The 144,179-nt window shown below is 36.0% G+C and overlaps 1 protein-coding gene across 1 annotated transcript; it reads right to left on the reverse strand.

Annotated features, from left to right (window-relative positions):
• Positions 1–43,903: 43,903 nt before the first annotated feature.
• On the reverse strand, positions 43,904–47,078 carry LOC140162749 (bombesin receptor subtype-3-like). The gene is made up of 2 exons (XM_072186041.1): positions 46,979–47,078; positions 43,904–45,879 (listed from the first exon to the last, which is right to left on the reverse strand). Exon 2 carries the CDS (start codon positions 45,800–45,802, stop codon positions 44,645–44,647), a length of 1,158 nt encoding a protein of 385 aa, XP_072042142.1. The 5' UTR covers positions 45,803–45,879; positions 46,979–47,078; the 3' UTR covers positions 43,904–44,644.
• Between the last annotated feature and the right edge of the window lie 97,101 nt (positions 47,079–144,179).

Here is a 144,179-nt window from a genome sequence, read left to right on the forward strand (position 1 = left end):
TTTCTTATGCATCTTAACATTTTGAAAACATGCGAAATAGGTTCCAAAACAGTCCTGTTTAATAGCGTCCTCTTGAAGGTGTACTGAAGCTGTATCATGAAGTTTTGATTGATTATCCTAAATTACCATTTTTTGGGTAAATGCAATTGGTTAGAGAAACGGGAATCATTGAAACACAATGGAGGAATAACCGCATGGTGGTTTCCAACCTTCTGTAATATTTTCTATTTTGCCGCTTACCAATACATACCTTCAAATATGTGTTACCCACGAACATTTTGGTTACCCACGAATCCCTACTTAAATTATAGTTAACAATGTATTGATAGTGTTTTAGTTCATAGGAACTGTCAAACACGAGTTAATAGAATATTGCTGCATAAAAATATGGAATGATTTTACTAAAATAATAATATAAAACTGTTTGCTCTGTCTATTTGAATTTGGCAACTTCATTATTCTCAAAAATTTTATACCCAAAATGCCATAATGATCCATTCTAAATATTCCATGTAGTCTGAATTTTGATTAAAATTCATTTAGTGCCATTGCAGCCTGAATTATTGACATACGGAAAAGTATTTTTTATTTTTATTTAAAAAAAATAATAGGAATTGCTATTTTCCAGACGCTGTTACCCACGAATCCATCCGAGATCCTCACCCTGCGACGAGATACAAAATCTAACTTTATATTTATATGAAGCATTTATTCTAATCTTTCGAAATAATACAGTAATGTTAAATGACAGCCACTTTGGAAAGAGTTCGAAGAATTGACACAATCTTAACTGTACACCTGGTTCTTTCTTAAAATTTGTAATAACCAAAATATTTCTTTGAAGATATATGTAATAAAATTCTATTTTACGTTCAAAGTCTTCACCGATTTCTAGTGTATATGAGTCACACATAAAATATTGAAAGATATTAAACAAAGTGAAATTTTATGGCGTACAACAGGTGAAAAATGCTTGAATTCGTGGGTAACATGCATATGCGCATTTAACAATTTATTTGGTCTAGCAAGAAAAGTTATTTTTCAATCCGATGGCACTTCCACCTGATGATTCACTAGACATGATCGTCTCATTTGATAAGTCTAGAATTGAAAAGGAAAACATTTTCAAAATGGCCCCCAGAGAGAATTTTGGCCCGCTTTGGCTGGAATTGACCATGTACATATTCTAAAATGCTATGGTTCATTATCAGTAGTCACGACAGATTAGCGATTTACACCATTGCCTTTGATCCAACTGGTCATAGTTAAAAACCTAGCAATCAAATGTTTTTTCATTATTTTTATTCACTTTGCAGAATAGGACAAATCACAGTTCCCGATTTTGAATACTAGATAGCGGAGTTTATAGAATACGAATCCAAAGGGTTTTACATGCATTTATAATTTTAAATTCAAGTTTGTCGATTCCCATGAGTAGATGTATGGGAGATAACGACCTTTTTATACCGCATTCATTAGGTTACACACCTGAAGAGAACTGGTCAAAACCTGACTTCCCTCCTGAGGTTGGTATTTGTCAAAGCGTCAAAATGACACGGGAAAACGGCCAACATGTGTCAATCATTAATGTTGTTTTATTGGTATAGATCGCTCAGACGTGTGGTAATGTTGGAATGAATGTTATGTTTACACCTGTATCATGGTTTAGGTCACTGCAAATTTAAACAGGGTACTTTTTCTTTCGGCTCGCTTTTCCTTTTTTCCACTCACTCTCGCTTGTGTTTCTCAGTTACGTAAATAGTAACCGGATCTAACTGCCTTTCCATCCAGGCAAGTGAGCATTACGTGTGATATGATTTATGACGTGTCACCTCCAAAGTGTGAGTCCTCTTCCCTGGTCTTGACCCCAGAACTGATAGTAAAGTTGATCAGTTGATTGTTCTCTTTCCCACTGTCTTTGCATAATAGGCAAGCATGCTTACATATAGCCTTTTAAGCATGGCTTGAGCATTTACTTTAAGCCTGGCCCACACAGAGCAGCCACACTAACAACAACATGTATCGGTTAATACCGTATTCCCTGGGCCTCAAGGAAGAACATATGATTAATTGTGTTTCAACTGATTGAGTGTCCCAGGTTAAGGAAGAAATAAAACAAACAAAACAAACGAAAATATTTCATTCTTGCTCCTTGTATAACGTCTCTCTCTCTCTTCTCTATAATGCATCTCTTTCGTCTCATCCCCATATCTCTCTTCCTTTAATGATCTAAGAGGGCTTGATACCGTAGATCCTTAGATGTGTGTATATAGAAAATAAAACGTACCCATGGTCTTAGTTAATGAGAAAATAAAGCTCCTGAATAACTGGGACAAACAGCAGAGTAATGTTACATTGGACGTTTTGAGTTTCTAACAGTATAACAAGTAATGCTGTTGAATTCATTTATATTTAATCTGATGAAATAGCGAATAAAGATAAAGATCCAACAACAACCAGAAACAACAACAACAACAACCTATGCTTATATAGGGCTTTACACGAGAGCTCCATAGTCATTAAGTCAGCTCAATTGTGATGTTTTGTGATTAGTTTTATTCATTCACCATTGACTTACTTACTGCACTTTAGGAGCTGAGTTGAGAAAATGCTTTACGGCTTTTGATATCTCATGTATTAATCGAATTTTTAAAACTAGGTCGCAAGATATACATTTTATACAACTAGTATAATTGCGCATCAAAAATACAGCAGCTTATTTCCAATGTGTCTCACGTACGATTATATTAATTGCGTTTTTTGTTTGTTTCTGTTTGTTGTGTTAGGATTTTGAAAGGGTTCAATTGAATTAGTCCTACTCTGTACTCTGTATGTATTTATATTGTTCATTATATTATATCAAAGCGCTAAAGCTAAGCAGCATATTCACATCTCCTCTCAAGCGAAGATCTGTTAAGTTGAAATAAATAACATTCAAAAATTCTCGCATAAAAGTCCAAACACGGTTGTATTCATTCCATAAATATCAAGTATTGTCGACATGTTTTATTATTTGAATCAAAATGATCTTTACTCGCCTGTCACCACTCCCAACGTGACTATTTTCTTTATACATAAAAACAATAACAGGATCTGGCTGCCTTTCCAATGAGGAGCAATTACTAAGAGAAGAAGGGCGAACATGCACATTTTCTTCCCTTTCTGTCATGTATTCATAACTTTCTCTCTGTCTCTCACTTCTCTATTTATCTCTGTCATTTTTCGTTATCTTGTTCCGCACTCATTCTCTATATTAGTAGACTTGCTAAGGGGTTGAACGCTGCATTTTTTAGAACAAAGGTCCCACTTGGCATGGATGCTCCTTGGGGCAAGAGAAAAAGATTCATCCAAAGAGACACTCTGTCTCTATGCATAAACCCCTAATTTGCATAAATTATGCTAATTAGTATCCAAAATATGGTATTTTCTAACTTTTGACCATTTCACATAAAAAACATATAAATAGTTTAATTTGGCTTAATTTAGGATAAGAAATTCATTTTTGGGATTGTTTTGGGAATCCGTGGCCATTTTGACCCTCAAATCCAAGATGGCCGCTGGCCGCCATCTTTAAAATTGGTGTTTTTACAACTTTTGAACCGTTTGAGCTACAAATTTAAGTGACATATCAATTTGTACTAGTTTTGGCTGGGAAACTCATTTCTGGCGCTGTTTATGTGATATGAGGTAATTTGCAAAGGGTACCGGGGTTTTAAATGTGAATTCGGAGGTACCTTCATTGGCTATATGGTAACAGGATAAACATCAAACTTACTTATGAATAATGTATCCCTTAATTTTAAGCACTATCGGGGACACACTTTATAATGCATGTTTTTACATAGTTTTACTATAATTTTCAGGTAATTCTATTGATAGCAACAAGCGTTATTTGATTTGAAATGACCAGTATGGATGGATAAATAATTATGATTGAATGTGTTTTATTTGTCAGTTGGTCAGAGATGAACCAGTTACAGATCCCGCATCGGTAAAATTATGTGGCTAACCTAAAAAAAAATAAAAGCTTGTTATACAAACCGGCTGAAAAATATCTCAGATCTTATTGGGTATGCCAATTTGCCAAGCTTTGTGGTAGTAGATGGTATCTCTGGTTGTGGCGGTGGCGGTGGTGCTGGTGCGAGCAGTGCAGTAGTAGAGCTATTTCAGAAGCGTTGTCACCCAACAGAAGGTGGAACAGGCAAGGCTGATAAAGGCTGAGAGGAGTACACACCGAAACAGCCCATTGAAAACATGGTGAATGAGCTGTGGCATGATTTAAGAACCCCACATTCCATGCCTTTAGCAGTCTTTGTAGCAAGACAGATATAGCTCGTGAAAGCCACACTGCCAAAATTAGAAAAGCCCAAGGTTTCAAGCAAGACCATTGAGCATGCTATGATAACCGTCTTGTATCTCTTGGTTTTCCTCTTCAACAGGATATGGTCAATTTTATCCCTGACATCAAGGAAATACAAAAGTCATCTGGTTGTTTGGATCTGGTGTTTAATTAAGATCTCAGCCAAGTGGTCAGGAAGTATATCATCTTACCTGATATGAGAATTTTGGCAGAAGCAGTTAAGATTCTGTGAAGGGATATGCTGGATAAAAAGCAGACTTTTTCAGGCTCTTTCCCAAATACCTCAGAAGCAGCCTTTCAGAGTCTGCAGAGAACTTGCAGATGGCCATTGCATCGATGTCAATATACATCCTGCTTCTTCAGATAACCTTGTGTTATTAGTTGATATTATTACTGGCTCAAACCACCATGTTTCACTTTGTTTACAAAATATCATCAAATCCCCAGAGTGTGCCACATTATCTGCGTGAAATAGAGGCCTCATTATCTCTTATGATGGCAATAAAGGTACATTATGATGACAGGTATAACTGAGAGTCTTGTTGGCATGCCGGTAGAATGAGGCTGAGCATTGATATTGCAACTCATTAAACATTGGGAGGTGTTGTAGTTCTTGAAGCCAGCAAAGGAGTACACGATGGCGGAAGTGACAGCATTGATTATAATCCCTCATCAACAACTGCGTCACCTCTGTCTGTTTTGGCATCAGCATGTGCCAAAAGCACCATGGAGTACCTCAAAAGACTGTGTGACCACTCCCAGTGGATGTATAAGGTTGAAATTGTTCATGTTCCATCACTGCATGACATCCAATACCTGCATCCAGATCACTGCAGCAGGTCCTCCAAGATGGCTATCAGTGGTTGAATTATGTAGATGATCACTTGGAGCTACTTGGAACCGCAGCTGACTAGTGACAACTGGATTTCTTGGGCTGTCTACCACGTAGAGCGTTCATCCAGGTCCTCCCTCATTCATTTTAAAGCCCTATATGCTCCCACTGCTGACAGAGTCAGCAAACAGTCTCACTACAATATGCTTGAATGTATGATGATTGAGGACCATCAAACGCCCCATGGAGTACCTCAATCCAAGACAGACACCCGTTGTGGTAGCAGATCAGCTACTGTACACACTTGCCTTGCTTGGTACCTTGTACCTTGTCTTGCTTGGGGCCATTCACACTTAAAAGATGTTGTGGTCACTTTTAGGTGACAGGTTGGAGCGCAGTGGGTGGACCACATCTATGAATAAACAGTGGGAGAACACAGTCCTTCATTATTGCATCTCACATTTGCAGGACTAGATATGTGCACCAAGTATCAGGCACAGCTTTCCATTCTGATGAAGAAAACCTATACCCAATATTTTGAGTTGAGGCAAACTACTGATTCTGGCCTTGCTCCTGACTTGCCAGTTGCTGCCGCTCTTCAACCCTTGAAAGAGTGGGGTCAAGCCTTTTCCATCCCGAAGCAGACTTCTGCCAGCATGTCAACAAGATTCTCCTTAACCGTTTTCAAATGGACCTTCATAGCCACTATATATAAGAGATATATGGAGCCTGTCGTTGACGCAGATGACGTGACACACTCTGGGATTCGCTGAATTGTTTTGCATACAGCGGTGTACATATTGGTTTGTGCCAGCGATAACACAATCTTCTGCGAAGAAGCAGGACGTATAGCGACATCGATGCAAGTTCCATCTAACAACATAATATACAAATTATTTCAATGTTAGAACAACAACGTCTACTTCTGAGGAATTTGAGAAAGAGTCTGAAAACATCTGTTTTTTTAGCCAGAATATCCCTTCACAAAATCTTGACTGCTTGTGCCAAAAAAAGAAGTTTTTCTAAAGTGACGCTGTTCTTCTTTGTCTCCAGACTACTATGACTACAAACAAAAGAAGCACTTTGTTTCAGAAGAGTCTTTATTTGCAGTTGTTGTCCCTTGGGATTCACAAACCATGCCAGAGCTCATTCGCCTGATATCACTGTGTATGCCATTTGGTTGGTAGATATACAAGAAGAGTAGATTTAAATTGACATTCAACACAAATATATCGAGATATTTACCACGATATTTCTCGATGTGTACAACACATATCTTCATCAGGAGGGATCCGATGATGAATGTCCTGCTCTCGACCTTTGATGTCCTTTCTGTTACTCGGATTAGGGTACTATATAATGAAGGGAGCTCATTCACCTTGGTTTCACTGGGCTATTTTGGTATGTAGTCCTCTCAGCCTTTCTCTTCGATTCATCTTCTGTTGGTTGACAGCGCTATACTTTTATGTCATACGACATGCTTAGTTATCCTTGGCGCTATCCACTACTGCACTTCTTGCACCACTGCCACAACCTAGAATATCATCTACTAGTATAAAGCTGGGCAAATCATCATACTCACAGATGTCCGAGATATTTTTCAACAGTTCTGTGTAAGAAGCTTCTATTTTTATAGGTCGCCCACATTGTTTTACAGATGATGCTAGACTCGTAATTGATTCATCTCTGGCCGACTGAAAATTAAAACAAATTCCAATCATGTGTATCCATACTGGTCATTTTAAATCAAATAATGCTTGCTGCTACCAATAGAGTGAACTGAAAATAGTAATTAAAAAAACCAAACATGCATTATATGGTGCTAAAAACCTAGATAGGCCTATTTAAAACATAAGTTTGATGTTCATCCTTCTACAATATAGCCAATGACAGGTACCAAGGAATTCGCATTTAAAACCCTTAAACCCTTTTCAAATTACCTCCTATCACATAAACAGTGCCAGAAATGAGTTTCCCAGCCAAAATTAGTACAAATTGATATGTCACTTACGTTTGCAGGGCAAACGGTTCATAAGTTGTAAAAACACCAATTTTAAAGATGGCGGCCAGCGGCCATCTTGGATTTGAGGGTCAAAATGGCCACGGATTCCTAAAACAATGCCAAAAATGAATTTCTTACCCTAAATTAAGCCAATTTCAAATGTTTACACATGTTTGTAGGAGAAATGGTTCAAAAGATAGAGAATACCATATTTTGGATACTAATTAGCATAATTTATGCTAATTAGGGGGTTTTATGCATAGAGACAGAGTGTCTCTTTGGATAAATATGTTCCTCTTGCCCCAAGGAACATCCATACCAAGTGGGACCTTTGTTCTAAAAAATGCAGCGTTCACCCTATTTTCACCCCTTAGCAAGTCTACTATATCTCACAGAGAGATGGAATTTTAAGTTGTATAGATGTGTGTTCATGTATGAATCAAAGTGATGTTTACTCATGGTTTAGGTTATTGCAAGAACACGGCACTATTTCTGTGAAATGTGTGCACAAGCTATCGTCACTCGCACTCGCTTGTTACGTAAATACAATGTACTAACAGAATCTCGCTGCCATCCCAGTGAAGGGCATTGCGTTGAATTTATGATATTTATTTTTAATGAGAAGGGTCAAAATGAAACTGAAACATCTCATATCATATCCTTAGATAGAGGCAGTATTCCATTCCTTTGGGCCCCAGACTTACAGTAAAATTGTTTTCGCTTGCTTGTTGCGAGTGACCCTTGATTTCATTGTTCTTTATGTTCACATGTGTTAACATGCTATTAACACGTTTTGAGCTTATTTAGAACGTTTTATAACATTTAAATAGTTATATAAAGTTATATAAAAGGTCATGAAATCGTTTTATGAAAACACCACAACAGCATTTTACAAATGTTGTCAAAATATTATTAACGTTTATCAAAAATGTATTCCTTTATATAACCCGAAAATAAAACGTTTTCTGTCAAACATTTGTGAGAGACCGCTTAAAAACAAATTACACATACAAACATGTATTCATACATTGTATATCTAATTTTAGTGTTGATGTATTGGTGCTCGGGCACAGTCAGAGTGTCTGGTAGTTATATTGGACATTTCCAACACAGACAAACTTGCAAAATCGTAAAATTGACTGACCAGCTACACAAAAAGACTTTATCTGGACCAATGCGCACGAACATTTGAAAATGTAATGCTGAAATGAAAATAAGGATAATTAAAGCCTGAAACAGGCCTCAACATGAACATCAACAATTTGGTCAATTTTCCGGGTATTTCGGCGATCGGTACGCGGACCGTACGCAAATTCTAGGTTTAGTGGCAATATTTGTATGTGTCCTCTTCCCATCCGTAGCTCTCTCCTGAAATGAGACCGTGGATTTCTTAATTATGTGGAAACTCAGAAGTTTTCCAGGGTTCTGCGTAAGAAATCGAATAGCAAAGTGTGCACAGTATTGGGGGGGGGGGGGGGGTGAAGCATGAGAGCACATCAGACATATCGAATTGCATTCCGAATACAAGGAACCAAGCAAACACAAAACGTTTTCGACATCAGTCGCAAAAGGTTGTCAGAAAACGTTTAAATGTCGGGTTATATAAAGGGTATATTAAGAGTATAAAACGGTTTCATAACCTTAAAAAACATTTTATGATAATCTACTGCTCAGCAAGTAAAAATGTTTTACAGAAAACGTTTAAATGTCGGGTTATATAAAGGGTATAAAAACGTTTTAATAACATTCCAAAAACATTCTTGAAAACTCGATACAAAACATTCTAAACAGAATGTTATTTTGGGGTTGAAAAAATATTTTGCGAAAAATGTTTGCCCAAAATATTTGCAATAACGTTTTAAAAACGTTTTCATGACCTTTATATAACCCGACAAGCGAAACAATTTTGTTTGTCTGTAGCATCCCTTCAGTATCTCCCAAGAGGTGCTGTAGATACTGTAAGTACAGTGTCCGTGGCCGTCCCGGTTTCCTCTTCCCATGTGGTGGAATATAAAGGGCATATTCTTTCACAGGCTCGTCATCTTCAAGACGCAGTATATGGCCGAGACATTTGAGTTGATGAATATTGACTCTGGCAACCAGTGGAGTGGTGTTGGTCAGATTGTAGATGGTCTCATTTGGGATCCGATCCACACGCTTGATGTTTAACATGACTCTGTAGCAAGATGTTGCAAAGGCATTGATCTTGTTTTCCATGTCCTTGGTGATTACCCATGACTCGCACCCGTACAGAAGGATAGTGACACAAGTTGTCTCAAACAGCTTGATTTTTGTTCCGATTGGCAGGGATGGGCTTCTCCAGATGCGTTCCAGTTTCCAGAAAGCGGCCCAGGCTAGTGCTTTTCTTCTTTTTAGGTCTCCAACACTAGAGCCCATCTTGGAACCCAAGTACTTGAAGTCTGTGACATGATTGATGGTACTACCATAGACTTCAAGTGCTGGCTGGGCATTGCAGTTTGCAGTCATATATTCTGTCTTAGGTGCGCTGATGACAAGACCTAGATGCTGCTGTTGCAGTCCTAGTAAGCTGTGACTGGGTCCGGGCTATAGAAGATTCCAGCTGGGCAATATCATCAGCAAAATCCAGGTCATTCAGCATCCTAGCAGGATACCTGCTTGACCGACGTGGGTAGGTAACAATTCCAGCATCAATTCCAGAAGTTGATTTCTTCAGGAGGTAGTCTACCAGAATAATGAACAGGAATGGTGCCAACACATCACCCTGAAGCACTCCAGTTGTTACTTGGAAAGGCTCTGAGATACTTCCATCTACCATAACGGCACTATTTGAGTCCTTGTAGAGCACCTGGATGGCATTGACCACAACCTTGGGTATTCCATAATGCCGCAGCACTGAGAACATGACGGACCTGTTGATGGAGTCAAAGGCTTTTTTGAAGTCCACAAAAGTAAGTGTCAAGGGAAGTTGGTACTCCTTGAAGCCTTCCATGATCCTCCTCAAAATGTGTATTTGCTGAGCGCAGCTTCGACCTGATCTAAAGCCAGCCTGGTTGCTTCTCAGTAAAGGATCAATGTGAGGTCGAATCCTGTTCAGAAGGATCTTGTTGTACACTTTTGCGGCAATGGACATAAGCGAAATACCACGGTAGTTTGTCATGAGAGAGCGGTCGCCTTTCTTTGGTAGAGGAATGATGACATTTTTAACCCATTGACGTGGCGGTGTCAGCGTTGAGAATACTTACATACAGAATTTGAGAATCATATCAATCATGCTATCCCCTCCTCCATGAAGTGCTTCAGCAGTTATAGCGCAGTCCAATGCTGCTGCCTTGTTGGTCTTCATGGCTGCTATTGCCTCGACTACTTCTTCACGAGTTGGGGGCTCGGTGATAATAGGAAGATATTCAACAGCTGGTGCAGGAAGTTCTGAAGCTGATGTGCCACTGTCGTTGTTAAGGAGTGAGCTGAAATATTCCTTCCATTCCTCAAGCAGTTCATGGTCACTGGTTGGGGTTGATCCATCTCTCTTTTTGACATTTACCTCTTTCCTTGTTTTCTTCCCAGAAAGCGAGTGTATGATTTTCCAGGTGGTGGTGCAATTCCCCATTTCATCGGCCAGCTTCAGGTCTTTCATCTGCTTATTGAGTGTAGCAAACTCATCAGATTTATAGGAGTTGTTAAGGCTGGTGTTCAAGTTCCTCCATCTTTCTCTAGATTGACGAGACTTTGAAATGGAGTACCGCTTCTTGGCCTCATCCCTTTCAAGTTTAAGTCTGATGGTTGCATCTGATACCCAACGTGGCAGTCCGCATGGCTTTTGCTTTCCAATAACTTCCTCAGCAACTTCACGAACTGCTGTCTCAAAAGTCTCATACCTATCAGATATGGGTGTGGCATCATCCATGCTCAAGACCTGAAATCTGTTTGTTAGTTCCAGCTGAAATTTCTCTTTTGTATCAGGATCTTCCAATTTCTTCCAATTGAATTTTGGTCTCTTGCAAGGTTTTCCTTTGCTTGTTCGCAAACTGGCAGCTAGACGGACGCTCACAATACGATGATCGGAGTCCACTTCTACTGAATTGTATGCTCGACAGTTGCGGAGAGAATTTACCCACTCGCTGTTTATTAGAATGTGGTCTAACTGTGCATGGGTTGATCCAGCTGGATGGGTCCAAGTCCAGAGACGATTCCTGGGTTGGGGAATCTCATTTCGGCAGGTCGTAGGTTGTACTCCTGGCAAATGTTGACCAGACGCTCACCATTGTCATTGGTTGAATCATGGTAGCAGTATGGACCAATCACCCAAGGATGGGAAAGATGGCTATCTGTTCAAGTTCTGGCATTAAAATCACCGAGGACGAGCTGGATGTCGTGCCTTTTCATACCATCCAAGTGGTCAGATAGAGATGAATAGAAATCCTCCTTGTCAGAAGATGTTGAGCACTCAGTGGGTGCATATACAACAGTATAAGCTGAGGGTTACCATGGAATGTCACAAATAGTATCCTCTCGGAAACAGCTTCAACACTCTTAAGACATCTGTGGATATGCTTGGACAAGACCAGACCCACTCCTCCATGCCTTTGCTTGGTAGCAGAACTGTATACTATAACCGAGTTCCTATCGTCTGACCAAAGTTCATCAGTTGGGCTTGGTGTAATGAGACGGTGTTCTTGAATTCCTGCAATGTCAATACCTGCATCAGCACAGCCCATGAATAGCTGATGGATTTCTCTTGTTGACTAATTGTACGGACATTATAAGTAGATATTACAAGAGGTTTGACGATAGACAGGCGACAATAATCAGGGCCAACAGTTCGTGATGGTGTGCCGAGTTCCCGCTGGTCCGTCATGGAGTCAACAGTAGACTGCCGCTCATCTACCCTCGGAATTTTTGGAGATTTGCTTGTAGTTTTCGTAATCATTGAGTTGCAGGAAATTAATTTAGTCCAGTCCCAGCAGCTTTACGGGTGATCAGCCCTGTTTCAGCTTATTTCTGGACACACAGCAGCCGAGATCTACCAATATGCAGTAGTTCGCCTCTGATCTGGAACATGTTGGCCAGTGTTCGAAGGTTGACCAATGATGACATGTTCAACATCAGCCTATTGACCGTTGGGAAGTAAATCTTCCTCTCCCGCTCTTTGGCCCATGAAGACTATGCCATAGTCGAATTTTATTAAAAATATGTTATTATTAGTCATGATGAACCCTTTTCGTTGAACTCAAAATTATACTGATGTTTATTAAAATTAAAGTATTCAATAGTAAAATGGTCATAAAGAGTTAAAAATATCAGACGATTAGTGACAATAAAAGTAATTGAATGCAACATTATCTTGCATAATTATAACGGCTCACTTTAATACTGAACAATATTATTCTGATTTTGGAATCTACCAGTTTATTGATAGCGAACCCCGAAATTTCGACTATGAACTTTGAATTGTAAGCAGAACTTTACCCCCTGGACTCTGGTCTCTAAAAACACACTGTCAAGCATACTTGTTTATCAATCTATTAACCACAAGTACGCGCTAGATGTTTGATGAGAGATTAACTTTCGCGTCAACACCAAAGCGCCGCAAATACCACTGACAGTTGTTTACGGTGTAGTTAATGGTAATGGCGCGGGCCCAGACGATTTAAACCATAGCAAGGTATGGGCGACCAATCACAAGGCAGATCCATTTAAAGATGCATTACATCATGGCCAATTTTAACCGCAAGGCAATGTCAGTAGTCCACTTGGGAAGCTAACAAACAGAGGGAGTATGGTGACTGATCAGATGTGAAAATCTATCAATTGTGCACAGATTAATTAAATCAGAGTTTTAAGCTTTTAATACAATATCCAGAGTATGCGCAATGGGCAAGTGGACTACGGGGTAGTCTATGGCCCATGATGAAAAATTTGGAGCAATTGAGATAGGCTACTCCAATATGAAGAGAATCACTATGCCCTTGTCCCCTTAGAATACTCAAGAAAACAAAGATGAAGCTTGATGTTCATGGCAAGAGACCTTGGAACTAAACTAGCCCTACCAGAAAAACAGCACCCGATCTTACCGCACTTTTCTCCAGCAGTTTAAGGACAAAGTCCGGCCGGAACATAACTCACAAGTGCTCTTGAAAGACCTGGTATTAAACATAACCTAACAAATGCCATGAACACCAAGATATGAGTAACTAATAGGGGAAAGAACGGAGCAATATCTCAACATGATTGTGTCGCTGGCTGTACTGTCTACACCGTTGCAGTAGCAAAAACAAATGGCCAAGACATTTGAACATACTGGCCGTTGAACCTGGTGGTTTCCTCCGCCCTAAAGCTGGCATTTTCAACAACTGAGCTAGGGAGGTAGAGGGAGCTCATTCCCTCACTCTGGTAAAATACCAGCTCGCACCTGAGAGCACCCAAAGGGAAATCCAACACCAGAAACAGCATGTTAAACACTGATTCTTGCAACCGGGGTTGCAGGTGTTGGCAAAGGGTAATTTTCAGCTCCCCGACACTGCAACAGTTACACTTACAATCATCAATTTATGCAACAGCGTCGACACATCGTTTCTATCATTGCCTGTAATACAAGACCTAAATTTAAATTACTTTTTAGATTGGATTTCATAATAATTATGGACTTTTGTTGAAGCATTGATTTCAAAATTATCAGCTCAGTGATCTTTAATTTGACGCTGAATGACTATAATGAATGATTGATTTCATTACATCTTGCTTTATGGGAGTTAAATGATTTTGTTGTAGTACAAAATGACAAAAATCAATGCACGTGACATTTCATTCGATGAGATATACTTTCATATAAATATACTTACATAATTAAATATTTATTAGCATTCTTGTATAACGATATACTGTCGACAAAATCAATAGTAGATAAGTAGGTGACAAATTAAGAATTTTGGCAATTTTCTGTCAGCAAATATGGTGGTCTTAAAGCAGACAATATAATTTTGTAGATGGGAGGTATATGCAATGGAAAAAAAACGCTCTTATCAGTATGTTAACACTTCTGAAGGTTACTTTAGCATGTATTGTCCTATTATATTACAGTACAAACCCACTTGGGGGAGGATAGAAGCCACTACAGTTTTCAATGATGCTATATGCCGCATTAATTTACCATGTGTCGATACAGATGTAGCTGAAACTGCAGATTTATAATAATAGTGAAATTACAAAATAAGACTTCAACACTACTGGTTTATTTTGCTTACCGAGAACGCTTTCTTGGAACTTCCTCGTCGTCAGCCGATATTGCTAAACGGAGCTAACAAAGTCGAATGCGCTCCCGGTAAACGAAATAAGGCAAAAAAAGTTGTTTGCTTGTCCTCGTCCGACTGACCGTCTCGGCAGTCACGATCGTACCCCCCTCAAAAAAAATGTCCCCCAATTTCCATCAAAAAGTCATGGGCATTTTCACTAAAAACGGAAGTTATAAAAGCAATGTTGTAAAATACCATTACTGCATGATGAAATATCTTTTATGGGATGTTCAGGGGTCCCATGCGCGCAACAAATTCGACCGAAATAAATAAGTTAGTATTTCCTTGTTTTTGACTAGAAAAACAAATTACGCTCATTTCATATCAGACAAAATGTCTAATATATTAAAGGAGGATTTCGTGATCATAGCATCCTCTTTTTATGACATTTTTCAGTAGATATCCACGAAAAAAGCTTATTTCCAAAATTTCAGTTGATTCCGATTTTGCGTTTGCGAGTTCCTCATTTCACAGCTAGCCGATTCAGCTCATTAGCGACCTTGCTCACGACTGACTGAATGCGAAATATTGTGATTACGCTCGCGATTCTGAGTCGCGTGATGCGGCGCATGTCCAACGCAGTCAAGACGCATTCGGTATGTTGTTAACGCCAGCAAATGTGGTGTAAACAAAACTAAAATTTGCAGTCAAAATGCCACTTAGATTTTTTAAATTATTTTGAATCTTGTTTTCTACATAATAATGTGCATACTATGGAGTTTCATTTCATCATTACATAGCGATTCTTGATACCCAAGCTTTTAGAGTAAAATTCATAATAAAAATTCATAATAAAAAGTCATAATTGTAGGGTATAATTCATAATGTTAGGTACAATTCGTGTAAAAATGTATTGATTTCAAGGGCTTCTGCGCTTCGCCCAGGAGGGGGACACCCTCCTTAAAAAAAATCCGGAATCTCTGTTCCTTGTTCTTGTTCCTTGTTCTTAGTTCCTACGCACACATTCGGCAAACACCTTGATTTGCGTATAAATTTTGCACGCTTCGCACGAAATTAACTCACTGTGCATCAGTCCAAATAACTTTCTCGCGCTGCGCGCACATACATCCCCGGCAAAAGTGGGCCGGGACAATGCTCACTGAGCTTTATTTTCTTTGCCCCCCACCTCCGAGACTGAACGTCTAGTCACGCCAATGCAAGCAAACTGCTTCAAATGACATTGAACCATTGAAAAAAAGTTTTCCAAATAACATTTTACACAACAATAGTGTAAAAAGTGTCCACCAAATCCTTTATTTGGCGCATAATTGATAACGTTTTCCAACGACACCCCTCCCCCAATGCGCAAGCGCGAAGAAAGGCATATTTCACGGACATATTGACCACACTTTGGGTCCCCCACGATCAACTTCGGATTGACGCCCTTGGTTGTTAACTGTGATGTTTTTCTTGCAAACGGCCATAGAGACCAACCTAATCAGAGGATGATTTAAGGAAGCCCCATCATGCACTGTAAACGTGTTATCACGAGAGTTTCAACTGCCACTTTACTTTTCAAATCCCATTGAATTCTGTGCAAAAGATGTTGTTTTAGAATTATTACTTGGTCGATTTCAGAACAAAAGTGATGTATGAACAAAGGATAATTCACACCTTCTGTAGATAACATAATGTGAAATCGACCAACATTTTGAATGTGTTTTTATTGTAAATATATCAGTCCAAATTCAAATTTAACCATGCACGTCTATGCAGTGGGCAAGCAGTGGTATCATGTTCACTTACACAGCTGTGCTAACCGCAAGTTGACCCCAGTGGAGTGCTGGGTAGTGCATCCTCTGACATTACTCTAGATGACGTCACCGAAATCGGAATATTCCTGCCTTGGTCCTGCTGGGTTTAATCAGGTTGTCCCACACAGGATCTAGTTCCAATTCCTTGTCTCGGTTCAACTAAAATTTACAAGCTTCCTGCTTCCTGCACAGGAATGTGGGGAGAACTTAGCACAAAAACAATTATGGATCTCCTCGAATTGAAGGCAAAAATGCCAGAAAAAGACGTCCTAACCCCCCTATAGTTCTCCTGGTTTCGCACGCAGTGCATACGAAGAGCGGCCGTTTAAACAAACTAACAACAACATGTATCAGTTAATATCGTATTCATTGGGCCTCAAGGAGGAACATATGGTTAATTGTGTTTCAACTGATTGAGTGTCCCAGGTTAAAGAAGAAATAAAACACAAACATAATAAACAAAAATAGTTCATTTTCGCTCTTTGTATAACGTTCTCTCTCTCTCTTCTCTATAATGCATCTCTTTCGTCTCATCCCCATCTCTCTTCCTTTAATGATCTAAGAGGGCTTGATACCGTAGATCCTTAGATGTGTGTATATAGAAAATAAAACGTATCCATAGTCCTGGTTAATGAGATAATAAAGCTCCTGAATAACTGGGACAAACAGCAGAGTAATGTTACATTGGACGCTTTGAGTTTCTATCTCAACATGATTGTGTCGCTGGCTGTACTGTCTACACCGTTGCAGTAGCAAAACAAATGGCCAAGACATTTGAACATACTGGCCGTTGAACCTGATGGTTTCCTCCGCCCTAAAGCTGGCATGTTCAACAACAGAGCTAGGGAGGTAGAGGGAGCTCATTCCATCACTCTGGTAAAATACCAGCTCGCACCTGAGAGCACCCAAAGGGAAATCCAACACCAGAAACAGCATGTTAAACACTGATTCTTGCAACCGGGGTTGCAGGTGTTGGCAAAGGGTAATTTTCAGCTCCCCGACACTGCAACAGTGTCTCCCTTTCCTCCCCTTACGTTGCAGTTTACAATCATCAATTTATGCAACAGCGTCGACACATCGTTTCTATCATTGCCTGTAATACAATACCTAAATTTAAATTACTTTTTAGATTGGATTTCATAATAATTATGGACTTTTGTTGAAGGATGATTTCAAAATTATCAGCTCAGTGATCTTTAATTTGACGCTGAATGACTATAATGAATGATTGATTTCATTACATCTTGCTTTATGGGAGGTTAATGATTTTGTTGGAGTACAAATGACAAAAATCAATGCACGTGAAATGTCTTTCGATGAGATATATTTTCATACACTTACATGATTAAATATTTATTAGCATTCTTGTATAACGATATACTGTCGACAAAATCAATAGTAGATAAGTAGGTGACAAATTAAGAATTTTGGCAATTTTCTGTCAGCAAATATGGTGGTCTTAAAGCAGACAATATAATTTTGTAGATGGGAGGTATATGCAATGGAAAAAACGCTCTTATCAGTATGTTAACACTTCTGAAGGTTACTTTAGCACGTATTGTCCTATTATATTACAGTACAAACCCACTTGGCGAGGGTAGAAGCCACTACTGCAAATTTATACGTAGTGAGAATATAAAATAGTGATAATACAAAATAAGACTTCAACACTATTACTTTTTTTTTGTTTACCGAGAGTGCTTTCTTGGAACTTCCCCGTCTTCAGCCGATATTACTAAACGGAGCTAAAAAAGTCGAATAGCTCCCGGTAAACGAAATAAGGGCAAAACAAAGTTGTTTGCTTGTCCTCGTCCGACTAACCGTCTCGGCAGTCCCGACCGTAAAACTCCTTTTCCCTCCCCCCAAAAAAAGTTTTCCCAAATTTCCCTCAAGAAGACACGGGCTTTTTGACTAGAAACTGAAGTTATAAAAGAAATGTTGTAAAATACCATTCCTGCATGATGAAATATCTTTTATGTGATGTTCAGTGGTCCCATACGCCCAACAAATTCGACTGAAATAAATAACTTCAGACAAAATGTCAAATATAAACACAACAAGAACTGTATCGCATCATACATACATACATACATGAGAGCTTTTGTTACACGCCATTTCAAAAGATCACAGCGTGAAAAACCAAAACATATGCAAAATATATACAAGAAACAATTGAAAAACAAAACAAAATCAATCACAATGAATACCAATCTGTTGAAACAGCGTACATTATTAAAGCCTCTGCGAACGAAAAAGTTTTTTTAATTTAAATCAAACATGAACCTTCCAAAATAAATACATATTCGCACTTGGCAACCCAGTCACTACCTGCCGCTGTGATTTGGGGTAACTCGTCACTTCCTCTCTCCGGTTACCTCTATTTTAAGCTTGCCCATATCCAAGGCCCTAAACAGGTGTTTTTGGCCTTGAGTCATTTGCGACTCGTAACAATACTTTATAAAGGCAAATATGATGCGTGGGTTATTAGGGCCCACGCTCGACATTATTTGTAACTTACCCATTGTCCTTAAGGGACCTGGAATGAGCGATATGCATAAGACCGTTTCGAAAGTATTTTTGTGTGGGACATGAGAGCACATCAGACATATTGAATTGCATTCTGAATACGAAGAATGTCTTTCTGATAAATTCACGATATAATACAAATGTTATTATTAAAATTTGATATTTTTCACATTTTTGATATATAACAGTCCTCGAAGGAAATTGTATAAATCTAATGATATATTCTTAAAGTGTATGTAGCTGGGAGGAAAAGCTATAGATCAATTTAAAATTTTGACCTTTCATATTGGAGATATGGATTTTTTTCCCCAAAAGACCAAATTTATTTTTGTGTTTTGGGAAAAAAATGCATATCTTCAATACGAAAGGTCAAAATTTTCAATTGATCGTCGGCTTTTCATCCCACCTACATACACTTTAAGTATAAATCATCAGATTTATAAAGTTTACTTCGAGTACTGTTAAATATCAGAAATATCAATTTTTAATCAGTTGCCATAAATAGTGTATTACATTGCGAATGTTAAAAAGTCAAAATTATTTGATATCAGAAGGACATTCTTCGTATTCAGAATGCAATTCTATATGTCTGATCTGCTCCAATGTCCCAATACTGTCCAAACGTTCATACCCCATCCCTTAATTTCTAAAAAAATAATGCGGCACGTAGAATCATTGAAAACCGCAGTGGCGTCCACTACCCCAAAGGGGGATTCTACTGTAATATAGTAAGACAATATGTGCTACAGTAACCTTTAAGTGTTAACACATAGATAGGAGCATTGACGCCATTCCATATCCCTTCAATCTACAAAAGATTATTTTAGATACATTGATATGGATATTTCAAGCATTTGTCAAGCCTTTTCCGATTAAATGACACACGTCTTATTAATGGAGTATTTCGTGATCCTAGCATCCTCTTTTTATGACATTTTTCAGTACATATCCACGAAAAAGCCTATTCCCAAAATTTCAGTTGATTCCGATTTTGCGTTTGCGAGTTACGCATGATTATGTGTATTACACTGCTCCATAGACAATGCGTTGTAATTTCGTTCTGATGCACCAGAACGAAATTCAAATTTCACGATATCTTTGCAAAACGAATTAATCTGCAAGAAATATTTTGTACATAAACATTATGTAGCCAGAGGTTTCCAGTGATATAAAAATCTCAACTTTTTTGAGAAAAGTGGGGGATGAGGCTGTGGATCACGAAATGCCCCTTTAATACATGTATTATACATTATGCGTATAGATGATTGTTTGTCCTTTCAGAATGGTTTATATGTTGACATTAATATATGCTTTACATGCAAACAGCAAACAAAGGAGTAAAGAAAGAAAGTAAGAAAGAAAGAAAGAAAGAAGGTAGGTAGAGTGCAAAGCAGCACAGTAAACTCACTTCAGAAGAACCAATAATTAATCAGCCCTTTTCAGGCTACATTTGATCCCAAAAGGAGAAAATGACATGTTGTAAATATAAAGAAAGCAAGAAATAACACAGTAAGAAAGTAAGAAACATAATAAAACAAAAAGGCATAAATAACGCAGAAAAAGTTTAATTGCAAGTATAAGCAAGAGAAGTCCCATCCCACATCCATTTTGCTTACACGGTAATGACACTTAAGGTTAAATACAATTGACTTTCAAGGCTTGATTCCAGAGGGGCGTAAGTTAATAATGGAAACAGCCATGCAGAAAAGAATGAACTCACGCGTACAATAGTGTATCAATCTGAAGTAGGGCCACGGACAAACCGCGGCTCGTGAGTCATCCTATATGTTGCAGGGATATGGAGGGGGCGACCATGATAGGACCATATGGGCTGATGGGGGGGTGATTGTGGGCAGCCGTTTTCGGCAGTTTTCCTAAGTGTGTATTTCCTAAATTTTCAATTTTTAAAATTATCCTGGATGATATCTGTCAACGCGTACAATTTTGAGTAACGCTGACTCGATATCATTATGTTGGTCGCACTCATTTGCACTTACTTTATTGAGTTGTTACAACTCAGAAAATAAAACTAGGTTAGCATAATTTTCTAGAGGTGTGCTATAGTATACCAAATTTTGCACTGATTACAAAAATAAATATTTGAATATTGCTATTGAATTGTGCAGAAAATGATCCAATTACGTGAATTAAGTAACGAAGTACTAAATTGGAATAACTCAAAACAATAAGTACCAGTAACTTAATATGAACGAGTTACATCAACTTACATGTTGAGTTACAATAACTCAACTAATTGGTTCTTTGAACCTTGTTTATTTTCTAAGTTCCCTGAAGATTCTAAGATTCAGAAGTTGGCATTACTTAAAAAGTTTACGCAACGACTTACATCAACTTTTTAAGTAATGCCAACAAAGTTGATTAATTGACGGAACTTTTTGAGCTTTTTCAGCATTCTTTAAGTTCGGATAACTAAAATGAATTTTGTTTTGGCAACTTTTACACTATTTTTGAGTTGTCCAAACTTACTCCTTTTGAATTGCGCCAACAAGGCGAACAAGTCATTTCTATGAGTGTACAAACCATTTGCTTCCTTCGTAATACATTTTACGATCTAGAAACTACTACGCACAAAGTAATTTCATAAGTTTCGACGTTTATGATGTAAAGGCCAAGCACAAAGCATTTCGAAGAGTTTGAAAATGGCAAATATCTTGAAGAATAAATAAAGAAACGCCATGTAACTGATTTATTATATCGGACAAGAGACAATGGACTGAATAAGTGGCATTTTATCCAAAGACTAAACGTCAGATGCTACCATTTTTTGCTCGGTTCTATGAAACCTGCTAGAATTAAATGTAGTGAAAGCATGTAGCATCCAATATGTGTTAAGGATTTATGATCATTAATTGTTCATCTTATTTAACGATTCCTGCTACTCGAAGCTTCATAGCTTATTTGATTTAAAAGACAGGATAATCGCCATCTTTGTTTTCTTAATTTATAGTGAAAATGATGAAAAAAGACGGTAAAGCAATAATTATTTAACAGTTCAATTGCCTCTCACTAAATACAATTTTGTTTTTATGATAATCTGCTCTTTTCATTTTTAATTTTTGAAATAAACTTCAGGGCCGACTAGGATTTTGGTGTAAAGTGCAAAGTCCAATTTCTCTTCACAAACAATAATTGCTTCGGTATGTTGCAAAATGGAAATTCTTCTTTGTTTTTTCCATACACATTCCATACCGTAACGATTCGTTTAGACTCAATATACATTAAGCTGCCAGTGTTTACTGACGAACTTCCATTACTTTACGCGGTGTCATGATTCATTGATTTCTGCTACATTACGTTTCATTACCTGAAGAGAATTGATCAACACTTGAATTCACTCCTTAGGTTAGTATCAGTCAATGAATCGACCAGATCAACAGGTTGTCATTATAGCGAGGGGCACTATATGACACGCAGGGGCCAATGACCAATTGCCAAAATGACCTTGTGTGGTATTAAGTTCCCAGATAGTGAGTTTGTTTTTAAATGTTGATCCCTCACTATAAGATAATTATTACCGTCAATTTGGTTGAAAAAGGAGGTGAGACATAATCAATTCTGCTCAGGCAGTGAAACCTGATGAGATTCCTATGGCAATTCGCCGTAGAAGTGATGATGTAACAGGATTAACTAGCATAGCTATAAGTTAAACATCTTTTTAATATATCGACCTGCATCTCCTGTGTATTTCTGCAATCATAAATTGAATACAATACCGCTCTTGAGCTCTCTTGTAAAGATACTAATCTTACAGGTGCGAGTGATCAACATAATTATGCATATTCTATAGTATAACGATCTAAGTCTTTATCCATGTTCTCTGACATATATAGTTCAGTGCTGAGGTACCGCGTGAACGTACTAATGCAGTGCGATATATTCAAACATTGTTTTAACATATTGCTATGGCAGTTAGTCCTTTACATCACCACTTCTACGGCGAATGAGCTCTAGCCTCGAATGCGTAGCTATCGTATGCAAATTCGAAGCGGGAGTTCTTGAGTAAAACAATTGTCCAGGGCCTGTAGATTTTCAGATCTCAAGTCCAAAATGACTTATTATTTCATAAAACTGGCAATGTGGCAATGTCCTCAGTTGCAATGTATGAACATTATTAATGTTTTTAATTGGACATTGCATGCTCATCTGAAAAAAAATGGCTGGACTTTGCCATTATTATGGAGGGACATCAACGCTAATTTTGACCTGGACAACAATGTCATTTATTCCTTATATAATCAGTTTTGAGCAGTTTGCGTGCAAACGTTTTAAGAAAAAAAAACCAAAAAAAACACTTTTTATGATATCTAGACTGGTTGTTCTAACTGTTATTCAAAGACAAAATAGTCGCACTTGGGATTGAATGATAAAATCAGTTTTTTAAAGAAGCGAAAAGAACACGGAGACACAAAATAATGATAAACTTTTTTTAGCTGATTTATTCTAAGAAAAAAGTGTCCAGGGCCTGTAGATTTTCAGATCTCAAGTCCCAAACTGACTAACTATTTCATAAAACTGGCAATGTGGCAATGTCCTCTGTTGCAATGTATGAACATTATTATTGTTTTTAATTGTTCATTGCATGCTCATCTTATAAAAATGACAGGACATTGCCATTATTATGGAGGGACACCAACGCTAATTTTCAGAATGACCTGGACAACAATGTCATTTATTTATTGAGTTGTCGTCAACAGTTTGAGTGCAAACGTTTTAAGCAAAGTTTTTTATGATTATCTAGACTGGTTATTCTAACTGAATTAAAAAGACAAGATAGTAACACTTGGGATTTGAATGATAAAATCAGTTTTTTAAAGAAACAAAAAATAACACGGAGACACAAAATAATGATAAACTTTATTTATCTTTGACGGCGCTGTTCCGTTTTTCAAACATGCCCCTCAAACAAACCCGAAGACACGTTGCAGTTTCATCATCATTATCAGTCGGCTGCAGAGCAGGCGACTACAAGCTTTCTCCAACTGTTGCGATCTTGGGCAAGCGAAACAATTTTGTGTGGCTGTAGCATCCCTTCAGTATCTCCCAAGAGGTGCTGTACATACTGTAAGTACAGTGTCCGTGGCCGTCCCGGTTTCCTCTTCCCATGTGGTGGAATATAAAGGGCATATTCTTTCACAGGCTCGTCATCTTCAAGACGCAGTATATGGCCGAGACATTTGAGTTGATGAATCTTGACTCTGGCAACCAGTGGAGTGGTGTTGGTCAGATTGTAGATGGTCTCATTTGGGATCCGATCCACACGCTTGATGTTTAACATGACTCTGTAGCAAGATGTTGCAAAGGCATTGATCTTGTTTTCCATGTCCTTGGTGATTACCCATGACTCGCACCCGTACAGAAGGATAGTGACACAAGTTGTCTCAAACAGCTTGATTTTTGTTCCGATTGGCAGGGATGGGCTTCTCCAGATGCGTTCCAGTTTCCAGAAAGCGGCCCAGGCTAGTGCTTTTTTTCTTTTTAGGTCTCCAACACTAGAGCCCATCTTGGAACCCAAGTACTTGAAGTCTGTGACATGGTTGATGGTACTACCATAGACTTCAAGTGCTGGCTGGGCATTACAGTTTGCAGTCATATATTCTGTCTTAGGTGCGCTGGTGACAAGACCTAGATGCTGCTGGTGCAGTCCTAGTAAGCTGTGACTGGGCCCGGGCTATAGAAGATTCCAGCAGGGCAATATCATCAGCAAAATCCAGGTCATTCAGCATCCTAGCAGGATACCTACTTGACCGACGTGGGTAGGTAACAATTCCAGCATCAATTCCAGAAGTTGATTTCTTCAGGAGGTAGTCTACCAGAATAATGAACAGGAATGGTGCCAACACATCACCCTGAAGCACTCCAGTTGTTACTTGGAAAGGCTCTGAGATACTTCCATCTACCATAACGGCACTATTGGAGTCCTTGTAGAGCACCTGGATGGCATTGACCACAACCTTGGGTATTCCATAATGCCGCAGCACTGAGAACATGACGGACCTGTTGATGGAGTCAAAGGCTTTTTTGAAGTCCACAAAAGTAAGTGTCAAGGGAAGTTGGTACTCCTTGAAGCCTTCCATGATCCTCCTCAAAATGTGTATTTGCTGAGCACAGCTGCGACCCGATCTAAAGCCAGACTGGTTGCTTCTCAGTAAAGGATCAATGTGAGGTCGAATCCTGTTCAGAAGGATCTTGTTGTACACTTTTGCGGCAATGGACATAAGCGAAATACCACGGTAGTTTGTCATGAGAGAGAGGTCGCCTTTCTTTGGTAGAGGAATGATGACATTTGTGACCCATTGACGTGGCGGTGTCAGCGTTGAGAATACTTCCATACAGAATTTGAGAATCATATCAATCATGCTATCCCCTCCTCCCCGAAGTGCCTCAGCAGTTATAGCGCAGTCCAATGCTGCTGCCTTGCTGGTCTTCATGGCTGCTATTGCTTCGACTACTTCTTCACGAGTTGGGGGCTCGGTGATAATAGGTAGATATTCAACAGCTGGTGCAGGAAGTTCTGAAGCTGATGTGCCACTGTCGTTGTTAAGGAGTGAGCTGAAATATTCCTTCCATTCCTCAAGCAGTTCATGGTCACTGGTTGGGGTTGATCCATCTCTCTTTTTGACTTTTACCCCTTTCCTTGTGTTCTTCCCAGAAAGCGAGTGTATGATTTTCCAGGTGGTGGTGCAATTCCCCATTTCATCGGCCAGCTTCAGGTCTTTCATCTGCTTATTGAGTGTAGCAAACTCATCAGATTTATAGGAGTTGTTAAGGCTGGTGTTCAAGTTCCTCCATCTTTCTCTAGATTGACGAGACTTTGAAATGGAGTACCGCTTCTTGGCCTCATCCCTTTCAAGTTTAAGTCTGATGGTTGCATCCGATACCCAACGTGGCAGTCCGCATGGCTTTTGCTTTCCAATAACTTCCTCAGCAACTTCACGAATTGCTGTCTCAAAAGTCTCATACCTATCAGATATGGGTGTGGCATCATCCATGCTCAAGACCTGAAATCTGTTTGTTAGTTCCAGCTGAAATTTCTCTTTTGTATCAAGATCTTCCAACTTCTTCCAATTGAATTTTGGTCTCTTGCAAGGTTTTCCTTTGCTTGTTCGCAAACTGGCAGCTAGATGGACGCTCACAATACGATGATCGGAGTCCACTTCTACTGAATTTACCCACTTGCTGTTTATTAGAATGTGGTCTAACTGTGCATGGGTTGATCCAGCTGGATGGGTCCAAGTCCAGATACGATTTCTGGGTTGGGGGAATCTCATTTCGGCAGGTCGTAGGTTGTACTCCTGGCAAATGTTGACCAGACGCTCACCATTGTCATTGGTTGAATCATGGTAGCAGTATGGACCAATCGCCCAAGGATGGGAAAGATGGCTATCTGTTCCAGTTCTGGCATTAAAATCACCGAGGACGAGATGGATGTCGTGCCTTTTCATACCATCCAATTGGTCAGATAGAGATGAATAGAAATCCTCCTTGTCAGAAGATGTTGAGCACTCAGTGGGTGCATATACAACAGTGATGCTAAGCTGAGGGTTACCATGGAATGTCACAAATAGTATCCTCTCGGAAACAGCTTCAACACTCTTAAGACATCTGTGGATATGCTTGGACAAGACCAGACCCACTCCTCCATGCCTTTGCTTGGTAGCAGAACTGTATACTATAACCGAGTTCCTATCGTCTGACCAAAGTTCATCAGTTGGGCTTGGTGTAATGAGACGGTGTTCTTGAATTCCTGCAATGTCAATACCTGCATCAGCACAGCCCATGAATAGCTGATGGATTTCTCTTGTTGACTAATTGTACGGACATTATAAGTAGATATTACAAGAGGTTTGAAGGTAGACAGGCGACAATAATCAGGGCCAACAGTTCGTGATGGTGTGCCGAGTTCACGCTGGTCCGTCATGGAGTCAATAGTAGACTGCCGCTCATCTACCCTCGGAATTTTTGGAGATTTGCTTGTAGTTTTCGTAATCATTGAGTTGCAGGAAATTAATTTAGTCCAGTCCCAGCAGCTTTACGGGTGATCAGCCCTGTTTCAGCTTATTTCTGGACACACAGCAGCCGAGATCTACCAATATGCAGTAGTTCGCCTCTGATCTGGAACATGTTGGCCAGTGTTCGAAGGTTGACCAATGATGTCATGTTCAACACCAGCCTATTGACCGTTGGGAAGTAAATCTTCCTCTCCCGCTCTTTGGCCCATGTAGACTATGCCATAGTCGAATTTTATTAAAACTATGTTATTATTAGTCATGATGAACCCTTTTCGTTGAACTCAAAATTATACTGATGTTTATTAAAATTAAAGTATTCAATAGTAAAATGGTCATAAAGAGTTAAAAATATCAGACGATTAGTGACAATAAAAGTAATTGAATGCAATTACAACGGCTCACTTTAATACTGAACAATTCTGATTTTGGAATCTACCAGTTTATTGATAGCGAACCCCGAAATTTCGACTATGAACTTTGAATTGTAAGCAGAACTTTACCCCCCTGGACTTTGCTCTCTAAAACACACTGTCAAGCATACTTGTTTATCAGTCCATTAACCACAAGTACGCGCTAGATGTTTGATGAGAGATTAAATTTCGCGTCAACACAAAAGCGCCGCAAATACCACAGACAGTTGTTTACGGTGTAGTTAATGGTAATGGCGCGGGCCCAGACGATTTAAACCATAGCAAGGTATGGGCGACCAATCACAAGGCAGATCCATTTAAAGATGCATTACATCATGGCCAATTTTAGTTAGGCCAGAAATTGGCCTAACTCTCCATAGAGTCCCGTGTTAAAAATCTTAACCGCAAGGCAATGTCAGTAGTCCACTTGGGAAGCTAACAAACAGAGGGAGTAGGGTGACTGATCAGATGTGAAAATCTATCAATTGTGCACACATTAATTAAATCAGAGTTTTAAACTTTTAAATACAATATCCAGAGTATGCGCAATGGGTAAGTGGGCTACGGGGTAGTCTATGGCCCATGATGAAAAATTTGGAGCAATTGAGATAGGCTACTCCAATATGAAGAGAATCACTACGCCCTTGTCCCCTTACAATACTCAAGAAAACAAAGATGAAGCTTGATGTTCATGGCAAGAGACATTGGAACTAAACTAGCCCTACCAGAAAAACAGCACCCGATCTTACCGCACTTTTCTCCAGCAGTTTAAGGACAAAGTCCGGCCGGAACATAACTCACAAGTGCTCTTGAAAGACCTGGTATTAAACATAACCTAACAAATGCCATGCACACCAAGATATGAGTAACTAATAGGGGAAAGAACGGAGCAAGATCTCAACATGATTGTGTCGCTGGCTGTACTGTCTACACCGTTGCAGTAGCAAAAACAAATGGCCAAGACATTTGAACATACTGGCCGTTGAACCTGATGGTTTCCTCCGCCCTAAAGCTGGCATGTTCAACAACTGAGCTAGGGAGGTAGAGGTAGCTCATTCCCTCACTCTGGTAAAATACCAGCTCGCACCTGAGAGCACCCAAAGGGAAATCCAACACCAGAAACAGCATGTTAAACACTGATTCTTGCAACCGATGTTGCAGGTGTTGGCAAAGGGTAATTTTCAGCTCCCCGACACTGCAACAGTGTCTCCCTTTCCTCCCCTTACGTTGCAGTTTACAATCATCAATTTATGCAACAGCGTCGACACATCGTTTCTATCATTGCCTGTAATACAAGACCTAAATTTAAACTACTTTTTAGATTGGATTTCATAATAATTATGGACTTTTGTTGAAGCATTGATTTCAAAATTATCAGCTCAAGGATCTTTAATTTGACGCTGAATGACTATAATGAATGATTGATTACATTACATCTTGCTTTATGGGAGGTAAATGATTTTGTTGTAGTACAAATGACAAAAATCAATGCACGTGACATTTCATTCGATGAGATATACTTTCATATAAATACAATTACATAATTAAATATTTATTAGCATTCTTGTATAACGATAAATTGTCAATAGTAGATAAGTAGGTGACAAATTAAGACTTTTGGCAATTTTCTGTCAGCAAATATGGTGGTCTCAAAGCAGACAAGATACTTTTCTAGATGGGAGGTATATGCAATGGAAAAAACGCTCCTATCAGTATAACACTTCTGAAGGTTACTTTAGCACGTATTGTCCTATTATATTACAGTACAAACCCACTTGGCGAGGGTAGAAGCCACTACTGCAGATTTATACGTAGTGGTAATATAAAATAGTGATAATACAAAATAAGACTTCAACACTACTTGTTTATTTTGTTTACCGAGAGTGCTTTCTTGGAACTTCCTCGTCTTCAGCCGATATTACTAAACGGAGCTAACAAAGTCGAATGCGCTCCCGGTAAACGAAATAAGGGCACAAAAATTTGCTTGTCCTCGTCCGACTGACCGTCTCGGCAGTCCCGACCGTGAAACTTTTTTCCCCAACAAATTTCCCCCAATTTCCCTCAAAAAGTCATGGACTTTTTGTCTAAAAACTGACGTTATAAAAGAAATGTTGTAAAATACCATTCCTGCATGATGAAATATCTTTTATGTGATGTTCAGGGGTCCCATGCGCGCAACAAATTCGACTGAAATAAATAAGTTATATAAACACTCCAGAAACTGTATCGCGTCAAACACTATGAATACCAATCTGTTGAAACAGCGTGCAATTAAAGGCTCTGCGAACCAAAATTTAAAGCAAACATGAAATAAATACATATTCGCATTTGGCAGTCCAGTCACTGCCTGCCGCTGTGATTTGGGATACCTCGTCGCTTCCCCTCTCCGGTTACCTCTATTTTAAGTTTGCCCATATCCCAGGCCTTAAACAGTATGTTTTGTTGGACATTCTGAAGTGAATTTGGGGAAAAGGTGTTTTTGGCCTTGAGTCATTTGCGACTCGTAACAATACTTTATAAAGGCAAATATGATGCGTGGGTTATTAGGGCCCACGCTCGACATTTTGTAACTTACCCATTGTCCTTTAATAATTTCTTTTTAAAAAATGCGGCACGTAGCATCGTTGAAAACCGTATTGGCGTCCACTATCCCAAAGGGGGGATTGTACTGTAATATAGTAAGACAATATGTGCTACAGTAACCTTTAAATGTTAACACATAGATAGGAGCATTGACGCCATTCCATATCCCTTCAATCTACAAAAGATTATTTTAGATACATTGATATGGATATTTCAAGCATTTGTCAAGCCTTTTCCGATTAAATGACACAAGTCTTATTAAAATACATGTATTATACATTATGCGTATATATGATTGTTTGTCCTTTCAGAATGGTTTATATGTTGACATTAATATATGCTTTACATGCAAACAGCAAACAATTAAATCCATCTAAATGCCAAGTCATGTGCATTAGCAGGCGCAAAAACAAACCTGTTCCTGTCTACCACGTCAATAATACTAGTCTTGCTACTACTGATAACCTTCGTCTCCTGGGTGTAACAGTCTCCAGTGATCTTTCGTGGAATTGTCATGTCAACAACATTGTCAAAAAGTGCAATAAATTACTTGGTTTTACCAGAATTGTCGCGGGAAGTAAGAACTCCTATGTTCTACTCAAACTTTACCAGTCGCTCATTTTGCCAATATTAGATTACTGCTCGCCTGTTTGGAATGTTTACAAGAAATGTAATATTGATAAATTGGAACAAATACAGCATCGTGCTACTAGGTCAATTCTTTGTCAACGTAGGGGGATCAATCATATGAGGACAGACTCAGAACTCTAAATCTCACAACTTTGAAAACTAGAAGGACTTATTTGTCTGTTTCATTCGCTTGTTCATGTCTTACTAATGCCAATCCCTTTCTTTTTTCCAGGTGGTGTGTTAATACGAGACATGAAGCTTTAATTTTTAAACAATCAATCACTCCTAAAACAGATGCCTACAAAAACTGTATTTTAGTTAATTTCCCAGTGTTATGGTCCTCAATTCCATCCGATGTCAGAGACTCTCACCTGTAACAAGTCTACTTTTAAATCTCAACTCAAATCTCACTATATGGAGCATGATGATTAATTTATATTGATGCCTTTTTGTATTTTTTTCCAATATGATTTGTATGTGTGTGGTCTGTTGAGTTGGGAGCGCTGCGCCTTGTGGTGACAGTGCTCTTTTGTGCTTTCAGTGTTCCCCGGCAGCTCAGTAGACCCAACTTGTTGTTTTGTCTCAATTTTGTTGTTAATTGCAAGATGAAAAAAAAAAAAATAAAATAAAGGAGTAAAGAAAGGAAGAAAGAAAGAAAGAAAGAAAGAAAGAAAGAAAGAAAGAAAGAAAGAAAGAAAGACGGAAAATAAAAGAAACAAAATACAGAAGCAAAGAAAGAGAGAATCAAAGAAAGAAAGAATCAAAGAAAGAAAGAAAGAAAGAAAAAAAAAAGAAAGAAAAGAAAAGAAAGAAAGAAAGAAAGAAAGAAATGCATTCTCTAAATTCAGTAAATTTCCTTCGTCGGCCGTGTAATTGAATGGGATTATTTTGAAATTTTAAAACGCTTAAAATAACACAAACAAGTAGGCATATGTTAATAGATAATATTAATACAAGCTAAAACCGTTGGGGTTCGATAGTGAAACCCCACAAAACTAACATTCAAATTAATTAAATACAGTAAAATTTGATTAGTACTGGGTAGGAGTCGCTGTGACGGTTTTAAATTCACCGTGTTGGTTAGGCTCCGATCACTCAGTGTGCAAATTAAACGGCGCGTACCAGTGATCACGGCAACTACGAAATTCAGTCCCGATTTAATTCCGTGTTCCGATTGGAATGTGCCATACGGCTGAGCAGTTTTTCCGGCTCTTTCTATCATGCCACTCTCCGCAAGTAGGCCTATGTTAATAAATAATACTAATACAAGCTAAAACCGTTGGGGTTCGATAATGAAACCTCAAAAACTAACCTTCATATTAATTAAATACAGTAAAATTTGATTAATACTGGGTGAGAGTCGCTGTGACGGTTTTAAATTCGCCGTGTGGGTTAGGCTCCGATCACTCAGTACGCAAATTGAACAGCGCGTACCAGTGATCACGGCAACTGCGAAATTCAGTCCCGATTTAATTCCGTGTTCCGATTGGAATGTGCCATACGGCTGAGCAGTTTTGCCGGCTCTCTCTATCATGCCACTCTCCGCCTGGCGTAGGTTAATGTTGAAACCAATTAAACCAGTTTGCGACCATTGTAAAGGAATCTGGACATGGCTCTGGGTTCAAAAACATATTTCCATGTTTTCGCAACTGTACTGAAATACGCTCATGGTATTACCACACGGTATGGACACTTTCCCTCAGATTGATTGACCTAATTTTATCTTACTTAATCTATCTATGCAAAAAGATTGCCAAAAAGTACCTAATGTGAAATCGACAGGAGATTAGATGGATGTTTAACTGATTATAGGTCGCCGAATTCTTCTTTTTTCAGTGATGTCGCAATAATTTGTATGCCAGTGTGTGTAGATTGCAACCAAGTCTGACGGAAATCAACAAAATATTATCATATTTATTGCAAAATTTCCCACTCCCTTACCCCACTACGTGTTTGATCATTTGATTCGAGTCACGATTACACAATATTCATATCACCGTAGTTAACACGGAATGCAATACAGACATTTAAAATGAGAGTTGTTAGAACGTTCGGTGTTAATTCTCACTTCGGATTCATAGCGCAAGGCAAGATCACTCTAAAAATGAAATTGAGCTTTGGTCTAATTTAAGGTTTTATTTTAGTACTTTTTACCCCTACCCCCATAAACTCCAAAGCAAAAACAAACAGTCGAGTTTAGATGTAGCATTTTTTGTAGAATATACTTCGTTCGAATAGCTCATACCTTTTAGCCTTTGAGCACTATTGGACTTTGTTTGGATTCGTCAGAATAATAAATAAATAAATAATTTTCCTTTTTTGAAATCGTCGGCTGTATTCCATAGTGGCGTATAGTGAGGCATCGCGAATAAACAACTTTTCGAGAAAATCGGGTTTGAAGAAATACCAATTTAAAATCGAGTTGTGTAAATCAGACATTCATCATATTTTGAAAATGATGTGAAATTTCGGTAGTTAACTAAATAGAGTTTATTTCTACAACAAGAATGAACTTAGATGAAACCATCACTACAGATAAAGTGCTCAACTAAAAAGGAGCAGGAGTTTATTTCTATATATTTTTCAAAGTAAATAAATACATAATATTGTTGGCAAACTGACAACAAAAAGTATACAACTATTATACGTCACTATGGAAAACACGCAAAACGCAATACCCTAACCTAATTTTAACCGTACGCCACCTCGATCGCCGTGTAATCCCTATGATGTTACTTTTCGTCGTCTTCATTCCATAGTGGCGTATAGGTCACGATACGTCACTATGACATGTAGCGAGGTATACGCCACTATGACATACAAAAAATGTCACTTTGTAACTATACGCCACATTTAATTAATTAATTACTAATTAGTAAGCTAATTATGACTGATGAGACAAAAAAAATGACAAAAAATCACTATACGCCACTATGGAATACAGCCGACGAAATTATTAAAATTTGATATATTTTACATTTTTGATATATAACAGTCCTCGAAGTAAATTTTATAAATCTAATGATATATATTCTTAAAGTGTATGTAGCTAGGATGAAAACCCGACGATCAATTAAAAATGTTGACCTTTCATATTAAAGATATGGATTTTTCCCCAAAGGAACCTATTGTTTTTGTGTTTTGGGAAAAATCCATATCTTCAATACGAAAGGTCAAACTTTTCAATTGATCGACCGCTTTTCATCCCGCCTTCATACACTTTAAGTATAAATCATCAGATTTATAAATTTACTTCGAGTACTGTTAAATATCAAAAATATCTAATATCCCACAATAAATAATGTCCAAACGTTCATACCCCATCCCTTAAGGGATTTTATAAATTTTTAAACATTCTTTAATCGACGTATTAGATTGTGGGGTGCGTATGGAGTGTGATGTGCTTGTGAATGGGGCGGGCTGATTCTAAGGAAGAGACGTGTCTAAACATATTTATAAGTGTGTATTATTTTGTGAGCGTTTAGAACTGCAACTCTGTCGAAGTACTCCAAAGAAAACACGGTGCACCGTTCTCTGACAAATTCTCCTCATAACCCAGAACTTTGAAATAGGAGATGACTACAAAGATACCGTTCTCCTGTCTGATCGTTTATGAAAGTCCGATAACACTGTCTCTTAAAACATTATTCTGAAGCAGACACTACATTATTGGTGAATTCTACAAACCATTTGCTTCCCTCGTAATACATTTTACGATCTAGAAACTACTTCGTACAAAGCAATTGCATAGGTTTCGACGTTTATGACGTAAAGACCAAGCACAAAGCATTTCGAAGTGTTTGAAAATGGCCAATATCTTGATGAATAAATAAAGAAACGTCATGTAACTGATTTATTCTATCGGACAAGAGATAATGGACTGAATAAGTGGCACTTTATCCAAAGACTAAACGTCAGTTGCTACCATTTTTGCGCGGTTCTGTTTGATTGTTTTTTGAAAATATGAAACCTGCTAGCATTAAATGTAGTGAAAGCCTGTAGCATCCGATATGTGTTAAGGAATTATGAACATTTAATTGTTCATCTTATTTAACGATTCCTGCTACTCGAAGCTTCACAACTTATTTGATTTAGAAGACAGAATAATCGCCATCTTTGTTTTCTTAATTTATAGTGAAAATGGTGAAAAAAAAGACGGTAAAGCAATAATTATTTAACAGTTCAATCGCCTCTCACTAAATACAATTTTGTTTTTGTTTTATGATAATCTGCTCTTTTAATTTTTTAAATAAACTTCAGGGCCGACTAGGATTTTGGTGTAAAGTGCAAAGTCCAATTTCTCTTTACAAACATTAATTGCTTCGGGATGTTCTTCTTTGTTCTTTTCATGTTCCATACCAATTCCATACCGTAACCATTAGGAAACGAATTTGAGAAAACCTTCTGTTAATAAAATACTATGCTGAGCCACCAGCCTGGGTGGCTCACGCTCCAGTGATTTCAGATGATTAAGCTCAGTAATACATCAAAGAATGTCTTCCGATTCATGAAAACAAATAGATAATCAGCTTATCGGACTAAAAGCTTAGAGGGAAGGTCTTGCTGCTCAGCGAGTGTTTCTAATTATCAGAAGGTTTTCTCCAAATTAATTCTCTAATGCGATTCGTTTAGACTCAATATACATTACGCAACCAGTGTTTATTGATGAACTTCCATTACTTTACGTGGTGTAAATTCATTGATTTCTGCTACATTACGTTTCATTACCTGAAGAGAATTGATCAACACTTAAATTCCCTCCTTAGGTTAGTATCAGTCAATGAATCGACCAGATCACCAGGTTGTCATTATAGCAAGAGGCACTATATGACACGCAGGGGCCAATGAGTTACATAAAATGACCTTGTGTGATATTAAGTTCCCAGAGAGGGGGTTTGTGTTTAAATGTTGATCCCTCACTATAAGATAATTATTGCCGTCAATTTGGTTGAAAAAGGAGGTGAGAAATAATCAATTCTGCTCAGGCAGTGAAACCTATGAGATTCCAATGCCAATTCGACGTAGAAGTGATGATTGTCAAGGGCCTGTAGATGTTCAGATCTTAAGTCCAAAATGACTTACTATTTCATAAAACTGGCAATGTGGCAACGTCCTCTGTTACAATGTATGAACATTATTAATGTTTTTAATTGGGCATTGCATGCTTATCTTCAAAAATGGCAAAACATTGCCATTATTATGGACGGACATCAACGCTAATTTTCAGAATGACCTGGACAACAATGATGTCATTTATTCCTTATAATTATGTGACGTGTCGTGTCAAAATCAGACACCTTTGGGCAGGTTATAAATTTTGAGGTTTTTACATATCTTAAATAATAGAGATATTTTGCTCCTTAACGCCATTTTCCCAATGAAATCGGATATTCCTAAGCGAAGATAATGAGTTCGTAAGTTATGGTATTATAAAATTGGAAATTGAGATATCGGCCTTTAAAATATTATTGACAATGTTGAGAGTAGGAATTACCTTGAAAAATGTCTCAAAAAATACAAGATGCTAGTTATATTCCGGTCTGAATCTATAAGTCAATATTTTTAACATTAAAGGTCCGTAAAACGATCGACAACCCTCATTTTTTCATTGTTGATGAGGTTTTGGTATCACATAATAGATACTATTTTTCTCATTACTATCCTGAAATTTGACGCTCCAAGCCGATGTATTTCCGGAGAAAATTCTAAAAATTACTTCGGATTTCTGGGCAGGGAATTAATTGCGAATCATCAGTATCCTCAACAGCTACTTTGGTTTCGCGTCATACACATTCTGTGAATAAAGCGAACCACACTAACTGCTGAGAATACGGTGCGCGGTATTTAGTTATAAAAATTCCACGATGGACGTAGTGGGCTGAATAGCTCAATTGGTTAGCGCATCATGCTTTACCCGCGAGGTACCCGCTTCAAAACCTGGTATCGGAAGGGTTTTTTTCCTCTCCATTTTTAACCCAAACATTTTATTATATTCATTTGAAATGTACATATTGCAAGGGGAAATATATTTTTTTCCTTGCTTTCTGAAACGGTACGAAAAAAATTGGCTATTTATTCACATTTACGCTGAAATGCTCTCGTTTTTTCACAAAGCAGCATAAAGGGGGCGATATTTGATACTATTATGTAATTTTAAAGACAATCCATATCCAAAACCAATAAGGTTAACCCCCTTTAATAACATCACCAATTCGCAACAAACCCAAATTGTGAAAAAATCACCCCGGACAGATTTTTGGCTATTTCTCCATTTACTATCCTGCCCAAAAGTGTCTGCTTTTGACATGGCACATCACATATAATCATTTTTGAGCAGTTTGCGAGCAAACGTTTTAAGCAAAAAAACACACCAAAAAACAACAACAAAAAAAAAAAAAAAAAAACGTTTTATGATATCTAGACTGGTTGTTCCAACTGAATTAAAAGACAATATAGTCACACTTGGGATTTGAATGATAAAATCAGTTTTTTAAAGAAGCAAAAAGAACACGGAGACACAAAATAATGATGAACTTTTTTTAGCTGATTTATTCTGAGAAAAAAGTGTTTATGCAATAAAAATCTAAATTAATACATATTTTACTAGTAAAAACAGAAAGCGTGAGTAAAATCTGAATGGTCATCTGTCGTTCATATCGGCTGTTTATCTTTCTCCTTTTATTTGCCATTTTTTTCACAATCTCGTGAAACAGATAAATGTTGCAACTTCTATAATAATAGCCGCGGTTAGCCGGAACTGATAAAAATATGATATTGTCAAACGATACCGTAAAACCTCGTCCACAAGCATATAGTGTGTTTTTGATGAAAGCTAAATTAAAACGAGACATCTGTAAATATTCCAATACAATAGATTGGTCTTACAATGGTAATTGTTTGTAAATATTTGTATCGATAATTAATTTACTCAAACTCCACAATATTATAACTTTGTCGATGGATGGCGTCTGGATTAATTAAGCTTTCATCAAAAGCACTCTATCTGCTTGTAGACGAGGTTTTACGGTATGCTATTTTAACAAAAATGATGCTAATACAGCTGCTAAGCTGAACTTTAAGCGCACTTTGTGATAAAAGGATGAGAGTGTCCACACATGAAGAACATGGTCCCAAGTTTATTTTAAAATGTGGAGGCATTTCAGATCTGTCCCCTTCGATCATTAGAGCTCACATTAGGTTACACAGGGGTTAAAATGTGAAAATGCTTCAATCTTGTCGACTGATATACCAAATTATTTGTTTGATTACAAGGATTTCAAAAATGTATAGTTTGTGCTATCTACGACCTATTGTTACCGAGAAATTCTACAAAAACCTCATTTTGGGTATAAATGGCACATTTTGGTTGTACAGGGGTAAAAACTTCAACTTGCTCCGATTTTGAAATTCTTGGTGATCAGATGAATAATTTGGTGTATCTGTCAACAAGATTGAAGCATTTTTACCCCTTGTGACCTTTTGTGACCTCTAACGGTCACTAGGGGTCAAATTCCAAATGTCTCTACATCTTAAAAAAACAAACCTTGGACCTCGTAGTTTATGTGTGGAAACTCCCATTCTTAATCACAATTGCACACTTGTACTAATTTTGGCAGATTAGCAGCTAAACTATGCACGCAGAGTCACTGTCAGTGTGGACATTGTAGATGACGATAAGTAAGTAAAAGTATACATTTTCAAAAAGGAAAAGGAAAAATTTTTGGGAAAAAAATCCCAAATTGATCTTCTTTCGTCCACCTAGTTTAGGTTTTAAGTTTCAAAATCGGTTAACAAATTGTGCATGTTCTAAAGACACAAAACTATGTACTGTATATTCAAATATTAGAATTCAGAATGAGGAACTTAGGCTATTTACTTCTGCTATACTTAATATATCCACAATTTAAGTCAACATTTAAGAAACAAAATGTAAGTTTTGATATTTTTACCCATATTTTAAAAATGTCTAAAATTTGAGAAAACTGTTTCCAGTATTTCGAAATTTTAATTTCATTTTAATCATATTAAAAACTTACATTTTATGATTTTGTTGCACTTTTTAATGTTAGAATCGAGTATTTTATAAAAAAAAGTCTAAAAAGTTCCTTTGCTATATTCTCAAATACACTGGTTCGTTATGGGCTCAGGTAGCAACGTTTGGACAGTATACATTTTGTGGGACATGAGTGCACATCCGACATATCGAGTTGCATTCTGAATACGAAGAATGTCCTTCTGATATTATATAATTTGATTTTTTTGAAATTCGCGATATAGTACACATTTTATGGCAAATTAAGACTGAATAGTTAACAGTCATCGAAATAAACTTCATGAATCTAATGATATGTACTTAAAGTGTATGTAGCTGGGATGAAAAGCCAACGATCAATTGACAATTTTGATCTTTCTTATTGAATATTTGGATTTTCCCCCAAAACACCAAAACAGTTTAGGTCTTTTTTGGGAAAAAATGTATATCTTCAATATGAAAGGTCACAATTTTCAATTAATCGTTTTTTCATCCTAGCTACCCACACTTTAAGTACATATTATTAGATTTATACAGTTTACTTCGAGGACAATTAAATATCAAAAAAATTAAAAATATCAAGTTTTAATAATTTGACATAAAATTATATATTATATCGCGAATTTAAAAAAAATCATAATTATTTGATATCAGAAGGACATTCCTCATATGCAATTCGATATGTCTGGTGTATTCTCAGCTCCCACATAAAATACTGTGCAAACGTTAATACCCAATCCCTTGATTGAAAGGTTTTCATGGTTTATAGAGGCAGTAACATCCATTGTGCGTGAGATGACAAGGCGACAATTCTCGTCTTGATGGTGTGGTCATAAAACTGATATCGCGCCACCATCGACTGATTTACTAGATCACGTCACAACTATTTTAGAGGAACTTCTCATCTTCTGACACGCGTTAATAAGAAGAGTGTGAGAATATAATTCCTGAAATTTTACGAAAACGATACTTAAGAGGGCATTTCGTGATCCACAGCTTCATCCCCTCACTTTTCTCAAAAAAAGTTGAGATTTTTATATCACTGGAAACCTCTGGCTACATAATGTTTATGTACAAAAATTGCTTGCAGATTAATTCGTTTAGCAAAGATATCGTGAAATTTGAATTTCGTTCTGGTATACCAGAACGAAATTACAACACATTGTCTATGGAGTAATGTAATACACATATTAAAAAATTAAATCATGCATAACTCGTAAACACAAAATCGGAAGCAACTGACATTTTGGAAATAAGCTTTTTTTTTGTGGATATCTACTGAAAAATGTCATAGAAAGAGGATGCTAGGATCGCGAAACACTCCTCATAAAACGGAATTAACACACAATGCAATCATCAATCGTGTGGATATTATGCTGCATTTAGTATTTAGCAACACTTGCAAAAAAGGCTATAATTTACATTACATAAACGTAGTGATGAGAATTATGTTATTTTTTTATATTTATTATTTAACCGATGCAGTAAATGAGGGAACGAATAATGTTTGATTACGTCAAATGTTATATTGTATGGTAAGGTTATAATATAATGCCTGCCTATTATTATAGAGTAACAGATTGAAGAGTTGTTGGAAATATAATGTAATTACGGCGTGTCGGAATTGTCCGTGCTCATTTAACTCCGAAAAGTCATTTATCATTGTCTAGATTAGGGAATTAATGAAAAGTTTGATCATTTGAATGCAAATCACGCACTGACAAAAATTGCTTATTGTATTCTGGTACTTGAGATATATGTCGTTTTATGATGATGTTTCGTTTCGACACCCTGAACAGTATACCATCTCAAGAAAATTCCTAAAAAGTCCTAAAAAATTTGTAACTGGGATATTTGAATTATCGGTAAAAAACATTTACAACAATTCTTGTAAGAGACTATTACTATTCGTAAGATTCGACTATGAATCGCCCAGTTACAAATTCTCTAACTGGCCTTTGTTAAATAATGTTTGGTTTCCTTATATTTATTTATAAGTTGCGTTAGTAACACTAACAATTCTATTGACCTCAAAGCTCCAAAGCTTGGGTCAGACCGTCGTTTTTACTTATTTATTTGTTAATATTTGACTTAGTTTGTTTTTAGTTTTTGTTGTTAGAAATTGTTTGTTTAAAGCGTAAGTTTATTACAAAATACGATGTCTTAACTAATGTACTACACTTCAGGCCCGTACGCAGGGGGAGGGGGTGCGACAGTTTTTTTACGGTTTTTTGGCCAAAAAAGGGCCAAATTGTGTCAACTTTTCACAAAATCGCCCCCGGAAAAAAGTCCACTTTTTCAAAATCAGCAACTACCCCCCCATGAAATCCTATGTACGGGCCTGCTACACTTAGTTAATTATCCTTATCTGATCTAATTTTAACTTATATTATGATTAATCCGTGAAACTCTATGAGTCAAATATTTTGTCAACATTTGTCAAACCGTTATAACACAGGTAATATGTTTTAAATGTTGAGTAATACAAGATCAGTGTAAAACGTTTAAGTACATTTTAAACAAAAAGCATTATAAAAAAGCTAACGTATTAGATCGTTGAATTGATTGGTTATATAAAACATAAAAACGTGTTCAACTATTATATCAAACAACACTCCAATAGCTCTATAATGTTGCTACTGTAAACTTTTTTTTAAAGATGTTTTGTGAACGTCGAAAGAACAGTAGTTGGTTAAGTTTTTTGGCCCCATTTGAAAATGTTTTGCAAATGTTTAAAAAAGAGACCTTAAATCTTAATGCAACTAAACATTTGTGTGACATTTTAAAAATGTTACAAAAGCGGTTTGTGTTTTTAGTTTTGGTGTGTTACCCTTTGGTATGCTACGTTCGTTATGATTTTGTTTGGTCATTGTTGCGGTAATCTTTTTGATATTTTATGGTACCGTAAACGTTCGCCTAATGGCGCTATGGAGTTCATGGAAATGAGAGAGCGCCATCCCTGTAAAAGCCGACTATTATCACTGATCATTAAGGGTACGTGTAGTTAAAGGGTGAAACCTATCGACACATACAATTATGAACAAGATCGAACAAACTTGTTCATGATAATGCGGTAATCATTCACCTGATACGTTGTGGCCCAGTGAGCAGAGCATTAGACTATAGTGCGAGGATAAAGAGAACTTGTGGAGAAGATTGATAGTTCGAATCTCATGCAGTAATTTCTGACAGATTATGATGTCTGTCAATATGTTTTTTTCTGATTTGAGGAAATTTTATTCTCTATTTTCTTGATTTTATCTTTAACATTGTTTATATAATTTTATTATTTGGTCTTGTATGTGTCTTTTTTCATGATTCTTTGTTTTTATCGTTTCATTTTAGAGTAACTCAATCCATTCAATCAAATGTTGTAATGAACCTATTTGATTGTATAGGCATTTGTTATGTGTGTGAGACGAACTGTCGCGTGCGACAAGTTTTTCAATTCGCGCGAGTGTCCTTGCCTATGCATCAGTGGTCATAAGAGGTATATCATTTTATTCGAAAGGGGGGGTCCCAAATATACGGGGGGTCATAAAGTCTTGGAAAGAATATTAGGGGGGTCATAAAATGTTTTATGACCAAAATGTAGGGAGTGACTCGATGACCACAGAAAGTGTGTTATTTTATTCAAAAAGACTGATTTCAATACAATTTTGGGGTTTGGGATATAACATTTTTGTTGTCGAAATAGGGGGTGCACAATTTTATTGACGCGGACTTTTTGTAAATTTGGGACCCCCTTCTAAAAAAAGGATAGCCCTCTAAGAGGATTCAAAAGATAACCTCTGCCCCAATAATCCCTAGCTATATTTGTTTGAAACTGTTCCACGGAGGATGTATCATAATAGGCCCAGTCTTCAAATGATATAAATAAAATTTGAATGAGTGAACGAACAAAATCATACAACGACCAACTGAATAGAGGCTGTGCATATGACGTATCATCCCGTAAATATGGCGGACTACTCAAATGCATTCAACAAAAGCATGATTGCATCTACCGCGACAGTTCGTCTCACACACACAACAAAATGCACTACGATCAAATAGGTTGATGACAACATTTGATGGAATGGACTGCACTGCGCCATGATTACGGGGAAGAAACCGGTTCAAATCCTTTGTTTGGAGCCAATCGATAAACGCAAGGCCTCTATAGCTATCATTGAATACTGGCTAGGATTCCACAACACAATGAGAACATGTTATAAGGCGCTTTGGAAGGCACACAATACCCCAATGGCTTTCCATATTATGTGCACTCAACAACTATTCAGTATTGAAGCCCGTTATCGAAGTTACGTAATGTTACTATGTCAACGGGATCACGCGCTTAGGTAATGAACCACGATCGAAACAATCAGTACACAAAAAAGGCATACCAAAATAGCGTGATCGTAATGATCGCCATACAAACAGTGCTTGGTTCCGATACCATCACGGAGTTACGTAACTACTTCGTGGTCTGATAGTTATATGATCAATGGTCTGATCTACTTGGGTTCGATCCTTTTAAGAAAAGAAAAAATAGCTGATCATGTATAATGCATAAATGAATAAAGTAATGTAGTTACACAATTTGAAACATTGAGGCCGTTCTATTTAAGGTCATTTAACTGTTAAATGTAGTGGAATATATCACGCATTGATAGGTAGCAGGTGGAGCAAATTTTGTCAGCACTTTTTGTTACCGTTTGTTCGCAGTGCCTATTTATCTAAAAAAAATAAGAAAATTAAAATTAAATTAAAAAAAATTCACAATATTCGTTCGTAAAATGGGGACAAAATCCACAAACATTTCTTGACCCTTCTTCACATAAAAGTGGGGGCAGAAATCAAGATTCGAACCAGTACCATTCACCATTCAAGGCGCACCCTCTACCGACTGAGCTAACCGGTCAGACAATAGAAGGGTGTAATTTTGAACTGAAGAATATTAAAAAATATGAAGAAATTACAATGTTATAAAAAGATTTACCAAAATGAGTTAGGTATAACGTATGAATCGATTTACAAATTAAGTCCAATGGCACTTTGAATAAGAATACCTGAAGAAACCCCAAAACATTTGCTGCTCTAGCAACTAACCTAGTGACCTAAAGTATTGGGTCATGTCACGATATTTTTTTCTGAGGCATTATGTCCAGGTTGCTCAATTTAACATACACGTATCCTTAATGCTGTTGAGATTTTACAAGGATGGCGCTCTCACATTTCTAAGAATCCAAAAGCGCCATTAGGCGAACGTTTACGGTATGTTATATTATGTTAATATGCTATGTTTTGTTATGCTATATGTTATAATATGTTATGTTGTGTTGTGTTCTGTTACGTAATGTAATGTAATGTAATGTAATGTAATGTAATGTAATGTAATGTAATGTAATGTAATGTAATGTAATGTAATGTAATGCAATGCGATGTAGTGTAGTGTAATGTAATGTAATGTATTGTTTTGTAATGTAATATGATGTGATGTGATGTGATGTGATGTTATGTTATGTTATGTTATGTTATGTTATGTGATGTTATGTTATGTTATGTTTGTGTTGTGTCGTGATATGTTATGTTATAAATGTTATGTTATGTTATGTTATGTTATGTTATGTTATGTTATGTTATGTTATGTTATGTTATGTTATGCAATATGAAGTTAGCCACATCGACTGTAATGGCGTGTCTCGTTATGTTATGATACCTTGATAATAGTAATTGATATGATATGTCATATTCAATTCGCATAATAAAGCTATCGGTATATGTTGTTGGTCTATTGTAGTGTGCCCTATTGACGACACCGAAAAGGTATGAGCAAGAGATATGAGAACAGCAGGCTTATGTCTAAATTTATTGAGACTGTCATTTATAAACTCATTTGTAAAGAATATTGGGAATTTTTGTGCTACGGAACTTCATTAATGAAACAACTAAGCAAATTAAACCACTGGTAACCTTTTTAGAAACATCATCACACGATAACACGACGTGTGAGCTGTTCATTAAGAGATCAATGGTACGTTTTTAAAGTCATATTGTCTTCAAAATTACTACATGTATTTTTTATGAGACAATAACAATAAGGTTTTAGTTTTTCTCAAAAAGATGTGCGTCCATAAGGCGATACCGTAAGACACCATTACGTTCATCAAATAACTTCATTTCAGATCACTAAAATTCAACTCCTTGTCGTGTTCTGTCTTTAAAAGTGTTATATTTTCGAAACGACTGTTCCGCTATTAGCAACGGAATAACTTGAAGTGGAAACACGACATGACATTCCTCCATGTCTGACAATCAGCGTCCTCTTGCCCTTGGGATTTTTGCCGCTTCTCTGAAAACATTGCACGATTGATTTTCTGTGAGCCGAACTCATTGTAAACACAACAAAAGGATTAACGCAGCTGTTCGCTAAAGAACTATAATAATAAAAATGACGAAAATACCTGATTTTATCTTGATTACTTGATACTATATTGTCATTGTTAAAAACAAACCACAAGAAGTACACATAATATGGAAACCATAATATGCCAAACAGCACCGTTATTACAAGAACAATCTGCGCTAGTCGTTTCCGGGCTTGGATTGGATTAGCCGAGGATTGGTTCTGTGCTAAATCCACCATAGTTGGTGCGCATAAAGATCGAGCAAGTCGAACATAGTTAATTGATATATAGCATAACGGTATGACGTACAAGAATAAAAACTTTAACACCATATAAACTTGGGATCCAACAAGCGCCATGGGTAAGTATTGGCAAAGTATGCCGTAACCAGATGTCCGTGTGAGATTGAAAACTGGTGAGGCTACGAGTAATCCAACTATCCAGGTTGAGGCCACAACAACCATTGTTCGTCTGGTGCTTCTGCTAATCCGCGATTGCAGTCCCCGTACAATAGCATTATACCGCTCCCTGCTAAGCGCAGCTAGGGATAAAATCCCGACAGCTTGAGCGACATCGGGAAGATAATGTCTAAATTTGCACCCCAGAGATCCGTATAACCAACACGGAGTCAACTCATGAAGTATACCAAACGGTGTGGCGATCACCATGTAAAGTAAATCCGCAACAACTACATTAATTAGCAATATATTTGGCGCGTTACGTAGTCCGGCTGTACGTAAGATTACTGATAAAAGTGTAATATTTCCGATTAAACCGATGAATGTAAAAACTGAGAAAGTTACCACATGGTTTAAATAGATCAGTTGTAACTTGCAGTAGTTTCGTGTGAAATCACTCCATGACACAGGGCCATATTCTGTAAGATCTGTAACATTAAGGCTGGGTAGATCAGAAGTCTGTAGCATTAAAGCTTGTGTAGCACTTTCCATGGACTGGTCTTCATAGTTCGGTCGTTCCATATTGTATGTAATAGAGGCCTGTGGTGTTGATACATACACTCATTTGAAGCGGATCTGACTCGAATTGGATGAGCATCCTGAAACATAAAAAAAAATCGTTAATCGTAAATTTGTTGTGAATCGAAGTGGCTACTTCACTACTCTTAAACTAGCTATGCGTCTCTTCCTGTGCATGAGGACCAAACAGATATGTAAAGTTGCCTGAGGTCGCTTAAAATGGTCGATAAATCTGAAAATACCCTTACACCGTTATCTTGTCAGAAATTTCCACACATCATAAAGAAAACTGAAAGGCTAAGTCCGTCTTTGAAATCGCATTGGATTAGCGCGGAATTTCATGTGCCCGAGCAAAGAGAATCCAATCTCTCTTGACGTAAAAAAGCAATGTTATTCTTAAAGTAACATAAAAGTTACACTGTAAAAACAGTGTTTAGAATGTGAAGGCAAGAATGTGTTTGGAAACGTTATGTTTAGAATATGGATGTCAGATATTTAGAAATTGCACACCATCATTGACCAATGTTCAGAAATTTGACACATGGTGTTTAGCCTCTAAACATGTTTACAAAGTAAAGGCAAAATTGTGTTTAGAAAAGTGTTTAACTTCTAAACACTGTTTTTGCAGTGTATTCTTAGGATTGACGGATCTTTTCACGTCCCATTACAATCATCATACCACATTATACGAGTGGATATTAACACCGCATGTTTGTATACCATATAAATGCATGTTTAAAATAGCTAAAATATTTCAAAAACAATGCCAGGTTTCGTAGTAGATAACTTTATACTTGATCTAACTCTCTTGCTCAATGGAGAGGTTCTAAATTGAGAAAGTGTTTACGCTTACAAAATTAATCCGCTAGCTGTACTGCAAAAACAGTGTTTAGAAATTAACTTAAATTAATATTAAAAATATATTTAGAAGCTAAACATCATGTGTCAAATTTCTGGTCAGTGATGGTGTTCAAAAAATCTGACATCCATATTCTAAACATATCGTTTCTAAGCTCATTTTGCCTTCACTTTCTAAACACTGTTTTTGCAGTGATATTGATAACGTTCTGAGCAATCCTTTCTAATATACCAGCAAACAAACTAAACATTAAAGCAAACACAATAGTATGATAAATCTAAATAAATCAAATCACATTCATATTATTTTGTTACACCTACCGTAAACAGCTGATAGTAAAGAAGGATCCAGAACCAAAACACAAATCTCACGATACGTTACGGAGCACTGACATTTTACGTCCTTACACCAACGATTCCAATAGCGTTTATGAGCCAGACAGAGCAGGGCAATCATCCAAAGCGCGCCAAGTAAAGAAAAAACTAACCTTCGACTAGTCTCCACACATGCAAAGGGACGTACAATAAATATCACCATTTGATATTCATAGGGGCGTTGAAGTGATTACTTACAACGGTGTGTTCTTTCTTTTAAATCCAGTTTTAAACAAAACGGATTTCCATTATTTTTCATCTATATTCTCAGAGAACAGGTAGTGGCATCTGTAAATAAGAAAGATGCCGAATGCTATTTTGAGTAAATGTTGAATAATTTAAACCTTGTAAAACTTCTATTCTATGTATAATGGTGAGAGAATTGGAAGATTTCCTTTGCGAAGTCGCATAATTCACTTGTCACTTACGCGTTAACACTGTGTGACACTTTCCAGTGTCAATTTGATATTTATAGAGCCTTAATCACGATAAAAGGCTTTATGAAGTCTAAACCGGCTGATGTAAATCAAAAACATGCCATCTTTGAGATATCTTTAGGATCCTTCGCATATTTGTATGTTAATGATGTAACTTCGATTACACTTACACTTTACCCTCTCTCCAACATGCACAAACACCCTACCAACCCTCAAATACAAACTCCCCGCCCAACCACCCCTACCCAAACACACCCCTCATTTACGCACACCACACACGTGCCCGACCACATAAATATACAACCGTTTGATGCTGTTGATTGAATTTAAGTATTCATAAAGTTTATCATGTAGCGGGAGTAACAGCATTACTATTAGGGGCAGAATTTGAAAATCATTATCTTACACATACCGTAAAAAAATTGATAAACATCTCATAAAAAGTAACTAACTCCCCTTAAACAATGACCATTATTCAAAAACGGGTGATTGTATTACAAATCTGTAAAATGCGTTGGAAGCAGAATTTATTTTTGCACATTTTGACACCTCATTTGCAACAATTGACTACATATTGACGTCACAGCGTACATTTAAATCAATGTAACCGAAGATTTAAAAGTTGCAGTAAATTGTATTGATTTTGTATTCAGTATAATGGAAGGAAATCTGTGTAATGATATCTGAGTGTTTTTGTATTGTAAAAAATTGTATGTAAGTGCAACTTTCAAACCTGGTCCTCACTACATTAAATTGACCGGTGTTTTATTGTTTTCAGGGCTATTGTATCAAATGAGGTGTCAAAATGCGCAGAAATAAATTCTGCTTCCAACGCATTTTACAGATTTGTAATTTAATAGTCCCTTTTTGAATAATGGCCATTATTTAAGGGGGGTTAGTTACTTTTTTTGATATGTTAAGTTATAATTAAAGACAGAGATAAAAAGAATTTATCTCGTCTGATGTCACTGTCAATTACGATCCTTGATTGGTTAACACAGGTTAATCAGCGCGTAAAAGGAAGACCGATCTATCTGGTGCTGATCGGAGAAAAGGAATAGCAGCAAATGGCGAAAAATTCCGTACTTTTACAAGGCAAAAAGCAGCTTTTCTAGGCATTGTGGACATGGTGCCTTCACCAAAGAAAGTTTCCTACTATAAATACCTAACTTTTGAGATGGTTTGCATGTCGAAAGGTGCAAAATTAACAAAAAGGCGCCCGATTATAAATCCGCGTTCAGCAAGTCATCAATCACGACACATGTAAACAAACTGTGCTCGAATTTGATTGACAGATGACGTCAGACGCGATAAATTCTTTTTATCTCGGTCTTTAATTATAGCCTCTCCCCTCTATGGTAATCTTTGACTGCCGGTCCTACCCCCGGGTAAGGTGCTGGGGAAAATTTAATCACTAAAATGAGCGCAAAGGATGGATCTACGATTAGCTTAGGTCGTTTGGGCCTTAATGCGTGCGTTTTGTTTATGATGGATAAAAAAGCTTTGTGGTTGTACAACCCTCCACCTTCGTAATTCTAGGGTTAAATTATGAGCACATGACGTTTTTCTTTTTTACCCAAATAAATTAATAAACACATCTAATATCTTAGGACATTATGAATATCCTATTATTTGCAAAGAATTGGCTAATTTGGTTGAGTAATTTTGAAATAAAAAACATTTCTAGGAAGTTAGATTTTTTACATTGTTTTACTTCGCAACAAAAATAAACATAACATGACACATTAATATGTTAAACTGATCTATCTCGAGATCATCATTAATGCGTTCGGGTTTGTCTGGCGCCCTCTAGAGGGCATTGGCTACTGAGACAAAATGATCCAAAATGTGTCAAGTGTTTTTTTAGGATGCCACCAATGGTGCCCTCCCATTAACCAATCGATCTCCAAATGTTTGACCAAATCAGGGACGTTGTGGGGTGGGGACGTTGATAGCCCCTGGTTAAACATTTTTGTGTCAACAATCTAAAATTTTGTCTCTACCGATATAAAGTTGCCATGAGTTGCTTCTGCCCTTTTGTATGTTTGCATGAAAATATATCAACTTAATTTGGCCATAATGAAGGATTAATATTACAATAATACGTTCCTTGAAAATTTGTTTTGATTTCTCCCCCACACACACACTTTTTAGATTCTCGAGGGCAAACTGAAATCGGAGTCAACAATTAACAATTTCAGTGGGTAAATGAGATCAAAGAACTTTCTTATATCTGGTTTTTATTGTAGGTTTTTCTATTGGTGATACTAACACGTCAATGATAACAACCAAATCTAATCGATGGACCATTCCTGTTAGACCAAAAATGTAATCTACCATGCATCTAATCTCGGTGCAAGGCAGCCCTTATTTTTCTAAACGATATTGAGCAGTGAAGTTGCGCCAGGCGCCAGGGGGCAAGGATATAGTGTACACGTTTGACCGCCATTCTGTATCCCTTTTTCTACTCCTAGTGTCCAGCTAATAGCCATGTATATTAAAGGAAAACTCCGGCAATCACAACATTAAGTCTTATTATTTACTAACATGTAAGGCATAGTATAATGTTGTGATTGTCGGAGAGGTTAGAGGTTTTTTTTCAAATTAGAGCTAAATTCTTAGACATTAGAGCACAGCCGAAACTAAAGGTAAAAGATTTTTTTAAAAATTATTCTCTAGTTTGCACAATCGATCATCACTCAGGAGGGACCTTCCATTGTATGTTCCTAAGGTCAATTTAATTTTGTAATCGCACCTGAATTATAGGTGACATCTATTTTTTTTCATAAAAGTAACCACAGTCAAACTAATATTCACTGCTTAAAAGCAATTCGCATGTCTAGATATTAATTTTTCTTCGCACTTGAAACTTCCTCAACAGATTACAAAACAAATGGTGAATAATGGATTTTGTTTGTTCCAATGCGGAAAACACATGATATGCCAGAATTGACTGCTTGTCAGGTGTTTCTTCAAATAGCACTAAAAGCCTTTATGAGCGACTTGACTCTTTGCCTTTTAGCGGTTCTACCCGTAAGTGTTTACACATTTCCTCAGTTTGTTTTTTAAAGTAATCTGGCGGTTTCCAGCAGAGTCAGCAAAAATACAGTAGCTGCTAAATTTGTTGAATCAGAGGTTTAAATTGGACATTTGTATTAATATATCTTGATGATGTAATAGTGTTTTCCAATTCTTTTAATGAACATGTAGATCATTTGAGACAAGTATTTCAGAGGTTGAGAGAAGCCAATTTGAAGCTCAAGCCTAAAAAGTGTACTTTTGCTCATGAACAGGTACGTTATTTAGGACACATTGTAAGTAAAGATGGGATAGCTACTGATCCAGAGAAAACCAAAGTAGTCCAAGAATATCCAGTTCCAACGAAGGTATCGGAAGTAAGATCATTTCTAGGTTTTGTAGGCTATTATAGGAAGTACATTAGAGATTACAGTAAAATAGCCGCACCTTTAACATATCTCACTCGTAAAGATGTTCAATTTATTTGGTCAAAAGAGTGTGCAGAAGCGTTTGAAATCCTGAAACAAAAGCTAGTAGAACCTCCAATTCTTGCCTACCCTCGTTTTGATGGTACTCAATTTATGTTGCAAACAGACGCCAGTATAAGAGGTCTTGGTTTCATGTTAGCACAGATACAAGATGGTGAAGAGAAGGTAATTTGTTATGGAGGTAGAGCTTTGCATGATTCCGAAAAGACATATACAACTACTGAACTTGAAGCTTTGGCTGTGGTTGAAGGGATTAAGAAATATTCCCCATACCTTCAACATACTGTAAAGTTCATAATTCAGACAGATCACTGTGCATTGAAATGGTTGTTTGGTCAAAAGCGTACAACAGGTCGCCTCGCAAGATGGGTACTGAAGTTACAATCATATACTTATGAAGTAGTCCATAAACGAGGATGTAAGAATGGTAATGCAGATGCACTAAGTATATAGAATACCAACTCAAGTGTCAGAATCTTGTAATTCATGTAACTCATATCATGTTGACTCCCCTACTTCCTCAGCAACAGATTCAAACTGGACAGAATGTGGCTTGGAGACAATGACTGATGACGTCATCAATGACTCTCCTACGTCAGAGACAAAGCCAGATCCAAAAGTGAATACTGTTCGAAATCTGAGATTTCAGAGGAATAGACGACTGGATGGAGACAAAAAGTATGTAGATATTCATAAAGTTCCTTCCTTACCAACCGATGTTAATGTGGATCATTTCAAAGATGCTCAATTAGCTGATCCTTTTGCTGGTCCCATGATAAGATTTTTGGATGAAGACATATTGCCTGATAATCAAAGACAAGCACGTGATATTTTATTGCAGTCAGATCAATACTATGTCCATGAAGGTATTTTGTATCATATATGGCACACAACCGCCAAACGTCATATGCCAGAAAGAAATACTGTGCAATTTTATGTACCTGTAACCAAGTAGTGAGTATGAAGTAGAGAAGATATTACGTGGTAGGTACAGGGACAACAAGCTTCAGTATCTTATCAAGTGGCGTGATTTCCCAAGTTCCAGAAATACTTGGGAGCCTGTTGATAATTTAAACCCAGCTGCTTTGGAATTTTTGAAAAGTAATCCTGTGAAGATATCTGGCAAAAACAGATGAATGTGTTGCAATTAAATTTTGTAATACTAATTTTGTGCATAGAGCAGATTGTAATTTCAATTATGAATTTTTGAATTGAAAATTGTGTGTTTATGGAATTTTGGATGTATTCATTTTCCAAATTATGTGAAGAATAAAGCAGATTGTAATTTCAATTATGAATTTTTGAATTGAAAATTGCGTGTTTATAGAATTTTGGCTGTGTTAATTTTTCAAAATTTGTGAAGAATTTAAGAAAGGCAGCGTGTGTTATGTTATGATGAAATACTGTATTTCATGTTATATTATATATGGTATACGGTATTCTTATGATTATGGAATTAAGAAATATGCTAAATTAGATAGTATGTATGTGTTATACTTATACTGAGTATTTTGCTTGAGTTTATATTTCAGAGAATTCGAGTCGTGCTGAATGGATTATGGAGTTCTTCGGTCATTTTCGTGGTCAATCATCTGAACAATAGGTGCATTTGGATTTGAACTTGACACAGAAGAATTTTGTTCCAGTTGGTATGCAATATGTGTGATTCTGAAATGATTGTGAATTTTCGTCAGTACAATATTTGTGATTCCAGAATAAGATTTGATTCAGAAAAAAAAAATATGATACGGGTTAATTAACTGTGACCTGATACATGACATCATTCTATGCAAAGTATGGTGCGCAATTTTATAAAACCTTTTCTATAGAACTTTGCATACGATTTTCATGTAAGCCCGTTGTATTCTGAATCAAATATTATCCAGCTATTTGTCTTCAGATCTGAATGTCTAAGTGCAATTTCGTCGTGTGGAATTGTTTCGTCGTGTTCGTCAAGTACTGTATCTACGGGAGGAACTGCGTCTTATTTCACAATGTTGGTGCATTGAAAACTGCAGTTATATGAAGAAATTAATTCGTCTGTTATTTATATTGACATCCGTCATTAGTTATCGTCTAATTGCAAAAAGCAATTTTTATTACGTCATGTTTAAAATTTTATGGAAAACATGATCTGAATCACATCGACAAATTAAGTGTCAAGTTCATCACGCAAGTGTCAAGTTCAACGTCAAGATCAGCGTCAAGTACAGTGCAGCGAATGGGTTCAAGTCGACAGCGGTGGATCTACTGGCCAGGGATTCAGCGATTCAAGATTATGAACTCTAGGGTTAATTTTAAGGTGTAGTTTAAGGTGTAGAGTAAGATCTTCGCACTTTCTGAAACACATGGAACTTGACATTGTAAATGCCCAGTTTGGGGATTGTGCAAGGTCTTGGTCGATGTCTTTCAGAATTGTGTTAGTTTGTCATTCCCTTTTCCCCTTTTCCTTGTCTGCTGTACGAGCTTCAGAGTTTTAAAAGATGTTGTTTTTAAAAATAATTTTCTCCCCATCCAATCGTGTTTTGGAGTTAAATGTTTCGGATTAAAAAGATGCAGTTAATTATTAGTCATGCAGTTACTTGATGAATGTTATGTCTGATGTTAAAGTTTATGTTAATAAGATATAATTATTTTTAAATCATATGTTGAATCAATTCAAATTGCTATTTTTAAAAGTTATATTATTAAATTAGAATTGTCAGGCGCCAATTCAAGAAAGGCAGGGCGTGTGTTATGACGCTATTTGCTTTCCATAGCTAATTTAAATATATATCGCTCCGCGGCTCCGTCTCCTCAATTACCCCGGCCTATTATTCGGGGCAGATGTCAGCCAGCCATAGCCGGAGAATGAACTAAGAATGTTTCACTCATCTATTATATTATTGTGATCACTTTGTTGATGAGAAATTAAAGTGTATTTGTGAAGTTATATTTTGCTCTCCGTTTGTTTCTGTTGAGTCTTTCCCCGTCTCAGATGGAAGATCTACTAGCCATGTATTTGGTTTAATTTCTAGTAATCAGATAACTGGTTAGTGGATCTTCACATCAATTCTGAGTCATATTATTGTTGGCGATTTTTTACAATTTGGACAAGTGGAACACATTTGTTTGACTACTATCGTTAATCCCTCTCTGGGTCAGATGGCGCAGGATTGCGCTGCTGTGGTCTTCACAAGAGTACGCCATCTACTTCTATCAAAAGCCAAACGTGTTGCACCATACATTCCGTTTGATGAAACGTTCTTCACATCATTTGTCCAAGATGTTGATGGACGTCCCCCTCCAAGATGGCCTTCCACAGCTCCCTGAAGAATCTGCTTCTCAACTCCACCATCCTTTCTTACAATGTGGCCAAATCCTCTCAATGATGGACTTTCTGATGTTTAAGTCTGTGCCAATTTTATTCAGGACCCAGGTATTTGTCTTGTCTTTCCAAGATACTCCCAACAGCCTCCTATAGCACCACATCTCAAATGCATCTATCTTCTTCCTGTCATTCTTTGTCATTGCCCAGGATTCGCACCCGTATGTAGCAATTGGGAAGACTGTTGCACGGAGTAACCGTACCTTGAGGTTGATTGATAAACCACGACTCTTCCAGATCTTTGACATACTCTGAGTTGTTGTCCTTGCCATAGCTAATCTTCTTTTGATCTCAGATGTGCTATCACCTTTGTTGTCTATCATTGAACCCAGGTATTCAAATTGTTTAACCTCCTCGATGTTTTGACCATCTATAACAAAGTCCTCTCCAGTTCCATTTCTATCAATAACCATTACTTTAGTCTTCTTGGCATTTAGCAGAAGACCTTTCTCCTCACTGGCTTCCTTGATGCATTTCAAAAGGGCCAGCAGTTCCTCTCTACTGCTGCATATTAGGGTGGTATCATCAGCATAGCGTAGATTTGTGATACTACTACCGCCAAATTTGACTCCACCAGTAAACCCGTCCAAAGCTTCTCTCATGATATCCTCTGAATAAATGTTAAACAGGTTTGGTGACAATATGCAGCCCTGTCTCAGCCCTCTTCCAATCTTGAACCATTCAGTATCTCCATTACTTGTCCTGACTGCAGATTATATATATATATAAAAAATTGACAGAAAATGCGTCTCTTCGTGTTTGATATTATGCGAGACCTGTATGCAAGTAACAGTTAAAAACCAATGTGGGTATTATGTGGTTATTATGTCAACATTGATATGAAAAGTAAAAAAGATAGTTTACTAATTTATATTATTTAGCATTTTTATACAATGTATATAACTTGGATTCTATATTTTTAATATTAGTCTGCCACCATATTTGTGCAACTGAGTGGATATTCTCCGATGTCGTCCGAATTTGCTCTTATTTTTGGTGACTAAATGTACAGGGTGGTCCGAAAACAGCTTTACTCAATTTCAAAGCTAAATTAAAAATTTTCAAAGTTGTAAAATCTCTTTTATATTGTTGTGACTGACATATTCTAAAAGATCATATTTCTAAACAAGAGTATGAAACAATTACTGAAAAGGAATTTAAATTATAGTGTACGTATTGTTTCTAAATTCCATGGGAAAATTCCATGTGAAAATATGGGCCAAAATGTCAGTCCAACATAAGTGATTTGGCGCATCAGCTTATAACTTGTCGACAAACTTAATTTTGATCCTCTGACTTAAAACTAGCGCCACTTGTTTATTTTAAATTCAGATTTGTCAACTTAAAGAAATAAACCTTTGAATTTAAATTGGGGGAAAATAATACTTCCGAATGGTGTTAGCAATGGCAAAAACAGTTTTAAGTTGAGGTATTTTCTTAATGTCACATCTCTAGTTATATACGTTTGCATGGTTTCAATGTTAGAATTTGGAATATGATTATCAACAGAGCAATTATGTGGCATAATTTTAGAAATGGTTACGGTCCCGGACATGAAATATTATATGAAAGGTAAGTTATTCCGAACTATTGCTATAGTATCTGAAACTAAAAGCTTCTCTGAAATGCGATATCTCAAAATATACATAGTAAACGTATTATGTCGCTAATGATGAAGCTGTAGTGTCATATATATGCGTAGGTAATTAGTATGGCAGGAATGTCCATCCGAAGAACGGACAAGAAATGCGTATCCTTTTTGCATGACTGTACATAGTCGAATCACGTTAAATAAGGCACTCTAAAGTTCGATAACAGCTGCATGTTTTACATCTTAATAACTGGCGTTATCTCCAGTTATAGCTCTCATTTTGTCATGTAAACACCTCCAATAAAGAAAGTCCCCAGTCGTGTAATCCGTCATACACCAAACCCTCCACGCTTAGCAATTTCGACCACGTGCATCGTTTTGATTTGCAACTTTTGAAAATGCACCAACTTTCATATACTGCTATTAATCTTTGTCAAATTAGAGTGTTTGGTAGCATATTTGGTATCAAATTGGAGCTAATACGATTATGCTGTCGACCTTATCAATCCAATTGTCATAATAAGATCAGGTGTTGGTGTATGACGGGTTTTATAACTGCGTACTTTCTTTATTTGAGGTGTTTATTTGGTTGTATTTAGCCTATGTATGAAAAGAGGACAATAAAAAGGGTGATGAAAATGAACAACAACACAAACAAATTCATATTACTCTATTGGACCGAATTTTTAGCGTACTTTATTTTTATAATAATTACATTTGGAAACTATGAACGAGTATTATGTGCGAGTGTGTATATGAGAATCAAGGCAGAGACAATAGATTCCAGAAAAAGCTGAAAACGAATTAACCCCAAAGGTAGGGATGTAACAGGATTCATTAATAGCTATTATAGGTCTACACTATGTTTGAATGTATTGCCCCACACTACACGTTACGTTATGCAACTGCATTACACCGTCGATAATCAAAGAACAGGAATAAAGAATTGGATCGTAATTCTATAGATATTTCACATTATGTTGAGTCCATGTAAGATTAGTGTCTTTGAAAAGAGCGGTATGATTACACACACACAGGTGATGAGTGCTGCCAACTTATATTGCAAGGCAATACCTTCAAGAATAGTGTAGACATATTGCTATGGTAATTAATTACATCACTACTTCTACAGTGAACAGGATGCTTAAACTGATAGTAGGACTAGGTTCCTGTGACAAGACAATTAACTCTTCAAATTGTTCCAACAGTGCTGCCCTTTGGACTCTATAGACCAATGCGTCGGCAGTGTGCAACATTATCGTAAGTGCAGTAGAATGCAAATGTGAGCAAATATTGAGGTAAATATCTCAATATATGTTTGTGTTGAATGACAGTTTAAATCTACTTTGCATAATAATAATAATAAACATAATAATAACGGTAATTACAGCGCGTAACGGATATAAATAAAAGCTTTCTTTGTGGAATGCTTGTTGATTAAACTAAAGCCTAATTACCCGTATTAAATATCGTCGTTATAATTTACACTGAGGTAATTAAGTAATCGATGATTTGGACATCTGGAACTGTTTTTACGTTTTTTACATCTCTTTGGCGTTGACCTTGCAATATCAGAGCATCGGGATATCATCAAAAGTTGAAGTGCCCTTATGACGTGCTGCGAGTTTAAAAAACACTATACTTATAATAATATATTTTCTGTGCGTTTTCATGCAGACAAATTTGGAATTTCAATGCCCTTCACAACTAATTTTTCGCGATATCCGGAATTTAAATGCCCTTCACAACTAATTTTTTTGCGATATCCAACTAATTTGATACCCCTAATTTCCATGTGTACGAACCCAATAGATACCGTCAGGACGAACATTTCTGAAAACTTATGGGCTCTGGTAACAACGTTTGCACATTATTGTTTGTAGGACATGAGAGCACATCAGACATATTGAATTGTATTTTGAATACAACATACCATACCTGCAGCTCGCAGTTTCGTTGTCAATCTCTGACAGTTCTAATCCGTTCCGAAGGCATCCAACATGAGCTCTACGTGGTCAATGCGAAGCAATACTACAGCACTTTAAATTCCTACCTTATTTCGATATGTCTGATGTGCTCTCATGCCCCACAAAAATAATGTGCAAACGTTAGGTAGGAACTTATAGTGCTGAAGTATTGCTACGCATTGTTGGATGCCTTCGGAACGGATTAGAACAGTCAGAGATTGTCAACGAAACCGCGAGCTGCAGGTATGGTATGTCCAAAGCTAAATGTACCATGGACAAAGCGAAGGTGTTGCCAATTGAATCCGAGTTTTTTCTTAGGTCAATACCGCAGCAACTCACCACCGCCGCAGATTAAAACCTCATGCACTAGATAGAGACGAGTGTATAATTTAACCACTGCGCCGCACTATCCCTATTATGCAGGGAGAACAAACCTTTCAGAAATCTGCAACATGCCACTGTTAATTTTGCGTGTGTTCCATTTTATTCATTTAACCCTAACACCCATAGAAACCACAAAATACCACGAGGAAAACATCGGCGCATGCATGAATCCGACGGGACGCGATGACGCAATCACCGTAAGTGCTATATGCGCAGGGAATCGCTGGTCAAGTCAGCGCAACGCATGTGGCTACCGGCCGGGAATCGTGTACTTGGCATGTGGGGGTTCTTTGACCTCTTTGTTCATCTCCTCTCCATTTTTGTTTCTTCTTTAACTTCCGATAGCAAAAAGCAGTGTCCGGTTTTAGGGTTAGATAACGACGTTATTAAAACATTACACTCTATTATTAGGCCATAATCAAGCGCATCTCGTTTTTGACGGCTTATTCTGCGCATTTGAAATTTTTTTTACTTACATAAAACACTACTGGAGTAAACATTTACACATTGCACAACAAACGAGCATAGGTTGATTTTTTTTGTGTGTCGGAGACACCCACTGTAAATTCCCATTCCAATTTGCAGCGAAAAGGGTATTTTTTTTCCATTTCAAGACATGGATTAAAAAAACAACAACAGCATTTCGCATTTGACTTTTTGGACCTGCTACAGGAAACAAACATGTGTTTTTTTGGCCTTATTCACATTTGAATAGGATCTAAAATGTTACGAGGGATACATTCAAATTTAAAAACATTCAGGAGATCATTACCCATGAAAAAGGTGTAATGACATGACTAAGCCAAATGAAGAAAATAACAGGAGATCATTAAAGATGAAAAGGTTGGGGAAAACATTGGAAAATAATGGAACTGTTTTAGTCACAGATCACGTCACATAATGCTGCCCCCCCCCCTTTTTCATTTTAAATGACATTTTAAAAGATTCTTACAATTATATTGTCTCTCGTAATAGATCTTACTCAAATTTGAATAGGTGATTTTGAGAGAATATAATTATACGAAGCCTGATATAGGCTAGACACCGAAAAGCACAACACAGCGTTGACAATTTGTTTGCGATTGTTCACAATACGTTAGGAAGAGGCAGGAAGTCTTGACCTATTTACTATTCCCTAGTTAGGTGTTATCAAGGGCCAGTGGTCAAGTGCAATAAACTAAGATTGCTAAGCAACGACTTGGGCTACTTTGTCAATAAGCAATCTGTGCAATGAGTATGATTACTGAAGTAACGTTCATCTCTATATCTCTATATCACATCTTATACAATACAATCCTAATGCAAATAACTCACAGTATATCGCATCTCCGGATCGCTTCTTAGGTTTACACTTAATTTACACTTATACAACGCACGATTAATTCTGTGAAATAGGTCGTTTACTATTATTTGCCTTAGATGGCAAATAAAACTGAATGTATACTACATCGCTGAGCGATAGCGATTGTTTTATAGCCAATAAGGTAGAGCGCTTTTTGTTACGTTGGGAAAACCTTATTAGTCAAACACAAATCGCTCGTCGCTCAGCGATGGAGTTTAAACTCAGCGTTACACTTAGATGCTGTGTATCCTGATGATCATAATGGGGACGACTGGTTTGTTGACAATTGTTTCGTTTCACGTGCATCATCTTGTCGGCTTACAGTGAGCGATGAAAGCAAAATGACAGAGTATATCAAAAGGGGACGTATGTAACCAACACGCTTCAGTGAATGGAGCATGAAGAGATGTTTGTTGGCACTCTTGCACATTTAATCCATCTTGGCATCCAATATAAAAGATCTTGTTTTATAAAGATGCCCAGGAATTTGGTCGAAGAATCAAAAGAAAGCAATAAAGGGCCTGTTTTAAGATCGGGATGAGAGTGTTAGTTCCTCATGAAACAAATTTCAAGAACTTGGCATTTGTCAGAGTTAAGTTTCAGGTGGTTGCTTAGGGACAACATCTTTTTTAATCATATAGCGCTACCGGTGCCCGAAAAGGTACTGACGGTACTTTTTATCGTACCCTGAACATTTGTACAGTGCATTTTGTTGTTGTTTTTAATGAAAAACAATAACACTATGCAATTGTTACTATGCTTGATACAAGTTATTATATCTCCAGGGAAGTGATGTTAATAGTCATCGGTACCTAACAGGGCACCGACAGTTCTATAGGACCAAATTGGACGTGGTGCCTTACATATCAGCACAGGAAGTCATCAAGATAAAGACTAAAGGTCTTGTATTCTAACTACACGTATCTCTAGGAATGTGAGATCATCGAAATGTGTTCAGTAATTATTAACTGTAACCTTGAGCTGCGTCGTTAATGATAGCCATGGAAATTATAAGATCAAGTTTAGTATATATTCACCCAAATGGCTTAAGCTATAAATTTTAGAACCATCCTTTGGTGTCATATAAGTAACTAAAATAAATGTTTACCCCTCTCACCTTATCCGCACCTTAGATCGAACATCAAAAATGACAATTAAAGGGATTTAGTGGTTGCTGAAGCCCAATATGACAGTAAATCTCATGGTTTTAATTGTACTCTTCTGGCTTTATTCCAATGGTTATGGACTTTCAACTTGGTAGTTGGGTGTAAATATATATATATATTTCCTTTCATGTTAATATGCTCAGCAGAAAACGAAAATTGCACGGTAGTGTGTATTATCGCCAAAGATGATTTTTGTTGTACTTTTGCACATGGCAACAACTCCCCTGTTTTGCTTGTGCGGATTATGGCGTCATAACGATATTACGTTGGCCAATATCCGGTTGCTATAGTTTTTGTATTTAGCTATTTATACTTACTCACTTGTAAGCAAGTCTCTGTTTTTTAAAGTCATTTGATCCATTATAGATTAGTCAATGACTCCTTTTACTCACTTATCGAGTCGGCATTTTCGCCAAAATATCCCACTTTTCCACATTCGTGATTCTCTGATATTTTTGTTTTATGTTTTTTCTTCTTCAAAATGCATAACCCGGTCTCAATTTTGGGAAAGCGTATTAAGTAGTACAGTTACATACTTAATTATGAAGCTGGCCTAGATTTAGGAACCTCAAATGAACAAATGCTTGAAGAAAATAATGATTTGATGTCCGTAATCATCCTACACCCAAACGCACTGCAGGCGGTCAAACACACATTACAAAATGGTGGAAAATTACAATAAAAATAGAATATAGAATCTCTTTCGATATATATTTTAAGTGAATCTGGGCGCGTAGGATTGTGCGACGGAGAGGATATCTGACTGCGTGTGAAAAATGAAGCCACAATTGAAGCCATTTAGTGCACAATTACATCCATTATTGGTCATTTAGTGACCGTGACGTTTTTGAGACTTTAGTGGGTGTCTCAGGGGAAATGTGCCCCCCATAGACGTCCCAAATAATTCAATCATTTTTGACACAGTCTGTAGTTCGGCTGCGATCATATATTACGACACTCGTTACGTACTGGGTTACCAGAGCTCATTGAGTGATCTGCAAACACTTGTTTTAATGTACTTCTTTCAGAGACATGGAGGCAGTCATGACACTATGGCAGTGTAATTGGTTAGAGCAATATGAGCAGGTGGCGGCTTCAGATAACCAAGATAACATACTAACCGAGCACATACTAAGACAAAAAACAACTTACAAGTTCAACAACTTAAAGTTCAAATGAAGTATCAATTGCAAATGTAGTCATCGGTATCTCGATCTGTAACTTATTCACCAGACAGCTGACAGCATAGATTTCCCCATTAATGGCCTAAAACTTCTTACCTTTTCTCACCTTTCTCACATGTCTGTTGATTATGTATAATATTAATCTGGTTTGAAAGACAGAATGACTAATGACTATACCCCTTGGGGTATATTTTGTAACCACGTCTTAATTAATAGCTTTCAAATAAACAATAAATAATATCTCTTAGTAAAATATTAAAATATTAATACATAAATAGGGATATGAGTTATACAACTTATAACAGCAAGCTGTTGCTTCCACAGTTGGTAGTATTTACTTTGAGGTCTGTAAAGAAGTGTTTTGGACTCTTCTGTTTACTGGTAATTACGGATAGCATTATTATGGCTTAAATAAAGGTGAAGGTCTTTAGTGAAATATAAATCGAGAAAGACAGTTGCATTTCGCAATCATCAGCAAAATAGGTCCGGGATTTGACAAAAAAACCGGACCTATTTTATCAAATAACTGCTAAATGCAACTTTCGTTCCAACTCAATGCATTTCAAAAATAAATATATACATCATGCCTTATTCCATTTAACGTCATTTAGCCTCTTTCAGAAAAAAATTTACAAACCGACCGACCGATCCTATTTGGTAAGTCTGTCCGCATGTAAAACAGGATGTATTTTCACTGATCACAGGTTATGCACCATGCTGTTTTGACACCGAGAGCATTTTTCTTTTCATTGCATTTCTTTCCTACTGCATTAGGTAGTGACTTTCAAATTGATATTGTACAAGGTCGCAAAATGTGTCCTCTTAACCCCCCCCCCCCCTCTGCTTTTGGCGAACGGAAAGGAAGGAAGGAATTGAGAGAGAAGATGAATAAAGAAGTTGTCTCCCTTTAGCTCGGATTCGAACCTGAGACCCCTTGCGTGTCAAATAATCGATCGGCGATCGGTAACCACCGGTGTTTTTAAGAGTATTTGGTGAAAAACTATTCAAAAAGTATTAAATTAAAAACGTGACGCTAGTTTTAAATCAAAGGGTCAAAATTAACTTTGTCCACGCGAAGGCCTACTAGCTGTCGCGTCGCATCACTTGCAATAGCGAGTTCGATAGAGAATGAGAACCACTCAGTATACGCACGCATTTGTTCAGCAATTTTATATAACACAATCAAATAAATTAAACATAAACAATTAAAATGTCAAGCTACGATATTTCGTCATGATATGCAGCTTTCATACTGCAAAGATATAAAAACAATTCTCTTCAAATATGCGCAAATCAATTGTAACCTCAGACCTCATTTTTTTTCATTTCTAAATGTTATCTACTAGAACGTCTGAAGTTATTGCACTTATTGCGTACGTGGTAGGCCTATGTTCGGCAAAGCGGTTGCGTCGAGAACTGACTCTGGGGTTTGCTTCAAGTTCCCTTTGAACCGTTGCAGTATTTGCAGCTGAACGGCCAGTTCTTGGACGTCCACTTCGTGCTTTACATCTATTCATCACACTTCCGGAGTTATGAAAGTTGTTCGTATTTAGAGTTATGGTAGGTTTCGGCGGGACTCTTACGTTCGGGAAACGAATCCGAAATTGACGCTGCACTTCCAAAAAGCTTTCTGCCATAAAAGTCCTCTCTTTTGCTGTGAAAGTGCTCTCATCTCATCTCATCTTGACACCTTGCAAACCTATTTAGAAATAAGCCACGCAGTCACAAAATGCACGAAGGCCCATTTAAAATTCACAAATCGCGCCAGGTGAAAATGGTAATTGCGTTATTGTTGTACTAATTGTTGGCCAATGACAGTGAATGGGGATTAAAATCGATTGTATTTCGTTCATTCATGTAAAAACAATTATCACTTTACAAAGACAAGCCAAACGTGTTTATCATTACATGTATGCCTAACGCATATGTATGCCTTTATACTCTTAACTTACTCTTAGGAATCGGACACATCCCATTGAATTACGTGTGGACAAAGTGATTTTTGACCCTCGGACGTAAAACTAGCACCATTTTGTTAATTTAGCTTCTTTTGCTTTCATTTTTTCATCATATACTTTTAGAAAGATATACATTTAGAATATGTAACAATACCATGGATAGCTCTTCTACAATTCGAGCAAGCACCCTCTGAAATTGGGTAAAGTTGTTTTTGGCCCACACTGTAGTGTCGGGTTAGAGATTAAGAATCGTTTTTGTGTACGAAAAATCGATGTACAGAATAATACTTATGCCTATAATAGTCATTGTTATGTTTTCAGAATCTTCCTTCCTAGACTTTGTACAGAGGTGAAGAGTCCAATATAATCAACACTTGGACTCAAAACTTGGACTGTGTTGGACAGGCTCACTTTTTCCCAAAAAAAAATTGTATTCTACAATTTTTTGACCTAAACTCATTTTTGACTTGCTCATTTTTGACCCCAAAATCACATTTTAAATAACCAAACATCACTTTTACCAAAAGTCATGTTTTTGACCAAGAAAAGATTCTGAAAACATAATAATGATAAAATTGGATGGTGTATTTTTTTCACCCAATACAAAATGTATTGGTCTCGCTATGAGTTTTAAAATATTGGTCTCGTCCAATACTTTAAAACTCATAGCTCGACCAATAAATTGGTGTATTGGAGTAATGTTTACTGGTAATTACGGATAGCATTATTATGGCTTAAATAAAGGTGAAGGTCTTTAGTGAAATATAAATCGAGAAAGACAGTTGCATTTCGCAATCATCAGCAAAATAGGTCCGGGATTTGACAAAAAAACCGGACCTATTTTATCAAATAACTGCTAAATGCAACTTTCGTTCCAACTCAATGCATTTCAAAAATAAATATATACATCATGCCTTATTCCATTTAACGTCATTTAGCCTCTTTCAGAAAAAAATTTACAAACCGACCGACCGATCCTATTTGGTAAGTCTGTCCGCATGTAAAACAGGATGTATTTTCACTGATCACAGGTTATGCACCATGCTGTTTTGACACCGAGAGCATTTTTCTTTTCATTGCATTTCTTTCCTACTGCATTAGGTAGTGACTTTCAAATTGATATTGTACAAGGTCGCAAAATGTGTCCTAACCCCCCCCCCCTCTGCTTTTGGCGAACGGAAAGGAAGGAAGGAATTGAGAGAGAAGATGAATAAAGAAGTTGTCTCCTTTTAGCTCGGATTCGAACCTGAGACCCCTTGCGTGTCAAATAATCGATCGGTGATCGGTAACCACCGGTGTTTTTAAGAGTATTTGGTGAAAAAACTATTCAAAAAAGTATTAAATTAAAAACGTGACGCTAGTTTTAAATCAAAGGGTCAAAATTAACTTTGTCCACGCGAAGGCCTACTAGCTGTCGCGTCGCATCACTTGCAATAGCGAGTTCGATAGAGAATGAGAACCACTCAGTATACGCACGCATTTGTTCAGCAATTTTATATAACACAATCAAATAAATTAAACATAAACAATTAAAATGTCAAGCTACGATATTTCGTCATGATATGCAGCTTTCATACTGCAAAGATATAAAAACAATTCTCTTCAAATATGCGCAAATCAATTGTAACCTCAGACCTCATTTTTTGTCATTACGAAATGTTATCTACTAGAACGTCTGAAGTTATTGCACTTATTGCGTACGTGGTAGGCCTATGTTCGGCAAAGCGGTTGCGTCGAGAACTGACTCTGGGGTTTGCTTCAAGTTCCCTTTGAACCGTTGCAGTATTTGCAGCTGAACGGCCAGTTCTTGGACGTCCACTTCGTGCTTTACATCTATTCATCACACTTCCGGAGTTATGAAAGTTGTTCGTATTTAGAGTTATGGTAGGTTTCGGCGGGACTCTTACGTTCGGGAAACGAATCCGAAATTGACGCTGCACTTCCAAAAAGCTTTCTGCCATAAAAGTCCTCTCTTTTGCTGTGAAAGTGCTCTCATCTCATCTCATCTTGACACCTTGCAAACCTATTTAGAAATAAGCCACGCAGTCACAAAATGCACGAAGGCCCATTTAAAATTCACAAATCGCGCCAGGTGAAAATGGTAATTGCGTTATTGTTGTACTAATTGTTGGCCAATGACAGTGAATGGGGATTAAAATCGATTGTATTTCGTTCATTCATGTAAAAACAATTATCACTTTACAAAGACAAGCCAAACGTGTTTATCATTACATGTATGCCTAACGCATATGTATGCCTTTATACTCTTAACTTACTCTTAGGAATCGGACACATCCCATTGAATTACGTGTGGACAAAGTGATTTTTGACCCTCGGACGTAAAACTAGCACCATTTTGTTAATTTAGCTTCTTTTGCTTTCATTTTTTCATCATATACTTTTAGAAAGATATACATTTAGAATATGTAACAATACCATGGATAGCTCTTCTACAATTCGAGCAAGCACCCTCTGAAATTGGGTAAAGTTGTTTTTGGCCCACACTGTAGTGTCGGGTTAGAGATTAAGAATCGTTTTTGTGTACGAAAAATCGATGTACAGAATAATACTTATGCCTATAATAGTCATTGTTATGTTTTCAGAATCTTCCTTCCTAGACTTTGTACAGAGGTGAAGAGTCCAATATAATCAACACTTGGACTCAAAACTTGGACTGTGTTGGACAGGCTCACTTTTTTCCAAAAAAAATTGTATTCTACAATTTTTTGACCTAAACTCATTTTTGACTTGCTCATTTTTGACCCCAAAATCACATTTTAAATAACCAAACATCACTTTTACCAAAAGTCATGTTTTTGACCAAGAAAAGATTCTGAAAACATAATAATGATAAAATTGGATGGTGTATTTTTTTTCACCCAATACAAAATGTATTGGTCTCGCTATGAGTTTTAAAATATTGGTCTCGTCCAATACTTTAAAACTCATAGCTCGACCAATAAATTGGTGTATTAGGTTCAAGCCATCCAAACTTGACTGAAGTTCACTAGACATCTTCAATTGGGTAACATTTTTTCTCTTGTTGTTTACCTTGAAAACGCATCAATACATTTGATTTGGTTAATAATTAAGTACACTTTCTTATGTCGGAAAAGTACCTTTTCAAATAGAGACTTGTTTTGTCAAGCAACTGTCGAAAGAATAAAACTCGCGACTTACTGTCATCCATTATCATTAATATTTCACCAGTTTTCCGTTATTTTGACACCGCAATTTTTTAAAACTCATTATAGATTAGTCAATGACTCGTTTAACCATAGAGCAATTCCCGGAGAGGGCTCAACTCATTAGCATGAGGCGCATTGATATGTAAATAGCGTATTGTTATTCAAATTTGTGCCCTGGCGTATTGCGGGCGGTAGTCATGTTATGCAGACGGGGCCTGCATCCATGCCAAATTGATAAGTGAATACGTATAATCACCTTTCTTTATTAACTATAAGCTGGTATATTTCGTATACCGTTTCGGCGTTATAAAAGAAAGGCCAAATATAAAATGTATCAAGTGTATACACTTTCAGATTTACATGCCTTTTTATCGTCTGAAGTGCGGAGCTCCAGCGACTGAAACTACAGCTAAAGCCAGTTGGTGGCAACGCGTGGCCACACCCGGCTGCATCATAGAATCCTATCCCAATAATATGGAATTTTATCGAATACATTAGAAGCAAACACGGTTCGTCTGCATTTAATAGACATGTTAATTCACAATGATATATAATTGAGTGTACACAGTGTCATACAGCTATGTCAAAGCAACAATGGATCTTAAAATGTTCAAGGACATTGATTTATTCGATTTCCGGAATACGCAGACTGTGACCAATCAGAAGTTGGTTCATTTTGGTGTTGTGTATGCATACAGTCTAAACGCAGGACAACCGTTCTTTTGTTCTGCTTAGTCGCGCTAAAAGTCGATCGATACATGTTAAAATCAGCACGATTCCGAGGTACACCTTTTTGCTATGAAATTTATTTTCTCGGTCAAATATAAAGCAAAATTTTTTTTTTCTTCAGTAATGTCAAATAAAAACATAGTGCTTGGATGAACATTTTTTTCAAATCCTGGTGTTAAAATTAAGCATCAAATTGTGTCTTTTAGTGTGATATTTTTGATTTTTATAGGCCTTTAGTTCGCCCGTGAGCTTTTTGCAGAATTCATTTTTAGCGTCTCAAACTAATATAGTTTGCTAAAGAAAGATATTTCCCACCTCTGTAAAGCACATCGTGTGGGTCTATATATTATAGTTTTGTCAGAATTTCCGTTTTTATTTTACCCTTTTCCCTCCATGCTCCGAAAATGTCAAACTTAGTACTTTACCTCGAGAGCAACCAGCACAAATAATCGATATTTCAATTGTTGTCAACCCAGGTCCCTTTTCCATTGAAAACCAGGATTGCCTGACCAGCGATTTGGTAGCCCAAATCCCCAATTCTGGTAAATGAGGTGGATTTTGGAAATTTGCTCCCGTGATAGCCTGCAATTTCAATTTATAGGGGCTATGGATTCCATGATTATGAAAACCATTTTGTCTGTTTGTTTGTTTGTTTGTTTATTTATTTACCTAGGAAATTCCACTGTCCAAACCTAGAAAAATTCGCGTGTTATTAGAGGGGATTTTAATTTTCTGTCCCTCCTATCTCCAGGTGAATTTTGAATGACCCCCCCATCGCGGGTTGGCATTTTCATTACACCCTTCAGACTTGCGTTCGGGTTTGTGTAGGCCTATTTGTCATAATTTAGCGCTATAGGACCTACTTTCTAAATGTATAGCTATAGCCGTGCTATATAAATATTATAAGGTACCGGTATGTAATATTATGTAGGCCTATGGGGGTGGGGTGGGTACTCAACACATTTGAACCATGACTTACAATGCAAGGCTCATTGTTACCATAAATGATTTTTCCTTTAGGTCATTATAATAGGTTGTTATAAACTTCCGTGTTTAACCTTGTATTGTTTTGGCTGCTTCATTATGACTTTCGGTGGGTTTAAGCAATTTCAAACAAACACAAACAAAAGGCACTATACCGAAACGAGGTAATTTCTTTGCTATATTGAAGTTCTGGCAAAACTGTATCCAGGCCAGGCACCCAGAGATATCGATCCACAATGCTAGTATTTCACGCGTGGATTTGAAATTTTTTCAGCTGGTATTCAAAAATTATGGAATCAAAACGGAAATTCTGACAAAACTATAATATATAGACCCACACGATGTGCTTTACAGAGGTGGGAAATATCTTTCTTTAGCAAACTATATTAGTTTGAGACGCTAAAAATGAATTCTGCAAAAAGCTCACGGGCGAACTAAAGGCCTATAAAAATCAAAAATATCACACTAAAAGACACAATTTGATGCTTAATTTTAACACCAGGATTTAAAAAAAAATGTTCATCCAAGCACTATGTTTTTATTTGACATTACTGAAGAAAAAAAAATGTTGCTTTATATTTGACCGAGAAAATAAATTTCATAGCAAAAAGGTGTATCTCGGAATTGTGCTGATTTTAACATGTATCGATCGACTTTTAGCGCGACTAAGCAGAACAAAAGAACGGTTGTCCTGCGTTTAGATTGCATAGCTGAAATGGCACTATGATGTGAAATTCTTTACATACATTTAAAAATACTTATTCACTCCGGAAGCCAAGTACCAATATGTCTGATAATTGCAGATTGATAATTATTATCACACAAGGAAACGAATAGAAACACACATTCAAAATGGCGCCAAAATGGAAGGTCAGATGTGATGTCAAATATTTTCTATACTTCAAATTCTATATGTATTTCATACCTTACACCTGTCACGCATTTTCTTCGCATTACTGACAGCAAGTCCTTATTTCGACACTACTATTGCAAACAGTCATTTCCAAATTAATTTAGTAGACTTTCTTTGAAAAACCTATCACGATGCCTGATGGGAAATGCATGTCCGCCATTTCATTAAATCGGATCGTTTTCGAGTATTTTGTGCCCAGATGTATTGGGGGGCGCGCTATACTCTCATTGAACAGACAAAGTTCGTAAAACTAACGGCGTCAGTATTCGCCAACTTGATCATGGGGACGATTATGAATTATTCATAATGGTTCATAACGGATCGATAACTGGCCTCATTTTCTAGATAGCAAACCAACGGGATTTGTCATTCGTTTGCGTGCTTGATAGAACAACCGTGAATTTAGTGTCACCCCCTTGGTGTAACTCACACGTATACTAACTCACACGTATATTAACGCACACGTATATTAAGGCACACGTATATTAACGCACACGTATATTAACGCACACGTATATTAACGAACACGTATATTAAGGCACACGTATAACTCACACGTATACCCCATCTTAATATCGAATCGGTATTTTCGTCAAAACGTCCCACTTTTCCACACTAATCCTGATCCTCTGTTGTTTTTGTTTTATGTTTGTTAATCGTCAAAATGCTTCACTCCATTAGAAAAATCGTACTGGTTTAAGGGCTGGGGTATGAACGTTTGGACAGTATTTATTTTGGGACATTAGAGCGCATCAGACATATCGAATTGCATTCTGAATACGAAGAATGTCCTTCTGATATCAAATAATTTTAAATATTAAATAATAATGATTTTTTGAAATTCGCAATACACATTTTATGGCAAATCATTAAAAATTGATATTTTTGATATTTAACAGTACTTGAAGTAAACTTTATAAATCTGATGATTTATACTTAAAGTGTATGTAGGTGGGATGAATAGCCGACGATCAATTGAAAATGTTGACCTTTCGTATTGAAGATATGGATTTTTTTCCCAAAACACCAAAATAAATTAGGTCTTTTTGAGAAAAAAATCCATATCTTCAATATGAAAGGTCAAAATGTTCAATTGACCGTCGGCTTTTCCTCCCTGCTACATACACTTTAAGAATATATCATTAGATTTATATAATTTACTTCGAGGACTGTTATATATCAAAAATTTGAAAAATATCAAATTTTTATAATTTGTCATACAATTTGTATTATATTGTGATTTTCAAAAAATAAAAATTATTTGATATCAGAAAGACATGCTTCGTATTCAGAATGCAATTCGATAGGTCTGAGGTGCCTCATGTCCCACAAAAAATACTGTCGAAACGCAATAAACGCTCATTTTAGATCCCTTAAGTAGAAGTACAGCTGAATACTTGACATAATGCTCTACATTGTTGGCCTACATTTAGCAACCTCATGTGAGAAAATTCTTGAAGAAAATAATGTCTTGATATCCGTATAAATCATCCTACATCCACACCTACTGCAGCCGGTCAAACTCACATAGCAAAATGGTGGAACATTACAATAAGAATAGCATCGCTTTCGATTTCGGACTTGACTTGAAAGAGGGTCAAAAGTCTATCTTGACCTACTTCCACAGTCTTGTAAATAAGTAGATTGGTATATCATTAACAAATCGAGTGTTGAGAAACATTTGACATTTTAAAACTCAACATGACGTACTCACACGAAATAAGCATAAAGTAGCCAGGGCACTCTATAGAAAATACAGTCCACTGAACATGACAAAAAAGTTATTTTGTCAACGAGATTTTTTATGAGAACAGGTCATTCAGTTCAGGTCAGTTTTATATCGCCGGACGTCACGCTTGCGTCATTGTGAGTAAGGGCTTTCTAGTTCTCAACCTTCGAAATATGTATAAACGAGTCATCTGTGACTAGTCTCTTCAAGAAGAGGGTGTCTGAGGGTGATGAATTGAAGCCACTTGGTGAACATTTTCACCCCATTATAGGATAAACACAGAGCTCAAAATGTAGGTCTCACACGGGGCGGTGTATAAAGGGTGATATACCCCAAAGAAGTTGGAATACACAATCAAATTCATTTGGTAATGTAGATTTTTTTCAATAAACATCAAAATTGCTCGGTACAAATAATGTTTTGATACAGTCTGTTATTCGGCTGTGATCTTAATTTAAGACACCCGGTGTGTACTGTCACCAGATCTTTGTGTGATCTGAGAACAAAGAGTCAGGAAGGCAATGTAATTGATTAAGTGAAGTAATATGTGTGCAGTGAGCTCCGGATAACCAGCACATACAAAGACAAAAACAACTTACAAGTTCAAAGGAAGTATCAGTTGCATATGTAGGCATCGGGATCTCGATCTCTAACCAATTCACCAGACAGCATTGATTTTCCCGTTTATGGCCTAAAACCACTTACCTTTTAGCTTATAGATTATTTACATGTCTGGCGATTATGTATATGTATGTCTGGTTGATAGTCTTACCCCTTAGGGTATACTTTGTAAACACGTCTTAATTTTAGCTTTAATATAAACAATAACTAACACCTAAGTATTAAAATATTAATACATAAACTAGGATTAGGAGATACAGCTAAATGTTAGCACTATTGGGAGTGTTTATTTAGAGGCCCTAAAATACCAAATTTGTATTTCGCAAAACACTGGGCGCTGTTTGCGTACTTTTAGCAAGAAATCGAGAAAGATGACGAACCAAAGTCGTGTAACCATCAATTAATGCTGAGAGCAACACCATTGAAACATATGTTAAATCTGATAGATTTCCAATTAAAGCCATTTAAAGTAAGATTTCCATAAAACTAAAGTAGTATTTCTCTTCCAGAAAATGTTGACTGTTACTGACAGATATGTCCCCTATTAATTTTGAACCGAACAACTGAGGTAAAGCAATGAAAAATGGAATTAAATACCAGCGCAGATGTCGCCAATGATTGTCACTCCAAGTGGGACCCCAATCTAAAACAACACTTATACATATATGCTCTCGTCATATAATCATAATTCCTCAACAAAAACCCGATATATGATACTATAGCAATTAGCAAGACAGTAATCACAGTAATATAAAATAAAATAAAAATAAAGTGTATGGGGATCTGCCGGGTCCATGCAACATACACACCCCGGTTTTACTCTGGGTTCACACGCGGCGCAGCATACGTGATACAGTATAACGTTACACGCCTCACTATGTACGATATACATTGAGCTGTTCAGTTTGAAATCGAGAAGAAACACAATGCAAAAGCGGGATGCTTTTTTATTCATCTTGAGTATGTTCCGGCTGCACATCTGTATTATTTTAGATAGAAATTTAAAGCAGATATTCCAACACTTCATTACCAGATTCGGCTTCCCCGATCCCACACTCTCACCGAGATGAAAAATGGTAGACACATATCGTCTTCGTTCGGTTTCTATATTACCATGGATTAAAACTTTAAACTCGCGAAAAGTTTAAGTAATTTTAGAACATTAAACATAAAGACAAAAACATGATTTTAAACATTTATTGTTTATTTTTAAACTTTTCCTCTTTAAACACTGTCATGCAAACTTCGGGAAATAGAGTGTATTCATAAAGTTGTTGACCGACTGGTTAAATGCGCCATTGGGTTCGAGTTCATCTTCTGCCAAACTAGCTTTTTAGATATTTCATTTTCGGGAAATGGGGCTATAGGTGAATTTATATGTATGACGTAGGATGGTTTATGACATGACAGCAAATGAACGCTTTATGGCAGATGACTGTCATGACAATAAATAGTGATGTCTAGAATGTCACACGTAAGGTCCCTCAATTCTACCAGTATGTATTCACATTATATAGCTCATGGAAGACAAGAAGGATTAAACCCCTTTTTATTCATCCAACATTTTATTTTAATTCTCCGGGTAATTCTCAAGTTTTAATTTCGTAGTACATGAGGAAAATGTAGAAACTATTGTTCTCAAATTAACCTATATCTATATTCATGATCACATGCATTTCTATAATTCACTGCTACTATTGATTTACACGTTTATTTCGACTTCTAGAGGCTTTCGTGGTAGTTTTGAATAGAAGATCCTCGTTGAGGCTCATGCTTTTGAACTACACAGTCAGCTACCTGCACAACCGATTCTTTTGTTCTGCAATGAGGCAATACAAACGATCGAAATTGGTGTTGAAATGAGCACAATTTTGAGTTACACCTTTTCAGTGTAAAATATTTTTTTTCTCAGCCAAATGAAAAGCAATAATTTTCATTTTTTCAGTAAATGGCTGGAAAAACTATAATGCTTGATACTGATTTTTTTTAAATCCTGGTGTTAAACTTAGGCCTGAAATTCAGTCATTTAGTGTAAGATATTCGATTTTTATAGGCTTCAGCTCGGCCCGCGAGCTTTTTCTTGGATCAACCTTTTAGCTTTTCACAGTAATATAGTTCGCTAATGAAGGATTTTCCCCAACTTTCTAAAGCACATCACCGTGAGCTATATATCATAGTTTTGTCAGAATTTCCGTTTTGATTTCACCATCTTTCACTGTCGGCTGAAAAATTTCTAAATCAACACGTGAAATCTAAAGGCTAGTACTAGCATTGTGGATCGATATCCCTGGGTTTAATAGGAATACCGGCATGGCTATAGTGTTGCCAGAACTTCAATATAGCAAAGAAATTCCCAGACCTATAGCGCTCCTACTGATCATGTTTAACCAGAACACCCAATTGGGGATTTAATCGCTGGTCGGGCAATTTGCTTTCAATGAAAAATTGACCTGGATAACAACAAAGGAAATATCGACTATTTCTGCTGGTTGCTCTCGAGATAAAAGTACTCACCATTGCCTACTTTTACTTAGTTTGACATTTTCGGATCATGAATGGAAAAAGGGTAAAACAAAAACGGAAATTCTGACAAAACTATAACATATAGACCCACACGATGTGCTTTACAGAGGTGGGAAGATCTTTCTTTAGCAAACTATGTTAGTTTGAGACGCTAAAACATGAATTCCGTAAAAAGCTCGCAGGCGAATTCAAGGCCTATAAAAATAAAAAATATCACACTAAAAGACACAATTTGATGCTTAATTTTAACACCAGGATTTTAAAAAATGTATCTATCCAAGCACCAAGTTTTTAACTGACATTACTGAAGAAAAAAATATTGCTTTATATTTGACCGAGAAAATTAATTTCATAGCAAAAAGGTGTATCTCTGAATTGTGCTGATTTTTACATGTATCGATCGACTTTTAGCGCGACTAAGCATTTCTAAAGAATTGGTTGTCCAGGCGGCAGACTGTACATGCATATTGCAACTCAATTGATATTAAGCGATAGCCTCAGGGCTTACTTGTGGCATGGGGCAGATTATATGTCACTAAGCTTTCCAATAATAATGTGCAAAGGCATTTGGAACATTATCACATCTAAAAATGACGTAATACCATACTTAATGGCTATGTAGGTCCTACATTATATATTATAACAATACTATAACGATTTCCAGGCAGTATATTGCCTGCAAACTCCATGAGTGGTTGAAGCAAACGCTCAGAATGCTCCTTAGTCAAATCATGATAAACGTCGCAAAACAGTATTTTGTGGGACCTGAGAGCACATATAAAATTGCATTCCGAATACGAAGAATATCCTTCTGATATCAAATAATTTGTATGGCAAATTGTTAAAAATTGATATTTTGGGCATTTAACAGTGCTTGAAGTAAAATTTATAATAATGATAGTGATATTTACCTAAAGTATATGTAGCTGGGAGGAAAAGCTGACGATCATTTGAACATTTTGACTTGTCGTATTAAAGATATACATTTTTTTAAAAGGTTTTTTGTGGAAAAAAATGTGCGTCTTCAATACAAAAGCTCATTTTTTTTAAATGATCGTCGCCTTTAAAACATCTAAGCTACATACACTCAAAGTAGATATCATTAGATTTATACATTTTACTTCGAAGACTCTTAAATACAAAAGATATAAAAAGAAATATACATTTTTAATAAATTGCCATAAAAAGTCAAAATTAGTTGATATCAGAAGGATATTCCTCGTATTCAGAATGCAACTTAATATTTCTGGTGTGCTCTCATGTCTTACAAAGAATACTGTGCAAAAGTTGATATCCGACCCTTAAGAATAATACTTTGCAAAGCAAAATCAGCTGTAAGCAGAATCTTCAATTGAATGCTCTTTATCTCGTTGCTGTTTGCGTTGAAAACGCATCAAAATATACGTTTAATATACATTTGATTTTAGTAAATAATTAAGAACGCTTTCTTATGTCGGGAAAGTACGTGCAGAGACTTCTTTTGTCAAGTAAATGTCGAAAGAATAAAACACGCGGTTTTCTGTTATCCATTATCATTAATATTTCACCCGTTGACTACCGAATTTATCACTTAATATACATTTTCTAGAGCGCGGTCAAACCACAGGAGCTCGACGTTCGATTATTTCTACCGTTTTATTTTTGCACAATATACATTAATCCGCAAAATTTCCTTTCCAACGATGTGATTGATTTTTTACGTGTGAAGATAATTATACACTACTTCTTCCCACATGAAGCAATACCATCTCACATTAACCTAACATATGAGATTATTCTGTCCCCTGACCTGCAGCATCTCCAAGATAATTTATCGGTAATCATTTCGATTAGTAATTCGATCACGGTAGTACTGCCCGATTCTCGCTATTCGCAATAAGGGCGCCGCCAGCGGTTTGCGATGTAATCGTGATGTATCATGGGAAAATCGTGATGTATCATGGGAAAAGGTCGACATCAAGTCCGCGCAATACGAATATTACCATGCTATTACATAGGAACACGTGACAATATTTTTAGTTTGTCAATATAACGGTATTACACGCAAATCGATAGAGAAAAATTAATTGTGCACATTTCAAATCACATTATTAAGTATTATTGAGTATCGATTCGCGTGTAACACCTTTATTTTGACAAACTAAAAAATATTGTCACGTGTTCCTATGTAATAGCATGGTAATATTCGTATTGCGCGGACTTGATGTCGACCTTTTCCCATGATACATCACGATTACATCGCAAACCGCTGGCGGCGCCCTTATTGCGAATAGCGAGAATTCGATCTGAGGAAGGACGATGACGTTACAATTGAAAAGGACAATGACGTTATTGTAACGTCATTATTCTTCCTCAGATCGATTTGGTTAGTTAGTGAATATACTAATAGCAGCAATTTGCGGTTGACTATTCACGAGCTTTCAAGAAATTCGCTATATTTTTTATACGACGTTGTTTATGGGCGGAGTATATATAGTAAAGTGACGTAATTCAGTTACAGTTTTTATAGCAATAAACTTCATTTTTCCTAGCCGATTTTTTTCTGCTTCAATTAAAAAATGTTAGTCCTGCCGAGTGCGTAATTCTCCTGTAATAGACAGGGTATATATTGGAGTTGCAAGGGTTTGGCATTTCCTGTGTCACCTACTTTGGCGTTTTGGGTCAAGCTGGGAGAAACAAATCCAAAGTCGACCCAAAATAACTATCGCAACCGGGTAGACCACCTAAGTCATCGTAAATCGGTTTCTCCCAGGTCGACCGTAAATTTTGGGTTGCCACAAACGCCCAGGATTTTAGCCAGGTCGACCCACGACAAGCATGCAAATAGGCCCACATACGTGACCCGACCATGGCGATATACATGACGAGTATAAACCATTGTATAGCGTTCATCCGGGGCGTTCATTCATCTTTTGCAAGCGCCGGTGACCTTTACGATAACAGTTTGTCAGTGGCATCTAAATTAAATTCACATAGGCCTAGCTACTCTCATATTTGTATTTATTAACGTATTCTTGTTTTATAGAGGCAAATGTAAGGAGATATCATTATAGTCATACTTCCAAGTTTGCTACTTTCTTGAATTTGCGTCAACATGTAGGCCTACAGACACGTAATAAGCTTTATAAGCTTACATCCAAGTTTGGCAGTGGTAGTGCTCTATGTTTTGAGACTTGTGAGAAAAAGAAAGTAATAAGTTATTAGAAGAGGTCACAAATACATGTAGGATTAAATAATCCAACAAAGAATCACCCTGCCGAAGTGCCGGACATATGCATGTTTTATGGATACAATTTATTTGGTCCACATCAACAACCACCACGAATGGAGTGCCAATTTCTTTTAGCCTATAGGCTGTCTTTCGATCAACAAGCGCTGAGGGCGCTATGCATCTCCCAGCTTGACCAATTCGGCCCTACTTTGTTTATTCCGTCAGTACAGTATACCGGAAGATTAATCACTTTATTATTTCATGTTCTACTGTCTGAGCATGTTTGCTTGCCGGACTCTTTATTAATCGTCTTAAAAATGCTGAAATATACAGTTTCTTGTTTTATAGACGTTTAGAACACAGCATTATTTATTTAGGTTGCACCATATTTCGTTGTATTTCCCAAAGCGATGCTTTTTATATCATTATTATAAAAACCCCGTTAAGCAGCTACTTACAAGTTCATACCAGGGCTTTTTTTACACTTAAATACATGTTAGAACTAGTGGCAAATGGTGGTCATAGACCACAAACCTAGCTGGGCGTGTTGGTGTTGTGGAGGTATCTGACCCCTGCAAAATGTTCCAAAAATGTTCCCCTGGTTATGAGGTTTGTTGTCACTGAGTTTGAGTCCCGTACTCCTTACAGATGTCCAGATAATGAAATTATAAGATTTGGCCCCAGGTGACCTTTGACCTGACCCCTGCAAAGTGGTCCAAAATGTTCCCCTTGGCATTAAGCCCCGTACCCCTTACAGATGTCTAGAAAATGCATTTCTAAAATTTGACCTCTGCATGATCTTTGACCTGACCCCTGCAAAATGTTCCCCTGGTCATGAGATTTGTTGTCACTGAGTTTGAGCCCCATACTTCTTACAGATGTCCAGAAAATAAAATTAAAAGGTTTGACCCTAGATAACCTTTGACCTGACCCGGCAATATTTTCCAAAATGTTCCCTTGGTCATTAAGTTTGTTGTCAGGGAGTATGAACCTCGTACCCCTTACAGATGTTCAGAAAATGCATTTCTAAAATTTGACCTCTGCATGACCTTTGACCTGATGCCTGCAAAATGTACCCCTGGTCATGAGATTTGTTGTCACTGAGTTTAAGCCCCATACCCCTTACAGATGTCCAGATAATGCAATTGCAAGATTTTACCCCCTTAATGACCTTTGACCCCAATTCTGTGTGCAAGTGATGGGCGCTGGTAAGGCCGATGCACATGAGTAAGTGACGTCATTGTGCTATGTAATATGTGGCAGAAGAAGCATTTTGAAGGTATTTGGTTATATACCAAAAATGCCCCTTTAATGACCTTTGATCCCAATTCTGTTTGCAACCTATGGGCACTGGATATAGCTGATACATATGTGCAAGTTACGTAATTGTAGGGTGTAACATGTAGGAGGAGAAGCATTTTGAAGTTTGTTGCCAGAAGAAGAAGAAGAAGAAGAAAGAAAGAAGAATCGGATAGCAAAACAGTACCTAGCTCGGGGGGTTGAAAACCCCCCAGCTAGGTAACAACACACCATTTGAAAGTTTATTGTATGTATTAGTCAGAGGCAAGAAGTAGCCTCGAAGCTTACTTGTGGCAACTGAAGTAATAATAGAACAGTTGATGTCACTAAGTATTCATAAATAAGAATGTGCAATAATGCCTTTGGAAATATCATCACATCTGAAAATGTAATAATGCCAGAATTTTAAAGCCACACTATTTGTTAAAATGTTATTTCACAAAATCAAAAAGTTTAATGATGAACAATACTATTGAGATCATTTCCCGACAAGATATTACATTATATCCAATGGGATGGTTGAAGTAAAACAAGTGGCATTGCCAGGGGACGTGGTGGTTGGCGGTATTCAATAGCATTCAGCACATTTTTGAAAACTTAATGCAAAACATTCTTATAATATATAGCCGTACAAAAATAAATACTCATTTGGCATTTTCCAGCAGTCAAGTTAGCTCAATTGATAAGGCGTTCGACTATGGTGCGGGAGGTTGCGGGTCCGAAATTTGGTGGTGATTTAGTACGTTCTCGTGGAAAAATTTAGGTAGCTGGAAATTCACACAAACTTATTGCTAATTGTAACTCGTATGAAACGTGGGGAGCTGATCCTGGCTGCCAAGGTCAATTGTGGAATTATAGGGTGTGCGCTCTTAACGTGCGCAGTGGTCGGCCGTAATGGTGAGATGTTTATTTTAAACTCCTGCGATTTGGTAGTTCACAGTATCTTGTGAATGGTGGTGAGCTTTGACAAAAACTGTATTGATCATATCATAACAAGTGTGTAGAATAATTCAAATATCACAGATACAATCGTGTGGGCCCTGTGGTTCTTGAGTTATGTTGTAAAGAAGGCTGACACAACAACACTTTTGTAAAACGTACATAACATATTCACAACAATAAATCAATCAAGTTTTCAAAGTATATGATTTGTAGAATGAAACATCAAAGTGTTATTTTCAATAATATATTGATTTAGATAATGAAAATCGATTTTTTTGGCTGCTTCGACCAACAATACCGCATGTACCCCTAAATAAGTTAAATGTTAAATGAGATACCGTACTCATGACACCTGAATCACTATTGCAATCCGGTGTTGTCGATAGAATGTAATATGCATTAAAGTAATTGGGATATCATTGTTTTTAAAGTTGTGTTTTTAAAATTACCTGGTCAGTGATATATAACAAGATATGAACATGACACAAATAATCTTAGATATAGATGCTTGAAAAAACTTTCCAAACATTTGTTGATGAGTTTATTTACCCTCATTCGCGTATCCAACATATGCCACAGTGAGCAAAGAGTGGATTTATTTCCTATTGACGCATTTATGCGCCGTGAGCAAAGGAATTACTTGATATTATCAATGTCTCCTGAGAAAAGCGAATGCAATCTCGTAAATCACAATTTGAATACTATTCACAAAACAAATTATTGTAAAATAGTGAAATGTCTTTAAAAATTGAAATTTTCCTCTTCCTCATTTCATATATTCCTTATAGATAGAGCATCATATCAGATGATATGTCACTTTTGATATTTACGAAGCTAGCTCTTGAATAAAATAACACTTAAAAGCTTGTGATATCATAATACCAACTTTAGATAAAGCTTCTTTGAATTTGTATATTAGTTTGGAAACTATGGAAAAAATCGGTGCATTAGGTTGGCAACTCAAACAACGGTATGACAGACTTTAATTGATGTCAAAGCGGAAGCATGTGATATGAAAATGTATCGGAGAGATATGGTATAGACCTAGATAATGTTGGAAATTGTGATGAATATTTGAATTAGGTCAACAAGATTGAGAAAATTGTGTCAAATATTCACTAAATTTGCATACAGTTAGACGGAGCGCGCGATTGGATTGTACTTATTTATGTAATACATCGACATGTGAAACTTATGCCAATATCACACATCGGCCCTCGCAGAAATATATTAACAGTCCTTGAAAATAGTGGAGCAGTGCCTAAGTTGCATAAATCCAAAAGGGCCGTTTATATAGGGGATACAATTTCAGATTTGGTCAAATCTTGTTAGAAACATACTAATGTGTTTCTCTCGTAATAAGTGTTCTGAAAAAGTATAGTTTGACATATCTCCGATGTACAGCTCTTGAGTGCAATGCAATGCAACGTTTCTCACTTTATTTCATTTCTTAATTCATTTTTGCCAGAAGACTTAATTTGAACTTTTTACCTAGAACTTGAGAATTTGAAAATGGATTCCGCTTTTAACCGTTTTAACCATTTTAACCGTTTGGAGTAGAAAACATATTGTCAATAAAACAGTAAATTTGTATTTAGAATTCACCGGTAAAACAATTCGTTCATCTCAGATGCTAACAACTGTATGATATCAAGTGCAATTTCTAACCTAAATGCGTAATATTGGGAGCTCCCTGGTACGTCCAATTATATATAGTAATTTGAGCCTCCAGAAATACAAAACAAGACAAAACAAACCAACCGACTGAGCCTACTTGAAAGTTCTCCTTCGAGAAAATTTGTTATGTTTGACGGTCGGTTATACCCCCGCGTACATGGCGTAAGGTGCTGATGTAAAATCGTACCACTATAAGGAGCGTAAAGGATGGATCTTCGAGTAGCTCAAGTCGTTCGGGCTTAAAGACGCGTAATTTTTTGTGACGGATGAAAACCTTATTTTATGGTACAACCCCCTTCGTAGTTCTAGGGTTAAAAGATAACTCGCACTATTTTTCTTTGGACATGCCATAATTTTATCAAGCGGGAGTTGACTAACTCAAACCTCAATACTGTTCCTTCCAGTTTAACGAAATTTGTTGTTTTACCTACCACCTTACTCTCCATACAACCGAAGGTAGAGTGTACGATCAAAATTTGATAATTTTTTGGCGCTTACAAAAATGCTCTGAGTGATAATTGAGTCCAAACTAGACATTTACAATACTGTTTTCTGTCCATATTTCTTTTCATATTTAACCCAAAACCAAGTAAAAATTGCATGTATGTCATGTTTCAGTCAGTATGTCTAGGATTTATACCTTTAAAAAGTTCACCTTTGTACGGCAAATGCTTTGATATGCTTTGAAATTTAGAGCCTTCCCGCCTTATTCAACGTTTAAACGTACGCTAAAGTTTAAAAACACATTTTACCAAAATGCCCAAATTATGTATTTAAACATCTTTTTTTAATATACCTAGAGGACACACTTAACCTTTACAACTTATTTTAGACTACAATTATTAAAAAGCAGAACAGACATGTTATTGCGTTCAAAATATATGATACCTTGTTACGAGTATGTTAAAGGCCCGGTCACACTATGACGAATAGGGGTGAACGGCAAGCGACGTTAAGCTGCGAATTGCAATTTTGAATTTACCGTCACTCACCGTGTGCTGCCGTTAGTGGTCGCTGACAAATCCGTTAGCGACCGCAGACGGCCGCAATTATTCGTCGCGTTCGTCGGCAAATTTTCAACATGTTGAAAATTTTGTGACGGCAAAAGAATCAGTTGTGATTCCGTTCAGATTTCGTTGGAGACCGCAACCCTAATTTCTTTGACGTTTTGTGATTTTCACGTTCGTCACCTTTCGTTGCTTATCGTCCGTCATAGTGTGACCGGGCCTTAAGTAATTGCAAAGCCTCCGGGTGATAGTAGCAGATCACACATAATAACGATAACTGTTTTTCAGAGGAACATTACCTACGGGGCATATTAAGTGGCATAGCTATCAGCAGTGAGTAATAGTAAAAAAATCGCATGGACTATATCGCCGTTTTTCATTTCAGAGTATAAACATGTCACAAAAAGTTCGTTCAATTGGATATTCCATGAAGAGTTCAGAGCTGAACATAAACAAGCTGAAAATGATACCCAAATACATATTTTAATAATGTCTCTTCATAACGAATTGGGTATCCTCTAAACGAACTCCTGTATAGGAATTTATCAGGGTTTGTAGTACCATCTTAACATAATACAAAAGTGAATAATGGCCATTCGGATTGATCGTCCAATGGGTTTATTGCTATAATGGTAAGTAGCTATAAACATTCAATTTCACACAGGTGATTGCAATTATTTTGCTAATGTGTCCTCTAAAGGCTGAAATTAAGTCTGTTGCTATCATTTCCGAATGGTAAGTAGCTATTAACATTCTATTTTACACGGGTGATTTCAATTAGATTGCTAATGTGTCCCCTAAAGCGACTAGATTGAAAGCAAACTTGTATTTTAAAGAGCGTAGCACAAAGAATATTCTAGACACAGAGCCTATGTTTGTCAAATTTGTATCTATTTCAGATATCGAGAGTCTTTTAAAGAGTACATTTGTTAAGATAAAGCATTGTGTACTATCTAGTAGAATCATGTGAATTTTAACACACGTGGTACAAGGGCCAATGTTGTTTTTAAGATGTGGGACCATTTTGAATAGAGAACACAAATTATATGCAATTAACATTCATGAAAGTGTTTGTTCCATGGAAACGTTGTAATTCAAAGCCAGAAAAGGTTCTTGACATTAGATGATATAACAGACCGTATATTCTTGACGATGATTACACACTATTCGCATTAAAAGTACACGAGGTCGAAGTAGCAAAAAAAAAATCGATTTTCATTTTCTAAATCAATATATTATTGAAAAAATGATATTTTAATATAAGGTACTCCGGTGATTCCGGGGATTACAAATTAGTACATAAAGTTATTTGAAGAAACTCTTTGACTTGGAAACTTATACGCGTGATCAACATGTATATGGCGATATTTTTATTATAATTATTATGGTAATGGTGTCAAAAATATTACAATACAAGGCTTAATATGCATTGACATCTTTAAAAAAACTTTGTTACGGGTATGTTAAGTAATTGCACAGCTTTCCGAGAAACATTATAATCATACCTACAGGCGCGTTTTAAGTGACAAGTGAGTAATAGTAAAAAATCGCATCGACAAAATAATATCATAGTTTTTCGTTTCGGAGTATAAAGACATCACGAATATGTCACACAACAAGATGAATTCAAACCTGACTATAAACGAGCATTGAAAAAGCCGCCAGGTTTTTTGCTGAAAAAGATTATCTAACACATATTTTAGCAACATTAACTTTCTATATAAAATGTCTCCTCATAACGAATGGGATATCTCATGTCAGAATCTTTCAGTTCATGTTCCCATTCAGATCATGAACAAAGTAGATATACAGGAAAAATGTAATCATTCTTAACCATATGTTCATAATTCTTAAAACTGAATACATTATAGTTATACATTATTTCATAATGCTTAAAGCTCTTAAAGAAAAATATTCATCATATTTGTAATGACGTCTCTTTTACACATATCTTTTTAACAGAATGTATTATTTGATTCTAAAGATCAATTTACTTTGTAAGATTTTGCAATCTATTATAGTTCTGGATTATTTGAATGAAGTACATATCGTTGCACACGTCGGCTGCTCAGTGCCAGAAGTAGGTAAGTGCAATAGATGTAGCAATTAACGCACAGTATATTGTACTCATCTACACATGACAGCTACACATGTCAGCTATTGCACTTACCCATTTTTTGACACTGAGCAGTCGACATCTTGGAAGATGTGGTCAACTTATTTGTCACTATAGTGTGACTCAGAATATTGGAAATTACTCATTTGGATGAGACACAATCCGTAATTCAGGCAGGACCAGTAACGTAGCCAGCGGTGGGACAGGTGGGGCAGAGTGCCCACAAAACCCTTGACAAAGACGAAAGAAAAAGGTGCCCCTCTGATGAGAAATAAAAGAGAAAATCGGGAAGGCAAAGGAAAAGGAAAGGGGCAACGAACTTGTTTCCCACCAATGTTCAACCCGATCATGTGCCAAAATAGCTTCAAGATACCAAATGTATGCGCATTACACTTTTGAAAGCTCGAAGGCCTTTACATTTATAGTCTCTCTAAAACAATATTTAGCCGACGGACAATACCGGGCGAAAATGATGCAGCTGGAAAATTGTTTGGGTCTTTGACCACGATTTTTTCCACCTGACCAAGAAAGCTGGATACGTCCCTGGGCAGGACGATCTTTAGATAGCAATAGTTTGTCTGATTTTGTTGCATTAATGATTTGCACCACGCAATTATATGGGAAACGCAATGATATCAAAAATATCTTCTTCACCATTATATCAAACTAAACTCCTCAACAAAAGTTTGGAAAGTTTTTTCAAGCATCTGTATCTCCAATTATTTGTGGCATATTCATATCGTGTTGCATATCAATGGATAGCTACAATACTCCCCTTTACACCGACACCCCATTTGAAACAATAACATTTTTCACGGCTGAGTACACGCCTTGTGAATGTAGTGGGGTCTCAAACAGAATTTGCCAAATTGACCATTATTCTGTGCTCAAACAACGCTAGCCACTAACCTCAATAGCGGGTGGAAAAACCATAGGCAGCCACAATAGTCCGGTACCTTCTCCTCATGCTGCTCACCGACCTGGTTACACGTTACTATGGGATGGCATTCCATTCTTCAACAAGGATTCGTCGCAGATCATTCAATGCGGTTGCATATGGGCTTCTCTGGCACGCACAGCACGATCAAGCTGGTCCCACAAGTGTTCAATTGGGTTGAGGTCTGGCCCACGGGTCTGGCCTGATGGCAGGCCATTTTGACTCTACTCCCATATTCTGTAGGTAGTCGTTGACTACTGTGGCTATATCGCGAGCGGTGTCATCTTGGAGGATTGCATTAGGCCCCAGATTGTGAAGATATGGGATTGCAGCTTGCTGCACAGAATAACGATCAATTTGGCAAATTCTTTTGGAGACCCCACTACATTCACAAGGCGTATACTCAGCCGTGAAAAATGTTATTGTTTCAAATGGGGTGTCATTGTAAAGCGGAGTATTGTAGCTATCCATTGATATGCAACACGATATGAATATGTCACAAATAATTTGAAATACAGATGCTTGAAAAAACTTTCCAAACTTTTGTTGAGGAGTTTATTTAGGGATATAAGTTGAAAAACAACATGGGATTCAATTGGAGCAAAATTTGGGACTTGTTATCTGAAACTAACATGTGCACAAGAGCATCGTAGCCCAAGTAATGTAATGTATACTAGAAAATGTGATTATAGCCTGCGTTGTGATATGACGTAAAACCTAAGAATCAATTTGCGCGTAACATACTTTTGTAATGTGTTCTCGATCGGATAACATGCCGAGGTTAACATAGTAGAAACATAACTATGGTATAACATACTTTTCGTTATATACTCACATCATGTTTCCATATCAGATGACATTTTGAGATCCCTATAACCATGGGTACATCTGGTTTCTTGATTAAAAAGACGAATTGACATTTTTTGCTTGACAAAACCAAGTGAATATTTTTCGTCCTTCACATCGGATAACATGCCGAGGTTTATACTCTATGGTATAGAAACATAAGTATGGTATAACATTCTTTTCGTTACATACTCTCATCATGTTTCCATATCAGATGCCATATTAGGATCCATATAACCATGGGTTCATCAGGTTTTTTGATTAAATGGACGAATTTGAATTTGTTCGTCCTTCACATTGGATAACTTTATCAGGTTACACGTAATGTTCACTTTAAGTGTTACGTCCTTTTAATGACATGATCTATTTACCCTCTTCTAGTCTTGTAAATGTCAAGTTCACAAACTGCGTATTTAATCCACATGTTACGCATTCATGAGAAAACTGTTTTTCATGTTTACGTGACATAAATACAACACGAGGTTCTCTGCCCGTACAACGCTTTTTACACTTGTTCAATTCAATTTAGAGAGTTCGTTTATAGAATTGACACTAGTCCTACAGTATATTACACAGCATCGATTTCAACTCAACAAAAGAAGCCTAAATGCAAATTATTATTAATTTCTTTAGTTTCCTTATGACACAAAACAATGATGCATTCGGCAAGATGCAACAACAGACATTAGAAATTGCCGCAAATCAATTGCAACAATAAAGTAAAGGTCTCCAGGGGGTCTGTGGGGTTTTCGGTCTTTTTAGGGTGTGGTTCTATTGGGGGGGTCCACTTTGAGCCAATTATAGTTTCATGGTCACCGACAACCTGTAACATGTATGTACTATTGGCTTGTAGATCAACGTCTAGGGGCTGTGCTTGTGTATGCACTGATATATTTATGAAATGTTATTAAGTAAGGTAAATGACGAATAGTTATGTCATGCGAACTGCTTGGATCTTTCAGACATATTGAGCAATAGTAGGTTTTTTTTAAAGTTTCGTTTGTTTTGTTTTTTTGTTTTGTTTTTACGGTGACATTATATAGGAATTAAAAGGAATCAGTCAAAATATTTAATTTCTAAAGAAATAATGTGTTTCTATTAAGGGTTGACTAGGTGTTGTTGATCGAGGCAGCCACATTGTCTAAATTAATATTTTATTGAAAAATAACACCTTGATGTTTTGCAGACGTTCACCCTACAAATCATATACTTTGAAGAGTTGCATGAATTATTGTTGTTAATGAGTTATGTGCGTTTTATAAAGGTGATGTGGTTTCAGCCCTCTTTACAACATAATTCAAGAACCACAGGATCTACTAAAATATTACCAACCTTAAAGTACAAAAGGCGTTACGGCTAGCAACTATTTTAATATGTTGCGATTTTGTAGTTGACAGCATCTTGCGAATGGTAGTGAGCGTCAGCAAAAATTGCAATGACCATTTCATAGCAAGTGTGTAAAAGAATTCAAATATCACAGATATAATCGTATATGTGCTGTGGTTATTGAGTTATGATGTAAAGAGGGCTGAAACAGCAACACTTTTGTAAAACGTTCATAACTCATTAACAACAATAAATACTATGATTTATAGAATGAACTTTTGTAAAACGTGTAAAAGTGTTTATTTTCAATAATAATATTGATTTAGATAATGAAAATCGACCAACAATACCGCATCTACCCTTAAAGGGGGGGTAACCCTATCGGTTTAGGATATGGATTCTCTTCAAACTTACATACAATGTCAAATATTGTCCCCTTTATCCATCTATATGAGAAAACGGGAACAATTTCAGCATAAATGTGAATAATTAGCATAGCAAGCCAATACACTGGTACGCGTGAATTGCATTCAGGTCAGGCATCCCGAAACAACGGCCGAGCGCATGTCCCGGTGGAAACAGGAAGTGTTCGCCTTGGCACTGAAAACCGGCTCGCCCCTGTACACTTTTATACCCTCTATTCATACTGATTAATCTTAAAAAACATTACATATCACTGCGCTCATTATCATTCTTGACAAGATAGCCCATGCTGTATTTACTTCGCTTAATTATTTCTTTATTTTTAGCTATATGATACACATTTTCACATATTTATGATTTTTCTTTGTTTTATTTTTTAACTAATTGTTTAATGGGGGGGGGAGGAGCTCTCATAATTTTTTTCATATTCCTCGTATCATGCTTGACAATATAGGTCATGTTTCCTTATTTATTTCGCCTCTTATGTATTTCTTTATTTTTGTTTTTTGTTTTATATCATTATAGCGCCATCTATAGTTTGACATTACCCAGCAAACACAAAAACGTTTTTAAAACGTTTTAAATAAGTTATATTTTGGATTTTGGTTTAGGTAAAAACGTTTTAATAACATTAAAATGTCGGGTTATATAAAGGTCATGAAATCGTTTTAAAACGTTTTTGGCCAAATATTTTGTCAACACTTAAATAACATTATGCTAAAATATTTGCACCCAGCAAACACAGAAATGTTCTTAAAATGTTTTTTACAAAACGTTTTAATAACATTTAAATGTCGGGTTATATAAAGGTCGTGAAAACATTTTAAAAACGTAATTGTAAATATTTTGGGCAAACAATTTTTGCAAAATATTTTTTCAACCCCAAAATAACATTCTGTTTAGAATGATTTGTGACAAGTTTTCAAAAATGTGTTTGGAACGTTATTAAAACGTTTTTATACCCTTTATATAACCCGACATTTAAATGTTTTCTGTAAAACATTAAGTGTTTGCTGTGCAGTAAATTACCAACAAATGTTATTTAATGTTATGAAAACGTTTTATACCATTAATGCACCCTTTATATAACCCGACATTTAAACGTTTTCGGACAGCCTTTTATAACCTCTTGCGAATGATGTCGAAAACGTTTTGTGTTTGCTGGGTAGGGAGCCTATTTGATGTATTTTTGCGGACAAATTGGTACTGGGGTGAAGTCTTCCGAATCTATTCCGATTTCATTCTATGACTACCCAAAACTCCCGTGTCGTGTAAAATGCGAACAACTGGTAGCCTGTAAAACCGCTGTGTTTCATGATTTCTCCGGAAATACATCGACTTGGAGCGTCAAATTTCAGGATAGTAATGAGAAAAATAGTATCTATTATGTGATACCAAAACCTCATCAACAATGAAAAATCGGGGGATGATGCTGTCGATCGGGTTACGGACCTTTAAATAAATTAAATGTTAAATGAGACACTATACTCCTGATACAAGCACATTAGATGGGATCATTTATTAGTTTTTCAAACAAAACATGTACAACCAAATTTTAGGCTTAAACAGCTGAATGTGATATCATGCTGATGTATACAGATGCTTTTGAGTCATTCTCAACTTTAAGTTAATTTCCCCTTTTTTACAAAAGTATTCAATTTTCGTATATAAAATGTATCTATTAATGACAAAATTGGTGGCGCTATTTAGCTACTGGAAATTACTGTTTCAAGCTTTTAATACATATAATTCCTTTCATTGTTTGATAAAATATGTTTATAAAATTTCCTTATTGCTTGTTTCACCTATTCCAGCTGTTTTAATGGCACTATTAATCACCTACACCTTGCAAATAAAGAAATATGATTTAGGATAAATAGCGCCATCTATAGTTTGCATTTAGTTAATACTGAAGTCGATTCTATATACATCAAACAACCGTGAAAAGCACTGCGCGCAGTTCGCGGGGAGCGCGGCGGTAAATACATACACAATCATGGTTTGGATTTTTCTAACGTTTGCTGATTGCTTCTCATTATCTAAGAATGTATGCATAGAAAATGTTAACAACCTACTTGTTACCTGAAGCTAACATCCGCTCAAGAGCATCGTAGCGCACTTAGTAATGTAGTGTATATATACCAGAAAATGTAATTGTAGCCTGCGTTGTAATATGACGTAAAACATGAAAATCAATGTGTGCCTAACATACTTTTGTCATGTTTTTAGATAGAAATTTGAAGTAGATATTCCAACACTTTTTAATCATTACCAGATTCAGCGTTCCCACACTCTGTCCGAAAAGATGGCGGAAACGTGTCGTCTTCGCAAAGAGGTGAATAGAAAGTCATACGTAAGCTCCCTACCAGGATGTATTCACATTGTATCCTTTTTCATTCATTCAACATTTGGAAATGTAGAAACCAATGTTCTCAAATTAACCATGATCTATAATCGTGATCACGTGCATATCTATAATTCATTGCTTCTATTGATTTACACGTTTACTTCGAGTTCTACAGGCTTTCATGGTAGTTTTGAATACATAATCCTCTTGATGTTGAGGCTCATGCTTTTGAACTATACACATATTGCAAACACTCTATTGGTATTAAGCGATAACTTCAGGGCTTACTTGTGGCATGGGACAGATTATGTCACTAAGCTTTCCATTAATAATGTGCAAAGGCATTTGGAATAAATTGCCATAAAATGTGCATCATATCAACACTTTCAAAAAGACAAAATTAGTTGATATCAGAAAGACATTCCTCGTATTCAGAATGCAACTTAATATTTCTGATGTGCTCTCATGTCTTACAAAGAATACTGTGCAAAAGCAAAATCTTTGAAAAGGAAAATTAACTGTAAGCAGAATATTTAATTGCTTTACAATTGATCTATGTGTTGTTTGCCTTGAAAACGCATCAAAAGAATAGGTTTAATATTATATTTGATTTGAGTAAATAATTAAACACGCTTTCTTATGTCGGAAAGTACCTACTAAGAGACCTTTTTGTAAAGCAACTGTCGGAAGAATAAAACTCGCGGTTTCTGTCATCCATTATCATTCATATTTTACCCGTTGGCTACCGAATTCATCACTTAATGTATATTTTCTAGACCGCGGTCAAACCAAAGGAGCTCATTTCTGCCGCTTTATTTTTGTGCAATATACATTGGTTTACTTACGTGCGAAAATAACAAACTGCTTCTTCCCACATGAAGCATCACCGTCTCACATAACCATACATATGAGATACTGGTTATTCTGTCCCCTGATGTGCAGCATCTCCAAGGATAATTTAGCGGTAAAAGTAGTTCGATCGCGGTAATAACTAGCTTACTTGATCTAAGCAAGGACAATGACGTTACAATTGACCATGAATATGCTAATTCTAGGGATTTGCGCTATAATATGAGTGAGATATAATCTTTAACTAGCGTCTTTTCTGACCCACCTCAACAATCTTCGTAAAGGAATTATCAAATTCATTTATGAAGAAGAGACCAACAGCAAGCGTGCTCTCCTTGACATCCTCGTTAAAGAAAGCCTGACCTTTCGATTGCAGGAAGAGAACTCGCACTGAATAGTATCTTAACGTTGACTCGCACCATCCAGAACCAGCCAAACGTTCATTGCTGCGATCAATGTTTCAAAGAGCTGACAATGAGGACAAACAAGTTGAGAAGACTCACATCCGACAAGCTGTGAAGCGTAACAAGTACCCTTGTAAATTTGTTTAGAACTTTACATCCTGACCTGCCAGGACTGACACGATTGACGAATCTAGGCCAAATGCTACGGTCATCTTGCCGTACGCAAAGTTCTTCGGAAGAAAATCCTTCAAAACACCCAATACCATAACACAGCAACTTGTACACCCTAAGGACACTATTCCAAAGGATCTCCAGCCAGGAGCTATCTATTCTATACCTTGTGGATCTTGTGATCAAGTTTAGATTAGTGAAACTGGCAGAACGTTGAAGAAGAAAACGAGTGAACACCAAAGATACACTGATTCATACACTGACATTGACTGGGACAATACCAAGATTTTGGACATGAACACCACGTGGTCTGAAAGGAAGATCATGTAAGCTTGGCATATCCATTCTTCTCCAGATAATTTCAATAGGGACAAAGGAGTGAACACTCCTTCTGAATGATATAATCATGTAGGTCCTGTGGTTCTTGAGGTATGTTGTATAGAGGGCTGAAACAACAACAACAATTTTGTAAAACATACATAACTTATTCGCAACAATAAGCTTTCAAAGTATGTGATATGTAGAATGAATTTTTGCTAAACATCAAAGTGTTATTTTTCAATAATATATTGATTCAGATAATTAAAATCGATTTTTTTTGGCTGCTTCGACCAACAATACCGCATCTACCTATACCTATAAATAAGTTAAATGTTAAATGAGACAAGATACTCCTGACACCTGTCTCACTATTATAATCCGGTGTTGCCGATAAAATGTGATATGCAATAAAGGAAGTGAGATAGCATTGTTTCAAAAGTGGTGTCATTGTAAAGGGGAATACATTAGTTCATTGATATACAACACGATATGAACATGACACAAATAATCTTAGATATAGATGCTTGAACAAACTTTCCAAACTTTTATTGAGGAGTTTATTTACCCTAATTTGCGTATCAAACATCTGCCACAGTGAGCAAAGAGTGGATTTATTTCCTGTTTACGCATATGCGCCGTGAGCAAAGGAATTACTTGATATTATCAATGTCTCCTGAGAAAAGCAAATGTAATCTCGTAAAGCACAATTTGAATATTATTCACAAAGAAACTATTGTAAAGTAGTGAAATGTCTTTAAACATTGAAGCATTATTGTCATTATCCTCTTCCTCATTTCATTTATTCCTTATGAATAGAGCATCATATCGAATGATATGTCACTTTTGATATTTACAAAGTTAGCTCTTGAATAAAATAACACTTAAAAGCCTGTGATATCATAATACCAAATTTAGATAAAGCTTCTTTGAATGTGTCCATTAGTTTGGAAATTATGGAAAAAATATGTGCATTAGGTTGGCAACTCAAACAACGGTATGACATACATTAATTCCCAGCAAACACAAAAACGTTTTAAAAACGTTTTAAATAAGTTATATTTTGGCTTTTGGTTTAGGTAAAAACGTTTTAATAACATTAAAATGTCGGGTTATATAAAGGTCATGATAACGTTTTAAAACGTTTTGTATGAAAACACACTACAACAATATTTTAAATGTTTTCAAAAATGTTATTGTAAACTATTTTTGCAAATATTTTTGCCAAATATTGTGTCAATACTTAAATAACATTATGTTAAACTGTTTGAATCCAGCAAACACAGAAATGTTCTTAAAATGTTTTTTTCAAAACCTTTTAATAACATTTAAATGTCGGGTTATATAAAGGTTATGAAAACGTTTTTTAAACGTTATTGAAAATATTTTGGGCACACGTTTTTCGCAAAATATTTTTTCAACCCCAAAATAACATTCTGTTTAGAATGTTTTGTATCAAGTTTTCAAGAATGTTTTTGGAATGTTATTAAAACGTTGTTATACCCTTTATATAACCCGATATTTAAACGTTTTCTGTAAAACATTTTTGTTTGCTGAGCAGTTTATTATCAAAAATGTTTTTAAGGTTATGAAAACGTTTTATACTCTTAATATACCCTTTATATAACCCGACATTTAAACGTTTTCTGACAACCTTTTATAACCTTTTGCGAATGATGTCGAAAACGTTTTGTGTTTGCTGGGTTGATGTTGAGCAGAAACATATGATATGAAAATTTATCGGTGGGATATTGTATAGCCAAGATAATTTTGGAAATTTGATGAATATTTTGAATTAGGTCAACAAGATTGAGAAAATGGTGTCAAATATTCACTAAATTTGCATAGAGAGCGCGCGATTGGATTGTACTTATTTATGTAATACATCGACATGTGAAACTTACGCCACTATCACACATCGCCAGATCTGCCGTACGTACTATAAGGCAGTCAAACTCATTATTCGGAAATAAAATTGACAACGAATTATTGACATTGGCCAATACGAGGGTATTATATGATGTTTAAGAGGATTTGTAGAACTTCCTTCCTGTTCATAGTTATTGTTACAACATTTGCCTCAGTAGGCAAGGGTTAAACATTTTTACAGACAATGTGTAAAATTAATAGAAAATGTTAAGAAAATACTTGTTATCTGAAACTAACATGTGCACAAGAGCATCATAGCCCAAGTAATGTAATGTATTCCAGAAAATGTGATTATAGCCTGCGTTGTGGTATGACGTAAAAGATGAAAATCAATTTGTGCGTAACATGCTTTTGTAATGTTTCCCCGATCGGATAACATGCCGAGGTTTATAAGTACTCTATGGTACAGAACCATAACTATGTTATAACGTACTTTTCGTAACATACTCTCATCAGGTTTCAACATCAGATGACAATAGCTGAATTCCGCATTTTTTATTGTCAACTTGTCGACGGACTTAACGAACATCACCTAACACGAAACGCATTTGGCGGATGATAGCAGGACATAACAAGAACATAAAACGATCATTGACGAACAACAACGGATTTACTAAAATACCATCCGTTTCTTGTACGGAAGACCTATTCGGTGTAGTGTGACAGGCGCTTAACCGTTTTAGCCATTTTAACCGTTTGGAGTAGAAAAGATATTGTCAATAAAACAGTTAACTGGACAAGGAGCGTCATACAATATGTACCATCTAAAAGACGGACAAGTTGACATCTGTAAAACAAAAACATCTGTATTTAGAATTCACCGGTAAACAAGTATGTTCATCTCAGATGCTAACAACTGTGTGACATCAAGCGCAATTTCTGACCTAAGTGCCTAAGATTGGGAGCTTTGTGGTACCTAAATTATATATATTAATTTTAGCCTCCAGAAATACAAAACAAACCGAACAACTGACCCTACTTGAAAGGTTTCCATAGAGATAATTTGTCAAGAAGTTTAACCCTTGAACTACTGAGCCATATGTTGAAACACGGAATGCAATGTTGTAACCCCATAATGTTCAAATATAAACGTCATATACCGTTACTTTTTGGTATTAATGTATAGCTATGGGTCTGTTCTATCCAGTAATACCAAAATAAGTACAACCATTAAATTCTACAAACTAATTAACAAGTAAAAGTTTAATATCTTTTGGAATAAGTAAAAGCAAAATGAAAACCATGAATATTACTATAGAAATTTATGATGGGCCTCACCAACATCCGTCATGGTCTTTTTTGATGGTCTGTTATAACCCAGGGCAATGTGCTGATGTAAAATTGTATCACTATAAGGAGCGCAAAGGATGGATCTTCGAGTAGCTCAAGTCGTTCGAGTTTAAAGACGCGTAATATTTTGATGACGGATGAAAACCTCCGAAGATGATACAATCCTCCTTCACCCTTCGTAGTTCTAGGGTTAAATAATAACTCGCACAATATCAACCTTTAGTCTATGTTTTTTTCTGCTTGATAAAGTATTAAATCCAATAAGGGTATGATCTTCTCAGTAGAAGCTCCTTTGTCCTCCGTTGATGAATTTTAAGGTCACTCTCCTATCGCCACCAAAAGAAGATTTTTACATCATCCCATGCAGAATACACCATGTGCTGTACATGCAACTTATGTGAAAGGTTAGCTTTTCCAATCAGAAATGATCAAATAGCCAATATCACAGGCTAATGGATTTGTGCATCAATACTATAATATTCTTCCAAAAATTACGTGCTGAAGGTCGCAGTCTATATACATCAGTGAACATAAAATGAGAAGCTAAATTGATCTCTCAAATTTCATAACCCTACTTTGTCTTACTTTTATGAGCTTTTAATTTGTGAATACTTGCAAAAAACGGTAAAAAACCCAAGAGCCCCTGTGATATTGCTGCTGTAAAACCACCCTTGAATGTTCATTGGCAATGTGCATACATCATAAATCGGTGTTAGGGTGTTTTGTAAAAGCATGTTGGATTGCAGGGATGTGGTGATAATCTTTTAAGATCAACATCTATATGTCAAAAAAAATTTGAACAGTTTCAGGCAAACTTTAACAAGAGGCTTCTGATGTGATTACCAATTGAATGCAAGCGTTTGTCCTAGAGTCATTGTACTGCAAAACGCTGGCACGAAAGAGATGTCATTGTCCAGCAGTACGACATCACCAATATTCTGTGCTCAAACAATACTAGTCACCTCCTTTTCATATGCTGCTCACCAGACTGGTCACGCGTTGCTGTGGGATGGCATTTCATGTTTCAACCAGGATTCCTCAAAGGTCATTAAATGTGGTTGCATAATATTGTTTTGGCAACTCTGGCACTACAAGTGATCAATCGGGTTCAGATCTGGACTGATGGCAAGCCATCTCATTCTTTCTACTCCCATATTCTCTAGGTAGTCATTGATTACCCTAGCTCTATATGTGATTGCAGCTTGATGCACAGAATAGTGGTTAGTAGTCAATTAGGCAAATTCTGTATGAGTCCCCACTATTGTAAAAGAAGTAAAATATCTTTAAAAATTGAAGCATTATTGTCATTATCTTCTTCTTCAATTCATTTATTCGTTATGAATAGAGCAACATCATAATTGTCTTAATTTAACTGGATGAAACGGATGGTATTTTAGTAAATCCGTTGTTGTTCGTCAATGTTCGTTTCATATTTTTTATGTCCTGCTATCATTCGTCAAACGCGTTTCGTGTTTTAGATGATGTTCGTTCAGTCCGTCGGTAAATTTTGCCCCTGCACACAACTTGAAACGGAGTTTGCCGAATACACAAGTTTGGTTGTTGTCCGATGTGTGTACGTATTGTCCAGCATATTTCCTGACTTTGTTCGATAGTTTTTCGTTTACATGCTTCGGAAGGGTTTGCTGGTGCTGGCGACGGAAGCATTACTGGCAAAAATGTGACGGATTCCCCGGTTTATTTGCCGCACGGTTGTTTGATGTATATAGAATTGGCTTCATTATTAACTAAATGCAAACTACAGATGGCGCTATTTATCCTAAATCATATTTCTTTATTTGCAAGGGGTAGGTGATTAATACTGCCATTAAAACAGCTGGAATAGGTGAAACAAGCAACAAGGAAATTTCATAAACATATTTTATCAAACAATAAAGGGAATCATTTGCATTAAAAGTTTGAAAGAGTAATTTCCAGTTATTAAATAGCGCCACCAATTTTGTCATTAAATGACACATTTTATACCCAAAAAAGCTTTTAAAAAAGGCAACCGTGGACGTTGAAAAAGTATAGATCGGAAATACACGGGACATTTGCAGAATTATTACCGGCCTCAATACACAGGGAAACAAAGGAAATCGGACGAAACAGCCAGAACTAACGAATACAGAATACATGCAGGATAATACATACTATCTACAGGAAGAATAACCGATAAATGGCGAACGGACATCGGGCAGAAAGTGAACTCCCTTCGGCATATAAAAGCACAAGTCCTTGGAACACTGGTCATTTGATTGAACTTATATTGAGAACACTAGTGTTGCTGGTTTAGAACATAGTATATGGTCAATTCCAGCCAAAGCGGGCCAAAATTCTCTCTGGGGGCCATTTTGAAAATGTTTTCCTTTTCAATTCTAGACTTATCAAATGAGACGATCATGTCTAGTGAATCATCAGGTGGAAGTGCCATCGGATTGAAAAATAACTTTTCTTGCTAGACCAAATAAAGTGTTAAATGCGCATATGCATGTTACCCACGAATTCAAGCATTTTTTACCTGTTGTACGCCATAAAATTTCACTTTCTTTAATATCTTTCAATATTTTATGTGTGACTCATATACACTAGAAACCGGTGAAGACTTTGAACGTAAAATAGAATTTTATTACATATATCTACAAAGAAGTATTTTGGTTATTACAAATTTTAAGAAAGAACCAGGTGTACAGTTAAGATTGTGTCAATTCTTCGAACTCTTTCCAAAGTGGCTGTCATTTAACATTACTGTATTATTTCGAAAGATTAGAATAAATGCTTCATATAAATATAAAGTTAGATTTTGTATCTCGTCGCAGGATGAGGATCTCGGATGGATTCGTGGGTAACAGCGTCTGGAAAATAGCAATGGCACTAAAATGAATTTTAATCAAAATACAGACTACATGGAATATTTAGAATGGATCATTATGGCATTTTGGGTATAAAAGTTTTGAGAATAATGAAGTTGCCAAATTCAAATAGACAGAGCAAACAGTTTTATATTATTATTTTAGTAAAATCATTCCATATTTTCATGCAGCAATATTCTATTAACTCGTGTTTGACAGTTCCTATGATTTAAAACACTATCAATACATTGTTAACTATAATTTAAGTAGGGATTCGTGGGTAACCAAAATGTTCGTGGGTAACACATATTTGAAGGTATGTATTGGTAAGCAGCAAAATAGAAACTATTACAGAAGGTTGGAAACCACCATGCGGTTATTCCTCCATTGTGTTTCAATGATTCCCGTTTCTCTAACTAATTGCATTTACCCAAAAAATGGTAATTTAGGATAATCAATCAAAACTTCATGATGCAGCTTCAGTATACCTTCAAGAGGACGCTATTAAACAGGACTGTTTTGGAACCTATTTCGCATGTTTTCAAAATGTTAAGATGCATAAGAAACATATAATTTACGAGTAAATCCTTGGATTCGTGGGTAACGCCGAATTCGTGGGTAAAGCTATAAGTACTATAGTACCGTTTGGGGTTTGCGTTTCTTAGGTGTATAAACTGTAAGTACTGTCAAAATTATAGCATACCCATGGCTTGAATATGTGCTGATTTAAACTTAAAATAAACAATCTCCTTATTTTTCAAGGTTAGCATCTATTCGGGATTCGTGGGTAACAAAAGTTTAAACCGTCGTAGATTCTTTTTTAAAGCGGTGAACGTATTTTTACGATTTACAATTTTAAGCGCTTGTCAAACTAAATTCAGTGTCCAAAGTCATTAAATGTTAATTCTTCATGTATGACGTAGGGTGGTTTATGACGTGACAGCAAATGAACGCTTTATGGCAGATGAATGTCATGTCAAAAATAGTGTTGAATAGAAAGTCATACGTAAGCTCCTTTAATACTACCAGGATGCATTTATATTATTTAGCTAATGGAAGACAAGCAGGATTAAACACATTTTCCTTCATTCAACATTTTATTTTAATTCTCAAGTTTAAATTTTGTAGTGTATGAGGAAATGTAGACACTTTTGTTCTCAAATTAACCATGATCTATAATCATGATCACGTGCATTTCTATAATTCACTGCTACTATTGTTTTACACGTTTACTTCGACTTCTAGAGGCTTTCGTGGTAGTTTTGAATAGCTAATCCTCTAGACGTTGAGGCTCATGAATTTGAACTATATACATATTGCACACTCTCTATTAGCATTTAGCGATAGCCTGAGGGCATACTTGTGGCATGCGACAGATTATGTCACTAAGCTTTTCATTATCACATCTGAAAATGATGCAATGCCATACTTTAAAGGCGATGTACATTATATTATAACAATTCTATGCCGATTCCCCGACAACATATTGCCTGCAAACTCCATGAGTGGTTGAAGCAAACTCTCAGGATTACAAAATTAGTATTATTATCCAGGCGCTTCTAAATTTTCGTGACGGTAGATGACGCAGACATAGGGACAGTAAATTTTAGACATATAGGGTGAAATTATTTTTACTCCTAGCTATGAAAGGTCTGTTACAATAACTTTTTCTACAAATTTTCAGCAGTCAAGTTAGCTCAATCGATAAGGCGTTCGACTATGGTGCGAGAGGTTGCGGGTTCGAACCCTGGTGGTACCTAGTACACTCTCGTGTAAAATTGAGTTAGCTTGAAATTTACTCCGGACAAGGAACTCACTGCTAATTTGTCTCGTTGTAACCCGTACGAAACTCGGGGAGCTGATCCTGGTTGCGATGGTTTTATGTGGAATGTCTAGGGTGTGCGCTCTTGAAGCAGCGAAGTCCCTGAATTGCTGTTTAATGGTTTATGGAATGATTCGAGGCCGTAGTGGTCAGCGACAACCTGTAAAGTGTGCTGAGGCTTGTGGATCAACGTCTAGGCGTTTTGCCTGTGCGTAGCGCACTATAAATCACTGCGCTTTTTTCTTTTTTTTTTTTTTCTTTTTTTTTTACAATATACAATAAATAACTTGTCATTCTCGGTGTTTTTCCGATGCTGAAGTTATCCACTAAAAGATATCAGCATCAAAAATGTTGATGACCCCAATCGGGACATGGGGTTTTGGGGGTTGTGACACCCTGTATAAGCAATTTTCTCGAAAATAATAACTTCTTTTAATATTTAGATGTTTTGAGATATAAAAGGAACGTCAATACTAAACAACTGCAAAAAATAAAATTCGAAATCATGTTTCGCATTTTAGTTATGACTCCTGAAAGTGACTGGACTGCAATTGGGCATCTTACCGAAGAATGCCCCACGTAAGCTCCCTTAATTCTACCAGGATGCATTTATATTATATAGCTCAGGGAAGACAAGCAGGATTAAACCCCCATTCAACATTTTATTTTAATTCTCAAGTTTAAATTTTGTAGTGTATGAGAAAATGTAGAAACTTTTGTTCTCAAATGAACCATGATCTATAATCATGATGACGTGCATTTCTATAATCCACTGCTACTATTGATTTACATGTTTACTTCGACTTCTAGAGGCTTTCGTGGTAGTTTTGAATAGCTAATCCTCTAGACGTTGAGGCTCATGCTTTTGAACTACATACATATTGCACACTCTCTATTAGCATTTAGCGATAGCCTGAGGGCATACTTGTTGCATGGGACAGATTATGTCACTAAGCTTTTCATTAATAATGTGAGAAGGCATTTGGAACATTATCACATCTGAAAATGATGTAATGCCATACTTTAAAGGTATAATATACAAATATTGACTGTTATGAGGGGCATGGTTAAGATTATAGGCCCAAGGTGATCTCAACACCATGCTATGACCCGAGGCGTAGCCAAGGGTCATAGCATGGTGTTGAGATCACCGCGGGCCTATAATCTTAACCATGTCCCGAATATAGCAGTCAATATTTGTTTTATATACCGAATGGATACGTGGATGCTGCGATTCCGCAGTTTGATCGGGACGCACGTGACCGGTCCATAGTTCATTTCCATGGACCGGTCCATAGTTCATTTTGCGGGCATAGTTAATTCAATGACTGCAATTTCAACCAATCAGATGACAGGAATCTATATATGAGGTATATAATACATTATATTATAACAATACTATGCCGATTTCCCGACAGCAAATTGCCTGCAAACTCCATGAGTGGTTGAAGCAAACTCTCAGGATTACTAAAATACTAAGGCATACCAAAGAGGTATATTTCTTATTTTTTATATATATTTCCTTTGTCAAATCATGATAAACGTTAAACGGCTTGAGAGCACTACAGACAAATCGAATTGCATTCTGAATACGGAGAATGTCCAGATATGAAACAATTTTTTTTTTGAAATTCGCGTTATACTACAAATTTTATGGCAAATTATTAAAGGTGTATATTTCTTGGCATTTAAAGGTCCTCGAAGCAAAAGACCTTAAATATGTAGGTCTTTTTTTTTTTTTTGGGGGGATCTTCAATACGGAAGATCACAATTTTCAAATGATAAATTTTACTTCGAAGACTATAAAAAAATATATAAAAAAAATCAATGTTTAATAAGTTGCCATAAAATGTGAAATGATGTGCTCTCATGTCTCACAAAATACTGTGCAAACGTTGATATTCGATCCCTTAAGAATAATACTTTGCAAAGCAAAATCAACTGATGTACAAATATAAAGCTGTAAGCAGAATCTTCAATTGCTTTACCTTTTATCTCTTTGTTGTTTGCGTTGAAAACGCATCAAAAGTATAGGTTTTTGATTTTAGTGAATAATTAAAAACACTTTCTTACGTCGGAAAAGACCCTATTCAAAGAGAGACTTCTTTTGTCAAGCAACTGTCGAAAGAATAAAACTCGCGGCTTTCTGTTATCCATTATCATTAATATTTCACAAGTTGACTATCGAATTTATCACGTAATGTACATTTTCTAGAGCGCGGTCAAACTAAAGGAGCTCGATGCTGGATTATTTCTGCCGTTTTATTTTTGTGCAATATTCATTTATCTGCAAATTTTCTTTCCAGCAATGTGATTGATTTTTTTTTACGTGTGAAGATAACAAACGATATATTATTAAGTAGCCTCGAATCTTGTGGCAACTGAAGTCATTGCATCATAGAACGATTGCCAAATGATATCACTAAGTTTTCATTAACAAGAATGTTCAATAATGACTTTGGAAACATCATAATATCTGAAAATGTAATAATGTTAGAATTTTCAAGCTACACTATTAAATGTTATTTCACAAAATCAAAATGTTTTACTATTCCGATCATTTCTCGACTAGATATACATCTGTATCCATTGGAATGGTTGAAGTAAACAAGTGGCGTAGCCAGGGGACGTGGTGGTTGGGGGTATTTAATAGCATTCAGAACACATTTTTGATTACTATTCACAAAACAAATTATTGTAAAGTAGTGAATTGTCTTTAAAAATTGAAGCATTATTGTCATTATCCTCTTCCTCATTTTAATTATTCCTTATGAATAGAGCATCATATCGAATGATATGTCACTTTTGATATTTACGAAGTTAGCTCTTAAATAAAATAACACTTAAAAGCTTGTGATATCATAATACCAACTTTAGATAAAGCTTCTTTGTTTATTAGTTTGGAAATTATGGAAAAAGAATCGGTGCATTAGGTTGACAACTCAAACAACGGTGTGACAGATTTTAATTGACTTTAAAGGATATTACATAGACCTAGATAATGTTGGAAATTTTGATGAATATTTTGTATTAGGTCAACAAGGTTGAGAAAAATTGTGTCAAATATTCACCAAATTTGCATACAATTAGACGAAGCGCGCGATTGGATTGTACTTATTTATGCAATACATCAACATGTGAAACTTATGCCTCTATCACACATCACCGGATCGGCCCTACGTACTATAGGCAGTCAAACTCATTATTTGGATACGCGAAATATTTCTGTAGAAAAAATAGTATCATTGATTATTTAATACATGGCCGAAGAAAAGGGGTTCAATTAAACGCATCAAATTGGGGTAAATTTGGTTTTTTGATAGATGCACCATCTAATCCCGCACTTTATGACACCACCTGAATCCAATATGACCCCAAAAAGTAAAGTTACAAGCAATGAATAGACGAAGGTCCAGTTTTAAAAGTGACAAACTGGCCTATACAAGGCGCAAAAAGATTCCAAAAATCGCACCAAAGAGACAGCACAGTTTATGCAATGACGCTTTATTTAAAGCAGTTTTAATTTCAGTTTTTACTTCTCTGAACTTTTTATAACTTTCATTTTTTTTTGTTCCTTTTGTTTTAAATTAGCCATCCATCATTCTCAAACCAGATGTCTAGTCCGTGGAGTTTTGAATAGGCCAGTTTGTCACTTTTAAAACAGGACCCTCTTCCAATCAATTGCTTGTAACTTTGCTTCTTAAAATTCACATTGGATTCAATGATTGATAGTGCATCTATTAAAAAAATAAATTTACCCAGATATGGTTTAGTTTTAAAATTAGCATTTTTCTTCCAAGTGTAAGGATACTTTTTGGCGCAGTATATTGTTTGAGAGTGATTAGCAAAACTTCACCCTCGTTCGTAGTTATTGTTATTGCCTTAGTAGAACTTACTGCTAATTGTCTCGTTGTAACCCGTACGAAACTCGGGGAGCTGATCCTGGTTGCGATGGCTATTTGTGGAATGTCTAGGGTGTGCGCTCTTGAAGCAGCAAAGTCCCTGATTAGTTGTTAAATGGTTTATGGAATGATGTGGGGCCGTAGTGCGGCCCTGATTTGGTAAAATGATCTAACTTGAAAATCGCTGTTTCGAGAAAAAGATCTTTTAAGTTTGAACACTTGACGTTTTTCTTTTAGAATAAAATAAATTATTAAACACATCCAATATCTTAGAAAATATAAAAATCTTTTTATTTGCAAAAATTTGGCTAATTTGGTTGAGTAATTTTGAAATGACAACCGTTTTTAGGAAGTTAGATTGTTTTACATTGTTTTACCTCGTAACAAAAATAAACATAGCGAGACTCATTAATTTGGTAAAATGATCTATCTTGAGATAGGTTGTTTTGCCGTGTTATCATCAATGCGTTAGGGTTTATCTGACGCTCTCTAGAGGGTCTTGGCTAATGTGGTAAAATGATCTAACTTTGAGATAGCTCATTTTACCACATTAAATACACGAAAAGTGACAAAAAGTGTCAAGATAGGTTCTGCTATCTTCAAAATGAAGCAGAGTGGTGATTTGAGGATGTTACCAATGGAAAGAGCGTCCCCAAATTACCCAAGATATGGATTTATCTCAAAATGTCCAAATTTCAAGTTAGATCGTTTTACCAAATCAGGGCCGCGTGGTCAGCGACAACCTGTAAAGTGTGCTGAGGCTTGTGGATCAACGTCTAGGCGTTGTGCCTGTGCGTAGCGCACTATAAATCACTGCGCTTTTTTTTTTCTTTTTTTTTTTTACACATGCTGTCAGACAATGTCTAAAATTGATAGAAGATGTTAAAAAATACTTGTTATCTGAAAGTAACATATGCACAAGAGCGTTATGTAATGTATACCAGAAATGTGATTATAGCCCGCGTTGTGATATGACGTAAAACAGGAAAATCAATTTGTGCGTAACATACTTTTGTCATGTTTTCCCGATCGGATAACATGCCGAGGTTTATATATACTCTGTGGTATATGAACATAACTATGGTATAACATACTTCTCACAACATACTCTCATCATGTTTCCATATCAGATTACATTTTGAGATCCCTATAACCATGGGTTCATTGGGTTTTTTGATTAAATAGACGAATTGGCATTTTTTGCTTGACAAAACCAAGTGAATATTTTTCGTTCTTGACATTGGAGAACTTCGTTAGCTTCAACTGATATAGTCATCTGATAGACTTTCGCGAGAAACTGGTTTCCAATGTTCTTAGTCTCTTTGCGAGACTTTAAAAGAGGATGTATACGTGGCTTAAAAGTATGTCCTTGTGACCTTAAACAGGGAGGAGGACATAATACTATCAGATTTAAAAAATTTCTATAAAAAGGAATGAGCGCCCAATGGGATCTTTGATGTGATGTGCTGAAATCCAGGGGGGGTCACTCCCACTTTGAAGGTGATGCGTATGTAGGGCTGTTAAGACCCCCTCCCCTCCTTTTCACCATCGCTGTCACCCAAAGACCCCATTACCCGCACATGGTGTGTCACCCAAAGACCCCATATTTTCCTTTAGATCTGTCTTCAAAGTAAACTTTATCAATCTAATGATATGTACTTAAAGTGTATGTAGCTGGGATGAAATCAATTGTGATATAATTTCTCTTTTGATGGAAGAATTTAATTTGTGTGACAAATTTGAGACAATACACTAGACACCAACGGTCTCCAGAGTTTTATCTAGACTTCATTTCATTCTTGTCTCAGACAATTTGTTTGAACTCAAAAGTTATTCCTGGTATTCAATCAGATCATTCTATTGTTACATTACATTTTAATGATGGGCAGCCTATTTTAATAAGTTAAGTTTCCACAACCGGGAGCCTTTAAAAAGGCTCCCCGACTTTTTGTCAATCTAATTAAAACCAAAATCAATGACTTTAAAGATATTCATCAAAATGCTGAGTGAAACCCTAATATTTTATGGGATTCATTGAAATGTGTTCTTACTGGTGTCTGTATGGAGTATGGTGCAAGGAAAAAGAGAGAAATGGAAGCTACAAAAGCAAGAGTAATGGTTGAAATTGAAAAAATTAAAATTTAGTTGAATGATGGTACATCTAACAATTCATCAACCAATCACCTGGATGAGCTTGAGGCTGAACTTAATAGAATTTTAGATGTTGAAACTAAAGGTTTGATGATTGGTTCGCGTACTCGGTGGATGGAATACGGTGAGAAAAGTTTCAAATTCTTTTTTAATTTAGAGAAAAGATCTTCTGATAGGAAAAATATTCACAGGCTTAATGTTGATGATAATTCCATCATTTCTTGTAATGTTATGAATGAAATTCATTCCTTTTTCCAGGCACTTTACTCTCATTTCGATTTTTTTTTGGAAGATACCTTCTCCTAATTCCTCCTAATTCGAACAACCAGCATCCATGGTTCGATGTAGAGAGTCTTTCCTATTCAGAGGAAATATTGCAATTACACACCTTATTGCCTTTTAACAATAACCAATGACACTAGCACGTAATTCCAGTCAAGCACCAATCTTTAATCCTATTGTTGAAAAGGATAATAAGCTTATACTTATGTTTAGCATTAGTAAAAAGCTTAAGTCTTTGTTTGCTTTGGCTAAATCCTGTTCAAGTGGTGGGTTAACCAACAATTAACAATGAGATGACATTCCTGAACCTCGTTCAGTTGGGGATGATTTGAAGTGACCGCCAATTATGACCATTTGATATTTAATACCAGCAATGTGGCAAAAAAAGAAATAATGTAGTGCCAAAATAATGTACCCTTTTCCGGAAGGAGCAAAGTTTAACAAGTTATAACTCCGCTTCTGCAGTACGAATGTCAGCGGCGAATGTCAGGTTATTATTTCCCAGTCTAAAAAAAAAAAGTGCAGGCAGAGGTGGGAATCGATCTCGGTACTTCCCGGTTAAAAAGCACTGTGCAAGACCACTAAGCCAACTAAATATCTGTTGTGAGATTCTTGACATTAATGTTTGATATTGCTTAATGGAACATTTGATATTGCTTAATGGAACAAATCGCGGAATTAAATTAGTAATAAAAGAAGTATATTATATTCTTATTTAGCGGGCAAATTGGATAAAAGGGGAAATATTTGTCCCTGCTCTAAAGAAAATATAGGTTAGAAAATTATCAAATAAATTTAAATTAAAAATTGAGATTTTATATTTATTTCTTTCACGAGGCGGAATTATCACAGACAAACACTGTATAAGCTAAAAACTCGACCCTCATCACTAGATGCTGTCATAGCTAAATGGTAGAGCATCAGGCTGCTAATGTCATTATCGTTGGTTCGAGTCCTCCTGCCAGCAATGGTTATATTTATTATTTTAATGCTACGCTACAATTTGTTCAATTTTTATCGTTTATTTATTTATTTATTTATTTATTTATTTATTTATTTATTTATTTATTTATTTATTTATTTATTTATTTATTTATTTATTTATTTATTTATTTATTTATTTATTTATTTATTTTTGTTTATTTATGTAAATAATTTGATATTGAAAGAGGTATTTGAGCAATTGAAATTTTGATTTTATAATCCTATATGGGGTCATTTTGAACCCCCCACCCCTCCCAAATTGCCAAACGCACAACACCTATGAGTTTGCATCATACATGTCGTCATCATAAAAAAACCATTCTATATGTATACCTGACGCCGTTAACTAGACTACTATACAAAAAAATAGTATCACATCTTTCCTGCTCAATCAATATAATACTTGCAAATAGATCATAGTTTACTAATCTAATCCTGTAATATAGACCTGTTATATCACCTGTAATATAGGTGATCATTGTTTACATGGTTTGTTATGGTAGGGATTAGTGTCCGATCTCTGTAATGTAATGTAAATGAAGCATATTGATATGCAGGAAGAATCGATTAGGGAAGGATAAACACTATTCAAAATATCAATAGACAAGACGAAAGGGATGTAGAGATTTGTAATTGAGTCATGCTTGATTTAACAGAAGGTTCTTTCCAAAACCCAAACGTAATGCTGGCCAGAACAATGCTAATGGTAATGGTAATGAGTTTTTAGATAATATTGATATTCCTTAAGGGCGTACTACACCCATATATTGGTTTGATTGGTCTAAATAAATATTTTTTCATTTATAGCTAGGCGATATATGCACGGATCATGTGAAATAAAAAAAATATGAAAAAAAAAGAAGAAAAAAGTGCTTTTAAACAATTGTAGTAAGTCATTTTAGCCCTATATATATTTTGTTTACTGTATCCTAGTTACTCAGATGCGTGTTTCATAACAAACCATGATTTATTCCATTCAACATGTTCAAGTAGGGTACATGAATAGAATACATTAAATCCTTTGTTATACTCTCTATAGAAAATCTAGTGGTGCATGCAAAATATATAAACACTTACACAATAGATGCATAGTCATTAGTCAATAATACTATAATGTGTTGTTAGGAGAAGAAAAGGCTATTAGGTCACCGTATGTCAGGTTATAGGTCAATTGGTTCAGGTCAAATTTAAGCATCAATTTTGAATACACATGTGAGAGTTTGTGATATCATAATGAGGAATAATTTTGATATTCTGTCTTTAACTGGATATATATCGAGAAGTGCAAGGTGGATATACTAATATACCTTGGGATGTAAATGGTGAGTACAATTTTGAATGCCTAGTTGAGATGGATTTCACAAATAAATATAAAATAGTTACCAAAATCACAAACGTTAAGCTTACGGAAAACTACCCAATATGGTGGTATAGGTGACAAGAAATACAATTTTTTTCAACATTGCTGTAGTATGGTTGTGGTAAACTGTTACCTGTGGCTTAATTAAGTTTCAGTGAAATAATGTCGCAAGTTAAAAATACAAAATATAGCTCAACATTGAAAATAGAAGCATTTTAACCAGTTCCTTTTTTGATAGTTGTGGAGCACCAAGTTCATGAAGTCATAAAAGAAATCAGGAACCACTTATTCCCATTTTACATATCAACTTTATTTCCCCAACGTGTTAGCAACACATATCCAAAATTTTAACGAAATCCGTTGATAGTAAGCTTTCCAAAATGAAGTGAATTTAAATCATCAGTGATGTACCTCCTTTTGGCTTCTATCTTCAAAAGCATGTAAGCTACGTTGATACCGATGCCACCAATAAAACGAGAAGATTTGCCCTTCATTTTGCATACCACTTTGTCCAATTTTTTTTGTAATTTCTTCACAAAATGCAAAAAATGCAAAAAAAAATCAATGGGTGTAGTACCCCCTTAACTTAGTGAGGAAAGTAAACAATTCCTTCATCAGCCATTTACTAAAACTGGATTGTATAATACTCTTGTTTCTATGAATCAAAACAAAACTCCAGGGTATGACGGTGTACCAACTGAATTTTACATTGCTTTTTGGTCTGATATTTCTGATATGTTGATGAATTCATACAATTATTCTATGGATAATGGTCTTATTACTTTACTTATATAAGGACACTTTGTGTATAAAGAATTACAGGCCTATTTCTTTGTTGACAGTTGACTACAAACTTATTGCAAAAACTTTGGCAAACCGGTTAAAAAGATTTTTATCGAATCTTATTGAGCTAGTTCAATCCGGGTTTCTTAAAGGTAGAAATGTTGGTAGTAATATTAGATTGATTTTGGATGTTATTGAATATTTAAATCCCAGGTGCAATTCTTCTCTTAGATATTGAGAAAGCATTTGATTTGGTCAATCATCAATTTTTATTTCAGGCTTAAAACATTTTAATTTTGGGGATACATTTATTTCATTTGTAAGAACACTCTACACTGATAGGAAACGTTATGTGTTAAACAACGGATTCTTTTCACAACCCATTGATATGAACAATGGGATTTTTCAGGGTTGTCCGATTTCCCCATATTTATTTATTTTGGTGATTGAAACAATGGCAAGATTCAAGTATTAAAGGTATTTCCTTTGGACACAAATTTCTCAGTTTGCTGATGATTCAACATGTTTTTTGAATGGTTCCCCTGCTTCATTCGTAAATTTGTTGGAAACTGTGGACATTTTTTTAAATTGTTTCGGTTGCAAGATCAATTTATCCAAATCAGAAGCACTCTGAATTGGTGCAAAAAGGGGCGGTTACAAAAACATCCATTTTCCTTGAATATTAATTCTATGTTTGATCTTAACTTTAGGCCTAAGCTTAAACAAACAGAGGGTACTTTGAATTGTTGGCGTTCAAGAAACATTTCTATGATTGGGAAAATATGTGTCATTAAGTCCCTTCTCCTTCCTCAACTTTTATTTTTGTTATCAGTTTTGTCTATCAAAATTCCAAAATCATTTTTTAAACAACTTGAGAAATTGTTTTACAAATTCATTTGGGAATGGGGGTAATGATAGAGTAAAAAGAAAATGCTTGTGCAATGATTATTCATTATGTGGCCTTTGTATGATTTATCCTTTCAATTATGACATTGCACAGAAAATGACTTGGGTTAAAATTTTGTTTAACAAGAACATTAGTTCTTTATGGAAATCAATTGAGTTATCAAAAATGGATGAATTGTATGGTGATATGCTGTGGCATTCATATGCTCCTAAAAGAGTGTTAGATCATTTACAGAGTACTTAATTAGCGGATTCAATTAGAACGTGATATTCTTATAGAGAAAGTGCTGTTAAGTTATTGCTTGATGTAACTAATTATTCAGACCTTGGAGCCTGTCAGTTTTTATGATAATGACTTACTTAAACCTCCTCTCTTAGATTTTAAGCTTTTCGAAGAATTAGTCCTTGATTTTGATATTTCTTGCCGAGGCAGACAAAAGTATACTTTTTTAATGAAAAATATTCCCAGATCATGGTTTGATAATCCGGCTACTGAAATTACTCATACTATTGTTTTTGATCGTACTGTAGAAGAACTTCTCAGGAATACAACAATTCCCAAGTATGCTTATTCTGTTATGAATGAAAAGTGTATACCTGAGAAGCGTATGTGTGATTGGAGTGAGTTGGTGGTTGATCTAGAATCAGGTTCTGATTCTTTAGAGTCTTGGAAAGAGTGGGAAATAATTCACCTTAATGATTTTAAATGTTCATTTTATTTTAAGATTTTTCATAAAGCTATCGCCTTCAATGATTTTCTTTTTAAGATCAAAAGAAAAGATTCTCCAAATTGTTCTTTTTGTGATAGATGTCTGAGACAATTGTTCATGTATTTTGTGACTGTGAAGTTGTTAAACATATTTGGGACGAGCTTATTTATGTCATTGTTACTAAGCATGATATTGATTTTTCCTGTTAAAAACTTGATAAAATGTTTGGTGTCCCAGGTGATAATTCCTTACTCATTATTTCCTGATTTTTATATTTATATTAATTTTGCAAATTTCAAAATAAAAAAACAACTATTTTTGGATTTAGGACCCATGTTAATTTAAATAAGGAAACAGAATACTTTATTGCTAAGGGTAAAGACAAATATTCTGCCCATTTCCGCAAATGGAGATTTGATTTGTAATTTGTTAAAGTATTGATTGCTGCATCCCGGCAAACACAAAATGTTTTACAGAAAACATTTAAATGTCGGGTTATATAAATGGTATAAAAACGTTTTAATAACATTCCAAAAACATTTTTGAAAACTTGATACAAAACATTCTAAAAAGAATGTTATTTTGGTGTTGAAAATATATTTTGCAAAAAAATGTTTGCCCAAAATAAAACATGCTGTCAGACAATGTCTAAAATTGATAGAAAGTATTAACAAAATACTTGTTATCTGAAAATAACCTATGCACAAGAGCATCGTAGCCCAAGTAATGTAATGTATACCAGAAATCTGATTATAGCCTGCGTTGTGATATGACGTTAAACATAAAAATCAATTTGTGCGTAACATACTTTTTCCCGATCGGATAACATGCCGAGGTTTATAAGTACTCTATGGTAGAAACATACCTATGGTATAACATTCTTTTTGTTACATACTCTCATCATGTTTCCATATCAGACCATCATGTTTGTTGATTAAAAAGAGTAATTGACACTTGTTGCCAAAACAAAGTGAATATTTTTCGTCCTTTACATTGGAGAACTTCATCAGGTACAACTGATATGGTCATCTGATACACTTTCATCATTCAACCCTAGAACTACTGAGCCATGTTTTGTAACACGAACTACGAATAGGGTGTTGTTGCGACCCCATAATTTTAAGTTATAAACGTCACAATATACCGTTATATTTGGTACTTATGTATAGATATGGGTCTCTTGTATCTAGTGATACCAAAATAAGTACAAACATTCCCTACATAAAGTCGCTATGACTTCATAAAGTGAGGGCGCCCATGCAAATTTGGGGGATTCTGGCTATGTACAAAAGTATAGGCAATATTGATTTTCGGCTAAAAATTCGATAAAAATGCGAATTTCACCAATTTTTTGGGGTAAATATAAAATATTTGAAATAATTTCAAAAGAGCGAAATGAAAATCATTGGGGCCTCACACCACTACCCCCCCCCTATGGTCACCTTTGATGGCTAGCCCTACCCACGGGTAAAGTGCTGAAGTAAAATTCTAATACCAAAAGGAGCGCAAATGATGTCGGTTATTTGGGCGCAAACGCGTGCGGTTTGTTTTTACGACGGATAAAAAATTATGGGGGGTGTTTTATTTTATTTATTCGTAGTTCTAGGGTTAATATTAAATTTGATTCTGTCCTTTAACTTTGAATCTATGCTATCACAGAGGCTACCGATTTTCAAATTATTGATAGACTTGTAACAATTAACATGGTAGCGATTGAGATATGTGTACTAGCGTTTCAAATGTAGGTAGCGAAAAATTGATACTGGAGTCAATAAGTTGATTACATGGTTTTTAGATAGCAATGACCACAATTTATTTGTTTATAATAGCTTTTTTAAAATGGAAAATGGATTTAACCGTTTTAACCATTTTAACCATTTTAACCGTTTGGAGTAGAAAACATACAAGAATTCACCGGTAAACAAGTTCGTTCGTCTCAGATGCTAACAACTGTGTGATATCAAGTGCAATCTCCGAACTAAGTGCCTAAGATTGGTAGCTCTGTGGTACCTAAATTATATATATATAGTAATTTTAGCCTCCAGAAATACAAAACAAAACAAACCGACCGACTAACACTGCTTGAAAGGTCTCCTTAGAGACAATTTGTCAAGAAGTTTAACCCTAGAACTACTGAGCCATATGTTGTAACCCCTAATGTTTAAATACCGGGTGTCCCAAAAGTCCCTTAACATTGTGAATTTGCCATAACTTGCGTTGAGTTTATAGTGTTGTTACAAAAATTGCACAGTATGTAAATAATTCTTTTAGAAATGTTATGATACCAAACATGCCTATGTGGTCATGACCCTTTGGCATGAAATTAATGGATATCTACCGTACCATAAAACCCACTTTTATAAACGCAAAATAAGTCTCGTCATTTGAGACGTGAACACGATATAACGTGTTATCATTTTAAAATCTGTTTTGTTTAATTTGGCTGTGTTTGTTTGATTGTGTGTTTGTTTGCTTTCAATGCGTAATCTTCATTTTCTGTTTTATCTGGGTTTTATATGGAAACTACTTAAGATCTTTTCTGAGGATTCGATGAACAGTTGTACTTGGTACGTTGTTCTCCATTGAAAGTCAACGTACTGATCGCCTTGGGCTCTTCGCCACCGCTCTTCGTATGACATCAATGTTTGTAGCCGATCTTCATGTTCTTCCACGTCCTGCCCGAAGTAGATCATGAACGTATCCAGTTGATAGGAATTACAGCACTAGTTGCTGGATTGTATTTCGGCTGGGTATTTACATTACAGAATTTACATTAAACTGTTCCTTAAACATTGCTTCAATGAGTTTGTCCGACTTTGTCTCGGCAAAGAACCATACGACCTGAAAACGTTGATCTATAGGAAATTCATCTTCACTTCAACTGTTTTAAAGTTAAGTTTAATATTGTCAATATATCCTAATTATAATCTAAAACAGCAGTCACGCTTACGCTAAGCCATGTAATCCATGAATGTTCATACCTAAATATAGCGTGCGCAGTGAGTGAACCAACTCTATTGTTCAGGGAAGCACATCATTCATGTTCTTGAACAAAGAACACATGAGCTTGCTTTTGTGGGTTTGATACACACATATGTACAGTCGCACAGTAAGGTCAAAGGGTCATCAATAATGCTGTTTTTGGTATCAGAATAATTCTAAAAGATCAATCTATATGAATATGTTCTCCATTTTGGTATGAAGTAGGAAATATTTGAGATATGGCCAATTCATAATGTTAAGTTACTTTTGGGACACGCTGTATAAACGTCATATACTGTTATTTTTGGTATTAATGTATAGCTTTGGGTGTGTTTTATCCAGTAATACCAAAATAGGTGCAACCACTAAATTCTACGGACATGTGATTTTCAAAGGAAATGACTATTTCAAACTAATTAACAATTGAAGACCTGAGTGCATGAAGACCGTAAGTCCACTTGGCCCCCCAACATGTATACACTAAAGTTGCGTATAGTTTCGTATAGTTTGGTAATGTTTTATACATGTTCACAACCTTTCATGATGTTTTCCACCCCGGAACATGTATTAAACATTATAAAACCCTAAGAAACTATACGTAACTTTAGTGTTTACATGTTGAGGGGCCAAGTGGACTTACGGTCTTCTTGCGCTCAGGTATTCAATTAAAAAGTCAATATATATCTCATGGAATAAATAAAAGGAAAAGGAAAACCAACCAAAAATGAAAATGAAAACCAACCTCACCTACATCCGCCGTTTTTTTTTTTTTTTTTTTGATGCTCGGTTATACCCCCGGGTAAGGTGCTGATGTAAAATTGTATCATTATAATGAGTGCCAAGGATGAATTTCGATTAGCTCAAATCGTTCTGGCGTAAGGACGCGTATACATTTTGTTTGTGACGGATGAAAACCTTAGGGGATGTTACAATCCGCCTTCTTTGTAGTTCTACGGTTAAATGATAACTCCCACAAGTTTTCTTTGGTCATGTCGTGTAACCGTAACTTTATCAAGGGAGTAACTCAAACTAAAATACTGTTCCTTCCTGTTTAACGAACTTTTTGTTTTACCTACCATCTTTCTCTCCAAACAATCTAAAGTAGGGTGTACGATCAAAATTTGATATTTATTTTTGAGCTTACAAAAATGCTCTGAGTGATAATTTAGGATTTTTTTTCAAGTGTAAGGATATTTTTGGCGCGGTATAGTTATCGTTAATAATATGTATGATCTGCTACTATCACCCGGAGGCTTTGCAATTACTTAACATACTCGTAACAAGGTATCCTATATTTTGAACACAATAACATGTCTGTTCTGATTTTTAATAATTGCAGTCAAAAATAAGTTTTAAAGGTTAAGTGTGTCCTCTACGTATATTAAAAAAAAGATTTTTAAATACATAATTTGGGAATTTTGGTAAAACATGCATATTAACCCTAACCCTACCCGTGGTTTTTTTGCTATCGGAAAGGAAAGAAGAAACGAAAAAGGAGAGAAGATGAGGAGAAAAGTCACTTGACACCCCCGGGATTCGAGCCTGGGACCCCTCGCATGCCACGCAGAAGATCCCCAACATGTAGCCACACAGGTGACGTTGGCCCGGCCAACGATTCCCTGGGTATATATGACTTGGGCTGATTGCGTCATCAAGTCACGTGGAATGTACACAGAGTGGTTTTAATGGTGAGCTTTAGTGAGACCTAGTTGGGTTAGGGTTAAAACGATGGAGAATTAAGGCTCTAAATTTCAAAGCATTCGCCGTTTAAATGTATACAATTAATGTTACTGCATAAATCCCGAACAAATTGCTTTTGTTGAAGTTAAATCATTTTGTTTGTTGTTTGTTCAAAGCATGAGAAATTTGGCATAATAAACATTATATTCTAATATTTTTACAGCAACTATTATAAAAAAAAATTAAATGTCAAAAGGAGTCACCCACATGTGTAGGAGATTACGGTCATGTCTTCCATATATGATGTTTGGATTTCAAGTCAAATAATATAATTTGCGTGTCACTTGGCAAGACAAATACATTAATGAAAGGATCCTTGCACAGATTGATCCAAAAGAAAGTCTCTTGACAACTGTAAGAAAAGACAAGCTGCCGTACTTAAGTCACGTAGCAAGGGCCAGTGCAGGAAATCTTCATAGATGATCCTGTTGCATGAAAACGCAAGCAACCGAGGCAGACGTCCACGAGCATTAAACATTAAATCCTGGACCATGACGAGGATGTAACCTGAATGAGTGCGCCCAATTTATTGGTCGCTTGCAAAAGGTTCTTTCAAAACAAGCAATAATGCCATGTTGATATCGCACGCGCGCAAGGAGGCGAAATTAAGTACAGAAAATGTTCGCAAAGAATGAGAGTCGCGAATGAAATTTCTCATACACAAAAAGATGCAAAAAAGGGAAAAAAATATTAATTCGTTGCAAATAAAGAGTCTAAATTTCCTTTTTCATCGTTCATTTGATACGCACGGCCATAATTTCTAGTTTCAAATTTTTTAAATTTATCAATACATGTGGGTATTGTACACAACATGATCACTTTCCTAGATATTTTAGTCAGAATTAAAACATTTTTGTCAGACAATATTCATGCAATATTCAAATGATTTTGCAAATTGAAAGGACGACCTATATGCAATGGCATGACATTTAAGGTCCGTTGCTCTTTCTATTCTACACAATCTAATGATGGTTAGAAAATATGAAACTTTGATTAAGCGACGTAAAAACATGCTCTAAGGGCGGACGGGCCTGTTAAGGGTCGTTTGATCGGTTAGTTACTTTTGTTTTCTGTGTTTTCTGTTTTCTGTTTTGTTTTTCTCTCTCTTTTCAAATGTCTGTAAACAAAAGCACCAAAATTTCTTTTAGTCCAAATAAAGCTGCCGAAATGGCTAATTTTACATGATTTGGGATAAAACGTTCTCAAAACGAAAATCTTGGTCGGTCGGGGGCGTAGAATATGTTTTCTATTTCTTACAGACTTACTCTCCTGTAATACCAAAATAGCTTCAAACATTGTCCACATGACGTCATTATGTTCGTAATGTAAGATTCTAAGACATCCTAGTAATACAATGAACAGTCATTGATTTTGACTAAAACATGACATACATGCAATTTTCACTTGGTTTGGGGTTAAATATGAACTGAAATTTGTACAGAATCAGTATTGTAAATGCATGATGCAGTCATGTCTACAGTAGAATACACCACGACCTTTGAAGGACTTAAACCCTATTAAAAGCTATTAAACCAAGATAACACTCATTGAAAACAGCTCAACTGATTAAATCAGATCTTCTCTGGTTGTGCACATGTGTCTGTTTTACATCTGCGGTATCGCAATGAGGTGGTATTATAGTTTCAGTTGGGTAACCGATTATAAAGGAAACGCAAGGAAACAATGGTATGTGAACCTTTGTTCACGAAATGAGACAATGGTCTGCTTTTTGTTAACCAGCATTCTTGAAAATGAGCAACATAATGATTGTTGACTTAACACGGTTTGGAAATAATTATTTTCATATTTTTTGGTGTTATCTGTCGTTTACATATCCTTCCTAAAACACAAAAGTGCGACTATTTCCAAACACCTAAATTAGCTAAAATTTAGGACATGTTACAAAACTATATTTTCTAGAATTCCATAGAATACTTTAAATGTGGCTTGTACCGTTTTTTTTGTGGCATCCTTCAGAACTGAGCGGTCCGTTACCAATATTAGCTAATATTTTCGGTCAAATCTCCATTCAATTAACACGGGGAGTTGGCTAGCTATGAGCTAGCTATGCCTTGCCCTCACTCATATTTTACGAAAGTGCGACTATTTCTGAACATCTAACCTAGCTGTAATTTTAGGTCATGTTAGAGAAATATATTTGCTAGAAGTTTGGAGAATACTTTAAATATTGGCCGGTTATTTTTCACACAATGATGTTAACTAGGCAAATGCATATATACTTCCAACATACACTATTTGCAAAGGTCGCGCGTCAATGGTGAGAGCACTGTGTATTGTGTATAGGAAAACGGACAGTAACTGCAGTATGGTCTAGTTTAAAACTCGACCCTCGTCTAATCAAATGCTTGTAACGTTACTTATTGAGCTCACATTAGATTCAACTGGGTGTCATAATGTGCAGGATTAAATAGTTGATCTATTAAAAAAGATAATTTACCCAAAGTTGGTTTAGTTTTTAAAGTAGGGGTACTTTTTTGGCGCAGTATATTTTTCAGAGAAACGTTACCTAATGGGCATCTATTTCACACAGGTGATTTCAATTAGATTGCTAATGTGTCCTCTAAAGGCTGAAATTAGGTTTGTTGCTATCATCTCCGAATGGCAAGTAGCTATTAACATTCTATTTGCACGGGTGATTTCAATTAGATTGCCAATGTGTCCCCTGAAGCGACTAGATTCATAGCAAACTTGTATTTTAAAGAGCGTAGCACAAAGAATATTCTAGACACAGAGCCTATGTTTGTCAAATTTGTATCTATTTCAGATATCCAGAGTCTTTTAATTAGTGTTTTGCTAAGATAAAGCATTGTGTACTACCTAGTAGAATCATGGGAATTTATACACATATGGTACAAGTGCCGATGTAGATTGTAGATTTTAAGACTTGGGGCAAAAGGGCATACAGGGGGTAAATATTAGATATGTCCCGATCTTGTTGACAGCTACCAAATTACTCGTCTGATCATGCAACAAGGATTAAAAACAGATGTATAGTTTGTCCTATCTACAACCTATCGGTATGGAGTTATTTAAAAATTCGAACTTACTCCGTGTTGTATACCTTGTTTGCCCAGTATATAGGCATAGCTGTTTTCAGATTTGTGTCAGCTAAATAAACTTTTGGCTACCATTTTTTTATTTTTCAAAAATGCAGCAAGTTGATTTTTTATCCCTGCTCAATTAAAACGGTGACATGTTACCTAACATTGACGTTTTTGTACTATAACTCCATGATGATAACTCGAAGAGAACATAAACTATTATTATGCAATAAACGTTCATGTGTTTGTTCCATGCAAACATTGGTAATTCAAAGTCGGAAAAGGTTCTTGACATAATATGGTATAACAATTCTTACATTCTAGGCAGAGATTACACACTGCTCTCGTTAGGAGTACACGAGGTATTGTTGGTCGAAGCAGCCAAAAAAAAAATCGATTTTCATTTTCTAAATCAATATATTAATGAAAAATAATATTTGAATATAAAGCACTCCGGGGATTCCGGGAATTACAAATTTTAAGAAATTAGCTCTGCTAGTGTTTTGATTTAGTACTTAAAGTTTATTGAAGAAACTTCGACTTGGAAACTTGTACGCGTGGTCTATTTAGCGATGTTTTTATAATAACTATTATGATAGTGGTGTCATAAATATTAGAATACAAGGCTTAACATGCCAAATTTCTCGTGATTTCAACAAACCCATTGACGTCTTTTAAAAAATACCTTGTTACGGGTACGTTAAGTAATTGCACACCCTCCGGGTGACAGTAGCAGATATTCACGAAAATTATTATTTTTCAGAGGAACATTAATCATACCTACAGGCGCGTTTTAAGTGACAAGTGAGTAATAGTAAAAAATCGCATCGACAAAATAATATCATAGTTTTTCGTTTCCACATCACGAATATGTGGAAACGAGATGACTATAAACGAGCAACGATAAAGCCGCCAGGTTTTTTGCTGGAAAAAAAATTATCTAACATATATTATCTAACACATATTTTAGCAACATTATCTTTCTGTATAAAATTTATCTTCAGTACATGAATGGGATATCTCATGTCAGAATCTTTCAGTTCATGTTCCCATTCAGTTCATGAACAAAGTAGTAATACAGGTAAAAATGTAATCATTCTTAACCATATATTCGTAATTCTTATAACTGAATACATTATAGTTGTACATTATTTCATAATGCCTAAAAGCTCTTAAAGAAGAAACAGTCGTCATATTTGCAATGACGTCTCAATACACATTCCTACAGAATGTATTATTTGAGTCTAAAGATCAATTTACTTTGTGAGATTTTGCACTCTATTATAGTTCTGGATATTTGAATGAAGTACGCATCGTAGCAAACGTCGACTGCTCAGTGCCAGAAGTGATTAAGTACAACAGCTGCCCTGTGAGCATTTGGCAATTAACACACAGTATATTGTACTCATCTACACATGACCGCTACATGTGGCAGCTATTGCACTTACCCACCTTTGACACTAAGCAGTCGACATCTTGGAAGATGTGGTCAACTATTTGTCACTATAGAGTGACTCAGAATACTGTAAATTACTCATTTGGATGACACACAACCCGTATTTCAGGCAGGACCAGTAACGTACGTAGCTAGCGGTGGGGCAGTTGGGGCAGAGTGCCCACAACACCCCCAACAAAGATGAAAGAAAAAAAGTGTCCCTCTGATGAAAAGTGAAATAGAAAATCGGGAAGGCAAAGGAAAGGAAAAGGGGCAAATAACCTGTTTTCCACAAAAGTTCAACCCGATCATAGGCTAAATAGCGTCAAATTTCAAACTTGTGTGCGCTAAACTGGCGCATTGTCAAAATTTAGTCATGTTTTGGAAACTCCACCTTTACATGTACAGTAATCTCTAAACAAATATAAGTATTTATCTGACCGATAATACCGGGTCAAAATGTTTTGGTCTTTGACCCCGAAATCTTTATTTTGCCCCACCTGACCAAGAAAGCTGGGTACGTTACTGGGCAGGACGATCTGGAGATAGCAATAGTTTTTTCTGATTTTGTTGCATTAATGAATTGGACCACACAATTATATAGGACACCTATGATATCAAAATATCTTCTTAACCAATATATAAAACCATTTAGGGAGAGAAGTTGAAAAACAACATGGGATTCAATTGGAGCAAAACTTCGTGTTCGTAAAAGAAAAAATGACAATAAATTGGAAAATTAACCAGTGATATTATTGTAAGTAAGTATTTCTCAACAAAGTAGGAAAATAAAAAGTAATGTATGTGAAACCATTGTGAAGAATATCATTTGCCCAGATATTAATAACTATAAAATATGAGTTGCAATATTTCAAATCTTATCTCGGATGCATCATCAGGCCAACTGATGTTAAAGCAGCAAAATATCCTTGGCCGGTGAAGAGGATGTTGCGCCACAGGTCGAAGATTATTCGAACCTCTGCGGGTCTTCTTTATCGCTGAACAATAGGCCCACAGTGTCGACACCCTGTATTATAAAGATTTTCCCCTGCAACTTAACACTCCGTTGGTGAGCAACGGGCGATTGGTATTTCACCGAACGCAAGAAAAGGAGTCCTATCTGATTGGTTATGAATCGATCGCTAGATCGCTCAGTGCTGAAGTACAAACTCAAAATGTAAAGATGTATTCAATTCTATATAAATCACTATTCTATTATTGACGCAGATAAAGAAAGTTGCATAGTGTCTCGATATAGTACATTGTATTTTAGACTTGTGATTTAATATTCTATACAGCACGTGGAATTCTCAAACAGTTGAATATATCACAATTTTAATGTACGATTTAAAAATCGTAATGTATAAAGTGCAGTAAACTATATGCGTATAAAAACAACATCAATCGCCGCTGAGTGTATTGGATTTCCAGTTAGTGTATTGAAAACAAAACCTGGGTTTTACCTGACAACAAATCGGATTTTCTTCTAATGGCAACATCATATGGGGTACTGAGCATGCGCAAATCTTAGCCTGAGTCGCTCGCCCTATCTCGAACAAAATCGCCATGGGTAGCTTTTGAAAAACGAGAGGATTCGCCGTACGATCACAGCAATTTTTGACACGAAGATATAGGGATTTGCGAATCAGAAAGCTTATGCAGTAATTGAATAGTAAGGACAGAAATATATAAAAATCTATAATGTGATGAAATCGAACGAAGCAAATAAAATAAACGATATAGTCTTTTTGATGAAAGTCTGAGATAATAACAGCAAACTTGTATTATAAAGAGCGTAGGACAAAGAATAATATAGACACAAATGTATAGCTTGTCTTATCTACAGCCTATCGTTATGGAGTAATTTCAAAATTTCAACTTACTCCGTGGTGTATACCTTGTTTGCCCAGTACATAGGCAACACTGTTTATATTTTCCAGATTTGAGTCAGCTACATAGACTATTTGCTACCATTATTTATTTTTCAAAATTGAGGCAAGTTGAATTTTTTATCCCTGCACAACCAATAAAGTGTCGTGTTACCTAGAAATGAGGTTTTTGTACTATAGTTCAATAACGACAGATCGTAGAAAACACAGACTTTATGCAATAAACATTCGGGTGTTTGTTCCATGCAAACTTAGGTAATTCAAAGTCAGAAAAGGTTCTTGACATAAGATGATATAAAACGTCTTACATTCTAGCCAGATATTATCTACTGCTTTCGTTAATACAGATTTAAGGGTACACGATGTATTGTTGGTCGAAGCAGCCACAAACAAATAGTTCCACTATCTAAATCAATATATTATTGAAATCGCTAGAATTAGGAAATATAGACCAACCTGCATGTCATCATGCCTCACGTTCATTGATACTCTCTCGTCTTGACTACTGTAATGGCCTTCTCTCCTCATCACCATCTACACATCTACAATGTCTTCAAGACTGAGCAGCACATCTTTTATTTGAAGTCGACCGAAAACATTCACCTGGACCACTTTCGAAATCACTTCATTGGCGTCCAATACGCCAAAGTATCATTTTCAAATTAATTTTTCTGGTATATAAATGTCTTTACAACCAAGGACAAACATATATATTTGTCAACTTGCTTATCATTGTATGTTCCAAAGAGACAACTTTGATCTTGCAATGATTATCTTCGTCTTGACTATCCCATGACTAGACCCTTAGCTGGTGATAGAACTTTCACAGTTTTTGCATCAAAAGAGTGGAATAAACCACTTACCTGTCTATATTAGACAATCTTTATCTACAAATATATTCAAGATTTGATCCTTTAACATGCCCTTATTGGTATTGTACTTTGTAATTTAAGATATAACTTCAAATGTAGTTTAAGTGGTTTCGGATGAGACATTATCCGGAATTCTCGCAGGAAGACCTGGGATAGCAATAGTCTTCTTTCAGGAAGTAAAATTTGAGATAATGAAATTCAAACTTTGTGAATTCTAAATAAGGTTTAATATTTAATCTCACCTGAACGAAAACATACTCCGTGTTGTATACCTTGTTTACCCAGTACATAGGCAAAATTAGTTTGTGCGTCAGCTACATAAACTACATGTGTTTGCTACCATTATTTAATTTTTCAAAATTGGAGCAAGTTGAATTTTTTATCACCGCACAACCAAAAAAAGTGTCATGTTATCTCGGAATGAGGTTTTTGCACTGCAACTATTATCATGATTATGCAATAAACATTCATGTGTTTGTTCCATGCAAACATTGGTAATTCAAAGTCGGAAAAGGTTCTTTACAGATTTAAGGGTACACGATGTATTGTTGGTCGAAGCAGCCGAAAACTCGAATTTCATTATTGAAATCTAACACTTTGATATTTTGCAAAAGTTCATTCTTCAAATCATATACTTTGAGGACTTGCTTGATTTATTGTTGTTAATAAGTTATGTACCTTTTACATATCTCAAGAGCAAGGGACCTACAAAAGTATATCTGTGATTTTTGCCAAAGCTCACTACCATTCGCAGGATGCTATGAACTACCAAATCGCAACAGTTTAAAATAGTTGCTAACCCTAATACAGATTTAAGGCATTCTCAGGATTACAAACACAGCATTTCCATGAAATGAGCTCTGCTAGTGTTTTAAAATCGAAATTTAAAATCGGTGAAGGAAACAAAATGGATATTTACCTAATCCAAGGAGCAATTCACAATAAAATCGTTCTCACGCTCTATCGAGAAAGGCAATAAATGCAAAAAACCTATTTACTTATTTTTTATTTCTGTTTCTTTACAGAAATTGTTTAAAAAGGAGAAACAAGATTATTATTTGCTCGTGAAAAACAAAAACGTTTTAAACAGCGTAGAGCCTAGAGTTTTTCCTTGTTTCATCTAAAATGAACTTGATATTTGGCAAAACAATTCCTACTTGCTATTGATATCCAATGTGAGGGTTTATATCCTGCACGTACATGCATTTTAAAGAGAGAAAGGGTTTTGACACCATATGCTACGTCATTCCTATTTATTATAGGCAGATATTATTGTTTTAAGTACATCGGCGTCTTGTTAGATTTGCTCTCTTTAATATAAGGCACTCCGGGGATTACAAAACGGTGTTTTCAAGAAATTAGCACTGCTAGTGTTTTGATTTAGTACTTAAAGTTTGTTAAAGCAACTTTGTCTTGGAAACTTATACGCGTGATCTTTATGGCGATGTTTTTATAATAATTATTATGATAGTGGTGTCAGAAATATTAGAATACAAGCCCTATATACAAGCACATAATTATGCCAAATTTTTTCGTGATTTCAACAAACGCATTGACGTCTTTAAAAAAAACTAAAATAATTTGATTGGAATTTATGCAGCAAGATTCAAGGCTCTTTACCGGCGAATGTTTTCATTTGATACCATGTTACAGGTATGTTAAGTAATTGCACAGCCTCCGGGTGACAGTATAGCTAGCAGACCGTCACGAAAATGAGTATTTTTCAGAGGAATATTAATGGTACCTACAGGATTATTTTTAATGACATTATTATATCAGAAGTGAGAAGTATTAAAACATCGCATCGACAAAATAATATCATAGTTTGTCGTTTCAGAGTATAAAGACATCGCGAATATGTCACACAACAAGATGAGTTCAAACCTGACTATAAACGCGAGCATTGAAAAAGCCGCCAGGTTTTTTGCCGAAAAAGATAATCTAACACATGTTTTAGCAACATTAACTTTCTGTATAAAATTTCTCCTCATAACGAATGGGATATCTCATGTCAGAATCTTTCACTTCATGTTTCTATTCAGTTCTGATAGAAGTAGATATACAGGAAAAAAGGTAATCATTCATAACCATATATTCATAATATTCTGAAAAGGGAATACATTATTGTTATACATTATTTCATAATGCCTAAAAGCTCTTAAAGAAGAAAAAGTCGTCATATTTGTAATGACGTCTCTTTTAAACATATCTTTTAAACAGAATGTATATTCTTTGAGTCTAAAGATCAATTTACTTTGTGAGATTTTGCACTCTATTATAGTTCTGGATATTTGAATGAAGTACGCATCGTAGCACACGTCGACTGCTCAGTACCAGAAGTGGTTAAGTACAACAGCTGCCCTGTGAGCATTTGGCAATTAACACACAGTATATTGTACTCATCTACACATGACCGCTACATGTGGCAGCTATTGCACTTACCCACCTTTGACACTAAGCAGTCGACATCTTGGAAGATGTGGTCAACTATTTGTCACTATAGAGTGACTCAGAATACTGTAAATTACTCATTTGGATGACACACAACCCGTATTTCAGGCAGGACCAGTAACGTACGTAGCTAGCGGTGGGGCAGTTGGGGCAGAGTGCCCACAACACCCCCAACAAAGATGAAAGAAAAAAGTGTCCCTCTGATGAAAAGTGAAATAGAAAATCGGGAAGGCAAAGGAAAGGAAAAGGGGCAAATAACCTGTTTTCCACAAAAGTTCAACCCGATCATAGGCTAAATAGCGTCAAATTTCAAACTTGTGTGCGCTAAACTGGCGCATTGTCAAAATTTAGTCATGTTTTGGAAACTCCACCTTTACATGTACAGTAATCTCTAAACAAATATAAGTATTTATCTGACCGATAATACCGGGTCAAAATGTTTTGGTCTTTGACCCCGAAATCTTTATTTTGCCACATCTGACCAAGAAAGCTGGGTACGTTACTGGGCAGGACGATCTGGAGATAGCAATAGTTTTTTCTGATTTTGTTGCATTAATGAATTGGACCACACAATTATATAGGACACCTATGATATCAAAAATATCTTCTTAACCAATATATAAAACCATTTAGGGAGAGAAGTTGAAAAACAACATGGGATTCAATTGGAGCAAAACTTCGTGTTCGTAAAAGAAAAAATGACAATAAATTGGAAAATTAACCAGTGATATTATTGTAAGTAAGTATTTCTCAACAAAGTAGGAAAATAAAAAGTAATGTATGTGAAACCATTGTGAAGAATATCATTTGCCCAGATATTAATAACTATAAAATATGAGTTGCAATATTTCAAATCTTATCTCGGATGCATCATCAGGCCAACTGATGTTAAAGCAGCAAAATATCCTTGGCCGGTGAAGAGGATGTTGCGCCACAGGTCGAAGATTATTCGAACCTCTGCGGGGTCTTCTTTATCGCTGAACAATAGGCCCACAGTGTCGACACCCTGTATTATAAAGATTTTCCCCTGCAACTTAACACTCCGTTGGTGAGCAACGGGCGATTGGTATTTCACCGAACGCAAGAAAAGGAGTCCTATCTGATTGGTTATGAATCGATCGCTAGATCGCTCAGTGCTGAAGTACAAACTCAAAATGTAAAGATGTATTCAATTCTATATAAATCACTATTCTATTATTGACGCAGATAAAGAAAGTTGCATAGTGTCTCGATATAGTACATTGTATTTTAGACTTGTGATTTAATATTCTATACAGCACGTGGAATTCTCAAACAGTTGAATATATCACAATTTTAATGTACGATTTAAAAATCGTAATGTATATAGTGCAGTAAACTAGATGCGTATAAAAACAACATCAATCGCCGCTGAGTGTAATGGATTTCCAGTTAGTGTATTGAAAACAAAACCTGGGTTTTACCTGACAACAAATCGGATTTTCTTCTAATGGCAACATCATATGGGGTACTGAGCATGCGCAAATCTTAGCCTGAGTCGCTCGCCCTATCTCGAACAAAATCGCCATGGGTAGCTTTTGAAAAACGAGAGGATTCGCCGTACGATCACAGCAATTTTTGACACGAAGATATAGGGATTTGCGAATCAGAAAGCTTATGCAGTAATTGAATAGTAAGGACAGAAATATATAAAAATCTATAATGTGATGAAATCGAACGAAGCAAATAAAATAAACGATATAGTCTTTTTGATGAAAGTCTGAGATAATAACAGCAAACTTGTATTATAAAGAGCGTAGCACAAAGAATAATATAGACACAAATGTATAGCTTGTCTTATCTACAGCCTATCGTTATGGAGTAATTTCAAAATTTCAACTTACTCCGTGGTGTATACCTTGTTTGCCCAGTACATAGGCAACGCTGTTTATTTTTTCCAGATTTGAGTCAGCTACATAGACTATTTGCTACCATTATTTATTTTTCCAAATTGAGGCAAGTTGACTTTTTTATCCCTGCACAACCAATAAAGTGTCGTGTTACCTAGAAATGAGGTTTTGTACTATAGTTCAATAACGACAGATCGTAGAAAACACAGACTTTATGCAATAAACATTCGGGTGTTTGTTCCATGCAAACTTAGGTAATTCAAAGTCAGAAAAGGTTTTTGACATAAGATGATATAAAACGTCTTACATTCTAGCCAGATATTATCTACTGCTTTCGTTAATACAGATTTAAGGGTACACGATGTATTGTTGGTCGAAGCAGCCACAAACAAATAGTTCCACTATCTAAATCAATATATTATTGAAATCGCTAGAATTAGGAAATATAGACCAACCTGCATGTCATCATGCCTCACGTTCATTGATACTCTCTCGTCTTGACTACTGTAATGGCCTTCTCTCCTCATCACCATCTACACATCTACAATGTCTTCAAGACTGAGCAGCACATCTTGTATTTGAAGTCGACCGAAAACATTCACCTGGACCACTTTCGAAATCACTTCATTGGCGTCCAATACGCCAAAGTATCATTTTCAAATTAATTTTTCTTGTATATAAATGTCTTTACAACCAAGGACAAACATATATATTTGTCAACTTGCTTATCATTGTATGTTCCAAAGAGACAACTTTGATCTTGTAATGATTATCTTCGTCTTGACTATCCCATGACTAGACCCTTAGCTGGTGATAGAACTTTCACAGTTTTTGCATCAAAAGAGTGGAATAAACCACTTACCTGTCTATATTAGACAATCTTTATCTACAAATATATTCAAGATTTGCCCTTATTGGTATTGTACTTTGTAATTTAAGATATAACTTCAAATGTAGTTTAAGTGGTTTCGGATGAGACATTATCCGGAATTCTCGCAGGAAGACCTGGGATAGCAATAGTCTTCTTTCAGGAAGTAAAAATTTGAGATAATGAAATTCAAACTTTGTGAATTCTAAATAAGGTTTAATATTTAATCTCACCTGAACGAAAACATACTCCGTGTTGTATACCTTGTTTACCCAGTACATAGGCAAAATTAGTTTTTGCGTCAGCTACATAAACTACATGTGTTTGCTACCATTATTTAATTTTTCAAAATTGGAGCAAGTTGAATTTTTATCACCGCACAACCAAAAAAAAAGTGTCATGTTATCTCGGAATGAGGTTTTTTGCACTGCAACTATTATCATGATTATGCAATAAACATTCATGTGTTTGTTCCATGCAAACATTGGTAATTCAAAGTCGGAAAAGGTTCTTTACAGATTTAAGGGTACACGATGTATTGTTGGTCGAAGCAGCCGAAAACTCGAATTTCATTATTGAAATCTAACACTTTGATATTTTGCAAAAGTTCATTCTTCAAATCATATACTTTGAGGACTTGCTTGATTTATTGTTGTTAATAAGTTATGTACCTTTTACATATCTCAAGAGCAAGGGACCTACAAAAGTATATCTGTGATTTTTGCCAAAGCTCACTACCATTCGCAGGATGCTATGAACTACCAAATCGCAACAGTCAAAATAGTTGCTAACCCTAATACAGATTTAAGGCATTCTCAGGATTACAAACACAGCATTTCCATGAAATGAGCTCTGCTAGTGTTTTAAAATCGAAATTTAAAATCGGTGAAGGAAACAAAATGGATATTTACCTAATCCAAGGAGCAATTCACAATAAAATCTTTCTCACGCTCTATCGAGAAAGGCAATAAATGCAAAAAACCTATTTACTTATTTTTTATTTCTGTTTCTTTACAGAAATTGTTTAAAAAGGAGAAACAAGATTATTATTTGCTCGTGAAAAACAAAAACGTTTTAAACAGCGTAGAGCCTAGAGTTTTTCCTTGTTTCTTCTCAAATGAACTTGATATTTGGCAAAACAATTCCTACTTGCTATTGATATCCAATGTGAGGGTTTATATCCTGCACGTACATGCATTTTAAAGAGAGAAAGGGTTTTGACACCATATGCTACGTCATTCCTATTTATTATAGGCAGATATTATTGTTTTAAGTACATCGGCGTCTTGTTACATTTGCTCTCTTTAATATAAGGCACTCCTGGGATTACAAAACGGTGTTTTCAAGAAATTAGCACTGCTAGTGTTTTGATTTAGTACTTAAAGTTTGTTAAATAAACTTTGCCTTGGAAACTTATACGCGTGATCTTTATGGCGATGTTTTTATAATAATTATTATGATAATGGTGTCAGAAATATTACAATACAAGCCCTATATACAAGCACATATGCCAAATTTCTCTTTACCGGCGAATGTTTTCATTTGATACCATGTTACAGGTATGTTAAGTAATTGCACAGCCTCCGGGTGACAGTAGGTAGCAGACCGTCACGAAAATGAATATTTTACAGAGGGACATTAATGGTACCTACGGGCGTATTTTAAATGCCATTATATGTCAGAAGTGAGAAGTACTAAAAATCGCATCGACAAAATAATATCATAGTTTGTCGTTTCAGAGTATAAAGACATCGCGAATATGTCACACAACAAGATGAGTTCAAACCTGACTATAAACGAGCATTGAAAAAGCCGCCAGGTTTTTTGCCGAAAAAGATAAAAATAAACGATATAGTCTTTTTGATGAAAGTCTGAGATAATAACAGCAAACTTGTATTATAAAGAGCGTAGCACAAAGAATAATATAGACACAAATGTATAACTTGTCCTATCTACAACCTATCGGTATGGAGTAATTTCAAAATTTCAACTTACTCCGTGTTGTATACCTTGTTTGCCCAGTACATAGGCAACACTATTTATTTTTTTTCAAATTTGAGTCAGCTACATAGACTATTTGCTACCAATTTTTTTATAGACTATTTGCTACCATTATTTATTTTTTCAAAATTCAGGCAAGTTGAATTTTTTATCCCTGCACAACCAATAAAGTGTCGTGTTACCTAGAAATGAGGTTTTTGTACTATAGTTCAATAACGAAAGATCGTAGAAAACACAGACTTTATGCAATAAACATTCGTGTGTTTGTTCCATGCAAACTTTGGTAATTCAAAGTCAGAAAAGGTTCTTGACATAAGATGATATAACAAGTCTTACATTCTAGCCAGATATTATCTACTGCTTTCGTTAATACAGATTTAAGGGTACACGATGTATTGTTGGTCGAAGCAGCCACAAACTCGAGTTCCACTATCTAAATCAATATATTACGGAAATCCAACACTTTGAAACATCGCTAGAATTAGGAAATATAGACCAACCTGCATTTCATCATACTCTCTCGTCTTGACTACTGTAATGGCCTTCTCTCCTCATCACCATCTACACGTCTACAATGTCTTCAAAACTGGGCAGCATATCTTGTATTTGAAGTCGACCGAAAACATTCACCTGGACCACTTTCGAAATCACTTCATTGGTGTCGAATACGCCAAAGTATAATTTTCAAATTAATTGTGCTTGTATATAAATGTCTTTACAACCAAGGACAAATATATATGTATTTGTCAACTTGCTTATCATTGTAGGTTCTAAAGAGACAGCTTTGATCTTGCAATGATTATCTTCGTCTTGACTATCCCATTACTAGACTCTTAGCTGGTGATAGAACTTTCACAGTTTTTTGCATCAAAAGATTGGAATAAAACACTTACCTGTCAATATTAGACAATCTTTATCTACAAATATATTCAAAAATTCGCTTAAAACTTATTTGATCCCGTAACATGTTCTTGTTGGTATTGTACTTTGTAATTTAACATACAACTTCAAATGTAGTTTAAGGCCAGAGTAATGGAAGACACATTCGTTCATACATACGCGTTATATAACAGCATATGTGATTGGTCGATAGGCGGGCATAAACAACGTTTATGCCCTGCTTTCTGGTCGTAAACAAGCCGCGTCAGAACCGATGAACGCTCGCGAGTAGGATATACGCGCGTATGCTCGCGAGCTATTTACGCAAAGCGCAAATGATGCACGCGATTTTCGCGCGCGTCCAAACACGGTGGACTGAGCAGGTAAACGTTTTCTTACAATTAGCAATGGAAAAACTTTTAAAAAGGATAAGAAATTGGTAGTTTTAGTCTAAAATGACGATATTTTTTAGTTGTGGAGGAAAATAACAGCACGCAGAATGTTACGTATGTATGAACGGGGTTCATTCATATATTTTCATGACTAAACGTTGTTTATGCCCTCGGGCTAAAGCCCTCGGGCATAAACAATAGTTTAGTCATGAAAATATATGAATGAACCCCTAATTCATACATACACGCTATGTAACGGCGCGCGTGATTGGTCGAGAGCCGGGCATAAACAGCGTTTATGCCCGGTGTCCCGGATGTGCGATCGCCGGGTAGGAAAAATCATGATTTTTAATAATGTTACTTGTAATTTTTTGTTATTATTTTGATGAATTAGGAATCACAAAATGATCTGGTATGTATGAACGGGGTTCGTTCATATATTTTCATGACTAAACGGTTGTTTATGCCCTCGGGCCGCAAGCGGCCCCTCGGGCATAAACAACCGTTTAGTCATGAAAATATATGAATGAACCCCTAATTCATATTACACGCTATGTAACGGCGCGCGTGATTGGTCGAGAGCCGGGCATAAACAGCGTTTATGCCCGGTGTCCCGGATGTGCGATCGCCGGGTAGGAAAAATCATGATTTTTAATAATGTTACTTGTAATTTTTTGTTATTATTTTGATGAATTAGGAATCACAAAATGTTCTGGTATGTATGAACGGGGTTCATTCATATATTTTCATGACTAAACGGTTGTTTATGCCCTCGGGCCGCAAGCGGCCCCTCGGGCATAAACAACCGTTTAGTCATGAAAATATATGAATGAACCCCTAATTCACGCCCGAATTTGAGATTTCTTGATATTTATCAACACTAAGATGTATTCTTTCACTTGAAACTGATAAAATACAACTTGCTAATATTTACTCATATTTTTGCTTGATTTCAACTCTAAAAAGTCACATGGCTCAAGACAGCTTAGTAAATTGGCGGGAAATAATGAGTCAGAAATGCGCGAATGCGAAATATTTTGATTACGCTCGCGATTCGCTTAGCGTGACGCGGCGCAACTCTGCGCGTATGTCCAACGCAGTCTAGGCGCATTCGGTTTGTTGTTCACGCCAGCAAATGTGGTGTAAACAAAACAAAAATTTGCAGTCAAAATGCCACTTAGATTTTTTAATTATTTTGAATTTTGGCGCACTGAAAGCAGACATTATAGATTTTTTGGTGCAAAAAGATGCATATTTAGACCATGCACCAGATACAGCTTTTACAAGTCTTACCGTTTTAAAATATAAGGACGTTTTGTGCATAATTTTGACATTTTTTACTAAAACGTCGATTTCTCAGAGTTCACTTTTGACAATATTGCACGATTTTTGTGACAAGATAACTCGAAAAATATGCAAGCAAAAGGTAAACTTTTTGCACTATCGTTTAGAGTACATCAAAGCCTAGGGAAGGTTTTCTCATTTTTTAAAATATTTGTGTTAAACAAAAATATACACCATTCTGTGCAATTTTTAGCTTAATAGAGTGACAAAATCACATGGTTTTTTCAATATTTCGAAAAAAGAGACGAATTTCAAAAAAATTAAAAAAACCTTCCCTAAGTTCATGTCTCTTCTTTATGAAAAGCTAACTGAATTTTTTTTACTCCGAACGGATTTTTTTCTAAGTTGTCACAAAAAAATTGGGGTAAAAAAGTGAATTTTTGTGATTTGTTCAAAAACTCGAGATTTTTGAACAAATCTGACGTCTCATGGGATTCCTTGACTCATTTCCTTTCCAAAAATGTATAGTTTTATATACTTTTGACATACAATTCAGAAATAATGATGCTCGAAAAGGTCCATGTTCTCTCCCATTACACTGGCCTTAAGTGGTTTCGGATGATACATTATCCGGAATTCTCGCAGGAAGACTTGGGATAGCAATAGTCTTTTTTCAGGAAGTATACATTTGAGATAATGAAATTCAAACTTCTAAATAAGGTTTAATATTTAATCTCACCTGAACGAAAACATACCCCGTGTTGTATACCTTGTTTGCCCAGTACCTAGGCTATATAAACTACATGTATTTGCTACCATTATTTATTTTTCAAAATTGGAGCAACTTGAATTTTGTATCACCGCACAACTAAAAAAGTGCCATGTTACCTAGGAATGAGGTTATTGCACTGCAACTATTATGTAATAAACATTCATGTCTTTGTCCCATGCAAACATTGTTAATTCAAAGTCGGTAAAGGTTCTTTACATATTTAAGGGTACACGATGTATTGTTGGTCGAAGCAGCGGACAACTCTAATTTCATAATCTAAATCAATATATTATTGAAATCTAACACTTTGATGTTTTGCAAAAGTTCATTCTACAAATCATATACTTGAATTTTGAACTAGGCCAAGGGACCTAAAAAGTATATCTGTGGTTTTTGCCAAAGCTCACTACCATTTGCAGGGCCGGATTTACCTTTTTGGGGGCCCTGGGCCAGGTCAACATTTTGAGGCCCCAACCGGACCATGAGGAAGGCATGTGCACTCCGGGCCACGTTTTTAGACTTTATTAGGACATTTTCGCGCGAAGCGTGCGAAAAAATTCAATTATAGACTACGGTATTTTAGCCCAAATTAAAGCTGAATTTTGCTATATAACAGGCCAGTGCGCAAAAATTTGCATTTATAAGGCTATTTTGGCCCATAACATAGCGTTTTTCGGCTAAAATGGCAATTTTGGGGGCCCCAAAAATTTGGAAACAAAATTGATATTTACCTAATCCAAGGAGCAATTCACAATAAAATCGTTCTTACGCTCTATCGAGAAAGGCCATAAATGCAAAAATTTATTTACTTATAGTTTGTTTCTGTTTTTTTACAGAAATTGTTTAAAAAGGAGAAACAAGATTTTTATTCGCTCGTGCAAACAAAAACGTTTTAAACAGCGTAGAGCCTAGAGTTTTTCCTTGTTTCATCTAAAAGGAACTTGATATTTGGCAAAACAATTCCTACTTGCAATTGATATCCAATGTGAGGGTTTATATCCTGCACGTACATGCATTTTAAAGACAGAAAGGGTTTTGACACCATATGATACGTCATTCATATTTATTATAGGCAGATATTATTGTTTTAAGTACATCGGCGTCTTGTTACATTTGCTCTCTTTAATATAAGGCACTCCTGGGATTACAAAACGGTGTTTTCAAGAAATTAGCACTGCTAGTGTTTTGATTTAGTACTTAAAGTTTGTTAAAGCAACTTTGTCTTGGAAACTTATACGCGTGATCTTTATGGCGATGTTTTTATAATAATTATTATGATAGTGGTGTCAGAAATATTAGAATACAAGCCCTATATACAAGCACATAATTATGCCAATTTTTTTCGTGATTTCAACAAACGCATTGACGTCTTTAAAAAAACTAAAATATTTGATTGGAATTTATGCAGCAAGATTCAAGGCTCTTTACCGGCGAATGTTTTCATTTGATACCATGTTACAGGTATGTTAAGTAATTGCACAGCCTCCGGGTGACAGTATAGCTAGCAGACCGTCACGAAAATGAGTATTTTTCAGAGGAATATTAATGGTACCTACAGGATTATTTTAAATGACATTATTATATCAGAAGTGAGAAGTAGTAAAACATCGCATCGACACAATAATATCATAGTTTGTCGTTTCAGAGTATAAAGACATCGCGAATATGTCACACAACAAGATGAGTTCAAACCTGACTATAAACGCGAGCATTGAAAAAGCCGCCAGGTTTTTGCCGAAAAAGATAATCTAACACATGTTTTAGCAACATTAACTTTCTGTATAAAATTTCTCCTCATAACGAATGGGATATCTCATGTCAGAATCTTTCACTTCATGTTTCTATTCAGTTCTGATAGAAGTAGATATACAGGAAAAAAGGTAATCATTCATAACCATATATTCATAATATTCTGAAAAGGGAATACATTATTGTTATACATTATTTCATAATGCCTAAAAGCTCTTAAAGAAGAAAAAGTCGTCATATTTGTAATGACGTCTCTTTTAAACATATCTTTTAAACAGAATGTATATTCTTTGAGTCTAAAGATCAATTTACTTTGTGAGATTTTGCACTCTATTATAGTTCTGGATATTTGAATGAAGTACGCATCGTAGCACACGTCGACTGCTCAGTACCAGAAGTGGTTAAGTACAACAGCTGCCCTGTGAGCATTTGGCAATTAACACACAGTATATTAAACTTACCCCTTTTCTGACACTGAGCAGTCGACTTCTTGGAAAACAAAATACTGGAAATTATTCATAACAGTACATTTGTTCAAAATGGACTTTTGAAATTAATTTTTTTTCTAATTTAGCCATTTCTGACCATGTTGGATATTTTTATATGAGTATCATAAGTATTCTGATATTCTCACACATGTAAATTGGGCAATGCTTCACTAGTAATTTATAACATAATTCAAATGGCATAGGCCTACTGGTAAAATAAATGAGATTAAGACAACATATTGACTTTAAGGTGTGTTTTTTTAAGAAATCACTTGTTAACATTTGTAATAAAAAATAAAATATACATCCAAAACCGATTACTAAGCAGCCATTCACCAAGGTTGGAGCTTGTGTGATGGACAGTCACCATGTGTATAAGGAAAGGCACATATGCATTAGTACGATAATTAAAAATAACAACATTGCTATCACTAGCTTAGTAGTATGAATTCATACATCACGTGACTTTTACTGTCAAGTATGAATTCATACATCACATTGCCATCATTGCCTAGTATGAATTCATACATCACATTGCTATCACTGCCTAGTATGAATTCATACATCACAGTGCCATCACTGCCTACATGTAGTATGAATTCATACATCACATTGCTATCACTGCCTAGTATGAAATCATACATCACATTGCCATCACTGCCTAGTATGAATTCATACATCACAGTGCCATCACTGCCTAGTATGAATTCATACATCACATTGCCATCACTGCCTAGTATGAACTCATACATCACATTGCTATCACTGCCTAGTATGAATTCATACATCACAGTGCCATCACTGCCTACATGTAGTATGAATTCATACATCACATTGCTATCACTGCCTAGTATGAAATCATACATCACAGTGCTATCACTGCCTAGTATGAAATCATACATCACATTGCCATCACTGCCTACATGTAGTATGAATTCATACATCACATTGCTATCACTGCCTAGTATGAAATCATACATCACAGTGCTATCACTGCCTAGTATGAAATCATACATCACATTGCCATCACTGCCTAGTATGAACTCATACATCACATTGCCATCACTGCCTAGTATGAATTCATACATCACAGTGCCATCACTGCCAAGTATGAAATCATACATCACATTGCCATCACTGCCTAGTATGAACTCATACATCACATTGCTATCACTGCCTAGTATGAATTCATAAATCACAGTGCCATCACTGCCTACATGTAGTATGAATTCATACATCACATTGCTATCACTGCCTAGTATGAATTCATACATCACATTGTCATCACTGCCTACATGTAGTATGAATTCATACATCACATTGCCATCACTGCCTAGTATGAATTCATACATCACATTGCCATCACTGCCTAGTATGAATTCATACATCACATTGTCATCACTGCCTACATGTAGTATGAATTCATACATCACATTGCCATCACTGCCTAGTATGAATTCATACATCACATTGTCATCACTGCCTACATGTAGTATGAGTTCATACATCACATTGCCATCACTGCCTAGTATGAATTCATACATCACATTCCCATCACTGCCTAGTATGAAATCATACATCACAGTGCCATCACTGCCTACATGTAGTATGAGTTCATACATCACATTGACATCACTGCCTAGTATGAATTCATACATCGCATTGTCATCACTGCCTAGTATGAAATCATACATCACATTCCCATCACTGCCAAGTATGAATTCATATATCACATTGCTTTTACTGCAGAGTATATGAATTCATATAATATATCACATTGCTATCAGTGGAGCGGGGTTTGGTCAAACAACCGTCTCCGACAACATCACACAGTCAACTTCACTCACAGACTTGGCAGGATCCAAGTCGTGGTTCGTGATGAGGATACTGCAGATCAACCATCAATTTCTTGAAGAGTGGAGAACTGGGCAATATGTGTGCTACTTTTTTTTTCCTTTGTATTCACCTGTACTTGGGTCTGGTGGAAGGGAAGAAAGAACACCAGTGCCATCAATGTCGTCGGCGATGCAGCCCATGCGAGTATTTAGGGAGGGTTGGCTTTAGGGGGGTGGTGTGGGGGCGCGAGCCCCCGGGGTAAAAGCATTGGGCGGCCAAAATGTAGGGACGGCAAGAAGAATTATTAAAGAAAAAGAATTGCAAACATTTGTACATTTATGGAAAACTAATGTAACTATACTTATTTGGTCGCCAGCCGAGCCACTGCTCGAGGCGGAGGGGGTAATTAGGATGTAACACCTCTAATTGTTTTAATAACCACCCCACACAAACACAAACACCCCCCCCCCCATCACGCTCAAATTCTACCCGTATGGTGAAATTGATCTAAATTATTTTCTCATCAATTTGATATACTTAATATCATAATTTACTAATAATATAATAAAGAAGCGGCCTGATTTTATCCATATCTGTAAAAACCATTGAATTTGTAATACTTGATTCAGAAGTTTTTTTGCTAACAACAACAGTAGGCCTATACGTTCTATTCATTGACATGTTTGGCAGTCCATTCTCACAAAGCTGGCAATATTTCATATCATGACATCACTACAGTTTCTAGGTCAAATCTGTCTCGTTCGAAGGAACTCACCGCTTACAGTTGGTTTTTGCGACATATCAATTATTGATTTATTTTCTCAAAAAAAGAGTCAGTTTCATTGTCCTTATAATATTAGCTTGCCAATTTCATGATGTTGTCCGAGCAATATATATGCCCTTTATTACGTTTTATGAGTGGCAATCTCGGATGCATCATCAGGCCAACTGATGTTAAAGCGGCAAAAGTTCATTGACCTGTGAAGAGGATGTTGCGTTACAGGTCGAAGATGAGCCAAACCTCTGATTTATCTTCTTTATCGCTGATCAATAGGCCCCTGCCAAGTTGTGACGTAGCCCGCTCTCCTTATTAAGTGAAGGCTCCTCTCGTTTGACATAAATAGCTTCCTTGACTCCTCTCTCAAACCATCTGCGTTCGCGATCTAATATATTTGGCATTGATCCCGCCTAATACTATTATTTTGACATCCTTCTTGTCAAACGAATGGTGAGTGCTGTCCTAGTTCGAGTATACTGCAGAGTTTCCGCAACGAGTGCTAGCTCTCCTATAATGGTACATACGCTTCGCTAGAGTATATTTGGTCTCCCCTATGTATAGGTCATCGCATCTACTGTCCTTGCACTGAATTGCACACACGATGTTGCTTTTTGTGGACTGGATAAAGTCCGCATACTCGACAGAGACAGCAGGTGGACATGGTTTCAACGTGGAGTCAAAGAAACAGTTCACATTAAAGCTAACCAACAATCTCTCAACAAAAACGAGGGCTGGTACAAACTTTCAGGAGTCTACGTCAAAGGTCAAGAAAATCGCAACCTGGTACAGTCACTCACTCGCTGATGATAGGTGGAGCGCTTTTGTAAATGATACCTTGATATTGTTGTCATATTGCTACTCTTAGTAATGGAATAATCAGTTTCCTGCTTTACACAGGATTGAATAGGGATTTTCATAGTTCAACTGTCAATTATTTATTAAATAAACCTCTTTTAATGAGTACTTTCAATGATTGGAAAGTCCACTTAATCCCCAAGGTCAAATACCATGAAATTAAGAATTCCTAAATTTGATTTTTTGGGTGGGTGCGGCGTGCCGCACCCACCCTATATTCTCTGACTATTGACCTACTTTTTCACATGCCGCAGTGTTGAGAAAATATTCGTGCCGGTTATATCCCAAACACCCACAGAGGTGATAGTTTACGGTGAGTTTTGTAATTATTACTTGATTTTGATATGTAAGTAACACGATAAAGTCGTCATAGGCAGTAATGTGTTTGTATTAAAAGAAATAACAAAAATAATTATTTAAGTAATAGAAATACTATTTGGAAATTGCAGCAAGATTTGCAGATGTTTTTATTTGAACAGTACCAGTTCACCAGTTTTGCTAGTTTTCCTAATCTTTGGGCTAAATTAATAGCATCGTGAAGGTCATATATATCATTTTATACTTACAGCTTCGGCATGTACTTAAATACAGCTTGTATGTGCATAGTGTTCAGTGTGTACATAGGCAATTTACTTTTCAAATCTTGTGACAAATAGTGCTTGCTCATGCTTGTATAAGGTATTATAGACAAATTATTAGAATGCAAGTGCACCAGTAGAAATGGCCCAGGTTGAATAAAATAAATAAACATATGAATGAATATTTTATTCCCTGGATTATTTTTGTTGGGACAAAATAATGATATAGTTTGACGCTTTGAAATACAGTTATGTTAATCATAATAAAGTTACAAAGTTAAAAAATAATATCGAAATATTGTAAAATCAAGCTTTTCCCCTCATAAGTTGTATCAAAACAACATATTGAGGAAATTGATATGACAGGTTTTTAAACTTTGATATGGAAAGATACCCCAGCCCTGATGTCTCACCAGAGAAGATGAGCAGAAGTCTTTCTATCTGATGATAAAAAAAACTCTAGGTATGATTACGAAAATGTTATAAATAACTATTATCTACAAAAGTTTTATAACAATGTTTTATATAAAATGTTAACATAAAACGTCTTCTGTTATGATGTGAAGGGTTAATATAAAACAGGGAAAATCTGTTCCAACTGACCAGAGAACAAAGGATAAGCAATAGATAAGATTAAAATCAGGGAAAATATGACACAACCTCCAATGGGGGAATAACAAACGTATAAAGTTAAAAACTATTTTGACTTTGTTTATACGTTTTGTGTTATTCCCCCATTGGAAATCGATGTGGTGTCATATTTTCCCTGTTTTTAATTGTGAAGACTTACTCATTCTTTCATTTCTCTTGACAATTTTTCATTTGCCCACCCTATTCCTTTTAAAGGAATTTTTATTAAGGGAATGTCATCTTTGAATGCCTAAACTCAAAAACATGCCTGGCGACTTGTTCCGGGTTTTGTTGGAGCTGGACACATATGTAGTGATTAGTATAGACAGAAATAGAAAACGATATGATGTAATAAAATGTGGAATCAAACGAAGCAAATAAAATAAAATATATAAAAGTCTTTCTGAATTGCAGGAGTTGTAATTTAGTATTTAATCGCACCTGAACAAATTAAGGAGCTTAAGATATATTTTACGTCTGTATCTCCTAATGTTACGAATCCGCTCACCGTTACAAAGTGTTTTGGTCATTAAAATTTGTTTTCAACAGAGAAAATAAACATTTGAAATGATCTTGTTATTGTGATTGAATGTTTGTTTGAATTGAACGTAATCCCTACTAGGCCTTTATAATCTTAAAATCTTAAGGGCGCAATATGAGATGATAAAGCAAGACGGGCATTTTATCTCTGTTGATATATGTGTCAATATCATGCTGAAATTTGCAAGGGATGCCAACTGTTATGGAATAGAACACTGTTAAGCTGAATTTATACTATATATATCGCTGAGCGATAGTGATTGGTTTTTAGCAAATGTGAATGAGCAAGTTTTGTTGCGTAGCCCACTATCTTATTGGTCAAATAGCAATCGCCCGTCGCTTAGCAATATAGAGTATATAGATTATGGTTGAGGAAACTGTAAGTATTAGTTTCCATCAGAGAGAATGAATATTTGAAGTGCACTTGTTTATACGAGATTTTGTTTCGAATGGACTTATATAATAGCAGCTGTTTCAATGCACGTAAAATAACCTTAAAAGTGCACAATAAGATGGTAAAGCAAATTGTATTGAGTGAAAAGATAATAATAATCTATCTATCTATCTATCTATCTATACCGCTACACTTCTCAAAATGAGAGACCATTCATTAATCCCACTGAAATAATCATAATCACACTGACATGTATTATATATTAGGCGATGCTATTGTTATGAAAAATATTCCCTAGTCAATAGCCACAATGAAAATATACACAGAGTAACAATGGAAATGGCTAGAGTAACGCTGAAAATGGATTTCAGTGTGATTTTCAGCGTCAAACTTTCATAGTGATATATATAAGTTCGCTTTCACTTATCTGAATTAGCTCCAGTTCCAAAGCCCCTAAGTCATCGATGACGTTTCTATGTGTCGGTTACGAATCTACAGATGCATAACCAGACGGCAGTACATTATATTTATCTAGTGTATTGCAAACGTATAAGTAATGGCCGTTTTATTAGCAACTTAGCCATGTTGTTGACATATTTGGATTTTTTTTTCTGAGAAATGAATATCTTAAGCCTTTCTAGCTCCCGGTTCTAGCTCTTAATGACATTTTCGATCATGAGTTTCATGGGTAGTGATAGTTCATGTGATTCGGAGAGCAAACGAGCAACAGAAGAACGTGAAAGGTGGGATCATTGTAAAGGCATTAACCAAACAACACTAATATGTCACACTATACCTCGAACTATTTAGGGAACAAACCAAAAGATCAATGACGTCCTATAAACGAAACTAGTTTCGTTTTTTGGGGGAGGGGGTAAAAATACTCGATTACGTCGTCTGAAGAATGTGTCATTATTATTATTATTATTATGTCAAAATTTCAAAATTTCTTTATTACGTTTCTGGCAGGGAGGGAGGGGGTCGGCTGAGAACGAAACCAGTTACGTTTATAGGACGTCATCGATCTTTTGGTTTGTCCCCTTACTGTCTATCTCTGTGATTGAAATCTTCTCTTGTCTAGACATTAATTTGTGAAGTAAAATATAAGCTAATATTTGCATCATATTTTATGCTACCTGTTATAGATCACTGAACCATTGTTTGCACTTACCATGCACAGCTAGCTACAATTCAAAGTATACATTCGCATTAAACGTCGGGCTATGTTAAGGATATTTATTTATTTTACAATAACATGTTGACAACATTTCTAGATCAAATGTTTTGGAGTGTTTTTTTTTTTCATAAAAATATGTTTACTCGACATTGAAATAAAACCAAAACTTGTTTATAAAACAAGCTTTGTGCTTTAATGCCGGCTAAATACTTACAATCGGGCTGAATAATTACTTTTATTTGAAGACAATAAGCTGAATCAGTATTTAAATATAATTATACACTCGCCTTTACCTGGTTGATTTGTTGCAGATTATTTATATTCAGGAGATCAAAAATTCCAGAAAAAGGTTAAGTTAGGTGCAAGCAATAAGAACTCACCCTATATATGTAAACCGAGCAAATCCATACTTGATCGCGATGTTAATGGGGGATATTTCAACCACTGAACCCATGGTTGTTAAATTTGCATACGTATGTGAGAAAAGAATCCCTTTATTTGTTTCGTGTGCAATATTGTCAGTGAAAAGGTCATAATTTATTCGATTTCTTTAAATGCAGTGAACTACTTAGTGGAACACTTGAATTAAAAAAAAATATAGAGTAATGGATGGAGCATGTTTATCAATTTTGAAGTTTTTACATAATCTTAAATATAGAGATATTATGCTCCACAACGCCGTTTTCCCCTAAGAAATCGGACATTCTAAGCGAAGATATTGAGTTCATAAGTTATGGTATTAAAAGATTGGAAATTTCGATATCGGCCAATGTTGAGAATAGGAATTTCCTTGAAAAATGCCTCAAAAAATACAAGATGGCAGTTATATTCCGGTCTGAAACCATCAGACACTATTTTTAACATTGATGACATCACAAATTCGCAACAAACACAAACTGTGAAAAAATTACCCCGGGCAGACTTTTGGCTATTTCTCCATTTACGATCCTGCCCAAAAGTGTCTGCTTTGACATGACACGTCACATTTTTCTTAAAAATCTGTGACCTGTTGAAAAGTCCGAAGAACATTTGTGTCGGATTTTTCACGGATGTTTCAACTGAGCACGTTTTTTTTATTCCTAGTGTTTATCAATTTCACTTCCACTAATAGTCGTCAGTGACATTTTCCTTTTCCCACCAACACCTGCATGTCGCGAGACTGGGTTAAACTGAGACTGATTAAAAGGGTCGGTTACA

Source organism: Amphiura filiformis, chromosome 10, assembly GCF_039555335.1.
Source record: "Amphiura filiformis chromosome 10, Afil_fr2py, whole genome shotgun sequence".
Classification (NCBI taxonomy): domain Eukaryota; kingdom Metazoa; phylum Echinodermata; class Ophiuroidea; order Amphilepidida; family Amphiuridae; genus Amphiura; species Amphiura filiformis.

Bases quoted from the DNA above. Each gene is read 5' to 3' on its own strand.
- LOC140162749 (XM_072186041.1), bottom strand. From the start codon at position 45,802: ATGGAACGACCGAACTATGAAGACCAGTCCATGGAAAGTGCTACACAA.